A 144,179-nucleotide genomic window follows, 5' to 3' on the forward strand; every position below is an offset into this window, starting at 1 on the left:
TGAAGCTGCCCACCTGATCAATCTTTTGATCGTCTGAACGTCTTATTAAAATTGCCCAACTTTTGAGAAAAGGGGGGACACCCCAAATCACCAAGTGATCCTAATGAAGATCACACCATCAGATTCTGCATTTCAAATAACCCTCTTGTAGATGTTTCACGCTCCTATATAAAAAAAAATGTGGAGTTCTCCGTTTTTTGCCAAAAGAAAGATTAATGATATGTGTTTAATTGCTTTTTTTTGTAATTAAAATTTAAAATTTGCCTAAGTGTTACGTGATGGTTTTTACTAATTTAAGAAGTAGAGTTGCGAGAAAGAGTCAAACCTTAGTACAAAGAGCAAGGCGTTGAAGAGGGAACAGCCCCTTTCATATACGGGGTAATTTCTGTTCGTTTTAAGTTTTGATGTTGCTCCTTACTTTCAGTTAGAAAAAATTGTTTTTTTTTAATTTAATAGCTTATGAGCAGATCAATGAAAATAAAATTCATAACATCTTAATCACTTTTCCAAAGAGTAAAATAATGTCACATGGCCACATCTGTGGATGTCATGAGTATTTTTTGATGAGTTGAATAATGCTAATTATTAAATATATACTGGAATGCTATGACTGACCAATTAGAATATAGAAATATATAGCAAGAGTTTGTAACAAGGCTAACAAGGAACACACCAGAGCTGATATAAGCGTTTCAAACTTAAAGTAATTTCACTTTATTCCTTTAGGACAAGTGAGACACTAAAGCAAGGAAATTACATATCATTCAAATAGCTTGCCTAATTATCGAGAAGTTTGGCGATATCCAGTCGATATTGATCCTCCCAACGGAGCCCCATCCCCTGAGGACAAATCTTTCAGCAGACAAATGCGCCCTAGAAAATAACCCTCGCATAAACTCCGGCTAACAAAGGGAAAGAAAAACAAGTAAAAATAATGAAGGAAAGATACGACTGATGAATACTATGTTCCAAAAAAAAAAAAATGGAATGCACGGTGTAAAACATTCAAAGGTGTTTAATTTAATATTGTTATTTTTTTATAAATTTAATGTTATCTTTTGATTTTTATTTTTGGAGGCATGTTTTGAGTTGCCCAAGAAGGATAAGAAAAAGTTTAAAGAATGTAGTTTGTAAGCTTACTTAAATAAACTTACAACTAGGGTGTAGAGATGGAGGCTCTGAATAGAGTGGGATGGAGGAGAAGCTTGCGTAGCTGTGGTGGTCTCAGGTGGCTTGGTGCTGTTCGGAGTTGTTAGTTGTAGCAGTTATTTGAAATAAGGACTTTGGTTAATTTTAGAGCTGTTTGGTAAAAAAAAAAATCCCAAAAAAGGAACTTCAGATGTGAAAAGCTTCAGATGTACGGCTTGTGGACAGTTCTCAGTCACAAGGAGTGAAACGGCATTATTTAATATAGATGGGGATACCAGACCCAGCACATGGTAAGTATCTACTCTTGAGTTTTAGTCCAAGGCTGTTTCTCCGTGTACATGTATCATATATTACCTTCCATGAGGTATATCACAAACACTCTAAATAAGCCACTAGTTGTACATTACCTAAATATTTCAATTCAACTTTATCTTATCCCGCTATGATAAGTCAATTCCCAAAAAACACGAAGAAAAGTATAAAACAAATAAAAAGAAAAAAATCTTTGCTATAGGACGTCCTATATGATATAGGCCTATCCTATACAATAAGTATGCTAATAAAATATATTTATTTAAGTAGAATATATAAGCAGAATATTTTTGCCTTGGCTACTCAATCTTTAATGTGTAGGGAATTTTCCGGGGGGTAACTATCTAAAGGGAAATTGCTCACCAGGGAATTTTCCCGGAGGAAATTACCACGGGAGAGGGGGATTTTCAGAAAGAGAATTACTTGTTGGGTAAATTTCCCGGTAAACTCCCCCAAACATCCCAACCCCAAAAACTCACATCTCCGGGTGGTTCTTTTTCATATCAAACTTATCCTTTTATAAATAACCATCCTATTTCTTAATTCATCCAACCCTCCCTAAGAAAAATACGGGTCCGCTCCTAGAGCGTGAATGCTCAGAGCTTTAAGACTTTTCAATATTTAGGAGCGACTTTTGGATCAAAATTTTTTGTACATACATCGTGTCTTGTAAGAGCAAGAAGGGTGCAACAAGATCTCGAAAATTGAAACAATTACGTGTAATTTTATTGTAAGTCGCACTAAACGAGAATAATTTTGTCACAGAGGAAGGGGAGTCACACCTACTATAGACTGCCGATGAATTGACTTGGATGCAATAATTCTAAGAATGTTTGGGTCTATTCTGTTGCATAATGAGGGATGTATAGAAAATTTTATGTCAGGATTCAGGAACAGGCAGCAGAGAGGGGAGTATCGGGACAAATCTAACAATTGGACAATTATCCATTATAAATCGTTTCTCTAATCAAGTAGATGATGAACATTCATAGCTTTTATCAAACAGTTCGTGGTGTTGAACTGTAAGTAAGTGGTGATGCAGCTCAATAGTGACCAAAACTCTAAAAAACGGAATGATGCTCCCGTACAATTGAGAACACACTCAAGAAGCTTGCTAAATGTAATATCAAAGAATACCGTTTACAAAGCTACAAAGATAAATGACGCGTCACAGAATGCATTGGAAACTTTCCAGTGGAAACTTCAGGCTGAGGGATTTTGGAAGGATTCCTAAACAAAATATTTTTTATTTGTCTTATTTTATTTTTGCCAATTTTACATGTGGAGATGTTAAGGAGAATTGATCAGAGGGGGGGGGGGGATTTTTACCAGATTGGAATTTTCTAGAGTATATTTCTTTAGGAGTGGGAATTCTCCATGGGAAGTTTTTCACGGGATAAATCCACCAGAGGCAATTTTTAGGCAGACGCAATTTTGTACTAGGTGGGGGAGGGGGTGTTCTGCGGTCAAAGTTTTCCATTGAGGAGGAGATTAACGGCATGATTTAAAAGCAATCAGAAATTAAAGTCTCTTTGAATTGAAAGTGTCTTAAGAGAATATTTCACCCGAAATTAGCAGCAAGAAATTTTCTTGGGGGAATTTTCAGCTACAAGCTTCAGGTAGGGAAAGAGAATTTCGAGTCAGAAGAACTTTCTATGGAGGGATTTTCCGTGGGATAGGAAATTATTTTCAATTGAGGAGGAGCCAGATTCTCTGCACTATTTAAACATGATCGGAAATTAAATATAAAAAAAAACAAGTACTTTCAACCAAAACTAGGGAGCAACATCAACACTTAAAACAAGCAGAAAATATTACCCATGTGAGGGGGAACGCCCTTCCACAATACTTTATTCTTTATTCTAAAGTTTGAATTTTTTGGCCCCATTCTCTAAAAACGACTCCTGAAACACAGGGACCGTTTAATCAGAATAATATACATTTTTTTTATTTCTAAAATCAACTTTAGCATAAAGAGCGAGGTATTGAGGATGGGGAATTCTTACTATTTCATTTTAACTAAAAGGAGTGACTTTCAGAAAAATTTCTCTAAAAACTGAAATCAACTCTATCAAAATGCGCTAATATTTCATACCTCTGTTAACAGATAATTTTTATTTCCTGATACTAAAACACAGAAAGTATCAAACAGTTCGTGGTAACGAACTGTATTAAGGAGTGATCCGGCTCAATAGTAACCAAAACTCTAAAAAATTGAATTTTGATATCAATAGCTACATCAAAAGAATCGCATTTTATGCTGATTTTAAAGGTATAAGTTTCATCAAGTTTAGTCTTACCCATCAAAAGTTACGAGCCTGAGAAAATTTGCCTTATTTAAAAAAATAGGGGGGAAAACCCCCTAAAATTCGTAGGATCTTAACGGAAATGACACCATCAGATTCAGCGTATCAGAGAACCCTACTGTAGAAGTTTCAAGCTCCTATCTACAAAAATGTGGAATTTTGTATTTTTTGCCAGAAGACAAATCACGGGTGCGTGTTTATTTGTTTTTTGTTTCTTTTTCTTTTCCCCAGGGGTCATCGTATCGACCAAGTGGTCCTAGAATGTCGTAAGAGGGCTCATTCTAACGGAAATGAAAAGTTTCAGTGCCCTTTTGAAGTGACCGAAAAAATTGGAGGTCATATAGGCCCTCTCCCACACTCATTTTTTTCCCAAAGTCAACGGATCAAAATTTTGAGATAGCTATTTTGTTCACCATAGTCAAAAACCATAATAATTATGTCTTTGGGGATGACTTACTCCCCCACAGTCCCTGGGGGAGGGGCTGCAAGTTACAAACTTCGACCAGTGTTTACATATAATAATGGTTATTGGGAAGTGTACAGACGTTTTCAGGGGGATTTTTTTGGTTTTGGGGGTAGAAAAAAAAATGTCAAATTCAGAGCTTAATGTACAATGCTGGGTGTTCGGAGCCTCTCTATCATGGAGTATAATTTGAAAATAACACAACTATACGAGCGATAAAACATATATACCACAACCATAACTCAACTAACGAAAGAACTGCTAAGAGATAACACAACTATAAAGCGAAAACAGTTGAAAACTAACGGGAAAATAAACGAACTAAGAGGTGGAAGGGGCCCAGAGAAAAAATATAATCCTTTTCCAATTTTGAGCCTAACTTCCGCAAAGGAGTAATAATGTCAGAAGCCCCGAAATACCGAATTATTTTCTTTTTCCTATAAGACCGGGTTAAATGAAACAGAAACTTACAATATCGGAAATATAATATACACAATTCAGCCAGATCTTGTCTTTTTTTCAGGATAGGTGAAATACCAGATAGGAAAAGTATTGAATGGTCGCAAAAACTAGTGTATAGCAATTCAAGCGCTTTTCGATAATAATGACCACGATTAGCTACTATTTTACCATATCCCGCTTTAAGTTTTCTTTAATAGGCCGTACAATATTGATCCTAAAAGCTAGTAGATTCCAATAAATATGAATGCTTGACCGCCGCAAATCAGAGACACAATGGATGGAGAAGTTAGAACGCGGATTTCAAATGGGCATAGACTTTGCATTAAAGACTAGGTACTCGCACTTATCAATATTCAATGACAGGCCAAAAGTTTTGAAATGTTTTGAAATAAATGATACGGAATTCGAGAGGCTAGATTTAAAAGTATATCATCCGCATATGCAATACAAGAGACATTTACCAAATTACAAAAAAGAAAGGACATAATTGTGTATAACACACTGCGGATACAAATACTGAAAAGATACGGTGAAAGAACACCACCTTGACGCACTTCCAAGCGGGTTGGAATATTCCCATAACAATTAGAGTGAAACTTAACCGAATATGGGAATTACTATACCAAAACTGAAGAACGTGAACGACAAAACGTTGACTCCTGAACTGACAAGGGAAAACATAACTTGAGAATGAGAAATACTGTCAAAAGCTTTAGACAGGTTCAGGGCACAAAAATGGACCCAGCGATTTTACTATGTATTAGCTTTCTACTTTTTTCAAATGTTACCGCTAAATATCTGTAAAATCAGCACGCGCCAATTTCCTTGAATTTTCTTTCGAATCCTATTTGCACTGAATCTCTATTCCACTTCCAGTTGCATGCCGACTCTGTATCAAACAGTTCGTGGTAACGAACTGTAGTAAGAAGCGACCCGGCTCAATAGTAAACAAAACTCTAAAAACGGAATTTTGATGCTAAAAGATACATCAAAAGAATTGGCTTTTAATGCTGATTTTAAATATATAAGTTTCATCAAATTTAGACTTTGTCATCAAAAGTTACGAGCCTGAGAAAATTTGCCTTATTTCGTTTAATAGGGGGAAACGCCCCCTAAAAGTCACATAATCTTAACGAAAATCACACCATCGCATTCAGCGTATCAGAGAACCCTGTAGCGAAAATTTCAAGCTCCTATCTACAAAAATGTGGAATTTCATATTTTTGGCCAGAAGACAGATCACGGGTGCGTGTTTATTTGTTTGTTTGTTTGTTTTTTTTTTTTTTTTTTTTTTCAGGGGTCATCGTATCGACCAAGTGGTCCTAGAATGTCGATAGATGGCTCATTCTAACGGAATTGAAAGTCAACGAATCAAAATTTTGAGATAGCCATTTTGTTCCGCATAGTCGACAACCCTTAGAATTATGTCTTTGGCGATGACTTACTCCCCCACAGTCCCTGGGGGAGGGGCTGCAAGTTACAAACTTTGATCAGTATTTGCATACAGTAATAGTTATTGGGAAGTATATAAACATTTTCAGTTTGTTTTTTTTTTGGCAGGGGGTGAGGGAAGAGGCTTATATGGGAGGATCTTTCCTTGGAGGAATATGTCATGGGGGAAGAGAAATTCAATGAAAAGGGCACAGGATTTTCTAGCATTACTATAAAAAAACAATGAAAAAAAACATGAAATTTTTTTTCATTTGAAAGTACGGAGTAGCATTAAAACTTAAAACGAACAGAGATTATTACGCATATGAGGTGTTTTTCTCCACCTAAATACCTCCCTCTTTATGCTAAAGTATTTTTAGTAATTTCAACTATTTATTCTACGGCCTTTCTGATTGAGGGGTAATTCTTAAAGAATTGGGACAAAAGTTAAGAGTTATGAAACAGTTCCTGGTAACGAACTGTAGTAAGGAGCGACCCAGCTCAATACTAATCAAAACTCTAAAAAATGGAATTTTGATACCAATAGCTACATCAAAAGAATTGCGTTTTAATGCTGATTTTAAATATATAAGTTTCATCAAGTTTAGTCTTAACCATCAAAAGTTACGAGCCTGAGAAAATTTGCGTTATTTTAGAAAATAGGGGGAAACACCCACTAAAAGTCATAGAATCTTAACGAAAATCACACCATCAGATTCAGCGTATCAGAGAACCATTCTGTAGAAGTTTCAAGCTCCTATCTACAAAAGATGTGGAATTTTGTATTTTTTGCCAGAAGGCAGATCACGGATGCGAGTTTTTTTTTTTTTTTCTCTTTCCCAGGGGTGATCGTATCGACCCAGTTGTCCTAGAATGTTGTGAGAGAGCTCATTCTAACGGAAATGAAAAGTTCTAGTGCCCCTTTTAAGTGACCAAAAAAATTGGAGGGCACCTATGCCCCCTCCCAAGCTAATTATTTTCCCAAAGTCAACGGATCAAAATTCTGAAATAGCCATTTTATTCAGCGGAGTCGAAAAACATTATAACTGTGTCTTTGGGGACGACTTACTCCCCTACAGTCCCCGTGGGAGGGGCTACAAGTTACAAACTTTGACCAGTGCTTACATATAGTAATGGTTATTGGGAAGTGTGCAGGCGTTTTCAGTAGGATTTTTTGGTTGGGGGGAGGGGTTGAGAATAGGGGGATAGGCCAGAGGAGCTTTCCGTCGAGGAATTTGTCATGGTGGAAGAAAATTTCCATAAAGGGAGCGCAGGATTTACTAGCATTATTTAAAAAAAAACAATGAAAAAAGAAATATGAAAAAGTTTTTTTCAGCTGGAAGTAAAGAGCAGCATTAAAACTTAAAACGAACAGAAATTATTACCCATATGAGGGGCTCACCTCCTCCTAATACCCCGCTCTTTACGCTAAAATGCTTTTTGTAATTTCAACTATTTATTTTACGGCTTTGGTGATTCAGGGGTCATTCTTAATGGATTGGGACAAAATTTAAGCTTTAGTGTAAAGAGCGAGGTACTGACGAGGAGGCCAACCCCCTCATATATGTAATAAAAACATGAGAATACAAAACTTCTTTACGTAAGCTAAGTTATAAGTTACGTATATCTTTTACTAAAAAAAAGATTCGTAAAAAATTAAAAGTTCTAGTTGCCTTTATCTTAATTAACCAAAAAATCGGATGGTAACTAGGCTTCCTCCCCCGCTCTTTTTCTCTCAAAATCATTCGATCAAAATCATGAGAAATCCATTTAGCAAAAAAAAATAATAAATATGCAAATTTCGTTTTAATTACTCCTCTGCGGAGAGCCAAAATCAAAACATGCATTGATTGAAAAACGTTCAGAAATTAAATTAAAAAAAAAACAAGTTTTTTTAACTAAAAGTAAGGAGCAAAATTAAAACTTAAAACGAACAGAAATTACTTCGTATATGAAAGGGGCTGCTTCCTCACCAACGCCCCGCTCTTTACGCTAAAGTTCTTTACTATTTTAAAAAGAAGAGTTGAGAGAAAGAGTCAAACTTTAGCGTCAAGAGCGGGGCGTTGGTGAGGAAGCAGCCCCTTTCATATACGAAGTAATTTCCGTTCGTTTTAAGTTTTAATTTTGCTCCTCACTTTTAGTTAAAAAAAACTTATTTTTCTTATTTAATGTACTATATAGCCATCTTAGCAGGGATTATTGTCTTTGTGTGTGCGCAGACTAGTGTACACGGTTGTGAACAGTTCAAATAAAATACAGAACGTTCAGGGCATGTTTTTTTTAATAGTTTATGATTTTTTAAATGTTTATTTTAATAAATATTTGCCGGGTATTGTCCAAATTTTTTTAAGTTTTTACTTCTCTGTGTCTTATAATCCCGGCAATAAACATTAACAGGATTTTCCCTTTCCCAGCACTACATACTACTTTTTACAAATGATTTGACAATGTTTTTAGGACAAAGGCGTACTTAGGTGCATTTCCTTTCCAGAGTAAACAACTTTTCAGACTAAAACAGGAAGAAAGTGTTTGAGGGGATAGCTATACGCACATACTCAATACAAAAGCAATTGTTTATGTTTACTACGTTTTGCTAAGCTAAAATGAATGACGAGATACAAACAAAAAAGACACGGAAATGAAACCAAAAGCTTAACATCTCTTGTAAAAAGATTAGATAAAAAAACAAGTTTTTTTAACTGAAAGTAAGGAGCGACATTAAAACTTAAAACGAACAGAAATTACCCCGTATATAAAAGGGGCTGCTCCCTCTTCAACGCCTTGCTCTTTGAACTAAAGTTTGACTCTTTCTCTCAACTCTACTTTTTAAAACAGTAAAAACTTTAGCGTAATATCGTTTGGAATGCGGTATTGAACTTTGTGTCGAGGTCAATGCTCGCTGGCATAAAACACCAGCTGATTGTAAGCCGGGCTGTGGAATTCTTCAGTAGAGATGACATTCTAAGTGCAAAAGAACTGCTGCTGTTAAAATCTGGTCTACCGGACCCCTTTCGCAAGTCTCTGAAAGATGATGAAAATGTTTTGGACATAGCCAAATTCTTTGTCAAGTCAGCAAAGGAAAATCGTGCCTTGCCTTTCCTTCGTTATTTTTGAACCTACAGAAGTCCCGGCTTGTATGGAGGAGATAAATGCATGTATAACTACTAAAGTAAACGACATGTGTCGTCGTTTTGACGGCCTTATGGAACGTATTAACAAAGGTGAGTTCTACGTTTCTACCCATACCAGCCCCTCTAGTGAACTTTACGCTATTAACCTATCCCTTGGCTCGGCATATGGATAGAATGCGGGAGACCCAAGAACGGCATAGTGAACCAAATACGGATTTCCACAAAGCGCCATTTTTCCAAAGAACTGCAAAAACATAGAGCCGCTATTCGTTCTGATTTTTCAGAAAAGATAATGAGTAATCCGACGCTTCTGTGGAAAAGTTTGACCCGCAACCAGAGTGAAAGAAACGCTCCGTCAGCTCATATCTCTGCTGCGGCCTGGTAACAACATTTTTTGAAAGAATTTTCAGAACCTGATTCCAAAGTAGAATATCCTCTTAAATGTGATCTCAATCGGGTACTGTCAAAAAAGACTGTATCCACGTTTATTGTTTCATTGTCTGATATTATGAATTCTGCACTCGTAATACCAGAACTTACAGATAAATGCTACTTGCCGCCATATCAGTTTGGCTTCCAAAAAGGCCTAGGGTGTGCCCACGGGCTTACAGCACTGTCGTCAATACTTATAGATGCGGATAAGTCTGGTGATTCGCTCGTCCAAGGGAGTCATGATGTAAGCCATGCTTTCGACTCTCTGATTCACGCACAAATTCTCCTTGAGCTATATAAACGGGGAGTTGACCCATCTGCCATTCGTGCTTTGTACGATATGTATAACCATCTTGCTGTTGTAATCAAGCTACCTGATGGGACCATAACACTATTCGTTATTCCAGTCTGTCGAGGTGTCAGACAGGGTGCCGTTACCTCTCCAGTTGCCTTTAATAACTGTATCCTGAACGCCCAATCCAGCGCAGTTCCATCGTGTATTTTAAAAGGGATTGATGTGTCACTAATCGCTTATGCAGATGATATTTTTAACCCCAGTCGAACAGTACAGTCGTTCGAAAGAAATTTTGCTATTTTAAGTAAAGAATATGCTAAGATTAACCTTACATTCAATGTGGCTTTACTTGGTAGCAAACAAACTTCGACTCAACCGCAAACTGCTAGCAAAACTCTACAATGCTTCTGCACTCCCAAATTTCCTATACCTTTTGCACCTTTTTGGCGTACGTTTACGATAACCGAGACGAAGGAACTTCGGCGAATCTATTTCCGGTATGCCAAATACCTGCTTGCCCTTCCACCATGGTCAAGCAACTCCTGGGTCATTAAAAGATACGGCATCATAGACCCGAATGCTTCTATCAGAAAAAGCATAGAATCTTATAATAGTAGAATTGGTCGGCACCCATGGAGCGCTATTTTGATTCAATGAATGTTTCGCTTTTGTATGTTTTAATTGTTTTTAAGTAAGGTGAAGTGTTGCAAAGTTTTTTGTGTAGTTTTTCAGGTCATTTCCTTTTTCCTCTTTTCTTTTATTCACATTATACTCCGTTTTTCATGTGTATTATAACGGGTTATAAATAAATTCAATTCAATTCAATAAGCACGCATCCGTGATCTGCCTTCTGGCAAAAATACAAAATTCCACATTTTTGTAGATAGGAGCTTGAAACTTCTACAATAGGGTTCTCGGATACGCTGAATCTGATGGTGTGATTTTCGTTAAGATTCTATGACTTTTAGGGGTTGTTTTTCCCCTATTTTCTAGAATAATGCGAATATTCTCAGGATCGTAACTTTTGACGGGTAAGTTTTGACTTGACTTTTGATGGTTTTGATGTGTTATATATTTAAAATCAGCATTAAAATGTGATTCTTTTGATATAGCTATTGGTATCAAAATTCCATTTTTTAGAGTTTTGGTTACTTTTGAGCCAGGTCGCTTTTTACTACAGTTCGTTACCACGAATTGTTTGATCATGGTTGCTGCAATAGCTGCAATCTAGTAGAGAGCATCAACAAGTAACTAAAATCTTACAAACAAGTATTTCGAAATAAATTTTCTAGTGACTAAAAAAGGTCATTTGTAGCGGATTAAAGTTTGGTAAGTGTTAATTCGCTTAATTATTTTCTTAAAATATTATTCTGAAAATTAATTTACAAACTATAAAAAAGAGCAAGAAACACTTCCAAAATCACATCGGAGCCCTTTATTCAGTGAACTTGGTTAAACCATCTACATTATGCACCACTCAGATCAATCTTAACCTTAAAATACTGAGCATTGAGGCCATCATTCAGGGATAAACTCTCCTCAGACGAGACCATGAACGCATTAGCGGCGCTAAATAAGGTTTAGGAGATGTTGACGTTATCTATAGAACAATATACCATATTCATGCTTAATTATACCAGATATCAGCAGGAGAAAAACTTTATGGGTTAGGGTGACCTTCCCAAATAAGTTTCGTCATTGCACGAGGAAACCTTCTTATTCCGTCTCCAATAAAACATGAACAATCTGGCAATACAATAAAAGTGATTGGAACGGTTTGAGAAACACTCTTCGTTCTCAGCAGTAGAGAACTTCCACCTTCGAAGGTCTAGAGATAGATACAGAGAGGCACCAGTGGGCCATAGTTGACTTTGTAGAAAAAAATACAGATCCCTTCAAAAAAAATACACATGTCCAGTAAGGACAAGCTTTGGTTCAACACCTAGTGAAAAGATGCTAACCGAGTAAAGCAACAGGAACACAAGTGATGTCTAGTTTCAAAGAGCGAAGAGGACAGAATTCAGGACAACGACGGCGGAGAAGTGCCAAATTTTTCCTACTGAACCAATACTGTCCTGGATCGAACAAATTAATATTCAAATGGGGATAAATCCATTTATCTAGACAGTAAATTAAAATCTGAAAAATATCAAATACCTGGACTATTTTCTTTTACTGTCTAAATAAATGGATTTATCTGCACTTGAAAATTTATTTGTTCGTCATAGAACGGCAGTGTATTCTAAGAAAAGAATGCCTAGTTTAAGGTGTTACGTCGTATACATGGCGAAATGAGACCATCCAAGTGAACAAATATAAACTCAACGTTTCGTTTGAATTTAGAAGACAGGGAAGGCATTGCCATCTTCATAGGAAATTTGTATAACTTTTGGGCAAGATTAAAGAAGAGAATTTTACATCAGGACTTTGAATTAACTTTGTCAGTGAACTCTCCCCAAAAATCTAATGAATAATCCGGAAGCTCACTATTTTCTGAATGAGCCGAAAAGTAATTTATTTTTTGTGTATATAAATATTAGTTTCAATTATATCATTTTATTATTATATTATCAAATATATTATTTTAGCTTGCTGTATATTAGATCGAAACATCTAGACTTTTGTATATGTTTTTATCACTGTCTAAGTAAATGGATTTATCCCCATTTGAAAATTAACTTGTTAATCATAGAACGGCATTGTGGTCTAAGACAAGAATACCTATTTTAACGCGTTACATCAAAAATGTGTCCTGGATCGTATGAATTTTCCTGCTCTTAATATCCTTTCATTTTGCAGCTTCCTGATGTGACCGAACCCATTGGTCCCGACAACATACGAAATTCTGTCTTCAAATCCTGCAGTACTGAAATAGCTGGACCTTTGTCATTGGTTTTCTGGATCTAGAATTGGTTTCACTCTGGAAGTTTCCCATAGTCACGGAAGTCCGTCCATGTTAGTCCTACCCTAAGGCCAGACGGTGATTCAACTAGCGTGGGTTCTTATAGGTCTATTAGTCTCCACTCCTGTGTTGAAAAAATATATAAAAGCGTCTCCAATAAAACATTTTATCTATTCCTGCATTAATCTGACCTTCTAGGCAATCGCCGAAATAGATTCCACCAGAAACGCTCAAAATTAGATTACCTAGTGGCCTAGCATAAAAAGTGGATCGAACTTCTAGCAATGGGTACAACGTCAGGCCATTGTCATTCGACGTTACCAAGAATTTTGATAGAGTATGGCACTGTGGTCTGCTAAAAAAAAAACTCCATGTGTACAATGTTTGTGGATTTCTGTTAAAAGTAATCAAGAATTTTCTTTTTGACTGTTCACTGTGGGTCGTCCTCGACGGGTCTATTTCTAACGAATTTTCAGTGAAAGAACAGATTTCCCACGGTAGCATCTTTGTACAAACACTTTTCCTCATCTACATAAAGGAAATGGGAGACAACCCTGCAAGCCCTCTGCTCTGCTGATGATATCACGACACAGTAAGCCGTATCAAAACACGAAGACCCAGTACAAGCCTTCATTTCACTACAGGTGGGTCTCTTAAAATTGTAAATGGTTTGATGCACGGATAATCCACTTCAATGCATTGAAAACAAAGGGGTTTTCTTATTACGCAATCAAACGTGCCACGTCAACATCCTAGCTTCATCTTCAAAAACGAAACTATTAAGAGAGTTGACGAGTTTCTTCCACTGGGGATTTATTCGTCTGCTGATCCCTCTCAGAATAGCCACCTTCATAGGGTGGGAACCTCCTGCACAGTAAAGCTGGGCGTTGCTCAGCGCTTCAAAAACCTTCTTCCATCCAGCTGAATAATCCTATTATAAAAGTCCTGCATTAGACAAACAACTGAATATGGATGCCCTATGCTACCACTCCAAAAAACCTCTTGGTACCTCTCCAGAATAGGTCGGGCTTTACCTCTACACTTGGTTCGCTTCAGTTCCTAAATGAAAGGTTTATCGTTGCGTTGATGACAATTTATATAACTAAAAGAATTCACCTCCCCCAGACATGCTCTCTCGTATTATGCACCTTTCCCCCCCCCCTCCTTCGTCCAGCCATCAAGGCAGACACGAAGGCTAATATCTCGGTCAAAATATCTATAAGACATGCCAATAACCAAGTTGTTGAGGAATAGCTTCATGTGCCGTTGGTAAATTTGTCAAAAGGAGGTAAATTAATAGCGGCATGTCAGAAGCTTTTATGCACCTGGCGTTGTAAATAAAAAAAAAATGTATTCAATATTATCTCAAACACAAGCGGGCTTGTTTTGACCCCAGCACTTCATACTGTTAACAAACGATATCATGATGTTTCTACAATACAGGCTTACTTAAGCATTTTTTTGTTCCACAGTAAACCACTTTTTGGATGAAAGCAGGAAGGGAGGGAGGGGGTGGTATCTAGACGGATGAAACTCAACACAAAAATCCTTTTTTTCTTTTCCCAATGTTTCGCTATGTTAAATTGAATGAAAAGGTACAAATATAAAAGTCATGCATATAAAACCAAAAGCTTATCCTTATTTTGGCAGAAAGATAATATTTTCAGCAACAGTTGTAATATAATTCAATTTGGGCAGCCTCACAAGGAACCAAAACTTACAAATATTTTTTCAAACCAAACTTTCTAATGAGAAGAATGGGCATTTGCAGTTGATTCAGGAATGGCACATATTATTTCAATTAATATTTTCTTAAAGTGTCATTTAGAAAAAGAATTGCAGAAATTTTTATAAAGACCCAGAAACCCCTTTAAAATTATACTGGACCAAAACAAGATGTATCCCATTGGTCTTACAATTTTTGAAAATTCCATGGGAAAATTACTGACCCTTACCTTGAAAAAAGGAAACTATATTCTGTATGAGAAGCACTGATTTATCTTTTTTCTATTTTTTTCTTACTTTTAGTGAGGCATTGGAACAACAAAGAGAGCTGTTTAATGACACCATCAGAAAGTTCGATCTGTCACCCAAAAATTGTGGTTTAGTACCATCCCCCCTCCGATTTTAATTGCCACCAATAGAACTAGGACACAGGAAACAATATATTGTATTAAGATGTTATAAGGCTCAATTCAAAGCTACTTATTTTTCAGTTTACTTATTGTAGAGTTATTGCAGAAGAGGGCATTCAAAGCCAAATCATCAAGTGAGAAAATTTTAAGATCTAGGTCACAAGATTGTTATAAATTTTTACCATACAATAAACTTGTGACTTGAAAAAACAAATAATCAAACTAAATAAAATTTAAAAGACGATTCAGTCTATTTGTTATGCTGTGCCTCTTGGCATTTGCAATAGAGCTTGGGTTCTTTTAACAATTTCATAGAAGAAATTCTCACTTGCTCAGAAATATCAAAGGTAAATGCTCCAAAGTCTCATTTTATGACAAACACTGGATTTTTAAATGCTAATTTAAGGAAAGGTTGGATGAAATTGAAAAGAGAAATTACGAAAAAACTAGTTGTATATTCATCAGTCTCATTGCTTTTGTAAGTTGGAAAAGGTTTTTATAAATATTATTGTCAGTATTTTTACCCAAAAAATAAGCAGAGTTGAAATTTAAAATGAAAAACAACTTTTTTTATTAAAACCTTTTATGGTTTATTCAACATATTTAAAAACTATTAAAAACAAACTCGTTCGTGAAACTATTCTTTTTTAAATTTTTTAGAAAGGTGAAATAGCATTGAAAAATTATTTACTTTCATAACCAGTAAATAACTATTAAGAGGTCTTATATTTTATTTTCCAAACACCCCTTTCAGTTTTCTATTTCTATATTTTGTTGTGCCGGTTTTGGGTTTTCAAAAAATCACTATTTTTCTAAATACTCCTAACACAGGCAAATATCGGGAGCTAGTTTGTCAATAATACGTTGCAAAACCACGAGACAGGTTGTGGGTTGTGAGCTATTTCCCACGAATAAAAAAAAAAGACGAAATGAAAACTGCTTGAAACAAGTCCCTTCGAAGAACTAAACTAACCCACTGACTGCAATAGTGTCTTGTAATCTGGGTTCCTTTTCAAACGAGTCCTTGTTTAGCAAAACCCCATGTATCCGAACCCTTTAACCAGAACCATCTCTTTTAAGTCAATCCCCATTTAACATAACCCCAATTTAGCTAAGCCTTCAAATAAATCAACTTCGATTACAGTCATACCCATTACAATTCACACTTCCTCAACTTAAGTTAGGTTGAGTTACCTAAACTGGGGCTCAGTTAAATGGGGATTAATTTAAGGTAAAGTTAAACAGGATTTAGTTTTAAAATGGGTTGTGTTGCACGGAGATTGTGATACATAGGAGTTGAGTTAAATATATTGGATGGAAAGGGACTTAGTTAAGCACACATCGAATGGAGCTCCTTCGAGTGATGCTTGACTAATAGACCTGAAAATCAAGTGTGAAGTTGGCTCTTAATTTTCTGATTTTTGATGACACCTATATAGAATTAACTTTATAATGTTTTCAGAAAGAAAGGAAGATAATGTATTTGGCTTTTTATCCTAGGCTGATCTGTACTGTTATCGAGTTTCAATATGAAAAGTAGCTTTAAAAGCCCATTTTTCATTTTCTATGGGCAGACTATAATGTTCCTAATAAAATGTATTTCTTGATTAAGTTCTAGGCTAGCATAAATTAATAGATGTTAATTAGTTAATAAAGTAGACTAGGTCTATCTGGTAGAACTCTAGTTTAAAGGTTCCTTGCTGGCTTAGAAATTAGGTGAATGAATTTAAGGCCAAGAATATGCCCGGGAAGGTATTTTTAATCTACAGAATCAAAACTTTTATTATATCCTGCGTTTCAAAGATTAAATAGGCCACATGTCAGAATGATGCCTAGCCTACCTGAATTTTGAAGAAAAAACTTTTGGGTAAAATTCTAGTTAATTGACTTCTTGCTATCTCAGAAAGGGTTTAGGTTAGGAGAATGAAACTTTCAGGGATATATCTTCAGACTAAAGTATGTCCTGGGAAGGTATTATGAAGCAACTACCTCCACTCCTCCCTCTAGAGGGCCCTGACCTTTGATGACCTTTAGAAATATGTATGTTATTAAAGTGAAACCTTGCAAAATAGATCTTCTGCTTAATTGAAATACAACAAAATTGTTTTCAGCTTCATAACTTTGCTCAATTCCATTTTATAAGGTTTTAAAGATATGCAAATACATTTCCTAAATTTTGAAAAAACACATTGATATGGCTCAAAATTCTACTCAAATAACAGGAATTGCATTTTCAGAACTAAAGGCAGAGAAAAAGCAACTAGTAACTGAAAATTAAGGTAAAATGTTGTTGTGTCAAAATTTCAATAAGTATAGACCTGTCATGTAGGCAAATTTCAGGGCCCTCTAGAGGGAGAAGGAGTGGAGGTGGGTACCTTAAAATACCTTCCTTGGACATACTTTTGCCTGTAGACCCATCCCTGAAAGTTTCATTTTCCTAACCTAAACCCTTTCTAAGATAGCAAAAAGTCAATTAACTAGAATTTTACCAACTTTTGTCTTCTTTTTTCTGTTTCAATCTTTGCTAAATTTTTCTGTTTTAGTCATAGCTAGCCTAAATCTATAGCCTACACCTAATTGAAATTTGATCTTAAATTCAAGTTTTACATTCATTGAAATTTCAAATGGAATTCATCCTCCTTCCCTAATGGTTAAATACAGGCTACAGCCCAAATTGTAGCCTAAATATATATGAAAACTTTGGTTCTTTTGGCAGACTATTAACCAATATGATATAAAATGAAAAGTATAAAAAATTTAATGCACCAATAGGCTATTTTTCATCTTGGTAGAATTTTTCTCCATTTAAGGGGTGGTTTTCTAAATAAAAAAGAGATAATTTTCTAGTTTATCTACTTTTGATATCTTTGTAAGATGTTTGATTAGGAAAATGAACCTTTCAATAATGAAACCATGGCCAAAAATAAACACTTGGATGGTATTGTCAAGCCTCCATGTTAACCATCTTCTGATTTCTAAGTCTTAGAAATTTGCTTACTTAACAAGCTACTTAACCTATTAAAATTTTAACTAGCCTACTCAACTAATTGACATTTTGACAACAAAAATTTAACCTTAATTTTCAGTTATAATTTATGTTTAACCCACTAAAATACAAGATGAAAAGAGTAAATAAAAGATAATGAAAGAAAAATAACACATCTATATGAGAGATAAAATATATACAACACAGCCATAACTTATCTAAAAAAGGAATCTCTAAAAAATCAACACAATTACAAAGTGAAAACTAACAAATAAATAAACAAACTAAATAGTGGAATGGGCCAAGAGAATCAACATAATTCACTTTAAATTTTGAGCCTAACTTCTGCAAAGAAGTAATAATGACAAGTCCCAAAATACCAAATAGTTTTCTTGTTCCTACAAGACTGGGGTAAATAAAGCCAAAACTTACAATGACAGAAATATAATATACACAATTTAGCCCAATTCTTTTATTTTCAGTATAGGTGAAATACCAGACAGGAAAAGTATTGAATGATTACAAAAGCTACTATATAGTAATGCAAGCAATTTTTGAGAATAATGACAACAATTAGCCACTATTTTACCATAACCTACTTTAAGTTTTTTTTTTTAACATCCCATACAATATTGGTCCTAAAAGCTAATAGATTCAAAAAAATATGAATGCCTAACCACTGCAATTCAGAGACACAACAGACAGAGAAGTTAGAACATGGAAGACAAATTAGCATAGACCTTGCATTAAAGACTAGGTATTCACGAATATCAATATTCAATGACAGACTTTGGAAATACTGTGAAATAGATGAAACAGAATTCAAGAGCCTAGATCTAGAACAGCTTAAACAAAATATATCATCTGCAAATGCAATATAGGCAAAATTTCCAAAATTAAAAGAAAATAATTCTGGAATAAAAATGTATAATTCTGGGTAGAATAATGTGTATACAAATACTGAAAAGATATGGTGAAAGAACACCATCTTGACACACTCCAGAATGGATTGGAATAGTCCCATAAAAAATAGAGTGAAACTTTAACAATACATGGGAATTCCTATACCAAAACTAAAGTACCCAAAAAGTTGTATGCAATGAGAAGGTTTGATTAATTCAGTTTATTTAGAAGCCAACCAACTTACAGTAAAACATGACACACATAAACAGCGAGTAAAGCTTTACAGGCAGCACAAAAGGCAATAACAAAAAAACAAGCATATAGCATCTTCCTTTGCATAAACAACAAAAATAGCAAAATTCTTCTGAAATATTGTAATAACAAACCATTATTATGTCTCTCACACATCATTTTGTGATTCACAGATCAAAAGTTTGTCTTGGTTTTATGGGCCTTCCATATCTTAACAGGCATGGACCAAGTAGAGCCCTGCTTGTATTGGTATTCTTGTTATTGTTCTTTGGAGCTGGATTCAGAGTTGCAAACAGTGTGGCTGGGACATCACTAGTTTTGTCAACTCTAAACCTTATTGGGGTAGTAATGGGTGGCCTGGTTGCGTATGGCCTTTTAGGGGACTCTGTATCCTCAAGTAATGGATCTGGTGCAATAGGCTGGTTCTCATCTGGGACTACTACCAGTTCGTGTGGAATGTTGATTTGGTTTCTGTTGGAGTACTGAATCTGGGTTTTAAATGCACACAATTTCTTCTTTAAGTACTTTTGTTTTCAGCTTGTACAAAGTAAGATCTAGGCTCAGGCATTGACAGAACTGTCCCCTTCTTCCACTGTTTTTCTTGTATTGACAGTTTCATCCAAACTGTTTGTTTGGGCTTTTCTCAGGTAAGTCTCCTGCATGCTGGTTATAGTGAGTTTTTTTCCTATATGCAGAATATTGACTTGCTGTGCTTGAAGCTCTGCTTATTAACGTGCATGCCCGTGCTTATAATTATTTGCTTGCTTATATTATTGCTTGCTTATATATGTTCTTGTTGTAGGTGCTTGCTTGGGTTTCCATTGAACCATTAAACTAAAACTGAAGATATTGCATGGTGTCAGAAGTAAAACAGTAAACATGGACAGCACACCACATCCGTCCTTGGACTGGTCATCGACGAACCTAAAATCAGCCTGGAAAAGGTTCAGACAACACTGTGAATTAATGTTCTCCGGACCACTGGAAGGCAAATCCCAGGCTGTCCAGTGTTCGTATCTATTGATATGGGTTGGTGATAAAGGAAGAGACATTTTCAGCACATGGACTCTAACAGATGCCGAGACAAACAGGGTTCAAACGTACCTTAATAAATTCGGAGCCCATGTTGAACCCATATCAAACCCCATAGTGACAAGATTTACTTTCCACAAGCGAGACCAAGGTAACGAAAACATTGAACAATATGTGACCGACCTCAAGTTAATTGCTAATGACTGTGACTTTGGTACCAGCAGAGATTACCTGATAAGAGATCGTCTTGTCTTTGGAGTTAAGAGTGACAGGATTAGAGAGAAATTGCTAAGTGAAGGAGGGACATTAACCCTTGCCAGAGCAATAGAGATTTGCCGTGTCATCAAATCAGTACAGGAAACCCAAGCGCAAATGACAGCTGCTAATAAGACTTCAGTGCCCATGATGAAACAAGAGATAGATGCCCTGAAGAAACAGTACAACAACAAGGAATGCTATTTCTGTGGTGCACCTTATACCAAGAATCATAACTGCCCAGCCAGGGGCAAAACATGTTCAAAATGCAACAAACTGAATCACTTTGCCAAAGTATGTAAAAGCAAAGGTGTGAATGAAATAAGCCAACAAGAAGCAGGAACAAGTGCAAGTGAGTTCATGATTGAAACTGTCAACAGCATGCCAGTGAAACATACAGATGGGCCAGATGCTGTAATAAGAATTGTTGACCAGAAACTAGACTTAGTCTTCAAAATAGACACAGGAGCTGAAGCAAATGTTCTTCCGGTCAGCAACTATAATAGCATGGTACCTAAACCTCGTTTGCAACCAACAAAAGACATTCTAACAAGCTACTCCGGAGAAAGATTACAGGTTTTGGGGTTTGTAGAGCTATGCATCTGCTACAAGGAAGGTGAGAAACAGGTTCACCAGTTTCATGTGGTCAACACTGACCGCAAGCCAATCCTTAGCAGAAAGACAAGTCAGAATATGAAATTGATCAAATTCATTCTGAATGTACAGAACGAACCTGCAACCTCAATGAAACCCGAAACGGCCAGAATACTGGAGGAATATGAAGATGTTTTTGAAGGTGTAGGAAAACTCCCAGGGAAGTGTAAAATCCACTTGAAAGAAGGAGCTGTACCAACAGTACAACCACCAAAAAGAGTTCCATTCGCCCTACAAGAAAAACTCAAAGAAGAACTTGATTGCCTTGAAGTCATGGGCATCATTGAGAAGACAACTACACCAACTGAATGGGTAAACTCAATCGTAGTCGTCCAAAAACCAAATGGATCTCTTAGGATTTGTTTAGATCCTGTCGGCCTAAACAAATGGGTGCAGCGTCCTTACCACCCAATACCATCGTTTGATGATATAGCAGCAAAATGTTCAGGATCTAATACATTTTTTAAATTGGACGCAAGACAAGGATACTGGTCCATGGAACTAGATGAGGAGTCATCCCTCCTAACCACCTTTAGCACTACATTTGGTAGATATCGCTGGAAGCGATACCCATTTGGAGTCAAATCAGCACAGGACGAGTTCCAACGGAAGATGGAGGAAGTCTTTGAAGGACTCGACATTGGACTCATAATAGATGACATTGCTGGAACAGCAGCAAATACAGAAGATCATGATGCTAAGTTGAGGCTGGTATTACAGCGAGCCAGAGAAAAGGGAGTAAGGTTCAACCGAGATAAATGTATTTTTGATGCTCTAAGCATTCCATACTTTGGGCACTTGCTGACCACTGAAGGGATCAAAGCAGATCCAGAGAAGACAAAGGCAATTGCGAACATGCCAGCACCAGAATCACACGAACAGCTACAGGTGCTCCTAGGCATGTACAATTATTTAGCAAGATACATCCCAAACCTCTCCACTCTAAACCACCCTCTCCGTGAACTGTCTAAATCCAAAACTTACGACTGGACAACCCAGCATGAGAATGCGAGGAAGCAAATCCAAGCATCAATCTGTAAAAACCTCTCATACTTTGACCATAAGAGCAGAAACGTAGAAGTCATAGTGGACGCCTCTCAACATGGGCTAGGGGCCCAACTAGTCGTCGACAACAAAACAGTTGCCTTTGGATCCCGGTCCCTCAGCGGAGCAGAAAAACGGTATTCGCAAATTGAGAAAGAAATGCTAGCCGTAACATACGCTTGCAAACACTTCCGCCAATACATATACGGTAGAACAACCACTGTAACCACCGACCACAAGCCTCTTGAGTCAATACTTAAGAAGCCCATATCCAAGGCTCCACCACGACTTCAAAGAATGATGATAGCAGTTCAGAACTATGACATACAAGTCATATATCGCCCAGGCTCCGAGATTCCGGTTGCAGATGCCCTTTCTAGATTACACTTGTCCGAAACAGATCCAGACACACAGCATGACTCCGAATTTGCAGTACTCAGCTTTTTCAGATCTGTCCCAATTCGCGACAACAAAATCCAACAAATCATAGAGCAAACAAGGATTGACCAGAACCTACAAGTGCTGGTCAAGACCATCGCTGAGGGATGGCCCGATCATCGCCATGAATGCAACACTGCAATACTCAAGTTTTGGAATCACAGAGATGAACTAACATACATGGATGGCGTGATTCTGAAGGGCGACAGAATCATAATCCCAGAAACACTGCAGAATGACATTTTAAACCAACTACATGCTTCCCATCTAGGAATGGTCAAAACCAAAGAACGAGCCAGGATGGTAATGTTCTGGCCAAACATTACAAAAGATATTGAGAACATGATTGGCAGCTGTAGTACTTGTTGTACTATGGCACAAAACCAAGCCAAAGAGACTATGATGACATCTGAAATCCCCACACATCCATATGAACATGTTGGAACGGATATTTTCGAATTCATGGGAGTTCAGTATTTAGTCACTGCTGACTATTACAGCAGGTTCATAGAAGTCGATAAGCTAACAACAAGCACGTCACAGCAAGTGATCACCAAGCTGAAAGCCCACTTCGCCAGACACGGAATCCCGAAAACACTGACGTCAGACAACGGGACTCAGTTTTCATCGAAGGAATTCAGAGATTTTATTGACAAATGGAGCATTGACCACAAAACGTCAAGCCCAAACTACCCACAGTCAAATGGATTTAGCGAAAAAACGGTACAGACGGCAAAAAGGATCATGTCCAAAGCCGTAGAACACCAGTCCGATCCGTACTTAGCCATGCTGGAGTACCGTAACACACCAGTCGATGGGCTAGCCTCACCAGCACAGTTGCTGATGAGCCGACAACTCAGATCCGTTTTACCCGTTCTTCCCAGACACTTAAATTCCAAGGTCATCCCACCCTCATCTTTCCAACAAGCCAGAGAAAGACAACAGAAATTACAAACGGAGTCGTATAATAGACACTCAAGGGACCTAAAACCACTGCTCAAGGATCAGACTGTGTGGGTGAAGCTCGACCACAATGCTAGGTGGCAGAAAGCACTGATACTGGAAAAATACGAAAATGCGCCACGATCCTACATTCTTCAAACAGAGAATGGAAAGGTCTACAGACGGAACAGGCGACAGATCAGAGAGAGAAACCAAAGTATGTCCACCGAGCCGCAATTTGAAGCAACGTCCCCGGAACCCAGTATACCTGGAGATCAATCCCACGTATCTCCTCGAGCCCAAATAGGAATTGAACATCCACATAGCGTCCCCTCAAGTCCCACAAATTTCCCAACGCCACCTCGTGCTACAACTACACCCGCCGAAAGATTTGCTACACCACTAGCAGATACTGCCACTGCAGAGTCTCCTTCACGATCCCCTTCGCACCTAACCCAACGACCAAGACAGCCGCTAAGTGGCACCACGCGTTCTGGGCGAATTACGAAGCCACCCACCAGGCTCAACCTTTGATGTTATCAACAAAAGAAGGAGGATGCAGAATATTGACTTGCTGTGCTTGAAGCTCTGCTTATTAACGTGCATGCCCGTGCTTATAATTATTTGCTTGCTTATATTATTGCTTGCTTATATATGTTCTTGTTGTAGGTGCTTGCTTGGGTTTCCATTGAACCATTAAACTAAAACTGAAGATATTGCACTATACTGATTTCTTTCATGAACCCTGATGATCTCTTTTCTTGGTATTACCTTGGGATGCAGCTGAATGGTTGGTAGAATTGACCTTGGAGTCCTGCTTATGAGCTGTTGTGCTCGTGATGCAGATCCACTGATAGGAGTACTCATGTACTCTAGGAGACCAAGATATGGATCTGCCTTGGAGTCAACTGTCTTCTGTATGATTCTTTTTGCCATGTCTACTGCGTTTTCTATGTGTCCATTTGACTTTGGGAAATTTGGGCTTGATGTACAGAGCTGTATGTCATACAGTTGCAGAAATGTAATGAACTCACTGGATGAGAACTGTGGTCCATTGTTTGACCAGATCTTCAAAGGTATGCCATATCTGGCAAAATGGGACTTGAGTTTGGTGATGATTACCAATGAGGTTTTGCAGTTCAGCTTGTCAATCTCTTTGAGAAATGGCTATAGTAATTGCTAGTAATAAGGTAATTTCTTCCCTCCAACTGATAGAGGTCAATACCAATGATTTCCCATGAGCCTTGAGATAGTGGGGGGGGGGGATAACATTGTCTCTTTGGTATTGCTTGGTCTGTATTTCCCACAAGATTCACAGCTTTTTAAACCTTTCTATTTTCTGGTTCATTCCAGGCCAGAATTTCAGTTTTATTAGATTTTCAGTTTTATTACATTGTCTGACCGGATTTCATTACAGATTGTGCTTTCCATTTGGTTTTTTCCATTCCCATGTGGGGTACATGCAGGTGCTGTAGAATGTTTGGCTGGATGGTTGAAGCAATGACAATTTGGCCAGCCTTCAATATGATGCCATTGACAACTGCTAGCTCTTCTCTGAAATTCTAGTACAGAATAATGGATCTTGGACAAGACTTCCTGACAGCAGGCCACCCTTCCTGGATAGCCTTGGTGAGGGTTTGCATTACTGAATCTTGCAGATTTTCTTTTCAGATTTGCTCCATTTTTTTATTGCTGACCAGAATATGTTTAACAAATGAGTTCACATGAAATTCTATCTCATTTTGAAATTCGTCATTTTCTTCAGATGGGTGCAGACTTGACAGGGCATCAGCTTCCAGGATGTCTTTGCCTATAATGCTGTGAACCTCCAAATCATAGGCCTGTATCTGATAAATCATCCTTTGCAACCTTGGTGGTGCCTGAGAGTAGCACTGTTTCATCTCATTCAATGCTTTTGTGGCAAATGCTACTATCTTTCCATGAGTTAGGAGTTCTGCCCCAAGGCCGTGCTTTGATGCATCTGTTTTTAGTTCCACTTCTTTGCTTTGAGCATCAAATGCTTCTAGGTTATGACAAATAGAAACCTTGATCTTTTCCATCTCTGATTTGTGAACATCTGTCCACTGGACTGTAGCCTGCTTTCCTAACTCTGAATGAGTAGTTTAAGGCAGAGAGATTTGGAGCATAATAGGATAGAAAATTGACCAATCCTAAGAACATCATGAGCTCTTCCTTGCTTGTTGGATACAGCATGTCCTTTATAGTTTGAAATTTCCTTGGATCAGGTTTTATACATTCAGCTGTGATGATTTGGCAAAAATAAGGGATAGTTGGAGCACTGAATATACATTTTTCAAGGTTGAATTTTATTCCTTCCTTTCTGGCCCTCTCCAGCGCGTATATAAGGTTCCTATCATGCTTGTCATTCCGTTGTGACCATGGAGCTGTGCAGCTACATCTTCAAAAGTTGGCATGGGGTAATAGGGTCGTTATATAGCGTTATTTAGATCCTTGGATCTAAACACAAACACAGAGAACCGTTTTTTTTTTCAACAGTGACAATTGAGTTTACCCACCCCATTGGGGTTGTGACCTTTTGTATAATTCCCTGTTTTTTTCCAGCTGTTCTAACTCACTTTCCAGCTTGTCATGAAGGGCAAATGGTTTGCATCTCACTGGATGTACTGTTGGCACAGCGCCTGGCTTCAGATGTATGGTGCATGCACCTGCAATAAAAAATGACACACATAAACAGCAAGCAAAGCATTACTGGCGATCCAAGGTAAGCACAAAAGCTAATAACAAAAAAACACTGTCAAAAGCTTTAGACAGGTCCAGGGCACAAACATGGACTTCAAAGCCACTGGCTTAAGCCTTTCAAAAGACAGAAGTTAAAACATAGTGGGCTGCTGGCGACCAATATGCCCTCTAAATCCAAACTGATTTTGACTGTTATCCATAATTTCTGTTACAAAAGGTAACAAAACATACTAAAAATATTTGCTAACATTATGGGTCTATAAGAATCACAACTTAAAGGATCCTTTTTGTGATTTATCACTAAGGTTCCTGCACTGCTTAGAAAGGAGCCAGGCACCAGAGAAGATGCCAAGCACATTTGTAAAAGCAGCTGCTGGCGGAACACTAAATCTTGCTACTCTGTTTGGAAGTGGGAGACAGCAATACCATTATGATCATTAGGTTGTGATTTAATTTGTTTAATACTTTTATGCACTTGTTCCCAGGAGACTAGGATTATATGCTTCTGTTTCAGCTTCAAGGGAACTAAATCACTAAGGAGATACAAGAAACAAGAGTGTATAGCATAGTTAATAAATGTGAAAATACTAGAATAGTGCTTAATCCAAGAATCCACAGGAATTGCATCGCCAGAAGCTTAGGGTTCCAGCTTAGAGGAATTGATCACTTGTCTCAGTTGAGAAGCAGTTTTGGGAAATTACCGGCCATTATACCATACACTATGCAGATACTCCTTGAATTCTTCTTTGGTCTTCTTTTTAATATCAAAACCATGGCCAACATTTGAGCAGCCGAAGGCAATCCAGATAGGAAGTCCTAACTTCACTCTATTTTTAATGCCTTTTAATTTGGGGACGTATTTCAAATGGGACTACAAGTTTTTAAATAAACTTGGACACAAGTGATAGCAGTAGCTTCTACTTGTTTTAAACAGGCAACAATTTGAAGGTAATGTGTGCTTTACAGGGAGTGAGCGTTTGGTAAATAAACACTTGTGCACAGCAAGCTGAATGGGATTTAAATATTTTAGAGGAGAGCAGCAAGGGTAGAAATGTATAATGGTAAGTCAATTTTCCTCCATTGACTTCTATAACATCATTTCTTATCAAGCTGGCTGCCAATTATGGGCAACTGTGATATTGAGAAAGAAATGGAGACACTTCAGGATATTGGGAGATCGTTGTAATCATGCTCATCCACATGTACATCCAAGGAAGGCACTGTGAGTTCCACTATTATGATTGTATGTGTGTCTAGCAAGTTTTAGGGCAATGCAAAAACCAACAAGTAAAGACTCTAAAATAAGTTCAGTGTGGCTTGACTTATGACGATGACCAATAACTTATTGAGGAATATCAAAATAAATAATCGCAAAATATATAAAACTAAATTAAAATGAGTGTTGAAATATTGTCAGAATGATTTCCTGCATTGCTGTGTTGCTCCAGGGCTGTATGGCTGTAGCTTGTTGTGGTGCCAGGTGTTGTGCTTGTTTTGTTTGGTGGTAGGATATCGTGATGCTTCTGTGATGAGAGAAAGCCATATCCGAAGCCCATTAGAAGTTCGTGCCTCCTTGTTTCAAGCGTTGTTAGACCTGATAGAACAAGACATTCTTCATAAGGTAGCAGTGTATCCCCCAAAATCACTTGCAATGCACGCTTTTTTATTCCCTCAAGTTTGTTAGGTTGATCTTTTGTGACACCAGCGTGCCAGAATGGGCAGGCATATTCTACAATTGGTCTCATGTGAGTTTTGTAGTAAGTAAGCATTGCGTCTTTGCAAGACCTTAGTAGAGGGATAATTTGGGAAATTAAATGATTTTTATGGTCGTCCCGTGTCAATCTATTCTTAAAAATGACACCCAAAATTCTCGTTTTCTGAACTACTAGTATCAGGTAAATCTGGTATTCTATGCTTTAAAAATGAAATCCTAATTATTTCTGATTTGTTCTATTTATGGTGAGTTTTTTTGCTGAAAAATCTTGCTCCAGTCTTGTTACCATTTCCTGTAGGTCTAGGATTTCGTTCTGCATCTGTAGCGAACTTTGTGCGATCTTTGTGCCATGTAGTCATCATGTTGCAAAGTAACAAGAATAGGGTAGGACCTAGCTTAGTTCCCTGAGGTATACCAAATGTTAGGGTCGTTGTATTTGGCGGATTGTTTTTGTATTTGGTCTTCTGTTTTCGTTCAGATAGGAAACTTTCAACTATCTTGATCAAAAAAGGGTGAAAACCTTCCTTGCATTTTAATATCTCCTCATGACTAGAGGTATCAAAAGCCTTCCTGACATCTGCGTTCACCATTGTTTCAAAAAATTTTACAAGGTAGTGGCTTGTACTACACCCCTGTTGGAAGCCGTATTGTCTGGTGTCTGTTATTTCGCTGAGACCTTGTAGTTGCCATTTGCTAAAAAAAAGTTTCATGAACTTTTGAAAATAATGGAATTAGAGAAATTGGTCGCATATTGCCCAGTTCTTTGGGGTTCATGACTTTTGGGACGTGATTCATTGCATAAATCACAGTTGAAGTTGCCCATTAGAACCCAATTGTATCCTTGACTTTCAATATTTTTCATCAGACTGCTGAGAGAGGAGCACACAGTTGCAAATTTTGTTAGAGAAGAGCCAAAAAATTATCAGCGGCACAAGTGGTACAATACAGGAGAGAGGGGTAAGGATTGTTTAACTAGGCATTCAAGTCCACCCAAGAGTCTTCCTCTAGTTTTAAGAGGTTTTGGCAGGGTGTGTCTTTTGTAGATACATGGGAATCAGCACATCTTGGACATTTTATAGCTTGGTCATATTTTTATTCTTAGTTTCTAATTTAACATCAGCATTTTTGTGTGTTGTGAGGTTTATTGCCAGACATACTAAAGCACAGTAAGGACTTGTATGCATATCAAAACGTCTAGGAACGTCTACAAGTAACATTCGTTTTTGATCGTAGCAATGTCTGTGCATTTACATCAAACAGATTGATTACTCTTATTGCATTTCGCTGCTTTCGCAACCCTGAAACGATATGATTTAAAATGATAACTTTAATGGCATGCAAAATTTGACATAGAATTTTTTCAAATAGAATTTATTCTGCTGTAATTTGGAATATTTCCCTAGAACATTGCAACGATGAGAAATATTTTGTTGTTTACTGTGGAAAACACAACCCAAAGGAAAATTCATTCTCCAATCATTTTAGTATGGAGTAAAATAAATTTAGCTGTACTATCTTAAAGACTAACCATCAAAATTACCTCTTTCATTATTTCAGGACCCAAAGGTAGCGGCAACGGGTAACCTGAAGTATCTGTAGGTTATGGAACGACCAGCGGAAGGTACTCTTGATTTGCCTTTGTTATAAAATCAACAGATACGAACAAGCAAGGTATGTCTTTGTATTTTAAGAGATTCTGCATGGAAAAGTTTGTTTTGGGTCTTGTAGCCTTTCCTGAACGTTTAATTTAGTTGAATTTTTAGGTCATTTTCTCCTTAGTGAATGAGCATTAACCACGTACTTCTATGAAACAAAAATATATTTTTAGGTAATAGAAAATGTTTATATTTCAATAAAACTAGCTTATATAATCTTTACTTTTAATGGAATGGAAAATTGACTGTGTTTTTACTATATTAAATAGAAAAAAAGTTTTTTCAACTTAGTGTTTTCAACTGTGTTAAAGTTAGTGTTAAAGTTTTTCAACTTAAGTTTTTTCAACAACGCTAAATGCTTAAGTTTGGCTCTTTCTCTCAATTCTACTTTTTAAAACAGTAAAAAACTTTAGCGTAAAGAACAGGACGTTGATGAGGAAGCAGCCCCTTTCATATACGAAGTAATTTCTGTTCGTTTTAAGTTTTAATGTCGCTCCTTACTTTCAGTAAAAAAAACCCTATTTTTTTTATTTAATTTCTGAACGTTTTGAATCAATGTATGTTTTGATTTTGGGTCTCCGCAGAGGAATAATTAAAACCAAATTTGCATTTTTTTATATTTTTTTGGCTAAATGGCTTTCTCATAGTTTTGATCGAATGATTTTGAGAAAAAAAGGAGTGGGGGAGGAAGCCTAGTTGCCCTCCGATTTTTTAACTTAAAAAGGAAACTAGAACTTTTAATTTTCTGCGAATGTTTTTATTAGTAAAAGATGTACGTAACTTATAAATTACGTAACGAACTTTTGTATTCCCATGTTTTTTTTTACATTTATGAGGGGGTTCACCCCCTCTCAGTACCTCGCTCTTTACACTAAAGCTTAAATTTTGTCCCAATTCATTAAGAATGACCCCTGAATCACAAAAGCCGTAGAATAAATGGTTAAAATTACTAGAAATACTTTAGCGTAAAGAGCGAAGTATTAGGAGGAGGTGAACCCCTCATATGCATAATAATTTCTGTTCGTTTTAAGCTTTAATGCTGCTCCTTACTTCCAGTTGAAAAAACTTCTTCATATTTATTTTTTCATTGTATTTTTTTTTAAATAATGCTAGAAAGTCCTGCGCTCCCTTCATGGAAATTTTCTTCTCCATGACAAATTCCTCGACGGAAAGTTCTCCAAACATACCCCCAACATATTCCCCTCTTCTCAACCTCTCCCCCCAAACAAAAAATCCCAACAACCATTACTATATGTAACCACTGGTCAAAGTTTGTAACTTGTAGCCCCTCCCATGGGGATTGTGGGGGAGTAAGTGGTCCCCAAAGACATAGTTGTAAGGTTTTTTGACTACTCTGAATAAAATGGCTATCTCAGAATTTTGATCCGTTGACTTTGGGAAAATAATTAGCGTGGGAGGGGGCCTAGGTGCCCTCAAATTTTTTTGGTCACTTATAAAGGGTACCAGAACTTTTCATTTCCGTTAGGATGAGCCCTCTCGCAACATTCTAGGACCAGTGGATCGATACGATCACCCCTGGAAAAAAAAAAAAAAAACAAAACAAAAAAACAAACAACCAAATAAACACGCATCCGTGATCTGCATTCTGGCAAAAAATGCAAAATTCCACATTTTTGTCGATAGGAGCTTGAAACTTTGGGAACCCTACAATTGGGTTCTCTGATACACTGAATCTGATGGTGTGATTTTCGTTAAGATTCTATGACTTTTAGGGGGTGTTTCCCCCTATTTTCTAAAATAAGGCAAATTTTCTCAGGCTCGTGACTTATGATGGGTAAGACTAAACTTGATGAAACTTGTATATTTAAAATCAGCATTAAAATGCGATTCTTTTGATGTAGATATTGGTTCAAAATTCCATTTTTTAGAGTTTTGGTTACTTTTGAGCCAGGTCGCTCCTTACTACAGTTCGTTACCACGAACTGTTTGATTCTGCTTGGAAAAGTTTGTTTTTGGGTCTTGTAGGCTGTTCTGAACGTTTAATTTAGTTGAATTTTTTAGGTCATTTTCTCCTGTTAAACATCTTGGTGAATGAGCATTAACCACTTACTTCTATGAAACAAAAATGTGTTTTTAGGTAATAGAAAACGTTTAAATTTTAATAAAATTAGCTTATATAATCTTAACTTTTAATGGAATGGGAAATTGACTGTGTTTTGATTAAATAAAAAAATAAGTTTTTTCAACTTAAAGTAAGGAGCAATATTAAAAAACGAAACGAACAGAAATTATTCCGTGTATGAAGGGGTCGCCCCCCTTCTCAATATCTTGCTCTTCACGCTAAAGTTCTTAGCACTTTAAAAAAAACTCCTTATTCAAATTCAATAGCCCTCGTGGTTCAGGAGTTGTTCTTGATAAATTAGACAAAACAAAGTTTAGTATAAGGAGTAAGGCATCGAAGAGGGGCAACCCCTTCTTATACAGAATAATATCTGTTTTCTTGAGTCTTAATATTGCTCCTTACTTACATGCTGAAAGTTTCCCCTGAAACATATTCACATATTAAAGTGAGTAGGCAAAGAAAACATAGGACAAATAAAAAGAATTTCGTAAGGGTATTTGGTCAAAGTACCTCAGTGTAAAATTTCCCCTTGAAACGTCACCCCAGGAAATTTACCTCTGAACGGAAAATTTGTCTCATAGAAACCAACACAAAGCACAAATCCCCCCTATCTCCCAAAAAATCCGTATACTTCCTAATAACAAACTATACGTAAAGATAAAGACGAACTTTATAAGTTCAAGAACTCTCTCCTGGGGCTGGGAGGGGGTCATGTTGTCTTCTAGGCATTTTTTGGGCTTTTTTAAGGGTGCTCAAGCAAATGGCTATTTCAAAATTTTTATCAGGAAATTTCGGGGAAAAATGAGCTTGGGAGAGGGTCTAGTTACCCTCCAATCTTTTGGTTTCTTAAAAAGGACGCTAGAACTCTTAATTTCCGTTCAAATGAGCCTTTTCCCATTTTTTGGTCTGATTATCCCCCCAAAAAAAACAAAAAAAAATAAGCACGTATATATAATCTTTCTTCTGATAAAAATATTTAGTTCTACATTTTTGCTGATAGGAGCTTGAGACCTCTATAGTAGGGTTCCTTAATGCGCTTAATCTGATGGCATAATTTTCATTATCATTCTTTGAATTTTAGGGGATTTTTCCCCCCTTTTTTGAAAATCAAGCAAGTTTTCTCTGCCTCATAACTTTTCATGAGTAACACTAAGCTGAATGAATCTTATATATTTGGAATTTGCATAGTTGAAACTTTTGACACTCATATCAAAATTCTGTTTTTTTTAACGTTTCGGTTACTATTGAACCGTATAGGCTCTTACTTACAGTTCGTTACGACGAACTGTTTGAAAAGACTTTCTTTTCAATTTTTTTTGTCAACAGTTTTATTAAATTAGCAACATGTGCTCTTATAAAACATTTAATTTCGAAAATCTAATTTGGTAGAGGGATATAATTTGATTTCAGCTGTGGAGTGTTCCACAGAGAACCACAATCTTAAGAAGGATTTGTGCACTTGTAAACGGATCACCTGAATAATATGCGGAACCTGAGTGTATATTTGAATCTGCTAATAAATAGGATGTCATCTGCGAATGCTAATTGCTAAAATGGACGTATTCTGGGGAGAGGTGGGGACTTCTACCCGGTCAGAACCCTCTCGAAAATTTTGTTAATTCATACAAAAGAGGCAAACATCAACATACGTCTGCTCAGGGCTTCCACTTCTCATTCCCATGAGATCTCATGTTTTCGGAAGATATCTCATGCGAAAAAAATTTGTCTCATGTTCTCAAGTTTTTAGAGGTTTTCTCATGTTTTTAGAGATATTCAGGTTTTTTTTCTCATATTTACCTCCATTCGATATAATCTCCTGATTTCTGTTGATTTGAGCTGTCCAACTTGACTTTTATGATCTTTTGCAATTTTCTGGCAAACTGCAAAATATATCTTCATTGTCCGTAGGGAATTCCATTTCCGCGAACCTTAATTAATGAATTTGTCGGCAGCTTGTCCCGTGACTCACATATGATGTGTTCGAAAAAGGGTTGATTTGATTTGATTCTCAGTTTATAACTTCATCTGATCTGATCAGATCAGGTTCACTGGATAATTTGTGTACAATAAGGACGTTCTTTACCTTACGCGAAAGGATTTTTTAAGGGTAAGTACTAAGTTTACTGGAACTGGACAGTTATACATCCCTGCACTAGTGCAACCCAAGAAGTGGGCCACTGACCTCTCCTAGGGGGTAGGCGGCTTTTACACTTCTATTATCTGTTTCTTTACCAAAATAACATGTTTTAACTTGAAACCAGTTCTTAACCTGTTGCCAGTTCAAGAATTATATAGTACAAATTTGAATACACTATTCTCACGGATCTTATAGATATTCGGTATTTGCCAGACTAATAGCCTAGTCTATATCAAAATAACGATTTCGAGTGCCGGTAAAATTGGCTTCACAATATAGGAGGATGGCTTTTAAGATATGGGTCAAAGCCAGCCATACCAAATTTGTTTTCAAAGTACCGATGTGTTTAAATTTTATGTCACTGTGTTTCAAAGTGTATTAAGAGTGTATTATTTTACTTTTCTAAGTGTGTTATTTTGTTGTGTTTTGGGGAGACCGGAAATCGTGAAAAACAGATAGAATGGAGGGATCGATGCATCAAGAACCCGATTAAACTGACTTGTAAATAAAATTTTACTCGGTCCGATAGTCGTGGGGGAGTGGAGGAAGGGGGAATCTGGAATATTGATGCATTAATAAATTTGGAATGGGTGACCAGGGGGTAGAGCCCCCCCTCATCTTTTTCCAGAATTCCCCAAAATTCTGGAAACCTGAAAGTTCAAAAGCCCCCTTTTCCGGATTATTTTGATATGCTTTCGGACCAGTTCGTATTCCAGATGACAGGAAGAAGACGTCAAAGAATAATCTGGAAGCCCAGACTTCGGAAGTTCCGGGAGGTGAAGACCGGACTTAAGACTCTAAAACATATTTTCGATTCTACTTTGTTCTGTCCCTCTATTACTGACATTTTTACCGCCAATACAAGTTGTATTGGTGGTATTATACAACTGGTATGTAAGACAAAAAAGCTGTTTCTTCCCAGCATATGTTTTTTTTCAATTCGCTGGTGACTTCTTCAACCCATTTTCGGGCTCATTAGTGGCTAGTTTTTCCTCGTCATTGTATACTCCCCAAAACTTGTTCGGGAGTCAGGTTCTAGTAAGAAGTTAGCGGGATGTGTTAAATAGATGAGACCAAGAATCTCCCTTGTAGGTGCAACACCAAACCAGCACCAAACCCCAGTGCAATTAGTGATATAGTGATCTGCTGCCAAATTTGGTTTTCGTTTGAACTCTGAATCCAAAATATAAACAAAAGAAAATTCTCATGCAAAATCTCGCGTTTTTCAAGTTTCAACATTCTCATGTTTTCTCATGTTTTTCGGCTATGATAATATGTTTTTGACAATTTCGAAGTGGAAGCCCTGCGTCTACTATATGTAAAATACGTGCTCAAGTGAAGATGTCTTTTAGCATCTGTGTTAGAGTTTTCATAAACATTTTATTGTAAGAAGGAGTTGAAAAATTTTGGCAAGTAATGAGAGTGCTGTTAAGTTGATAATGGATATTCTGGTGCGCCGGAATATTCATTATTCCGGGTTAATATCCATTAACACGGAGTTGCTGGAATATCCAACAGTTTAATATCCCATTATACCCCCATGGGATATTAAGGCAATACAGGGTTGATTTTGATCCAATTCAGGATTTACTGAGGCTGATGTTAGGCCCTTGAAAAGTGTTGTTATTAAAGATTTTTGGTCCTATAATTTGATGAAACCGTTCTGTTATGTGTCAAGGTTTTTGGAGATGAGTTTGTCATTGACAACAAGTGGGTTCTCCTTGCTTTATCTTCGGCCCCATTATTATAATATAATCTAATTAATAATCCCAATTTGTAATAGTAAGTCATTAGGTTTTGTCATGATTCATGACTTCGTCATGATTATTATTGGTCAGACTGTACAACAACAGATTTTATTTCTTGCAAAACTAAAGTAATCAAATTGATTTCTATTACTATTAAAAACTTAACAGCAGCAAACCGCCTGAGGCTAATACAGCTTCGCATGCTGCTTCGTCCTATTTTATTCAAAACTACCTTCTACACAATCTAAAGAAATGCCCCTTTTCTCTAAATCTTTCTTTACGACATCTTCCAACCCCAACCGTGGAGGTCCTGCTTTCAATTTAGCCTTGCACGGTTGGCGAAAAAGGACAATCTTTGGCAATCTGTCATCCTTCATCTGCAAAAGGTGGCCTAGGAATCTTAACCTTTCTCTTATTATAGCCATAGAAAGCGGGAACGAACTACATTTTTGTGCAATCTTGTGTTTGATATACGGTCAGTTTGTGGGATGTCCAAAACAATTCGCAGGTGATTTCTCTGGGAAACAACTTGCTAATCTTCCTCCGCTTTTCTGAGCGCCCAATGTTCAGAACTACATTTGACCTCTGTCATAGTTTTCCAATATTCTAATCCTTGTTTGCGAACTTATTCCTAATCTTCTATATTTTTTTAACTGTGAAAAAACATACCAGGTAACTCTGTGCAATACTACCAAGGTAAGTGAAGCAATCCACGTGCCCGTTCTTTTTGTTACCCAGCGTCATCTTTTCTTTTTCACTTATTCCTAGCCTTAGCGACTCCATATTCTTAATATTCATTTCAAAACCGACTCTAGCACCCTGAGATCGCAAAACCTCTAGAAGTTCATTCATTTTGCTAACACTTTCATTTAGGATATTCAAATCATCAGCATAATCTAAGTCCAGAAATTTCCAGGAATGTCTCCCATATGGTTCCTTGTTACTGCCATTGTCTTTCTTGTGCTCGTAGAGACAGAGTCCATCACAATGATCCATACAAACGGGAATAGAACAAAACCCTCCGTAACTCCTGATCCAATGAGATACCACCTGCTAACTTCATTTTCTATCTTAATTGCAGCAGTGTTATTCTCATACATGCATTAATTACCGTAATTCATTTGTCTGGTATAACATACAAGATTAATATCTTCGTGTATTCTCTTCATTCAGCTGAATCGAACGCATGCTTGTAATCTATAAGACTGAAGACTAAACGTGTTTCGTGTCTGAGGACTTAAACTTCTCTTAAAACTTTATCAATAGGATCTCTCAAGAGTATCATCATGCTAAATAATTCGCCGACTATAGAAACCAGGCTAGTGCCTCTACAATTACCGCACTTACTCTTATTACCTTTCTTATGCAGGGTTCTGTTTAGGCTTTTCCTAATATCCTGAGGCACTTCCTTTTTTTAATATTCATAATCTTTCTTAGCTTATTTCTGACCTCGTAGCCACCATTCTCCACACCTTTCCCCTATTCAAAACATATTCTCGAAATTTTCTGGCCATCTCTCTTTAACTCTTTTCTTATTACTGATTTTAAGCTCTCCTGTTTAGCATTCAACTCTTCCCGGAAAGCTTCTCTAAAATTTTCATTCTTGAGTTTATCAACCTTATAGCCTCCCGAGGGGTATGTTACCTTTCAAAAATTTAAGCTTTAAATTAGCACTAAAAACTACTTAATGGTCACCTTTACTTTTACCATCAATGCTATGAATACCATGTTAACTTGTGGGCTATTTTATGACCACATTCTATATTTGTTAATACTAGATTGTTGTACCTACAAGTTTTGTGCAGTATGTAGCCATTACTGTTTTATTTTCCTACACCAAGTTTTTCCTTAGCTTAAATACCAACTATCCCTATTCCTACTGACCCAGGCCTTAAAATATCCTAAAAAACATCGTGCTTCTGCCTGGTACCCTGTCTATTTGTTCTTATAATTGTATGTAAGTTCAATCTGATTCAGTACTATATCTATTAGTGGATAATTATAAATTAAATTTACCAATTAATGAATCAAGTCAATTTAATTTCCTTTTATATAGTTAAATTCATTTAAACAAAGGAATCGATTAAAAGTAATGTTACATGAAGGAATTTAAAACAGAAGTTAATATTTTGAAAAGTATTCTGACTTTTGGGTCTAAAGATTTGTTCTTTGAACTCTTCTTTATCGTTTGGCGTAGCTAACTAGTTCGTTCCCCTTTGTTACGGTTAGACTTTTAAACACTTCGGGGCTAAGAGAACTTATTTTTAAGGTTTATTCAAGAGATTAGATGACATGTAGGAGTGAAAATTGGCTCTAATCTTGACACAGAAATTGTGTCAAGATTACCTTGTGTCAACACTAACGATTTTTTTGCAAATTCGAAAAACTGTCAAAAAACGCCAAAGGCTAGATGGTGGTAGTTGTTTTTTCGTTCGACCGAATAAACTAACCGAATAGGCTAATTGTCCGGGGTAAATTTTCACCAGGATTGAATTGTCTAGAGAATAAATCCATGAAAAAGAGGGATTTATCTGTGGTGTTGCCAGATTTCGGGGGATTACTTAAAAAACGATCAGAAATAAAAAATTAAGTTATTTCAACTGAAAGTATGAGCCACATTAAAACTTGAAACGAATAGAAATTATTACGTATATGAGGGGTTGCTCCTCCTCAACATCTCGCTCTTTACGCTGATGTTTGAATTCTTTCCCAATTCCTTAGGAACGATTCCTGACACAGTGTTCATTTAATTAGAAAATAATTTTTTTACTACTAAAAACTTTAGCGTAAAGAGCGGGGGGTTGAGGAGGACCAATCACATCATATATGTAATAATATCTGTTCATTTAATGTTGCTCTTTAATTTCTGATGATTTTTTTTATTCAATTGAATTTTGGACCTGCGAGCCAACTGTCGACAGGAAGGCGACCAAAAAAAAAGAAGCAAACCTTCGAAATCAGCTAAAAATTGTGCATACCCTGCAACACATCCGGTTGGAATCAGCGTTAACATACGCATCTACTCTCACTTTTTTTCTGTGACTTACCTAACGAATTTATTGTTAAAATTATAATTTTATCGAATATATAAATTTTTTAACCTTCAATATATTGCATTATTTGATTTTTATTTATCTGCTGAAAACGGTCCTTGGGAAGTGGCCCGTGAGTTGATGGTAAAGACATTTCAAGATTACTAACACAATATGGCCTATGCTGTTAGTTTCGTGAAAATGGCACATCAAAAGTGGGAGCGCTACATGTTTAATTTGACCTGTGCTTTCTATTGGTTGCTTTATTGTGTTGCGAGAGCAACACTTTGGTTTTGTTCTGTTTTTGTTTTGTTTTTTGTTTTCCTATGCCGCCGATGTCGTCTTATTCCTGGAAACTGGTAAGGGTCTAACCTATGCGGTTTTTATGGAAAGTGTGGACCTCGGGCCGGATTGATGAATATGGCACTACATTTTGGAAAGCTCCGCAGAACTCTTGCCTGGGGCCAAAAAGCTATCCGTTACAGATAGCTCCCTTCTTTCGATATTCTTTTGTTATTGTTGTTTTTTCAACGCTGAAGAATAGCCTTTGATCATGTGATTACTGATCGCGTTCTTCTTTGAACATAACGTTTTAAAAGCTTCGATAGGCTTTTGCAACACATATGTTGCTTTCGCAACACTTTATTCGGCGAAGCCGGACAAAGGTTGCCGCAACACTTCACGTTGCTCAGGCAACGTAGGTCTAATTTAATTTTAGTTTTGTATTTCATAGTGCTGTTAGTGCTTTTAAGGCCACTTTATTCTCGGTGATTTTTTGTAGGGAAAATGCTCGAGTTACGGTGGAGATAATTTAAAGACCATGAAAACCAGAATAACCAAGTATTGACTGCTATAAAAAAACAAAAAAACAAAAACAAAACAAAACTTCAAAATTCAAAATTTTCTTACTATTTAAAAGAGGGAAGTGATTACTGTCATTGTATTTATTAAAATAAGAATTTGGTTTAGGTAAAAAGACGTTAACTTATAACTTATAAAACAAGCGGTTCTTTTGTATCAGCCAGTACACACTCGAGAGGTGAAGTTAGGTTAATCGCAATGAAATATAGCCTTGATGTAACCTTTGGCTTATATCACAACATCTGCTACATAGTTGCATATTTAAGGGGGGGGGGTAAAATGTTTGAGCAGCGCCCTCAACTTAGATTCTCTCCCCTCTCATAAGCATATATATAGCCGGAAAAAACGATTAGAAATTAAAGTTTTTCAAATGAAAACGAGCCAAGGAAAAATTTGTAGGCTGAGTCGTCTGAAAGAAATCTTACTGGGGGGGGATTACAGCAAGGAGGGGTTTGCTGTTAGAAGGGGGATATTTTTCTTGGAGAGTGAGCCAGATATAACGGTATTATTTGAAAACCGATCAGAAATTAATTGAAAAATACATGTTTTTCAACTGAAAGTAAGGAGCAACATAAAAATTAAAACGAACGAAATTATGCCGTCTATAAAAGAGAAATTATGCCGTCCTCAATACCTTACTCTTTAAGTTAAAGTTTGACTGATCGTCTGAATTTTATAAGAACAGTTACTCAAACACAGGGGCCGTTTATTTAGAATACGAAGTTTTTTTTAAAGGGTGTAAAGTTTTTAGGGTAAAGAGCAAAGTGCTGAGGAGGAGGTAACCCCTTCATATACAAAAGAATTTCTGTTCATTTTGAGTTTTAATGTTGTTCCTTACTTTCAGTTAAAAAACGCTTGTTTATTTATTAATTATCTAATTAAATCACCATTGTGTTTCAGGAGTCATTCTTAAATAATTGTAACTCAAAGTCAAACTTTAGCATTAAAAACTTAGCATTGAGAAGGGGGAAATTCATTTCGTGTAAGGAATAGTCTCTGTTCGTCTTATGTGGTTATGCTACTCCTTATTTTCATTTGCGGTTGGTTTGTAGCCTATCCAGTCACTTTTGATTTATTTGAACGGACGAGAGATCTCAATTACTGGTAAAATGAGCATCCTCCAAAGTTTCTAAAACCATGAGGCAGAAGTGGGGATGACTAAGGGGTAGTCCCCCTCCTATACGGAATGAGTTTTGCTCATTTTGGAGTGTAATGTCTCTCTTTACTCTCATAATAACAGCGTAAACCAGAAATATTCCCAGAAATCAAGAGAGATTAAATATCAGTTTCACTGACCCCCTCCCCAACAAAACCCTCCACCCCCACCAAAACTACCCCCCCACCAAAACTACCCTCCCCCCGCCCAAGAAAAGTATTGGATACAGCCCTGTGGATTTTATATCAATATATACCTTCACTCTCGCACCGCCTCTCCCTTAGAGCTAATTATGTGTTTATCCGAAGGTTCATTAAGAGTTTGGATGTTTGATATTAAAATACACCCTTTGAGGCATCTCCCTTTCTACCTAGCTACAAAACAATCATAGAACCTTATTGGAGAGTCTTAAAGCCCTCATACACAAATGTTTGGAATTGTAAAACAACAGGAGACCTACCTTACACAGTGAAATTTGTGTAAACTAAAAAATATTTTGACTTGTTTGGAAGGGATGGAAATGCCTCAAAGGGCGCATTTTAATACCAACACATCAAAACTCTCATGGACCCTTCAAATAATACAGAATTAGTTCTAAGAAAGAAACAAGAGGAGGGTGGAGGTAGAAACTGATGTGTAATTCCCAGGACCATATTCAGGACTTTTGTTCGGGGGGCTGTTTTCTTCGGGGGAGGGGAACAAAACTTAAAAACACATCAAAAACGTGAAATTTATATTTAATCCCTCTTAGTTTCTGGGAATATTTCTTGTCTACCCTGTTACTATGAAAGTAAACAGCTCCATTATCAATATGAACGAAACTTATTCTGTATAAGAGGGAAACTGCTCATCCCCACCTCTGCCTTATGGTCATGGAAACTTCGGAGGATGCTCGTTTGATCAGAAATTGAGAGGTCAGAGAACCCTTTTGTAGAAGTTTCAATATACTAAATATCGTTTCAAATATACTCAAAATTTGAATTTTACATTTTTTGGCAAATAAAAGATCCCAGATGCGTGTTGTTTGTTTCTTCTTTTTGTTTGTTTTCCCCAGGGATGATCATATCAAACCAGTTATTCAAGAAGATCGGAAGAGGGCTCATTTGATCGAAAATAAAAAGTCCTATTGTTCTTTTTAAGTGACTGAAAATATTGGTTGGCAGCTAACCCCCGCTCATGCACTCTTTTTCTCTAAGGTCGTCCGATCAAAATTTTGAGACAAACCGTTCGTTCAGCATAGTCAAAATATCTAATAAATATGTCTGAGCATGACTTAACCCCCAATTCCCCTTGGGAGGGTGAAAGCTATGAATTTTGCCCTGTGTATACACTTAGTGTTGGTGATTGGGAAGTGTACATATATTTTTCGGGCAGGGGGGGGGGGGTGGAGGCATCGTGGGAGGACTTTTTTATCGAGGAATTTTCGTGGGTAAAAGGAATTTTCCATGGAGAGGGAGATGGATTTTTTGGCATTACTAAAAAAAACGATCAGAAATTCAAAAAAAATAGCAAGTCTTCAACTGAAATCAAGGAGCAACATTAAAACTTAAACAGAAATTATCATGTATATGAGGAGGGCTGCCCCTTTCTCAAAGCGGTCTTTACCCTTAATTCTTTTTTAGAACTTAGAAAAGTTCATTATTCTAATAAAACAAGAGTCTCTCTTAAATAATGGAGCCAAAAATTGAATTTTTTTACAATGAGCATGGTATTGAGGATGCGGCAATCCTATTCATATACAGAATAGCTTCTGTTCGTTTTATTGTTTTATGCTACTCCGTACTTTCAGTTTTAATATTCACGTACGTGTACGTATCTTGTTCTTGAATTTTAATATGGATGGCACAGTCTATCCCATGTAGAATTATGCACATATTAAGGGATGGATGATGTCGGGGGTGTTGGAGGTGGAATTCCTGGTGCTTGACCCCCATAGGATCCCAGTATGATGGTTTACTATCATTCTATAATATTTGAATTCTCTTCATAGCTTCAAAAGTTTGTCATCCTACCATTTAAACATCTATCCAAAGACTATGCTTTCATTCCATCCATCCAAAGGACCAAAGGAAGAGCAGGTTCTTCCCAAGTTGCCTAGGAAGGGGTCCTGCGAGGGATTGACAGGTAGTTGGAACTCCTTTTTTATTGTTACTTTTCTTCTTGTTTTTTTGATATATTGAAAATCCGGAAAAGGACTGCAATGATTAGAAAAAGCTATTCTACTAGTAAAATCGACAGACTAGGGTCAGCACCTTTATGCCTGATTTATTTTTTCGTATTTATTTTGGATGGCCAAGGTCCGAGAAGGAGGGAAACTAGAAATCCCTAAAAGCCGAAGAACCTTATTTCTCATTTTCATACTTTAATAATTGTTCAGAGTTATTAGAGAAGGGGGGGGGGGAGTTGCATCCCCGGCCTCAACCGGTGGAGTTCATTTAAAGATAAATACCTCCTTAAGTGAGTGAAATACCTCTAAAACAGATCTAAGCAAAAAAAGGATGATTTTACGTACCCTTCATAATTTTTTGTATTAAAAGAATTGTAGCCCATCATGATGGGCTAGCCCATCAGACTAACTGTGTTTCAAACAATAAGCTATAGGAAAAATCGGTATTAACAAATTTTCCTTTTCAGCCAATCATCCGGGGCCAAACGGGAAGCAAATTGTCCTCAGAGTAGGCAGGGGAGTTAAGGAAGGATTTAAGGAAAATTAGAAATTGTTGGGTGTGTGTAAAGAGGGAGGCTTTAGATATGTTGGAACGGAAGAGGAGCATGCTTAGCTGTGTTGGTGTTAGGCATCTTGGTGCTGCAGCCAGTTTTAGTATATGTAAAGAATCCATAAAAAGTAGTGATTCAAAAAGGATTCACACCTAACACTCCTTATTTTGTCTGTAAAGAAGCACTCGAACTTCGATCTTCCTTTTCAAGAAGAGAGGATAGTCACTGTAGGATAGTTGTGACTGTGAATGTCCAAAATCTGATTAATGTTGACATTCACAGGTGTATGTCTGAAATTCCCTTTTCTCTCCTTGGATTCAATTAGAGTGGCGAATCAGCTTTTTCAGTCTTATGCATGCTTTGATGGTAAAAAAGCTATATCAGTTCGCGTTAGGTTAAATTAAGTTAATAAATCTCAGAAATGGGTGAAAATCTAATCTGACCTGTCACCATGAGACCTTGCATAAAACTGAAAAAGTTGACTGTAACTCGGACTAAATCCAAAGAGAAAAAAAGTTATGTCAGACATTCACTGCTGAATGTCGAAATTGGCCAGATTTTGGACATTCACGGTAATGCAGTAACTAAATGTTTTCTTTATTTCATCAGTTTTTGCATCCTTTACCTCTTAAGAAATTTGTTACCCCTAGCAGGAACAACGCGTTCCTCATAATGTAACAAGATGTCTCTTTGTTAGTTGGATTTTTGGTTAAAAATGGACGAATTGGCAGAGAGCCTATCTGATTCTTTTTGTAAAAATATCGTTTCAGTTCTGTTACACGCCTTTGGAAAACTACACGGTTTATATTATAGACGCGTTAATAATTACTTTGCTATGTTGGGTTTGTTTGAAAAGGAATTCACTAGAGATAAATGTGAGGCAACTTGTATATATTGTATTTCTTCCTCTAGCAGTTAATCATTGATGTGAGCTATGTATCATATATGTATGTAACAATAATATATATTTATGCAAAATTTACTCAAGCGTTAATTTGATATGAGGCAGGGGGGGGGGGAAGAACTGCTCATCCCGTTCCCCAGTTTGTCCCTCAGCTGAAATTTAGTGGGTACTTTTCTGTTATAGTGACTGTGTATATAGAAGGTGAGTAGAACCGGTTTCTTCGTTAGTTTTTTCTTCTTAGCATTAGACAAACTAAGACAGGTGACAGAATAGATGGGAAATATATAATTTGGGCTATATATTTGCACATTAGGGGGGTGGGGTAGAATTGTTTCACAGTGTCAAGTTATAAAAATAATTCTCACTGCGTAATATGCAGGATAATTGTACCTAACATATTTTAGATGTACACCCGCTATACTTTACCCCTATCCCCCGAATGTGCAAATATATACCTTAGATTTGTTTCTAAAGTATTATAGTTTCATCATATTTTGTGATATTTTATTAGGATTAGTCAGAGAAACGGGCTCTACTTAGCTTCTATATAGGAAGGCGATATAGCAGGAATGTACCATTTAGTTACTTTAAAAATCATGTCAAAATTAAGATAAGCCGGCATAATTCAAGCATCTAGAGAAACATGGCATAGCTTTCATTAGTATATTTTTTCCGTTATGGCACTCTATGTCTAATTTTTCACTGTCATTTTCACTTGAATGGGGAAAATTAGCTACACATTCACACCCCCCCTCCCCTATCCCTGGATTTTGACGAAAATATGCCTCTGAATTTTGGTTTCAGATTGGCTACTTATGAACAAAAGACTATATAATAGACATTATAAAATTTCGACACAAGAAACTTGTCAAGTAACTTCTTTATACTGTCGATCATTTGGATTGAAAAGATAAAATGGGATAATAACCGGTTAGGCGGCAGCAAAGGCAGAAGGAAGACCTCCTTTTAACGCGATTCTTAACGACATTTCGGCGTTCTGGGTACATAATTCTAGGTCGTAATTTTATAATTTTCCTAATAAAGTATTATATTTACATCATATTTTTTATTTTATTTCATTTTTTTTATCAAAAGTTTGGGCCATACATTTGCGCATTATGGGCTGGGGTTCGTGTAAACATAGCATATATTAAATACAACAATGGTCAGTTTTCACATTTAATAAATAATTTCTTGGACCACACTGGTTTTCCATTTACGAAAAATTGAGTAAAAAAACAACAAAAAAACAACGGATTTAATTTTTATAAAGCAGTGAACAAAAATAAAATATATAAACTATACCTTAACTAAAAAAAATAAAAAATATTTTTTTTATTAAAAAAGTAATAACCTTGCGAACGAAAGTCAAAGCAAGGTCAATGCTGTAAGATGTCAACAGACTTCAGCTAAAATAGGAAATGAAAAAATCCATTCAGTTTGTAATTCATTACTTTGTTTCATTAACCTGTAAGATTTTGATTGAATTTGGGGTTGGGTGACCTGCTTTTGTTTTGTTGCAAGTATTTATAATTTTCATTTTTAATAGATTCCTATTTATACACCGAATGTGGCAGAGGAAAGTTTCATTATATACAGTTGCTATAGTTTTGTTCTAAAGTTATTATCGTCAGTGCAGGAGTTTTGTTTTATAATGTGAGTTGTTCTTATTTGTTTTATTGTTTATATATTTTTTTGTGTGGTGTTTTATTTGTCGTGGTATTTTTTATGATTTCTTAAAAAAGTCTTAAATTGTCGGTTTGTAATCTTTTTAATTTTTTTCCCCGTTGAGAAAGGCTCCCGGACATGGGGCCGAAATATTCGGAGTATTTTTATTTTTTTAGTTAAAGTGTAGTTTATATATTTTATTTTTGTTCACTGCTTTATAGAAATTAAACCGTTTTTTTCTTTGCTCAATTTTTCATTTATACATTTAAAATATGCTTTACTTTACCCCCCCCCTTCGAAGGTGCAAATATATAGCCCAAATTTTTTTCTAAACTATTATATATTCATCAAGTTTTGTTTCATTAGCATTAATCGAACTTCACTTCCCGAGTGTCTATTATATAACTGATAAGTACCGTATTTATTTATATATGTGTTGGTATGAGTAATCAAAACCGAGATTTGAACACTGGAAAAGACGGCGGAAAATTTATTGGGTAATTTTCCTTGGAATTGAAAGATGACAGAGTTACCAAAGATCATCCTTTTGGGCCTACCATCCAGGGCCGACCAAGTAGATAGTCGTCATTAAATTGGTCGGGAGGCTATAAAGAAAATATTGTGAAAATTATAAGTCTTATGGCTACGACACCCAAGAAGTGAAATTAGGTCAAAACCAATTGAAACAATATTTTCTTCATAATATGTAGAATAATTGCTGCTAAAACAATTTTGTATGCAGGCCGCAATGCTTTATCCTCAACCCCCTCCACTACTGTGCGATATTTTCCAGGTATTCTTGCAATGCGTCTCTTGTTTGAACCTGTTTACCTGTAAATTGAATCAACTGACGATAAAGCTATTAACCTAAGTTGGAAAAAATCCCATATAACAAAAACTGTAAAAAATAAATTAAAAAAAAAAAAATTCCCGCAGTTTTAGGATTACAACTTGGTTATAAAAAAATCGTTGCTTCAATTATGAGTGAGACAAAAGAGACCAACCCTGAAAAATACAATTTTTCGAAAAGCAGTTTCTCCAGGATAACAAGAGCCAAGAGGTATTTTCCCCTCCAACTCCCCCACTGTCACTAGATACGATCGGGATTTAAAGTAAGAGTTCTTAGACACAAGATCCTTCTAAATATGAAATTTCATTAAGATCCGATAACCCGTTCATAAGTTAAAAATGTCTCATTTTTTCTAATTTTTCCAAATTAATCGTCCTTCCACTACCCCCCCTCCGAGATGGTCAAATCGGGGAAGTATCAATTTCTAATAGTGATAGGGACACAAATTTTTTTCAGGAGCTTAAGCAAAAAGATAGGTGCTTTAGGATACTACTGTTTATATGGATATCCCATTTTAAATTAGAAGAAACCGTGACAACGTGTAATCTCATTGAAGACTCAGAAATTTTAGGAGGTATATGATTAAGGAAAGAGAGGGAATTAAAGGAAATATATTGGCATTATCGTGGATTTTGAAGGGTTTACTATCGTGTCTTATTCCAAGGCATCATAAAATTTCTTTAGAAGGTTTTATCTGCCGTGAAATCATCAAACAATTTCTATACATCGGGAAATTCCTTATCGATACTGTTGATTATAACTGGAAAAGGAAGAAGACCTCGGAGAGTACCCTGGGATGCTCCAGTGGAGACAGGCAGGGAAATAGAATGATGAATCTTGTGCTAAATAACTTGTGATCCATTTGATTTGAAAGATAAAGCCCAACTCCCCCAGGGGGAGGCCACCATCGAGAGATCTTTAAAAGGGGATCCTTTTGAGGAATATTTAAAGGAGATTTTCATGTTTGGACCCCTTCAAATCTACTGCGATTCTAATTTGCCCTTTTTCATTCTTTTTTTTAATAGCTATGATTTTAGAAAATTCTGATTCTAATTAATTTTAAGAAGTTATTAATACCTATTTACCTATTTTTGGGGTTATTAATATTCGAAGTTTTTTTTTGCCATAAATAACCTCCTATTTGAGATTTATTTGGTCCTTTTTGAATTTGCCAGCCTAATCTGTTTTAATTTTCATGACATGCTATGTCCCGTACATGTGTATATATGTTTTTTATTTTTTTTATTTAACTGTTACTTTTTTTTGCTAAAATAAAAAAAATGTATGTTTAAACCATTATTATGGTTTTAACCTTTTTAAACTTTACTATTTTCTGTTTTGACCCCAAAATACGAGTTAGGCTCAGCTAGGCTTTTGATAGTTATTAAAAAAATGATAGACCTAATCTAGATGATATTTCCATTTATTAAAAAGTTTCTGTTTAAAAAAAAACAATAAAAAACTTAAAAAATATTAAATATTTTTTAAATAAAAATATTTTTTTTAATAAAAAAAACAAGTTTTTTTAAATGAAAGTAAGGAGCGACATTAAAACTTAAAACGAACAGAAATTACTCCGTGTATGAAAATATGAAAGAGCGGGGCGTTGAGAAGGAAAAGCCCCTTTCATACACGGAGTAATTTCTGTTCGTTTTAAGTTTTAATGTCGCTCCTTACTTTCATTTGAAAAACTTGTTTTTTTTTAATTTAATTTTTGAACGTTTTTGAATCAATGCATGTTTTGATTTTGGTTTTCCGCAGAGGAATAATTAAAACGAAATTTGTATATTTTTTTTTTTTTGCTAAATGGCTTTCTTTTAATTTTGATCGAATGATTTTGAGAAAAAAAGAGCGGGGGAGGAAGCCTAGTTGCCCTCCGATTTACGGTTAATTAAAAAGGCAACTAGAACTTTTAATCTTTTGCGAATCTTCTTATAAGTAAAAGATATAGGTAACATAAATTAGCTTGCGTAAAGAACTTTTGTATTCCCATGTTTTTATTACATATACAAGGGGGTCCGCCCCCTCGTCAGTACCTCGCTCTTTACACTAAAGCTTAAATTTTGTCCCAATTCATTAAGAATGACCCCTGAATCACAAAAGCCGCAGAATAAATAGTTGAAATTACTAAAAATACTTTAGCGTAAAGAGCGAGGTATTAGGAGGAGGTGAGCCCATCATATGGGTAATAATTTCTGTTCGTTTTTAAGTTTTAATACTGCTGCTTACTTCCAGCTAAAAAAAAAACTTTTCATATTTAATTTTTTATTTTTTTTTTAAGTAATGCTAGTAAATCCTGCGTTCCCTTCATGGAAATTTTCTTCCCCCATGACAAATTCGTCGATGGAAAGTTCTACCACCATATCCCCCTCTTCTCAACCCCTGCCTCCAACCAAAAAATCCTCCTGAAAACATCTGTAGACTTCCCAATAACCATTACTATATGCAAACACTGGTCAAAGTTTTGAGCTTGTAACCCCTCCCACGGGGACTGTGGGGGATTAAGTCGTCCCCAAAGACATAGTTATAAGGTTTTTCGACTACGCTGAATAAAATGGCTATCTCAGAATTTTGATCCGTTGACTTTGGGAAAATAATTAGCGTGGGAGGGGGCCTAGGTGCCCTCCAATTTTTTTGGTCACTTAAAAAGGGCACTAGAACTTTTCATTTCTGTTAGAATGAGCCCTCTCGTCTCGATCCCCTCAACATTCTAGGACAACTGGGTGAATAAAATCACCCCTGGGGAAAAAAACAACAAATAAACAAACAAATAAACACGCATCCGTGATCTGCCTTCTGGCAAAAAATATAAAATTCCACATTTTTGTAGATAGGAGCTTGAAACTTCTACAGTAGGGTTCTCTGATACGCTGAATCTGATGGTGTGATTTTCGTTAAGATTCTATGACTTTTAGGGGGTGGTTCCCCCTATTTTCTAAAATAACGCAAATTTTCTCAGGCTCGTAACTTTTGATGGGTAAGACTAAACTTGATGACACTTATATATTTAAATCAGTATTAAAATGCGATTCATTAGATGTAGCTATTGGTACCAAAATTTCATTTTTTAGAGTTTTGGTTACTATTGAGCTGGGTCGCTCCTTACTACAGTTCGTTACCACGAACTGTTTGATAACTATTAAGTACCGTATTTATTTATATATGTGTTGGTATGAGTAATCAAAACCGAGCTTTGAACACTGGAAAATTTATTAAGTAATTTTCCTAGGAATTGAGATGACAGAGTTACCAAAGATCATCCTTTGGGGCCTACCATCCAGGGCCGACCAAGCTGCTAGTCTTCCTTAAATTGGCCGGGAGGCTATAAAGAAAATATTGTGAAAATTATAAGTCTTATGGCTACGACACCCAAGAAGTGAAATTAGGTCAAAACCAATTGAAACAATATTTTCTTCATAATATGCAGAATAATTGTTGCTGAAACAATTTTGTATGCAGGCCGCCATGCTTTATCCCCAACCCCCTCCACTAATGTGCGATATTTTCCAGGTATTCTTGCAATGCGTCTCTTGTTTGAACCTGTTTACCTGTAAATTGAATCAACTGACGATAAAGCTATTAACCTAAGTTGGAAAAAATCCCATATAACAAAAACTGTAAAAAACAAATTCAAAACAAAAATTCTCGCAGTTTTAGGATTACAACTGGGTTATAAAAAAATTGTTACTTCAATTATGAGTGAGCCAAAAGAGACCAACCCTGAAAAATACAATTTTTCGAAAAGCAGTTTCTCCAGGATAACAAGAGCCAAGAGGCGTTTTCCTCTCCAACTCCCCCCACTGTCACTAGATCCGATCAGGATTTAAAGTAAGAGTTCCTAGACACAAGATCCTTCTAAATATCAAATTCCATTAAGATCCAATTGCCTGTTCATAAGTTAGAAATACCTTATTTTTTCTAATTTTTCCAGATTAACCGCCCTTCCACTCCCCCTCGTCCCAGATGGTCAAGTCGGGGAAGTATCTATTTCTAATAGTAATAGGGACACAAATTTTTTTCAGGAGCTTAAGCAAAGGGATAGGTGCTTTAGGATACTATTGTTTATATGGATATCCCATTTTAAATAGAGAAACCGTGACAACGAGTAACCTCATTGAGGACCCAGAAATTTCAGGAGGTATATGATAAAGGAAAAGAGAGGGAATTAAAGGAAATATATAAATACCATCGAAATATCTTTAAAGGGGGATCCTTTTGTGGAATATTTAAAGGAAATTTTCAGGTTTGTACCCCTTCAAATCTACTGTGACTCTAATTTGCCATTTTTCACTCTTTTTTATAATAGCTATGATTTTAGAAAATTCTGATTCTAATTAATTTTAAGAAGTTATTAATACCTATTTTTGGGGGTTATTAATATTCGAAGTTTTTTTTTGCCATGAATAACCTCCTATTTGAGCTTTATTTGGCCCTTTTTGAATTTGCCAGTCTAATCTGTTTTAATTTTCATGACATGCTATGTCCCGAACATGTGTATTCATGTTTTTTAATTTTTTATTTAACTGTTACTTTTTTTTGCTAAAATAAAAAAAAGTGAATATTTAAACCATTATTATGGTTTTAACCTTTTTAAACTTTTCTATTTTCTGTTTTGACCCCAAAATACGAGTTAGGCTCAGCCAGGCTTTTGATAGTTATTTAAAAAATGATAGACCTTATCTGGATGATATTTGCATTTATTAAAAAGTTTCTGTTTTGCAATGAAAAATTTTGAATGTTTAAAAACAAGACCTATAAGTTACAGTACTATGCCTCAACTAATCGATTACCTATGACTGCGCTGACACATCCTGTGAACGCAAAAAGTTAGTCCTAGTTTTCTCCTTTAAATTTCTTTCAATAAAACAAAATTCTTTTAACATGTGCATTATTTTTCTGACTGAAAACAAAGGGCAAATTCGCACCAACTATTTCACTGGCAATTTTATATTTTATTCTAATGGATATTTTGGGCTTTCCTCCATTAGGCATAAAAATGAAAAAAATTTAGTTTAATTCAACGATAAAAGGTTAAAGATCATTCCTGATTCTATCGGTATTCCCCCCTCGTCTACAATCTGTCTGTGTAAGCCCTTAAACGCTTTTACTTTCAATTCAAGCTATAATTACATGTAATATCTATTTTTACAGATAATCCACCCTCTGCTAACGTTTCTCTTAAATAAGAAAACTTCTAAATTGTGATTGATTCTCTGAGTTGCAAGTGCGTGTACCTGTTACACCAAAACTAATAGCCTCCCCCTATTGCCTAGTTCAAATGGAAATAGTGGAACTTCTTTTGAGAGAAAATATGGGAAGGGGCGGGGGGTTAAACTGTAGTGGATCTGCATGCAAAATGTATTTCCTACAATTGTTTTGCGCATTATAAAGTAAGAATTCTCGAAATCGCCAGATTTTCGAAAAAAGGGAATAAAATATCATTAAAAATCACATGATAAGATTCAGCGTATCAAAGAACCGTATTATTCAGGTTTCAAGCTCATATCTGCAAAAATGCGGAATTTTGTATTTTTTTTTTGCCAGAAGAAAGGTCATGGATGCGTGTTTATTTGTTTCCTTTTGTTCTTATTTTATTTTGTTTTTCCCACGAGTAATCGTATCGACCAATTGGTCTTGGAAAATCATGAGATGGCTTATTTGAACGGAAATTAAAATTTCAAGTTTCGTTTTTAAGTGACCAAAAGAATTGCAGGGCAAGTAGGCCCCCTGCCCCGCACCCATTTTCCCAAATATCCCGATTAAAATTTTTAGATAGTCGTTTTGTTCATTATAGTCGAAAAGCTCAATAGCTATGACTTTGGATACAAAAATATGCCTTTTAGTCTAATGATGTGTTTGAAATCAGTATAGCCTCCTTTCTTTTTATTTGTTTTTTTTTTTGTCGAAAAACTAGGTAGATCTCAGCAACCTTATAACTTTTGATGTACAACCTTGAATTATTTGGCTTTACATAATTTGAATGAATATAGAAAGCCAGTTCTTTGATGAAACGTTGTTATTGTTTTTATACATTTAGATTTCGGCTACGATTAGTGTACTAGTTACTAGTTTACCAGATATTAGTGTACTTATTTTTTTTTATATAACAAACTATTCGAGTAACTTCTATTTTTGGATTTTCTAAAGGGCTGAATATTTCTATTTGAAACTGTATCTTCAAGGATACCACTGCATTAATTCTAAGTAACTAAAAAATTGAGCACAGTCAACCACGGCTTTTCGAATTATTTGTTTGTATGGATTTAATACTTTGATCATTGGTTTACATGGATTTAATTACAAATTTTACAAAATTATTTTATGTTTTCAGGGGGGTCAAAACCAGACCCCCCCCCCTGGACGCAGCTAAGATTTGATTATATCATAGATACACATTCCTATCTTTAATTGCAACAAGTCTGAAGTCATTTGTATTTAAGTAATTCATTTTTCTTAAAAAGCTAAAATATTAAACAGACTGTAAAGGAGAGAAATACATGAATATTCCCTTCCATCTTTCTTAGCTAGTTAGATTCCATTACCTCAAGGGGAAATGATGTGGAAGGGAATTGAGTGATGTAAAAAGTAGTTTGTTTTATTTATATTTAGAATAAAGCTTTGAGTACACCCTATGGCGGTACACTGTTTTATAGAAGGGTAAACACGAGTGTGAATTTTGAAAACTGATTCTGCCGAAATATTATCTTGCCTACTACATAATATTGATGTAATATTATACGCTGATCTAATTTACTTTTGAATTACTTGCGTGAAAAATTAAGGGAAAAATAAGAAAATAATTAGAGTGTAACCTCCATATAACTGAGCCACCTTATCCTCCGTGGAACTCAACTCACTTTGAATTCAACCCCTAAAAAGAACTCTCATTTTACCCAACTTCTGTGCAATTCAGCCCTCATTTAAATCTGTCTTTTTGATGAACATATTTTGACTCAACCCCCATGCAACTTAATTCCTGGTAACACTGCCTTTTTTAACTCAACCACTGTTTTACCTACCCATATTTGGATGAGCTTCTGTTCCTTCCAATGAGAATAGGGACCTGGTGTATTTGGGACCTGGGCATTAAAATTTCCATAATTTCAAATGAATGAGACAGAAAGATAGTTATAAAGAATCAAAAGAATTTGAGAATGATTAAAAATCATTTCTTTTGAGTCAACTTTTATCGCTTTAGATAAAACGGTTGAATTACATTTTCTAAGCTATGTTGTTGGTTTAAGGAGGGCTAAGTTGGAAAAAAAAGTTTCTTTCTGTAATTTTGGCAAACATCAAATGCACCCTAAGGATGTTGTCATTTCGAAAAAAAAAACGTAGAAAAATATACCATCCAGGACCAAACAAAAGCAAACTTTATATTTTTTTTCCCGTGGAGTTTTAAGCCAGATTTACCGGCATTATTTTAAAAACAATGAGAAATTAATTTAAATAATTTTTTCAACTGAAAGTAAAGCAACATTAAAATTCTAGATGAACGTATATAATTCCGTTTAGAAGGGGTTCCTTCCTCCTCAATGCCTTTATCTTTATGCTAAAATTTGAACGTTTGTCCGAATTTTTATGGCATTTGGTATTAACCAAGTGACATATAGCAATCGCAAATTCTGTCTGTCGGTCTGTCCCGGTTTTGCTACTTAGGCACTTCCAGGTTAGCTAGGACGGTGAAATTTGGCAGGCCTATCAGGGACGGGACCAGCTTAAATTAGAAATAGTAGTTAGTTATCCGGTGGATAACAAATTATCCATCGGGATGAAACTTGGTGGGAAAAATAAGCACAAGTCCTAGATTCGGGATTGACATAATCGGAACGGATCTGCTCTGTTCGGGGGAGTTGGGGGGGGGGGAAGGAGGGTTAATTATAGAAAATTAGAAAAAATTAGGTGTTTTTAACTTACGAAAGAGTGAATGTATCTTAATGAAATTTAATTTTTAGAAGTACCTCGAAACATGGATCTCTTATTTTAAATCCCGACCGAATCCAGTGTCATTAAGGGGGGGGGATATTCGAAAACGCTTAAAGCGGAGAGATCAGGATGAAATTTGGCGGAAAGAATAAGCACAAGTCCAAGATAGGTGACTGACATAACCGGATCGGATCCGCTCTCTTTGGTGGAGTTGGGGGTGGGAGTAAATTGGAAGAATTAGAAGAAATGAGGTATTTGTATCTTACGAACGGTTGACCAGAGCTTAATGAAATTTGATATCTAGAAGGATCTTGTGCTTTAAAACTCTCATTTTAAATCCCGACCAAATCCAGCACCATTGAAGGGAGTCGGAAGGGGAAGCTGGAATTCTTGGAAAACGTGAAAATTGAGGTATGGTACGAATGGGTGATCGGATCTTAATGGAACTTGATATACAGAAGAATATTATGTCTCAGATGCTCCATGTTCAATTAGAATCAGATCTGAGGACATAGAGGGTTGGAGGGGGGAAACAGAAATCTTGGAAACAGGAAATCTCAGAAAACGCTTAGAGTGGGGTGATCGGAATAAAGCTTAATGGGAAGAATAAGCAAAAGTTGTAGATACGATATTGACATAATTGGTACGGATCCATTTTCTTTGGGAGAGCTGGGGGTTGTTAATTTGGAAAAATTAGAAAAATTGAGGTATTTTTAACTTGGGAACGGATGACCGGATTTTAATGAATTTTGATATTTAGAAGGAATTTATGTCTCAGAGCTCTTATTTCAAATCCCGACCAGACTTAATGACATTGGGGGGAGTTGGAGAGGGAAACTGTAAATCTTGGAAAACGCTTATAAATGTCGTAGATACGTGACCGAACTGGACTGGATCCGTTCTCTTTGGGAAAGTTAGGTGGTGGGGTTCAGTGCTTTGGCGAGTTTGGTGCTTCTGGACGTGCTAGGACGATGAAAATTGGTAGGTGTGTCAGGGAGCTGTATAGATTGACTTCATAATCGTTATTCTAGATTCGACCCTCTGAGGACTGAAGGAAGTGGAAAAATTAGAAAAAAATAAGGTATATTTAGCTTACGAGAGGGTGATCCAATCTTAATGAATTTTGATATTTTGAAGGACCTCGTGATTCAGAGCTCTTATTTTAAATCACGATCGGCATTAAGCTTCTGATTTTCCTTTTAAAGCAAACAGGAAGGGTGTGCGAAAGCACAGGATGGCTGGCCCCCAACCCCCCATTGCACTTCCTGGCTGAAGGGCCAAGAAACGGAGATCAGCACCGCCGGTAGGGACTGTAAAGTCTAATGCCGTATCCTTTACATTTTATCGCCGTCCTAGCCGAGTCGGTTGGTGCGCTGGATTTGGGATCCTTTGTCTGAAAGGACGCGGGTTCGAATCCCAGTGTATCCAATTGTTCAGTTTGGGACGGGAGTCAGTGGCGTGACTCCGTAAGCTTAGCCAGAGTCGACCCAGCTTTAAATGGGTACCTGGAGAAATCTGGAGAAGGTAAACAGGAAGGGTGTGCGAAAGCACAGGATGGTTGGCCCCCCCCATTGCACTTCATGGCTGAAGGGCCAAGAAACGGAGATCAGCACCAGCGGTAGGGACTATAAAGTCTAATGCCGTATCCTTTTTTTTATTCTTAGAATTTTGCTAGAGCTCATACCATATGAGCTCTTGGCTCTTCTGACCTCGTGACAAGTGCCATATGAGTTCTTAGCTCGTGTTTCAAGATTGATTCTTGAAAGACAGGGGCAGTTTTATTAGAATATTCAGCTTTTCTAAAAGAGATAAAATTTTAACGTGAAAAGAAATGGTACTGAGCAGGGGGGGGGGGGTAACTCCCTCATATGTGGAATAATTTCGGTTCGTTTTGAGTTTTAACGCTGCTCCTTACTTTCAGTTGAAAAACACCTGTTTTTTCATTAAACTAGATATTGAATCCTATTTTGATGAAATATAAAATATGTAGAGCAATGCCGGGGGAAGGGGGAGGAGCTAATTCATTGAGTACACTTTACTATGACTGTACTTTAGGTGAGCCCCCTCTAAGCTGTAAATGTCCATGGATATATATTTTGTGAACCAGTAAGACAGGACTGTTTACAACATTTTTCTGTTTTTCCAGTCATGGAGAAGGGTCGCACCGTACATTGAAAAGAATTTAAATTTCAAAGAAGAAGAACAGCGTCTTTTGAAAAAGTCGGAAATGGATAACAGTGATGATAGCAGCATCTTATAGGAGAGAAGAAGAGACTCACCAAAACCCGCTGTAATGACATTGCCGATGTAGAATATGAGGTAGCTGACACAAGTCGGGTAGATAATTTTTTTTTTTTTGATAACTTAGGATTATTAGGCGTCTTCGACATAAACGGGGTATGATCTTTTTTGGTAACTTGATTAAAAGCCGAAAGTTAGATGTTCTCGGCTGGTGATTTCTCTTGTTTTTAATTTACCATATTATTTTGCGTACCATCTGGTATCGCTTTAGTGACTCCTTATGCATAAGGGAGTGAAAATCAAACAGTTCGTGGTAACGAACTGTAGTAAGGAGCGACCCGGCTCAATAGTAACCAAAACTCTGAAGTATGGAATTTTGATACCAATAGCTACATCAAAAGAATCGCATTTTAATGCTGGTTTCAAATATATAAGTTTCATCAAGTTTAGTCTTACCCATCAAAAGTTACGAGCCTGAGAAAATTTGCGCTATTTTAGAAAATAGGGGGAAACACCCCCTAAAAGTCATAGAATCGTAACTAAAATCACACCATCAGATTCAGCGTATCAGAGAACCCTATTGTAGAAGTTTTGAGCTCCTATCTACAAAAATGTGGAATTTTGCATTTTTTGCCAGAAGGCAGATCACGGATGCGTGTTTATTTATTTTTTTTTTTCCAGGGGTGATCGTATCGACCCAGTTGTCCTAGAATGTTGCAAGAGGGCTCATTCTAACGGAAATGAAAAGTTCTAGTGCCCTTTTTAAGTGACCAAAAAAATTGGAGGGCACCTAGGCCCCCTCCCACGCTAATTATTTTCCCAAAGTCAACGGATCAAAATTCTGAGATAGCCATTTTATTCAGCGTAGTCGAAAAACCTTATAAGTATGTCTTTGGGGACGACTTACTCCCCCACAGTCCCCGTGGGAGGGGCAACAAGTTACAAACTTTGACCTGTGCTTACATATAGTATTGGTTATTGGGAAGTATACAGGCGTTTTCAGGAGGATTTTTTTGGTTGGGGGGAGGGGTTGAGAAGAGGGGGATATGCTGGGGGAAGTTTTCCATCGAGAATTTGTCATGGGAGAAGAAAACTTCCATGAAGGGAGATCAGGATTTACTAGCATTATTTAAAAAAAAAATTAAAAAATAAATGTGAAAAAGCTTTTTCAGCTGGAAGTAAGGAACAGCAATAAAACTTAAATCAAACAGAAATTATTACCCATATAAGGGGCTCACCTCCTTATGATACCTAGCTCTTTACACTAAAGTATTTTTAGTAATTTCAACTATTTATTCTACGGCTTTTGTGATTCAGGGGTCATTCTTAATGAATTGGGATAAAATTTAAGCTTTAGTGTAAAGAGCGAGGTGCTGACGATGGGGCGAATCCCCTCATATATGTAATAAAAACATGAGAATACAAAAGTTCTTTACGTAAGCTAATTTATAAGTTACGTAAATCTTTTACCAATAAAAAGATTCGTAAAAAATTAAAAGTTCTAGTTGCCTTTTTAATTAACCAAAAAATCGGAGGGCAACTAGGCTTCGCCCCCGCTCTTTTTTTCTCAAAATCATTCGATCAAAATTATGAGAAAGCCATTTAGCCCCCCCCCAAAAAAATATGCAAATTTTGTTTTGATTATTCCTCTGCGGAGAGCCAAAATCAAAACATGCATTGATTCAAAAACGTTCAGAAATTAAATAAAAAAAACGAGTTTTTTTTAACTGAAAGTAAGGAGCGACATTAAAACTTAAAACGCACAGAAATTACTTCGTATATGAAAGAGGCTGCTTCCTCATCAACGCCCCGCTCTTTACGGTAAAGTTTTTTACTGTTTTAAAAAGAAGAATTGAGAGAAAAACTTTAGCGTAAAGAGCGGGGCGTTGATGAGGAAGCAGCCTCTTTCATATACGAAGTAATTTCTGTGCGTTTTAAGTTTTAATGTCGCTCCTTACTTTCAGTTAAAAAAACTCGTTTTTTTTATTTAATTGACTGCAGAGACTAGTATCTGAACTAATGCATTCCAATTCACAGTGCAACACACTTTTGAGAGATGGAGATTTGAGGTGAATGGAAATTAAATTCAGCCAGATATAAATTTCTTTTTATTAATTTTCTAGTAGAGCTCATTAAAGTGATAAACTAGCTCATTAAAGTGGATTTGAGGTTCCCGAATCTCCTCAGGCGTGTAAGAAGAAGGATTATTTCCTTCAGCTTATCAGCAGTGAATCCTTCCCATAGTTTTTAGGAGTGAGGGAGACGGGACGAAGCTTCGCTTTTTTTCTTAGCTTCCCGATTCTTCTTCAAATCTTTAATGGAGAAATAATGGGAACGAAAACGGAAATTGTATTAGCTGGTGTTTAATTGGATAAATCTAACAAGTCGTCCAGTAGGCCTATCAACTCCCATAGACAGGTCTCAAGTCACCTTTTGCAAAGAAGTTTTCTAATTGTGTTAGTGAGATTTATAGTCCTGAAGACTGCATAATCCTTTCAGCGTCTTCGTCTAATTAATAATAATGGACGAAAAGATTTGACTCTCTTTGCCCCTGGAGTCGCTTAAGCTCCAAGTCTTTTGGTTTTCGTTGCTTGAGATTTGTATTGCTGGGGATTTGGCGTTGAATCTCAGCTTCATCTTAGTAGACTAATAAGTTTACTAAAGTAGCCATTGATGTGAATGCTCTTCGGCCCGTAGTAACTTAAAAAAAGATTTAAAAGTAATAGTGCTAAATAAATACTCATTTTAACAAAATCTAGTAGGAGTAATTGTTTACCACAACAGTCTCAAATTTTATCTTGCAGAACAAATTATTTGGGAGTTGTAGATACCCTCGTATATACTGGTTAGTGACCAGAAAATGGTCAGTAACTGAATTGGTAACCCTTGATTTTGTCCTATTTTGGTAACTTGATAGATGAACATCAAGAAAAAAAGAAAGATCAGAAGATCCACATGGAAAGCTAACTAGTCAGATTTTCTTGATATTACCCATGTGCTTCTAGAAGATGATGACACTACAGGCGCTTGTTGACATCTGTCCTCGCTTTACATTTTTGTGAAATTGGTGTGAATATCGAGTATGGCGTTGATTTTGTCATTTATATAAAAAACAATAACTGGATCATGTCTCCATTGACCTTTTCTTTGTGTCAGGAAGGTTCTGAAAGATCCTTTTTTTACACAAAAAAGTCCCTAAACTTCCTATTATTGACTCCTTTAACCTTTGGAAGCCCTGTAATATAGTTGGGGGCTTTCTACAATAGGAGCGGGGAACCTGTTATGGTTATTGACAGTAATTTCGGGTAGTTCAAGGTAGATTGAAATGAAGATGGTCCTGTTTCTTGCCTCACAAGCTCTTATCCTCAGAAAATCCATATTCTGATCTTCTATTAAAAAAACTCAGGACATTAATTTTATAATAAAATTGGTTTAAAATTTAAGAATTTTTCTTTGCATACCGTATTCCGTTAGTTTCATCAATATCTAATTCCTAAAAAAACTTGAATTTCTTCCTAGGTAGTATTTTAGCGGATTGATTGATTTCTTTATCACTAGAGGAGTTATTGATGTTTTTCTTTTCCTGGAAAATAATAATTTTTTTAATATTTAACTTTTTGTAGATAACAGTATTTTTGAATCACGATTTTGTAAATGAAATTATCGGACTTTAAACTACGTAACAAAAAGCTGAGGGGAGATAATACTTAAAAAAGTGTAAATAAACTTGAATAAGGTGTACCCCCTAGTTTTTGGTATTTGAAATATTTACAAATAAAATTCTCCAATAGAAAGAGAAATTAATTTTATATGGCAAGTGAAACAAAACTCAACAAAATTCTAAATGGCAAAGATTTCTGGAAAGGGTACCAATCCATTTAATCTATTATATATTTAATTAGTATGCATTATTATGTGTTTATCATTCATTTTGTCCAAAAACTAGAGTAAAAGAAAATCAAACCTAAACCGAATATACGGAAAGATTTATGCAATATCTTAAGCCTGTGATCAAGCTACAGAAGAAGTGGAGATAGGAACATAGATATGCTTCAAAATGGATAGTTTAGTCTCTGATCTTTTTCCAGTAGGCTTCATTTAAGAGCCTAAGATTAACAGTCCTGAACCAGACTTTACAACCGGGGTGGTTTTGTAAATATCATATGTTTTGACATAATGACTGAGTGGAAAAAAATTATCCAGAGCATTTGAACTTGGTCAGTGACTGACTGAAGACTGAAAAAGGACGAACTATTTTCCCTAACCTGGTCTCTTATTCATTCTAAAAATAACCTAGATAATTTCTTAAATTTCACAAAAAAAAGATATTTCAGCCACACATGCAGTAAACGTCATCAGTAGTATTATTACTGCTATTACTTACTACTTCAATCAGTATTACTATTAACGGCGGTCACTCCGTATGTTCCCGGAATATTTTTTGAATAATTACTTATTTTTTACTCGTTTTAAAATCTATTTATTCTTTTATATTCAATTTTTATCAATTTACTAATACTAACAAAAAACTATTTCAAACGTCAAGTGGTTACTAAGTCTAAGAAGCTTTGCTTGTAGATTAGTACCTATATCTCTCTGTTTGCTGTTATTGTTTACTTAATTTTGGTTCGTTTTGGTTTTAATTTGTTCTTTAATAATAGTTTCCGGTTGTTCTGAGTTTGAATTGTCATAAAAAGTTTTCTCTAATGGGTTTCTCTAATGGTAAGTTTTAGTTTAATAGGGCTTTTTTCTTTTCTTTGAAAAAATAATTTTCGGAAAGTGGTTTTCTCAATTAATAGGAAAAATAATAGGTGATTATAGAGGCATTAATAGTTGATTATTGAGGCATTAACTTAGTTATTCTAGGAAATAACCTGCTTAGTATGATGATACTTTTTTTTTAATTTGAGATGCTGGAGATCATGTTTTAAGAGAAGAACAGTTTGGTTTTAGGTTTGGGAAACCTACTCGGCTGTTAATTTTGTCTTTTTTTTCATTTTACCATATCATTATGAGCTGCAGCTTGTGGCTCCTTAGGAATTTGAGTGTCAATATTGAATTCAGCGTCAAGTTTCTGAACAATGGCCTTGGAATTCACAGGGTAAAATACCTTTGGGAGATCCTAAATGGAAATTAAATTGAGCCAGGTATCAGTTTTTCCAAGACATTTTCTAGTGGCTTTGATTAATAAGGCAATAGGAGTTAGAAGTGGATTTGTGGCTCCAAAATCGCCTCATGCTTATTTGAAGAAGGATTATTTCCTTCAGCATATCGGCAGTGATTCCTTTATTTTGTTTTAGGAATAGATTTTAGGAGTCAGGAAAACGGGACGAAGGTTCCCATTTTTCTTAGCTTCCTGATTTTTCTTTCAAACTCTAATGGGTAAATATTGGGAACAAAATACAAATTGCATTAGATGGTATTTGATTAGATATCTGAAGTCCCCTTTTGCAAGATTAAGCCTTGTCATCACTTCAACAAAAAAATATGCTTAGTTTGTCAGTGAAATATACAGTCCTGAAGACTGCATAATACTTTTAGTGTCTTAGTCTAATTAATATTAATGGACGAAAAGGTTTGATGCTCTTTGCCTTTGTAGCAATTTAAACTGTCTGACATTTTTATTTTCGTTGGTTTAGATATGCATTGCTTGGGTTGGCATTAAATCTTAGCTTGATCTTAGTAGACTAATAAATTCGCCCAAGTAGCTATTGACATCGAATCCTTACGTACCTAGACCTTCTATCATTGTTGCAGTGGTATTTGTAATTCAGGTTGTTTTGTACTAGACGATCTTCAGTCCATAGCGCATTGAGAAAGATTTGAAAAAATAATGCTAAAAAAGCTCAGTTTAAAAAAATATGTCCAGGAGTAGTAACTGTTCTTCAGAGCAGTAACTTTGGGTGGTTCCGGAAGATTGAAATTAAGCTGGTCTGGTTTCCTACCAAACAACTTCTTATTCTCAGAATATAATTTCTTTGGTGCGCTATTGGCTAATTTATGATATTTTCATAATAAAATCGGCTTGTTGTACGAATTTCTTTCTTAATTTTCATATTCTGTTAGCTTCAGCAATTTATATTTCCTAAAAACTTGAATTTTTATCTAAGCAGTGCTTAGGTGGATGGATTCATGTTATATGATGTAAAAAGGTTATATGAATAACAGAATTTAATAAACTGTGAATAACTTTTCAAAGGTAGGGATCCCTGGTCTGGGGACTGTTCTTCTGTAACAGCTATAACTTCTATTTGGTTTAATTCTGATAATGCCTCAAGTTCCTGTTGGCTATGAAAATACAGACTTCAGCTTTGGTATTGAGGATTTTAGGGAATTTGAAACGAATTGAGAAACTTGACCCTAAATGGGTCTGGGGCACTGAGAAAAAAAGGGCCACAGAGGAATCAACCCTAGTTAAAGCATACTTATTACCACGATAACTAGCACAAGGGAAGTTTGGAGAAACTGATATAGGAGTAACACAATAAGGTATGACCAAGTTGAAAGAAACGAAACAAAATACGGACCAGCGCCATCTGTTTAGTATATGAATTAAGAGGGGAGGGAGAGTTGATATATGTTAAATTTTGATTATCCAATTTGTCTTTCAGATGCTTTCTTTATTTTTTTTTATTGAATTTATGAATCAAAGGTATGTGTCAACCTTAAATAAATGTTGATGGCTGATTTGAAAACCTTTGAGTAAATTTTGATCACGTTAGAGCGAATTTAAGAGTGTCGTGGCCTTGATCGTTAAAAGTCAAATTCCCATAAATTATTTAGTATTTTATAATTTCAAGGTAAACTGGGCTCCTCATTCTTGCACTCCTTTTCATGGTCAGCCCTAATGCAGTGAGTCTTAGTACACTCATTTTGACCAATGTGATGCTAGAACTTCCAATCTTTTTCAATTTTCAATGTAAAAAAGTTTCTAATAGAAGATTACAAGGCTGACAAAAGTCTTGTACGGTTTCCAAAACAATTCGAGTAGATTTTCTGAAATCTTGTAATATGGCTGAAAATTAACTCGGGACAGCGTCTGCATCCTGGCTCGGTTCCAAGAACAGACTCACTTTAAAATAAAGCAAAGCTCAAGCTGCCGCTAATCCCTATCCAGTTTAAAATTCATAGGAGATTGAAGATGCTGGATAAATTTCCAAGACGTCTGCTAACATTAATTAAAACATGCAGAATAATTTTAATTGAAACTGACATCGCAATGGGAAGTGGGCCGATTGAAACTCGAATTCTCGAAAGTTTCATCGTTTCTGGCAGAAGCTTTCCTTCTGTTCAAAATGGATTTAGTAAAGAACAAATCTGGCCCATAATGGCCCGGATTCTGAAAATTAGTATTTTTTGAAAAAAATTACAAATTTTGCTGATTTAGAAATGGTAACTGTGTTTTGGCTAGTTGTAGTAGTAAAATATTATTTTGAGGAGTAAATTAATATAAAGTTCATAAAAAGTTAGCTGTCGTCCGAATTAAATCTAAAAATAAACTTATGTGTTATGTTATAATAATGAAAATTTTGTATTTAGTAGGTAAAAGAAAGACAATGGAGAAAATTTTAAAGACAGTCAAATTTCGAGTCGCCTTTGCAATTTCATCTTTAGAAATGTTGATGCCAATTTTAGAAATTTCATAGAGAAGGTTCAGGTAATAAGTGTAGAGTATCTTCACTTTGGTGTCGATAACATCGCATTACAGAACTGACTCAAACGGTTTTGAGTGTTAAGCCCTTGCACGCAGGTTATTATAATGTCAGAATTACAGTAGGTTTCTATTTTTATAGTTTATTTATTGTGATGATTGCAAAACTGGACTGTATCAAAGGTGATCACTCAAAAATATTTAAGATTAACCAAAGCTTATCTATTGTGCTGGAAGTGGACTGGAGGAGGGAAGGGGGGTTGAAATAATTTCAAATACGTTTGTCTCTGTTATAAGGGTGTGCTTAACAGGGGCTTATTCGATTTAAAGTAGAAAGTTATAATGTCTTTTTAAAAACTGAATGGGATTGGAGGTTAACCAGCCAACTCTGATATATATACACTTTTTTTTTGCAATTGTGCGTGGAAACTAAACTTATATAAGTTCTGTTATGTATGAATTTCTTCAGTAGAAAACTTCTTTCCTTACAAAGTTTAAGCGGTTGGTAGCCCAACCCTTGTTTATGATAATATCTTCTCATATAAAGATATAATTGACTGTTTTCTTCATTTCTGTTCGTTACAAATTTCATTGTTTCTCTCATAGTAACCTTTGCTATTCTTAATTTGACTTATTTTTAATTTTTTTTTATATATTTAACCATAATGGGCTAGTTAATCTACGTCTGAAGGTTGATTCGCTATACGTCTAAATTTCTGTATGTTTTAAGTTTTGTATTACTCCTTACCTTTTTTTGAACTCTATTTTATTAATTATATAATAAATATATAATAGAACTCTTTATTAATACTCTCGAAGAAAGTTGATAGTTTCATAAGCTTAAATTCTTTTTTCAATCGTCTTTACTCGCCTTAAAAATCAAGACAAATGAGACAAATCAGAATATACAAAATGTATGGTAATCAAAATAGTTATATGCGTTATTTGGGCTGCCTCTATCAACATTAGGGTAATATTTGTAGGCATGAGTATATAATCAATCAGAGGTAATATACTCCGAGTTTGCTTGTGGACGATTTTGTTTTTAATTCTGCGGAAGGCGCAGAAAGCCTTCATTCAACTGGAGGTCCCAGGGACTTCTTTATTTCGGGTACCAAGCCGGCTTAATTGATTTGTGTCTACTTGAGAAGAAGGCTTAATCACTGATTTCTATTGGTTAGTCCCAATTACTTTTCCTGATGCCATTAAAATTCTACTGATTTAAATTATACGAAACTTGCAGCTTGGAATTTTACAATGCTAATAAACTTCTATAATTTCAAGTTTTTGGTTAACAAATTCACACGTTTTCAGCCTGACTTTATAAACGTCTTAGAAACTCATATTCCTGGGGTAGACGGATGAAATTAAGGTTTTTATTTTTATTTTGGCTTTGATGATAAATGCATAGGCAGGGAATAGGACTCGATGACGAAAATCAAACTGCCAAGTCTTGCTCAAGTCGGAAAGGGGTTAATAAAAGAATTCTAGTATTATATGTTTCTGTAGAAATGACTTATGGAGATAGTAGTGACTCAAATGAAGTTTACTTACTGCTGCTTGGATAAATAAACAGAATTCAGGGTAGAAATATTCTGTTTTTATTAGGAGATTTTCGAAATGGGAATATATTATAGCTTTGGTAAATTTGGCTTCGGAAAGGTAATTAGAAACGATATAAGACCGCTGGAGTTTTGCGGTTATAACGGTCTTCTCAAAAGTAGTACAGTGTTTGTTCGTAAAATGACACTAAAAGTAACATGGTAATCCCATTATAGTAAGGCAGCCGACCTTTTTAATTTTCTTTCTGTCATCTATAGATTGGGAGAATCAGTACAAGAAAGAATGTATAGGGGTGCTGTTTTTATATGAAAAGTAAAAATCATCTTGCAATAGTGTCTGGGGTTAAACTAAAGCTAAAATATGGAAAGGGTGATCACCTTCGAGGAAGTTATGACATTGATAAACTCCAGAATTAGAATTTAAGAGAAACACTTTAGGGAGAGTCAAATATCAAACTGGAGGGTTTGAAATTCTAGAGTGTACAAGATAAGTGGAATAATTCGGGGAAAAATGTTGGCGAAGCTGCTGATTGTTTCTTAGCAAGGATGGTTGGAAATGCAGCTAGGATTAATAGTGTAGTCGCCTGTGTTTAGTAGGAAAGAAGAAGGTTTTACAAAAATTATTTGAGTGATAGATTATATGAAAATAAAAGAGAATGTAAGGAAAGTGAAGAGAGCTTGAAAATATAAACTAAGGAGGAATGGAGGCCTTTGATAAAATTACGGAAGTTGGGAAGATTCAGCCTGAATTGATAACACTGCACATTATTATACTGACCCATAAATATGTAATTAGCCGCAATAAGTATAATTTTACAGTATGTAATAAAATTGACAGGGAACCGTCCGTCTGGACATGTCCCAATTAGAGATTGAAACGGGGATTCATTTAGTGACAAAGAAAGAGTTAAAGAAAAATATTCAGTACAGTATCAGAATGCTAAACCTGATAAATTACTGTACATTAAAGTGATTAGTGCTATGTACGAGAATAACATTTCTGCGGTTCAGGCAGTAAATGAGGTCAACACCTGCTTTCGTACTTCGTATTTCGTATATAACTTGACCCTAAATGGGTCTGGGGCACTGAAAAAAAAGGCCACAGAGGAATCAACCCTAGTTAAAGCATACTTATTACCACGATAACTAGCACAAGGGAAGTTTGGAGAAACTGATATAGGAGTAACACAATAAGGCATGACCAAGTTGAAATGAACGAAACTAAATACGGACCAGCGCCATCTGTTTATATATGAATTAAGAGGGGAGGGAGAGTTGATATATGTTGAATTTTGATTATCCAATTTGTCTTTCAGATGCATCCTTTATTTTTTTTTTGAATTTATGAATCAAAGGTATGAGTCAACCTTAAATAAATGTTGATGGCTGATTTGAAAACCTTTGAGTAAATCTTGATCACGTTTTAGCGGATCGTTAAAAGTCAAAATCCCATAAATAATTTGGTATTTTATAATTTCAAGGTAAACTGGGCCCCTCATTCTTGCACTTCTCTTCATGGTCAGCCCTAATGCATTGAGTCTTAGTACACTCATTTTGACCAATGTGATGCTAGAATTTCCAGTCTTTTTCAATTTTCAATGTAAAAACAAGTTTCTAATAGAAGTTTACAAGGCAGACAAAATACTTGTACGGTTTCCAATACAATTCGAGTCGATTTTCTGAAATTTTGTAATATGGCTGAGAATTTAACTCGGGACATCGCCTACATCCTGGCTCGGTTCCAGGAACAGACTCACTTTAAAATAAAGCAAAGCTCAAGCTGCCGCTAATCCCTTTCCACTTTAAAATTCATAGGAGATTGAAGATGCTGGATAAATTTTCAAGACGTCTGCTAACATTAATTAAAACATGCAGAGTAATTTTAATTGAAACTGACATTGCAATGGGAAATGGGTCAATTTAAACTCGAATTCTGGAAAGTTTCATCGTTTCTGGCTGAAACTTTCCTTCTGTTCAAAATGGATTTTATGGTAGAAACAACAGGTGTTAGTTAATAAAGAACAAATCTGGCCCATAATGGCCCGGATTCTGAAAATTAGTATTTTTTGAAAAAAATTATAATTTTTGCTGATTTAGAAATGGTAACTGTGTTTTGGCTAGTTGTAGTAGAAAAATATTATTTTGAGGAGTAAATTAATATAAAGTTTATAAAATAGTTAGCTGTCATCTGAATCAAATCTAAAAATAAGCTTATGTGTTATATTATAGTAATAAAAATTTAGTATTTTGTAGGCATGAGAAAGACAATGGAGAAAAGTTTAAAGACAGTCAAATTTCGAGTCGCCTTTGGAATTTCATCTCGAGAAATGATGCCAATTTTGAAAATTTCATAGAGAAGATTCAGGTAATAAGTTTAGAGAATCTTCACTTTGGTTTCGATAACATCGCATTACAGAACTGACTTAAACGGTTTTGAGTGTTAAGCCCTTGCACGCAGGTTATTATGATGTCAGAATGACAGTTTGTTTTTATTTTTATAGTTTATTTATTGTGATGATTGCAAAACTGGACTATATAAAAGGTGATGAGTCAAAATTATTTAAGACTAACAGAAGCTTATCTATTGCGCTGGAAGTGGCCTGGAGGAGGGAAGGGGGGGGGGGTCAAAATAATTTAGATTTGTTTGTTTTTGTTATAAGGGTGTGCTTAACAGGGGCTTATTCGATTTAAAGTAGAAAGTTATAATGTCTTTTTAAAAACTGAATGGGATTGGAGGTTAACGAGCCAACTCTGATATATGTATATATATATATATACTTTTTTTTTTTGCAATTGTGCGTGGAAACTAAACTTTATAAGTTCTGTTATGTATGAATTTCTTCAGTAGAAAACTCCGTTCCTTACGAAGTTTAAGCGGTTGGTAGCCCAACCCTTGCTTATGATAATTTCTTCTCATATAAAGATATAATTGACTGTTTTCTTCATTTCTGTTCGTTACAAATTTCATTGTTTCTCTCATAGTAACCTTTGCTATTCTTAATTTGACTTACTTTTAATTTTTTTTATTTATTTAACCATAATGGGCTAGTTAATCTACGTCTGAAGGTTGATTCGCTACACGTCTAAATTTCTGTATGTTTTAAGTTTTGTATTACTCCTTACCTTTTTTTGAACTCTATTTTATTAATTATATAATAAATATATAATAGAACTCTTAATTAATACTCTCGAAGAAAGTTGATAGTTTCATAAGCTTAAATTCTTTATTCGATCGTCTTTACTCGCCTTAAAAAACAAGACAAATGAGACAAATCAGAATATACAAAATGTATGGTAATCAAAATAGTTATATATGTTATTTGGGCTGCCTCTATCAACATTAGGGTAATATTTGTAGGCATGAGTATATAATCAATCAGAGGTAATATAAGGTGCAGAAAGCCTTCATTCAACTGGAGGTCCCAGGGACTTCTTTATTTCCGGTACCAAGCCGGCTTAAGTGATTTGTGTCTACTTGAGAAGAAGGCTTAGTCACTGATTTCTATTGGTTAGTCCCAATTACTTTTCCTGATGCCATTAAAATGCTACTGATTTAAATTATATGAAACTTGCAGTCTTAGAAACTCATATTTCTGGGGTAGACGGATGAAATTAAGTTTTTTTTTTTTATTTTGGAATGGATGATAAATGCATAGGCAGGGAGTAGGACTCGATGATGAAAGTCAAGCTGCCAAGTGTTGCTCAAGTCGGAAAGGGGTTAATAAAAAAAATTCTAGTACTATATGTTCCTTTAGAAATGACTTATGGAGATAGTAGTGATTCAAATGAAGTTTACTTACAGTTGCTTGGATAAATAAACAGAATCCAGGGTAGAAATATTCTGTTTTTATTAGGAGATTTTCGAAATGGGAATATATTATAGCTTTGGTAAATTTGGCGTCGGAAAGGAAATCAGAAACGATATAAGACCGCTGCAGTTTTGCGGTTATAACGGTCTTCTTAAAAGTAGTACAGTGTTCGTTCGTAAAATGACACTAAAAGTATCATGATAATCCCAATATAGTAAGGCAGCCAACCTTTTTAATTTTCTTACTGTTATCTGTAGATTGGGAGAATCAGTACAAGAAAGAATGTATAGGGGTGCTGTTTTTATATGAAAAGTAAAAATCATCTTGGAATAATGTCTGGGGTAAATCTAAAGCTGAAATATGGAAAGGGTGATCACCTTCGAGGAAGTTATGACATTGATAGACTCCAGGATGAGAATTTAAGAGAAACTCTTTAGGGAAAATCAAATATCAAACTGGAGGGTTTGAAATTCTAGAGTGTACAAGATAAGTTGAATAATTTGAGAAAAAATATTGGTGAAGCTGCTGATTGTTTCTTAACAAGGATGGTTTGAAATACAGCTAGGATTAATGGTATAGTCGCCTGTGTTTAGTAGGAAAGTAGGAAAATTAGTATCAAAGAGGCCTTTGATAAAATTATTGAAGTTGTGGAAGATTCAGCCTGAATTGATAACTGCATATTATTATACTGAGCCATACATATGCAATTAGCCGCAATAGGTATAATTTTACAGTATGTAATAAAACTGACCAGGAACCGTCAGTCTGGACATGTCCCATTTAAATATTGAATCGGGTCTTCATTTAGTGACAAAGAAAGAGTTAAAGAGAAATATTCAGTACAGTATCAGAATGCTAAACCTGATAAATTACTGTACATTAAAGTGATTAGTGCTATATACGAGAATAACATTTCTGCTATATGCGAGAATAATATATATATATATATATATATATATATATATATATATATATATATATATATATATATATATATATATATATATATATATATATATATATATATATAAATGTTTCTTTGTTAGCCAATCATTAAAGAGCATCGCGACAGTCGACCTCTAGTGGACAAACTGGTGGAAGCTGGCAATGCTTGTGATGACATGGTCCGGGCTGAAAGAAGTGATGCCCTTCGCCGTCGGTCAAATGTCACTCCGCTTAAGAGATCGACCTGAAATGGAAACTGTAAGTAAATTGATTGCTTACTAATTATTAGGTATTCATGCGTCAAATTTTAAAATGTCTTAAGGTTGTATCTGACAATTTTAACTAATAAAGTAAAAGTCAAAAACTGGTTTTTCAAAAACTGGGCTAATTCTAACGAAAATTAAAAGTTCTAGTGACCTTTTTAGGTGACCCGTAAAATTAGAGGGTAACCAGGACCCCTCCCACGCCAATTGTTTTCCCAAAGTCAGCAGATCAAAATTTTGAGATTGTTATTTTGTTGAAAACTGAAAACTGAATGAAAAGTTGAAAACTGAATAAATACGTATTTTAGGACGACTTAATCCCCCTCAGTCTCCGGGGGAAGAGCTGCAAGTTTGAACTTTGCCCATTGTTTGCACATAGTTTTGCTTATAGACGAAGTATACTGACTTTTTCAGGGGTTATTTTTTCTGGTTGTGGGGGGGGGGGGGGTGGAGGTAACATAAGAAGATCTTTCCATTGATGAAATTTTCATTGGAGAAGAAAATTTTCATGAAGTGGGGGGGGGGGGGCGCTTGATTTTCCAGCATTATTTAAAAATCAATGAGAAATTAAATAAAAAAAGCTTTTTCAACTGAAAGTAAGGATTACATTAAAACTAGGCCCCCTCCTAAGCTCATTTTTTTCCCAAAGTCACAGAATAAAATTTTATAACAGCCGTTTTGTTCAGCATAGTCGAAAAATCTAGTAAATATGTATTAACCGTAAATATCTATATGTAAATACGTATTAACCCCCACAATTCCTGGCGGAAGGGCTGTAAAAAAACTTTGTCCATTGGTTACGTATAGTATTGGTTATTTTGAAGTATACTAAAGTTTTCAGGGGGATAAACAACAAAGAGAGATTAAATTCAAAAAAAAAAAAACCTCAAATGAGACTGCGGCCAGTAGAGAGAAAAGAGATGAACGACTAAAATAACGCGGATATTTCGGTTGTATCTAAACTAGGCGTCCTCAGCACAAGATAAAAAGAATTAAAACTGAACAAAAACAAATAAAACCACCACCAATAATAAAAAATTCAATTGTCGCTACAATAGACCTCATCAGACATCATAGTCGATGGCTTGGACCATTTTGTTTTGACAGCCGAATTCAGAGTCAACCTGATATCTCAATGTATCATTTCTATAGACAACATTTCAGAATCCTGTTGAAAAGATTGATTACAATGATGAAAGATAATCTCAGAGCTCACCTTATCAACTTTCAGTCATATTGCTGCTTACTTCGGCTTTCTTAAAAAAAGGGTTTTGGTTGCAGATATCTAATTAGCAACAATATTGTTTCCAAAACCAAGGATGAACTTCGGACTGCACTGCTCTTAAGTAGAGTTTGAAGTTCTGTTCCAATATTGCCACAGCACAATTTGCTTCCGAGACTTTGTAGGTGAAGGAAATCACCAGTAAATGTCAACTTAAGCAATCCAATCGTTTTTACAAATTGGCCGTGACAACACATGTTCTAGCTGCTACTGCCAAAAGAACATGTAGCAAGCTAAGGTTTGTTAATAATTTGCTAAGAACTGTCTTGGTTCATTCTTGACTAGGTTCATTCGAGTTTTTGGCGAATGAGAAAGACACCACCGATGCCTCTGACTTGCCTCTGACTCTGATTGACTGAAAAAACATGATTGTTCAGCACTACTCCACTTTGAACAAGAGGCGAATACAATTTTTGCTGTTTTTTATTACACATTTACGCATGAGGTATTCCGGTTTAGTTTCTGTTTTGTCTCCATAGATAAGTATAAATGATAAAGGATTAATGTATAATAAATTTTCATGAGTCGTATAATATGATGTTAGAGTCTTTTAAATGAGGGGATCTCATACCCCGGACCCTGGATGCTTCGAGTCACCCTTGCGTGCAGGAATGCTCTTAGGTCCAAAGCATATTGCATTTTATATTATCTTGCCTATAGAAAAAGGGCATAAAAGTTTGAGAAACTTATCAGACTAGAATTTTGCACTAGTGCTGAAAATAAATCACTGAAGTCATCTTGCGTTAGGTGTTTTTATCTTCTAATAAACTGCTGCAAAATACCATATTAGACACTTAACAGTGTTGGGAAGCATAAAAAAAGTAGTACTAGGTCATCAGTAGGCATAGCAGCTCAAAGTTAACCCACCTAAGTTATTCAGATAGCCCTTGCTTTGACATCCTTTTTATAGTTTACATATTCTTTACTGTTTTAAGTCATTAAAAAAAAAAAAAAATAGTAATAATTGCCCTGTTTTGGGATAGAACAAATTTCGTTCTTCATACCCAGTAGGCAGGCCCTACTCCAAAATAAAGTTGACCACCAACAGCACTTGAAACCAAGAGGTGCCTGGTTGACAGACTTAGGGTTGCCAACTGGAAACTTTTTAAGTTAAAACGAGACATTTCCTCGTGCCCAGACACAATGGAATTACCTGTTGCAAGGTAAATGAAAACTAGATAAATAGAGCAAAAACTTATCTTTAAGTAAGGGCTGGCTCAGTATTACACAGTTCTTACAATATATTTTAAGCAGATCCAGTTAATCCTTAAAATATGGCTAGAGAAAAATTGGTTCACAGAAACTTATAGAAGAAGTTTAGGGGTGACAGCTACGTCTAAAAAATTTGCCCATTAGCCAGTTTTTGACAACTTGATTCTACCAAATTAGTGAAAATAGATAATCAACGATTGTTTTTTTAGTGCTCCCTGAAAGACCATATTTTTTTTTTCTTAACCAAAAACATGACTAAAGCAAAATATATCTAGAAATTCTGGTTACGTTTTAGCTATATTTCTGTTCAATGGAATTAAACGAATCTCAATGAAAAAGGCAAAATTTCGTCCTTTAAACAAGACAATTCATGCTAATGAAGTTTAAGTAAGTAAGGAGTGATGTGGCTCAATAGTAACCGAGCCTCTAAGAAACAGAGGCTTGATAACAATAGATACATCAGTGCTAGGCTCCCAAATGAGTGCTAGGCTCCTAAATGATCCCCATAATATTCCGATGAGGCTAGTTAGTGATGCCAGTGATAGTGATACTGAGACATTGGTACCATCGACCAGCACTCCTCAGGCAGTATCGACAGCTAAAAGACCTGCTAGTGCTATTGTCAGCCCAAATGACCTGTATCGACAAGGTTTTCGTAATGTAGCACCCAAAGGAAGCCATTCGCCAAGAAAGAAGTTTAATGAAAGACATCTTGGTGGTTTTTCACGTGATTTTTATGACAATAAACACCGAAGTGTGTTAGCGGACATAAATAACCGCAGTCGTGAGTATTATCATGTTGCCTTTTCCCCGACTAGGAGTAGTAACGAGCAATCTCAACCAAAGGCTAGTGATGTTAACGTGCTAACAGAAGGCGTAGAAACATAGGATATAGAGGGCCATATACTGAGTCTAGTGTCATGGAACATACAAGGATTACGTGATAAGTTGACTTATTTATATGACGATTTATTTTCGTTTGATGTTATTTCGCGTATTGAAACATGGGACGGTTGTTCTCCTATATCACCTCTCCCCGGTTATTTCGTTGAACACACCGTGCGTAATGTAGCAAGAAATAATAGACATTATGGTGGCATTTTGGTTTTGGTTAAAGCATCTGCTATTGAAGGTTACGAGAGAATTAGTAGTAGACCTGAAAACTTGCTTTGGCTGTATATTTATTTGAAATGTGGGAAGCAACTAATTTTGGGTGTAGTGTATATACCTCCACTGAATAGTTCGTATAATCGAGAAAATACTTGGGAAATTTTAGGAGAAGAATTTTCGTTAATACAAGAAAGTTATAGAGATCTGGAGTATGTGTTAATGGGGGATTTCAATGCTTATACCGGCCTGGAGGCTGAGATCCCAGATGTGTTGATCCCAGATTTAGGTGATTTTGTCCCAATTTGTTGTAGAATACCACGAAGCAACAAGGATGAAAAAAGAAAAATAAATGTATGGGGAAGAAAGCTCCTGGCGTTTTGTGGGGAAAATGGTCTGATGATTGTGAATGGTAGGTTTGGGAATGATAAGGGTAGGGGCGAGTTCACTTGCCTTTCGGGCCCAACTCCAAGTATTGTAGATTATGTGCTAATTAATACGCAATTTGTACCTGAATCAATAAATATGGGAGTATTAGATTTAGTTGGATCTGATCATAGAGCTATTATGCTTGAGGTGAAGATTGGGCAGTTTTTGGACCACGGTTCACGAGTAAGAAATTTCAACAATGCGGATTATAGAAAAATAGGTATAGAAAAACAAATTAGAAATGATTTAACAGATAAAGATATTGAGGCATTTAAAAGGGAGCTCTTGGAGTCGCATGTAAAAAATAAGTTGAAAGCGTTAGAAGACAATGAAAAAGATGCACATAGTGTAATTATGCTGTTAAATGAAATAATGGGCAGTTGTGCAGAATAATGTGGCCTGACTAAAAAATAAAAAAGAATGAGGGATATTTTGATTTGGATTGCAAGTTAATGGAAGAAGAAGTAAAATATTTATTAAATCGTTTGAATGAATTTGATAGCGCGGAAGATCAAAGTCTGAGATTGGCTAAATATAAAGATTAAAGAAGAGAATATAAAAGTTTAATAAAAAGAAAAAAAGACTACGAGAATAAGAAGAAACTGGACATTGCTAATGATTTTAGAAATAAAGATTTTAAAAAGTTTGGGGGCTATATAAAGAATGATAGTGGAAAGGGAAATGTTAATACCCAGGTTGTTCCGGAAGCTAATTATGGCCTGATTACCTAAATAATTTGGAAGGTGATTGTGTAGATCTTCAGGAGGTATCGCATACCCCAGAGATGGTTATTTATCCTACGATAGAACATGATTTCGATTTAGTGGGTGATGTGAATGGCCAAGAGATTAAGTCGATATTTAAGAATTTAAAAGGTGGTACTGCTACGGGTGTTGATGGTATACCAATATTGTTATTTAAGAATTTTCTTTGTATTTTGATGCCGATAATTGTTCTTCTTTGTAATAAGGTGTTACCGTCAGGGCAATGACCAAGTGCTTGGAAGACATCATTGTTTATACCACTTTTTAAGAGAGGAAACCCAAAGGCTCACGAAAATTATCGTTTAATAGCGCTTGCCCCTTTTTTAAGCAAGGTTTTGGAGAAAATATTAGATACCAGGCTTTCCAATTAGTTAAATGAAAATAATTTAATACATGAGGAACAAGGAGGTTTCAGGACAGGGTATGGGACAACAGATAGTGTGTTTATTTTAGAGGCATTAATAGATAAATATGGAAAGGGTAAAACTTTTCTTTATGTGGAATTTCTGGATCTCCATAAGGCTTTTGATAGTGTCGACACAGAGTTATTGAATGATGCCATGCTAAATATTAGCCTTTCCCATTCATTTGTTAGATTGATAGTGAGCATTTATACTTGTGTGAGGGGAATCATACAAGTTGGGAATAGGTTTTCGAAGCTTGTTGATATTAAGCGGGGAGTAAAACAGGGCAGCACCCTTTCACCTAAGTTGTTTAATATTTTTATTAATGATGTTGTTAACTTTCTAGAGAATAGATAGGCTCTAAAAGTTAGCCTAGGGACTCAAAACTATCTCTCTTATTATTTGCAGATGATATTGATTTGGTGGCTAATAAACCGCAAGATCTACAAAGAACACAATGAAAAGAAACGAAGTGTAAAACATAAGAGAAAAGATCCACCTTTAAACAATAGAAAACATGCAAAGTAAATTCGTAAATAATGGAAAATGGCAGAAAAAGAAACAAGTGAGTTGTATTTGTATTAAACACATTGCCATTAAAATACCTAACGACATTTTAAGTGCTGGGAACAGACGAGAAACGCGACCAAAACTTAAAGTACCTTTAAAATCCCCAAAGAAGCTTTAAATTGTTCGTGGTAACGCACCGTAAGTAAGGAGTGGTACCGCTCAATAGAAACTAAAATTGAAAAAAAAAAACTTTTGGTTTGACTTATAAATACTTATTCGAAAGAAATAAGATTCATTTAGCTTAGTGTCACCATAAAAGGTTAAGCCCCTCGAAAAATTTGCCTGATTTTGAAAAGTGGCGGGAGGAACACCCACTAAGAGTTAAAGAATGCTAGTGAAAATCACACCATCAGATTCAGAGTATCAGAAAACAGTACTTCAACAGTCCTTTGAAGGTCCTATCTTTAAAAATGTGGAATTTTATATTTTTTGCCGGAGGAAAAACCATAAAAGCGTGTTAGTTTGATTTTGTTTGTTTTTGTTTTTCTAAGGGGTATTTGTATCAAACCAATGTTCCTAGAACATCGACAGAGGGCTCATTTTAACAGAAATTAGAAATTCTAGGGCCATTTTTAAGTAACTTGAAAGATTAGAGGGCAACTAGCCCCCTTCCCGTGCTCATTTTCCCTCAAAATCACCCGATCGATATTTTGAGACAGTCTGAGTTCGACGAAGTTGAAAAAAAAAATATGCCCTAAGCCATAACATGACCCACCCGGCCCCAGGGGATTGGTTTTTAAGCAATAAACTGACCCTATTGCTTAGGTATAGGTTTTGATATAGGAAAGTCTACTAGCATTTTTCCGGGGGTAGGGGGGGGGGGTTAACTTAGGGTGGGTTTTCATGGGTATAATTTTTGTGTGTAGGGAAATTTATGGGGTAAAATATACAGGAAAAATTTCATACTGGGGTTATTTGACAGAATTATGCTACGAAATTCCTTCTATTTGTCGTACTTTCTCTTTGCCTGCTCAATTTTATAGGTGGAGATGTTCCAGGGGAATCTGCCAGGAAAAATTTTCAGCATGTTTGATTACCGGGAAATAATGTTCCCTGGAAGGGAGGATTTTTGAGTGATTAGTACAATTATTAGAGCTCAGTCTTTCAGCTGAAAGTATGCTAAAGACAGCTGAATCTTCTCCAAAAAAATTTACTGATGGTTTTTCAATGAGGGTGAGCCAGATTTACCGGCATTATTTTATAGATAATCAGAAATTAAATTCAGAAAATAATTTTTTCAACTGAAACTAGAGTAACATTAAAGTTCAAATCTAACATGAATTATTTTTTGAAGGGATTACCTCCCTCCTTAATGCCTGGCCCTTTATGCTAAAGTTTAAATGCCGTCCCAATTTTTTCAGAATGATTCATGAAACACAAAGATGGTTTATTAGAATATTCAGCTTTATAAAAAATGATCGAAATTTTAGTATGAAGAGAAATGGTACTGTTCAGGGGGGGGGGGGGCTTTATATATTGAATAATTGATGTTCGTTTTGAGTTTTAGTGTTGCTCCTCACTTTCAGTTGAAAAAAAAACCTGTTTTTTCCTTTATTTAGACGTTGAATCCAAGTGTGAAATTTTTTTAAATGTTTGGAGGAATCCTTTGTAGAGGAGGCGATGATTTAATTTGTAAGTGCACTTTTGTAATAACTGCACTTTATTGGAGCCCCCATTGAGCTGTCGACGTCTATTCATGTATATTTTGTGAACCAGTTAAAGGGGACTGTTAAATTGAAAACAATTTTATAACCTTTCAGTCGAGGAAAAGTCTCACCTCACATTAAAAAGAGTCCAAAAGTGACAAAGAAATCGAGCCGAACCGAACTGATGAATATACAAACTAGAATAAACTCGACTTTGAAACTAAACTAACATCACTTACAGCATCTATCAATGGAAGGCAATGAAGCTCTGCAACCTATATAAGACGGTTGCAATCCTTTTACTCTACTGAAAAGATTCTTTTAATGACATATTTTGTCTCTCTTTCAGGAATATAAATAAACCAGCCAGTTTAAGCTCAGAAAGACTATCTGAGCAGCTTTGGGAACAACGTCTCCTATCAGCTGACATATCCTCTCACCTTCCTTCTTTTGAAAGCGTGAATTTATCTCCAGTCCAGAAAACGCCCGAATAACCAGAAAAACTGATACACGAATGGAAGACTAAATTCAAGATTTGAGAAGCTACAAGATAAAGCAGGGAAGATGTTCTTGGTCGGTGTTCTTGGAAGAGGTTTCTGTTTCCCTTGAAGTTTATGCAAAGGCTCAAACCATATATGAGGAGTGGTCAGGAAAGGTAAGTCCTTTTGCAGAGGTATCGCATGCTAACACAATACTTTAGTAACTGCAAACCTGATGGTGCTGGACTAGAATAAGGTCAATACAAAAGTACGATTATCAGAAATTTATGAACTGCAGGTACAGAATGGCTGGCTCCTGTCAAAATTAGAAGATAACAAAATTGATCACTCAACATGGGATCTGATTCATATATGTCTGAAATCCAGCTTATATGAAATTCTAAATGTCATAGCACCTTCCTTTTGACAGACAATTTTTTTTTATTTTTTTTTTATTTATTTATTTATTTTTATTATTATTATTATAAGTACATACAACTGAAAAAAGGATCATTTTAATAAACAGTAATAAAAGATTATACAAATATGAAGAGTTTAATCACGACGGTCTAGAATCTACTAATACAGTGCCTTAGAATATAATAATTTTTTTTTGCTAATATTTTTTTTTGTGAATTTTTCGAAAGTGAAAAAAAGCTTAGTCACAAAAAGGCTTTTTTTTAAATTTTGATAACATCTTTTAATTTTGTTTAAGTTGTAAAAATAAACTAATGGATTATATAAAGACATAAATTGGCGTTGTTTTTGTTTGGTTCGGTGAGTTAATTGTTGGTTTGCTAAAACAGACATTTGGGAGAATTGAGGGGGGGGGGCGAACCTAAAATCTTGGAACACGCTTAGAGTCGAGGGATCGCGATGAAACTTGTTGGGAAAAGTAAGTACAATTCCTAGATGCCTGATTGACATAAATGGGACGGATCCGATCTCTTAGGGGGAGTAGCGGGGGGGGGGGGGGTTAGTTCTGAAAAATTAGAAAAATGAGGTATTTTCAATTTACGAAGGAGTGATCGGATCTTAATGAAATTTGAAGTTTGGAAAAATATGGTGTCTCAGAGCTCTTTTCGATTGGATCGGGTGACATTGGGGGGAATTGAGGGGGGAGGGGAACCTAAAATCTTGGACAACGCTTATAGTGGAGGGATCGGTATGAAACTTGGTGGGAAAAATAAGCACAAGTCCTAAATACGTGATTGACTTAACCGGGAAGTATCTGCTCTCTTTGGGGGAGTGGGGAGGGGGGGGGGGTCCATTCAGAAAATTTAGAAAAGGAGGTTTTTTTAACTTACAAAGGAGTGATCGGACCTTAATGAAATTTGATGTTTGGAAGGATATCATCTCTCAAAGCTCTTTTATTAAATTTCAACTTTATTCGGCGAAGGGGAGGTTAGGGGGGTGGGGGTGGAACCTATACTCTTGGAAAATGCTTAGAGTGAAGGGATTGGGATGAAACCTGGTGACAGAAATAAGCACAAGTTCTAAATACGGGATTGACATAACCGGAACGGATCTGCTATCTTTGGGGGAGTTGGGGGGGGGAATTAATTCTAAAAATTAGAAAAATTAGGTATTTTTAACTTGTAAAAGAGTGATCATATCTTAATGAAATTTCATATTTAGAAGGACCTTGAAACTCTTATTTTCTTATTTTAAGTAAGAGAATCTTATTTAAAAATAAGAGAAGATCTCTTATTTTTACCCCTACCGGGTCCAGTGTCATTAGGGGGGGGGGGGACCGAAAATTTTGGAAAACGCTTCAAGTGGAGGGTTCAGGATGAAACTTGGTGGAAAGAATAAGCACAAGTCTAATAGAGGTGACTGAAATAACCGGACCGGATCCGCTGTCTTTGGTGGAGTTGGGGGGGGGGGAGTAATTCGGAAAAATTAGAAAAAATGTGGTATTTTTAACTTACGAACGGGTGATCAGATATTAATGAAGTTTGTTATCTCGAACGATCTTGTGCTTTATAACTCTCATTTTAACTCCCGACCATATCCGGTGACATTGAAGGGAGTTGGATTGGAAGCCGGAATTCTTGGGAAACGTGAAATCGAGGTATCTTACGAATGGGTGATCGGATCTCAATGAAACTTGATATATAGAAGAATCTTATGTCTCAGATGCTCCATTTTCAATTTGAATGGGATGCCGGGATATAGAGGGTTGGAGGGGGGAAACAGAAATCTTGGAAACCAGAAATTTTGGAAAATGCTTAGGGTGGAGATATCAGGATGAAACTTGATGGGAAGAATAAGTACAAGCTATAGATGCGAGATTGACATAATCGGTATGGATCCGTTCTCTTTGGAGGAGCTAGGGGCTATTAATTTGGAAAAGTTAGAAAAAACGGGGTATTTTTATTAAGAAGGGTGACCGGATCTTAATGAAATTTGATATTTAGAAGGAACTCATGTCTCAAAGCTCTTATTTCAAATCCCGACCAGATCTGTTGACATAGGGGGGGGGGGAGCTGGAGGTGGAAACCAGAAATCTTGGAAAATGCTTATAAATGTTGTAGATACACGACTGACGTAACCGGACTGGATCTGCTCTCTTTGGCGGAGTTAGATGGTGGGGTTCAGTGCTTGGGCGAGTTTGGTGCTTCTGAACGTGCTAGGACGATGAAAATGGGTAGGGGTGTCAGGGAGCTGTACAAATTGACTCGATAAAGTTGTTTTTCCCGATTCGAGCGTCTGGGGGGCTGAAGGGAGAGGAAAAATTAGAAAAATTGAGGTATATTTAACTTGCGAGTGGGTGATCGTCTATGAATGAATTTTGATATTTAGAAGGACCTCGTGACTCAGAGCTCTTGTTTTAAATCCTGACCGGCATTAAGCCTCTGATTTTCCTTTTAAAGCAATCTATTGATTGTTAGAATTTTACTAGAGCTCATACCATATGAACTCTTGGCTCTTCCTACCTCGTCACACGTGCCATATGAGCTTTTAGCACCTGCTATTTATGTAAGTTTGGTAATTTTTTAAGGATGAGTACGACACTGGTGGAGTATGGTATATATAGTTTTCTGTTTGTTTGCATCCTCAATTTCTATTCTCTCATTTTTGATCATTAGATTCACCAGAAAACCTTTCATCATTAGCAAGTTTTTCACACTAGGCTAGTGTGAAAATCCACCATCAAAATTATCGTCAAAAGTCATCACAACCATCATAAGCGAATTAAGCAAAAAACAAAAAAACTAAAGCGAAGATGGGGATTCAAGTTCTGATAGAGCGTGAACGCCTTTCCAAAAGAGATTAGTAATTTATTTTCAATATTTATTAGCTGGCCATCCCGATATTTTGTTGCTGTTTTAATAAATTGTTCCTTGATATAACTAAAGAGTATGCAACGTAAAATTGTTGAGTTCAAGTAAAGCCTTAAGGTTATGCTTCTACGAAAGGTCCTACTTTGTAGTGTGAAGGGACCATATGAAGTTTGTCTTCTTGCGCCACTGTTCGTCACGATAGTGAAACAGACGCATAGACACAGATTTCGCTCTCAGTACTCGAAGGAGGAAACGGCTTCGGAAACTTATGTGAAGTATCATCAGTTTCAAGGTGCAATAAACATTGCACCTTGGGACGATTATGTGAAGTAGCATCAGCTTGAAGATGCACTGACTACGTACCTTGCGAAGATTACGTGAAGTAGAATTAGTAATGATACACTGAAACAACCTTCTGGAAATTAAGGTAAATTTACTATTTTCTGCCGTAGTATGCTTCACACAGCTTGAGGTCCTGGTAAAAAAAAAGAAAAGAAAAAAAAGAAAGGATAGCCAAACGGATAAAACTTACAATTCGTACCAGACGTTTCTGCAAGATTAATTAGATAAAAGAGAGGCCCCACCTGATGCTGGGCATAAAAAGGGCGTAAAAGAATTGTTAAGTTGTCCCAACATTATGGAACTACTTCGTCTTTCTTAAGTCCCTCTTTCCTTGAAGATCGACTCAAGAACAGTCACTGGGAATATCTTCAATTTATTTTTGAAGTTAGTTTATTATCTGATGCCCTATTTCGAACTGTGTAACTGATTCGACCCTTTTTTTACTTTTCACTTAAACGTTTAAATTTTTTTCTTTTTTTTACTTTGCTGTTTTTCGGCTTTCTGTTTTCTAACTTTACAAACACGATTCTTACTGTTTTCCGACTGACTTGACAATGGGCAATTGTGATAACTTCTACTTAATTTGTTTTATATTATTTCCTTTAGTGTGTCGTCAGTCACAAGTCTTGAGGAGTCCTAAACTAGGTCAGTAGTTTTTTAATGGTGGATCTAACGCTTGGCGAATATCAGATTTTTCCAATACGACTACTATGCAGGAAGGTAGGATGTATATTCAGGGTGGGGGGAAGTCTCAATTTTTTCTACTAATCCAATCGCTAACATATTTGAAGTACCATGGACAGTGAAAATCAACTGAATGTTTGAATTGGTCCAGTTGAAATTTAATTATATAGGTATATATGAAACATGCATATTTAAAAAAAAAAATAAAAAAAATCGGTAATTGGATTTTGTTAAAAAAAAACCCTTCATATTCAGTTTTTCTAGTAGCGGTTGCCAGATTAAAATAATCATTTGTGAAAAATGAGCTAAAAACACAGAGCAACTAATAGATTAAAATAATGTAGCTTTCCTTTGAAGGAAGGCTGAAGAGCGTTTTCATACTTAATGTTTATCATCCCTGTTTCGATTTCCCGTGTAAAATTTCTGGAAGCTTGTATTTCTTTGTACTTCACCGTTAGATTAAGATAGAGATGCCATTCGATAGCGAAGACTGTGTTCTTGAAAATGTCTATTTGATTTTTTTTTTTCATCATTTCTTATAATCTTGCAAAAACTCTGTAAGTACTTTGAAAAATTAGGGTCTCATTAAAAATCTTGCATTTCTTTATTTTCGATCAAAATAAAAATATATACACCGTTGCTTTCAGCGCTTTCTGATCTATTTACTTACGAGGTTAAAATTACAATATTGCTTGAATTTGTCTTTAAAAAAGCAGTCTCAGGTTCTATAAAAAACAGAAAATCAAGAATATTCAAATTATCTCAGAGGGCAGACAGGTGGTGAATTTTGGTTTATCGTCAGGAGATTCAATACAGTGGGTGGTTTTGGGGAGAGAACAAATATGATTGGGTGCATAAAAATTACATTTTTTGAGTTTTGGCTAGCATTAAGCTGGGTCGCTCCTTACTACAGTTCGTTGCCACAAACTGTTTGATTATTATATTTTTTTTTTTTACATAATTTAAAAATTTCATTAAATTTTTTTTTCAATGTGTTAATATTTGTGATTTGTGGTAAATTTTATCATATTTAGTTTACCTATTGTTTCTAAAAAGAGGGATATATTAACAGGATAAGCTTGTTTTGGTGTTACTTGGTTGTTTTACATTTGCTGTTTTTTTTCATAGGCATGTATTTTGGGGGTGATACCTGACACGGGGATGCCATGGATATTCTGTGGTAGCCACAATACTTGGCTGGGTAGAGAATTTAAAGTGGCAAAACCCTATAGGCCAGTGTATTCTCCTGATGAGCCCTTGTGTTGCGTTGTTGCCTCTGAATTATTTGTCTTTATTATTTTTTCTATTGTTTGGTAAATGACGACTTATACTTATTGACGACATGACTGCCTGTCCATGGATTATTCTTTATGGTTAATTGTGTTTGGCTATGCTGTTTGACCTATGTGATTGTATGGATGAGTAGGGTTAAGGCCTCATTCAAGTGCTTGTCTATATTAATCACTAATTTAGGAAAACAGTCTTCCTTTTCTCCTTCTTTTTTTTATGTGTTTGTGCTGTTGCATCGGTGATTTCTCTTTTCATGATAATACTTATTAATGTTCTACTTGTATTCGTATTCTTTCTCCTTTTCAGGACGTAAAGTCTTTATGGATTCGTGAATTATGTCGTGTTGATGATATTTGTAGTTTTTTACTTGAAAATATATTTAATATTATTCTAAAATTTGAGAAACAGAAGTAGAATCTGTTTTTGTTACTTTCCATTGGCCATTTAGTAGGCAAGAAAAATCTCCCTATGAGTATTAGAAGTGGGGGAGTATTGGAACATATGTAATTTTCCGAGAAGAAATTATAAGTTTCAGAGAAAAAAATTCTCTTGCCGTTATCTGTCTTAAGACCACTGACAACAATGAAAAAAAACTAACCTAAGTTTTTGTACAGATTCTTTTTATCAAAAATTCTGATCAGATTAACCCATCGGGTTGTTTTCCCGTCGGTAAAAATATAAAATTCTCTTGTTATGTCTTTAGCTAAGAATGAATTTCATTGGTTGATTTAGGCCCGCCTTACATTTTAATCTTGACCAATAAGAAAAATGGGGTGAAATTAAAAAAAAATTGGATCAGCACTTCGTAGCGGAATTCATTAGGATGGCACTTGGTATCTACCAAGTGACATAGCGGTCACTATTTCTGTCGGTCTATCTGCTGGTTTTTCGGTCCCGGTTTTGCCACCTTAGGCACTTCAAGGTAAGCTAGGACGATAAAATTGGGCAGGCGTATCCGGAATCAGAACAGATAAAATTAGAAACTGTTGTTTTCCAATTTTGACCATTTGGGGGGAGCGGGAGGACGGTTAAATTGCAAAAATTAGAAAAAATGAGGTATTTTTAACTTTCAAACAGGTGATCAGATCTTAATGAAATTTGATATTTGGAAGGATATCGTCCCTCAGAGCTCTTATTCTAAATCTCGACCAGATCTGGTGACTGAGGGGTTTGGGGGTTGGGGAGGGAAACCTAAAATCTTGGAAAACGCTTAGATTGGAGGGATCGGGATGAAACTTGGTGGGAAAAATAAGCAGGAGTCCTAGATATGTGATTGACATAATCTCCATGGATCTGCTCTATTTGGGGGAGTTGGGGGGGGGGAGGATAATTCTGAAAAATTAGAAAAATTACGCATTTTTAACTTACGAAGGATTGATCGTATCTTCATGAAACTTCATATTTAGAAGAACCTCGTTAGATTTGTTATGTAAATCTCGAACGGATCCAGTGTCATTGGGGGGGAGGGGCACTTGCGGGGGGGGATTCTTATAAAATACTTAAAGCAGAGAAATCAAGATGGAACTGGGTGGGAAGAATAAAAACAAGTCCAAGATACGTGACTGACATTACTGGACCAGATCTGCTCTCTTTGGTGTTTGGTGTTTTGGAGTTGGGGGGGGGGTTAATAATTCGAAAAAATTATAAAAAAATGAGGCATTTGTAACTTACGAACGGGTTATCTGAACTTAATGAAATTTGATATTTAGAAAGGTCTTGTGCTTTAGAGCTCTTATTTTAAATTCAGACCAGATCCTCTGACCCTTTGGGGAGCTGGAGGTGAAAACCAGAATTCTTGGAAAACTTGAAAATTGGGTTGGAGGAGCGGGGGGGGGGATGTTAATTTGGAAAAATTAGAAAAATTGAGGTATTTTTAACTTAAGAAAATGGGTGACCGGATCTTAGTGAAATTTGATATTTAAAAGGAGCTCATGTCTCAGAGCTTTCATTTCATATCCCGACCAGATCTCTTGACTTTGGGGGGAGTTCGAGGGGGAAATAGGAAATCTTGGAAAACGCTTAGAGTGGAGGAATCAGGATGAAGGTTGGTGGGTAGAATAAGTGAATGTCGTAAACTCGTGACTGACATACCCGTACTGGATTCACTTTCTTTGGGAGATTTAGGGGGGTGGGGCTCAGTGCTTTGTTGAGTGTGGTTCTTCTGGACGTGCTAGGACGATGAAAACTGGTAGGCGTTTCAGGGAGCTGCACAAATTGACTTGATAAAGTCGTTTTCCCTGATTTAACCATCTGGGGGGCTGAAGGGAGAAAAAGAATTTGAAAAAATGTGGTATTTATAACTTACGAGTGGGTGATCAGATCTTAATGAATTTTGATATTTAGAAGGACAAAGTGAGCTCTTATTCTAAATCCCGACCGGCATTAAGCCTCTGATTTTCCTTTTAAATCAATCTATTGATTCTTAGAATATTGTTAGAGCTCATACCATATGAGCTCCATAATAATGATTTTATATAAAAAAGAGCGTGTCAGACTAACCGTATTTCAATCACTGTACGAAAAATTGAAATACAAAAATTTTTGAAATGGAGCAGTAGGCTGAGTGTTCAAAACAGCTGTAAAATTTTCTTCAATTTTTATAAAAACCTCTAGAATATCTTTAGTTGAACAGGAATAAATACTACTTCTACTACTACTACTACTACTACTACTAATAACTCACTGCAACACCAAGCCGCCTGAGGCCAACATAGCTATGCATGCTCCTCCTCTACCCTAATCTATTTAAAGCCTCCCTCTTTACACCCTCCCAGGAAGTTCCCATTTCCTTTAAATCTTTATTTATGACATCCTCCCAACCCAGACAAGGACGACCTGCTTTCCGTGTAGCCCCAGGTGGTTGGCCAAAAAGGACAATCTTCAGTAATCTGTCATCCTTCATCCGTAGAACTTGGCCTAGCCATCTCAACCTTTCTTTTATTATAGCCCTAGAAAGCGGGATTGAACCATATTTTTCGTACAGCCTACTGTTTGAAATACGGTCAGTCAGCCGGATACCCAGAACAATCCGTAGGCAGTTTCTTCGGAAAACATCTAGTAAATTTTCATCTGCTTTTTGGACCGCCCATGCTTCAGAACCATATTTGACCACTGTCATCACTTCCAATATTCTAATCTTGGTTTTCAGACTTATCTTTCTATTCTTCCAAACTTTTTTTAACTTTGAAAAAACACCCTGAGCCTTAGCTATTCTACTTTTAGCATCTTCACTGCTCCCACCATCTTTACGAATAATACTACCAAGGTAACTGAAGCTGCCAACCTGATCAATCTTTTCGTTACCTAATGTCACCTGTTCATCTTCACTTATTCCTAGCCTTAGTGACTTAGTCTTCTTAACACTAATTTTCAAACCTATTTTAGTGCCGTGAACTCGCAAAGCATCTAAAACTTCATTCATTTTGCTAACACTTTCATCTAATATGCTTAAATCATCAGCATAATCTTAGTCCAGGAGCGTTTTTCCTCCCCATTTGATTCTGTGGTCTCCAATTGCCTTTCCTGTGCTCCTTGAGACGGAGTCCGTCAAAATGATCCATATAAAAGGGGATAGAAAACAACCCTGCTTAACTCCTGATTTAATACAAAACCAGTTGCTAACCTTATTTCCTACCTTAACCGCAGCAGTATTATTCTCGTACATAGCACAATTCACTTTAATGTATTTTTCTGGTATGCCATATTACGATAAGACCTTTGTTAACGCTCTTCTATGAACAGAATCAAAAGCTTGCTCATAATCGATAAAATTGAGGACCAAAGGTGTTTGACAACGAAGGGACTTCTCAATTATTAACCTAAGAGTGAAAACTTGGTCGACACATCCTCTACCTTTTCTTAAACCGCTTTGTTCTTCCCTTGTATACAGCATCTTTCAGTCTAAAAAGTATTATATTACTCAGTAATTTTCTACCTACAGAGACAGACTAATGCCTCGATAATTACGACACTCACTCTTGTCACCTTTCTTATACAGTGGTTTAATTAAGGTTTTCCTAAAATCATTGGGTTCTTCCCCTTTTTCAAAAATCATGTTCATAATCTTCAGTAGCTTAGTCCTAACCTTAGAGCATATATATATATATATATATATATATATATATATATATATATATATATATATATATATATATATATATATATATATATATATATATATTTATATATATATATATATATATATATATATATATATATATATATATATATATATATATATATATATATATATATATATATATATATATATATATATATATATTTGTATATATATATATATATTTATATATATATATATATATATATATATATATATATATATATATATATATATATATATATATATATATATATATATATATATATATATATATATATATATATATATATATATATATATATATATATAAATTTTTTTCTTTAAAACTGCTTAATATTTAAAAAAGGTTCCACGAATATTCTGGTCTAAAAAAAAACTATCTAGATAGGCCAGAAGTTTGAGAAAAATCGTTAAGAGTCTTAATTTTAGAGAGCGAAAAATTATATGTGATTATGTGAGTGATTATATTTTGGTAAGGGATCAAATCAATTCAAAACTTTAAAAAAGAAAATATAATGTTTTAATCTTAGTAAAAATCGTTGTTAGACATCAGACCTGCGGTGATAATCAAGTATCTTTGAGTAGGCCCAGTATAACATTAAAATACGTAAAAATGAAAACAACTGATATTTGAAAAAATATTTGTATATGTTTTGACAAGGGATACAACAATTAAAAAACTAAAAAAGGAAACCAAAGTTTGAAGCTTGGTTGAAGTCGTTAGTAAAATATCACTACCGAATTTCTTTTCTTATAAGTTATAAGCAATGTCTTTTAGACATGAAAAAAAAGTTGAAATTTTTTTAATTTCAAATCAGAATCGCTAAAGTTCATACGTAAACTGCAAGAATATTTACGGTGCCTTAGTAATAATTTGAATGTTTTAGTTAAAACTACAAAAATGCCTGACTATTTAAAAATTACTTTGTTTTTTTATTAGATAAAATCGATTCGCTTCGTGATTGAGCTTACAGGTTGGAATGCAACCATTTATATAATGGCAGTAAGAAGGCCCAAAAAACGAAAATTTGCAATTATTACAATTGATGATTCGATATTTTGACGATGGTTTACAACAATTCAAAAACCTTAAAAAAGAAAACCAATAGTTTGTAGTTTATTGGAAATCATTGGTAGAATTGGACTTGCCTTAATAATTAAAAATCTTTGAACAGACTTGTCTGCGGTTAGAAGACAAGCGACAATGAAAATCTATATTATGCTCTATTTGAAATGAAACAGTATGAAAAGACATAAAATTGTGTAAAAAGCTAAAAAATGGTAATTGCAGCACTATTGTTGACTCAAATATAAAATTGTTAACAGGAATGTTACCTCCCCAAGGATTTCTTATTTTTACATAACAAATTACATACCTTAAGCAATAATACAGAACTCACGCAAAGTATTCATATTTGTTCAGTTGAAAATGGGACACCATGTATCGAGGACAGATTTTGAGTGGACAGAAAATCAAGAGCCTCATGCACCCAGAAGAAACAAATCCTTGCAATGTATCTTCAAATCAAACGGATGTTTGGGTATGACCCCAAATTCAAATGAATAGTTACGGCCATGGTACTGACACAGTTGCTTCTACTATATCTTGTCAAAAATTGGAGCTGGCACACTGTGTCGGGTCTGGCATATTGTTTTGGCGGTGTGATCAACCACTTCCTGATGTTAGTAATTCATGAGATTTCTCACAATTTGGCGTTTGGCCATGCGAGACCAATGGCTTACAAAATTCTTGGAATTTTTTACCAATTTGCCAATTGGCTTGCCTTTTGCCTGCGCCAGTTTTAGTATCACAGAACCAGAGTGACGACGAACTCGATAGTGACATACCAACATCACTTGAAGCCAAACTATTTTGTACCAGTGGTGGTAAACTACTCTGGCTAAACCTCCAGCCCCTTTTCTATGCCCTACGACCCATATTCACCCGACCTCGCTCTCCTACCAAGCTAGAACTTTTCAACACAGTCTTGCAACTGTCATTCAATTTTGCAATATTCTATTTCCTTGGTGCAAAGAGCTTGGTGTACATGCTTGGTGGTTCTCTGCTTGCTATGGGAGTTCACCCAGTCGCTGGGCACTTTATTAGTGACCATTACATGTTTAAGAAGGGCTTCAAAACGTATTCCTACTATGGTCCGTTAAATTGGATTACGTTCAACGTTGGCTATCATAATGAGCATTATGCTTTTCCTGCAGTTCCAGACTCAAGGCTTCCTCAGGTACGAGCAATAGTACCAGTATACTATGATGCACTACCGCATCACGATTCCTGGGTAATGTTTCTATTTGATTTTTTCATGGATCCCGATGTTGGCCCCTACGCTCGTGTCAAGAGATATTAGGTGGTAGATATTAGAAGATATAAGATAAGAGATAATTAGATGTGGATAACTCTAAAAAGAGTTTGTGATTTAGATAAAAACTAGTCTAGTGATACCAAATGGACCACTTTCATCATTTATTTTCTTTTATTTATTTTTATTTTCCACTGCCATAATTTCCTATATATTAGAACAAAACTGTGAAGTTCGTTGCAATTGTTATGCCCAAACCATACAATAGTCACGTTTCTCGATCAAATAAAAATTGCGCTTGATTACAGCGCCAACTATGTATCCTGTTACTAATATCTCTCCTTAAATTCGAGTCTACTCTCGAGCATAAAATTTGTGATTGACCAATTAGATTTAAGAGTTAAGGCATAACTTGTTGAAATTAGAAAAAAGCAAGTTTGGAACAGCAGTTTCTGTGTCTGTATCAGGAGTTAATCAGAAGTTAAAAAGACATAGTTTTGGTTGAGAATAATTGTAGAAAGATTTGTTTTGATTATTAATAATTAGTTAATATTAATTATTAATTCTATCAAAACTTTTCAGATCAATTTTTTGGTCGTTTGAGCTTGCGCTTCTTAAACTCATCTATAATGTTAAAATCAAGAGAAAGTCCATGTCATTCAGAAAACTTGGCGTTCTATTCGAAAGTTTGAACTATGATATAGCTCTTTACTTCATCAATATCATCCATGAAATTTTGGTTTGGATTTTTAAATTAGAAATAAGGAATCTAAATGGGATATCTGAAAGGATGAAATAAAGATTTTTTTTTAGTGAGGATAAAACTACCTCCTCTTAAAAAAATAAATTTATTTCTTATTTTTCCTACCAAGTTTCATCCCGATCCCTCCACTCTAATTGTTTTCCAAGATTTTAGGTTTTCCCCTCCAATCCCCCCAAATGTCACCGGATATGATCGGGATCTAAAACAAGAGCTCTGAGACACACTATTCTTCCAAACATCAAATTTCCTTAAGATCCCATCACCCGTTCGTAAGTTAAGGATACTTCATTTTTTCTATTTTTTTCCGAATTAACAGGCCCCCCACTCACCCCCCAAGATGGTCAAATCGAGAAAACGACTATTTTTAATTTAATCTGGTTTGGTCCCTATTACACCTGCCAATTTTCATCGCCCATCTTGCCTGGAAGTGCCTGAAGTAGCAAAACCGGGACAGACAGACAAACCGACCGAATTTGCGATCGCTATATGTCACTTGGTTAATACCAAGTGCCATAAAAAAAAACTAAAAAAGAAAAAACTAAAAAAGAAAAAACAAAAATATGACAGTAAAAAAAATTTAAAAAATAAATAAAAAAAAAACTAAAAAAAGGAAAAGATCTATAATAAAAGATAAAATCTATAAATGACGTCATGTTCGCAACGTGAAACCAGGCTTGCGGCTAATAGAGATATTAAGAAAAGAAGGTGTGTCGCTGTATTACCAAAGCAATGCGTGTATAACTATCCTACAATTTCACCAAAAAGGGAACACCAGAGCAGCGTAAAACCAGGCTTGCGGCTCAAAGAGAAAGGGCAAAATTAGGAATGTCCAATTTACGTCATCAATTCGATCCAAAAATGACATAGCGTTGCCGGGACCCTGAACACAAGGGACAATGAGAATCTATATATAACAGCCTGCCGCTTGCCATGCTGGGGCCCACGGGGCCCGGTGGCAAAGCCGCCGGGACCCACCACTGTTTGCGGTTAGAACACAAGGGACAATGAGAATCCTTATATAGAAACCTTCCGCGTGCCATGCTTGGGCCTGGCGGAGAAGCCGTCCCAGTTGACTCAATTTCAGGACGTATACAACTACCTCCTGAATTCTGTAATTTAATGACGTCAAAAAATGATTTGATTGAAAAAGTATTTCCGAATAACCAATTATAAAATCATAAATGGCTAAGTGAACAAGCGATTCTGGTAGCCAGGAACAAAGACGTCTACAAAATCAACAATATTATTCTGACCAAGATTCTAGACCAGGCAGTCATTTACAAGTCAGTCGACACAGTTCTGGAATCCAATGAAGCCGTTAACTATCCATCAGATTTTTTAAATTCGCTGGGTCTCCCAGGGTTCTCACCACACGTGCTACAACTAAAAATGGGCGTTCCAATAATAATTACTGGAACGCCAATAAGTATTAATCAAAATATTAATCTAATATCTTTAACCGCGAAATATTAATCCGCCAAAGCTTTGCAATGGCACGGGACTTGCCATAAAAAAATTGAATACATAATAGAGGCAACAATCGTGACAGGTCCTTCCGAGGGTCAGGCTGTTCTTATTTGAGGAATCCCATGATTCCAAAGGATCTGCCTTTTAAATTAAAAAAATTGCAGTTCCCAATTCGTTTAGTATTTGCAATCACCATCAACAAAACTCAATGGCAATCAGTAGAAAAATGTATAGATCTTAATGCGGATTGTTTTTCGCATGAACAATTATATTTTGTATGCTCAAGAATCGGTAAACCGGACAATCTATTTATATGCGCAGACAATGGAACAGCGGACAATGTTGTATATCCAAAAGTTTTACGCAGTTGAAAATTAGCCCATATCCATTGTATATACATATGAGAATTCATATATAGAAGCCTACCGCGTTCCACTAGATACGGTCAGGCACGGAAACGTCGAAAACGGGGTGAGTCAGTCGACGGCCAATCTAGGATCTTAAAGGAAACCAGGATAAGAAGAGTACACCATTCACCCCAATCAAGATGAATGCCTCTGTCTTTGCCTGATTTTGGCTAATGTACCTGGCCCGATGTCCTTTGAGCATTTGAGAACTGTAAAAGGGACCATACATGACACTTCTCAGTGCATGCCAAGCTCTGAATTTATGGGAGAAAGACCAACACTGGGATAATTGCATCAAATACGCATGCGTATTCGTGGATTGTTTGGAATCATATTGACAATTTGCTCTCCTTCGTCTCCTGCAGAGCTATCGGGAAAATACAAATCGTAAATGGCTGAAGATATACTCCACCGAATACGGCTAGAGAGGTCAGATATGACCTTTGACTTTACAACAGAAATTTATAACTGCACTTTAGTCATGATTGAAGATTTGTGCTTATGTATTGCAAACAAACTTCTCAAGCACTTGGAAATGCCTTCACCTAATTGTACTGCTGCTATACGTTCCGAAAAAAAAACAACTAAAAAATAAAGAAGAAAAATTAAAGACAAAAAGACAAAACTAAAAAAAAAGCTAAAAAAGGTAAACAATTAAAAAAAAAACTAAAAAAAGAAGAAAAAACTAAAAAGAAGAAGAAAAAAACATTAATTACAAAAGAGGGATTACAAGAATTCAAAAACCTTAAAAAAGAAAACCAAAACTCTGAAGCTTAGTAGATGTCATTGTTAGAAATTGTACTTGTTTTAATAATCAGATATCTTTGAAAAAACTGCAATAGAACACAAGGCACAATGGGAATTGTCCCATTGATCGTGTAGCAAAATATGGAGACATGTCTCATGTTGTTGCTAAATGTATTGATGGTTTTATGGACCATCCTTCTTTTGCTTGTCCTACTAAACGTAAAAAAACAATCCAGAGGACATAGGAAAAATAATAGACAAAATGAATTAGATTTACATATGTTTTCTACGGATCTATGCCAGCTACTTGAATCTAAGGCTACTACTTCTGTAAAAAAATGTCTAAATAAATTATCCAAGAGGAATTTAATCAAATTTTTCTGGATTGTTAAGAATAATACAACTCTTGAATATAATTTTAAAGTAATATGCGATATAATTTGCATTCTAACTAAAACGAAATTTATTTAAAAAAAGAGTAGGTCTTATAAGATTGGTAATAAAGAAAACAGATTATATTTACCTATTAATTTTACTTGTAAGCAGATTAAAGATATTAATTTACCAGAAATTTTAAATCAGCGGGATGTGAAACAGACAACTTCTAGTAATTTGAATTATAATGAACCTCCAGTTTTAACTTATAAATTTTCAAAAACTATTGGGCAAATGATTTTCTAATTATAATTTAATACTTAAAAGATTGGACAGTGATATAAATTGGAAACCTGTTTGTAATTGTAACCATCTAGGTTCATTTGTAAATGCCACTTACCAACTTGTTATAACAGGGGACTTGTCAATAATAAAACAAGATGATCTTCAAATTATAATAGGCTAATTTCCGTCTTTCCAATCATTTGAAACCATCGATCATTCTTGATAGCTTGGAAAATGATTTTGATTTATTTTTTGATAAGTGGTGTAAGAAAGAGGATAAAAATAAAGAGAGGTTTCAAAGTTGGAAGAATTTAATTTTTAATACAATACGAAATAAAGTATATGCTAATTAAAAAAATAGTAACACTAAACCATTATTTTATAATGCTAGGATAAAACAAGCAATTGCTAATCTACAGAATGAATTTGTAATTGTGCCGGTGGATAAAGCTAATAATAATTTTGCCGTAATTTGTCAGAAGCTGTATTGGGATGTCTTAACAATTAAGTTATGCACGACTGATGTTTACGAAAAGGTGAATTTAGAGGATGAAAATTTAATTGAAAAAACTGAAGAAATACTTTAATTTAGAATTAAAATTAATGACAATGATGAACAGTTCCTTTTCCTATATTGGACTGTAAAATTTCATATGAATCCCTCTAAACCACGGTTTATTGCCGGAGCAGCTAAATGTCCAACCCGCATTGCTGCTACTGACCTCTCTTTAATTTTAAAGGAAATTTTAAATAAACTTAAAACCTATTGTTCTGGTATTAAAATTTTTTCGACTTTTAATCCATACTGGAGTGTTAATAATTCACTGCAGGTGATAGACTCTTTAACAATGATTTCAGCTAAAAGAATTGTCTTTCGATTTTGTGACAATGTATACTAATTTATCACTTAATGTAGTATTAGAAAATTTAAAAAGGGTTATCAAGAAATCTTTCTTCTTATCTAGTAAGAGGTTCTTAAAAATATACACTTATAATAAATAAGCTATATGGATCAACTTTAAGACTACAGTTAGCTCGAGTTGCTACAGTTTAGATATGATTTTTGATTTATTAGAATTTGTTTTATATAATTCTTATTTAAGATTTAATGGTAATCTGTACAGGCAAATCGTGGGAATTCCCATGGGGGGGATGTCAGTCCATTTGTGACTGACTTGTTTTTAAGTCAACTCGAATGTAAATATGTGATAGATAAGAATAATCCAAGTAATTTAAAACAAGTTTCGTCAAATAATAAAAGATATTTAGATGATATTTTGGTTTTAAATTGTAAAGAATTTTTTGATATTTCAAAAAAATATATATCTATCAGAGCTACTCTTGAATCTAGTCATGGCACTGGTCTAGAAGATCATTTCTTAGATTTGAATATTAATATTTTGATAACAATAGATTAGGTTTTAAAATATATAATAAAACGGATGATTTCGATTTTGATGTGATTAATTTCCCGTTCCCTGAAAGTAATGTACACTCAAATATGACCTATTCAGCATTTTACTCGCAGTTACTTATACAAGGATTTGTAGTAATTATGTTGATTTTAAAAATAGATGTAAAATTTTAAGCCAAAAATTGATTTTAAGAGGATTTCTGCAATAAATTAACTTGGCAATTTTCAAAATTTAGTTTTCGTTATAACGAACTTTTAAATAAATACCGAAAGAATTATCTTGAATTACTTAGCGAAATCTTTGGTTGATTTTGATTTTCTTTGTTACTGAGTTTGGCGTGTCCCTAATATTTGACAGTGGATTTTTGGAGGATTTTGCATATATCTTGTTTTCGAATGATCTTATTTTGCATTCATTTCCTTGATTTTTATCTAGGTCACATTTTCATCAATAGAGAAAATTTGATATAGTGAATTTTTTTTTTAAATAATTGTTTAGTATTGATATAGATATGAATTCGTAATATAAATATTTGAGGGCCAGAACCAAGGTATGATAACGTTGTTTTGGTGTTACTTTGTTGTGTTACATTTGTTTTTTTATAGGCACCTACTAAACGTAAAAAACGATCGAGAGGACATAGGAAAAATAATAGCAAAATGAATTAGATTTACATATGCTTTCTATGGATCTATGCCAGCTACTTGAATCTAAGGGCTCAAGGCTTCAACAGGTTATATTTAAAACTGTAAAGGGGACTATACATGACACTTGTCGTAGTGCATGCAAAGCTCTGAATTTATTGGGGAACGACCAACACTGGGATAATTGCATCAAATACGCATGCGAAACGTCATCTCCAAGTCAAATTCGTGGATTCTTTGGAATCATATTGACAACTTGCTCTCCTTCATCTCCTGCAGAGCTATGGGAAAAATACAAATTGCAAATGGCCGATGATATACTCCATCGAATACGGCTAGAGAGGTCAGATATGACCTTTGACTTTACAACATAAATTTATAACTGCACTTTAGTCATGATTGAAGATTGGTGCTTATATATGGCAAACAAACTTCTCAAGCATCCGGGAACGCCTTCACCTAATTGTACTGCTGCTTTACGTTTCAGAAAAAAAAGTAAAGAAAAAAATATATGTATAATATATATATATATGTATATATATATATATATATATATATATATATATATATATATATATATATATATATATATATATATACATAAATTATATATTAATGACGGGGGTATTATCATTTATTTAACTCAAAATTGTATAAACTAATTGTTGTTTATTATTTCTTTATTTCATAAGAACGATCGACAATTAAACCCAGACTTCTTCTTTTCCTCATTTATTAAAACTAAAAGTGGTTCTTTTTCAGCCAACCATTAAAGAGCATCGTGACAGTTGACCTCTAGTGGGCAAACTGGTGGAAGCAGGCAATGCTTATGATGCCATGGTCCGGGCTGAAAGAAGTGATGCCCTTCGCCGTCGGTCATACGTCGTTATAAGGTATTCATACGTCAAATTTTTAAATGTCTAAAAGTTGCATCTGACAATTTTAACTTATAAGGTGAAAGTCAAAAATTGGTTTTTAGCCTGCTTTAAAAAGCTGCTTCCATACTTATGCAATTTATTAACTGTTGTGATCAAGAAGATACCAGGTTTTTTTTTTCAATGAGAGTTAAAGTTTCGATAGTTGACCAGAATAAGTTATTCCAAAATAACGAGTATTTGAGTGTATTTGTTGGTGAGGTCATGTCAAGTTTAAACATAACATCGAATTCTTTGTTCCATTGACCGCAATTCTTTAGTGAAGTAAAGTATTAGCAAAACTAAAATTTTGGTTCAGCTTAATGTATTTTAATTTAAGACTTAAGAGTTTCAGTTCTTAATGCATTGTTGTTAACAAATTTTAAACACTTATTATGTTTTTGCCTGTTAATTTATGTGTTGTCTGTCATTGTATGGGTTGTTGTAAATGTTTGTCAATACTGGTGGTATGTTAACAAAAAAGTCCTTACAAATTCAAGATCTGATTGAAGTGGTTTAAGAATGAGTATGGCTCTGACGCAGTGTCTTAACTGTGTTAAAGGATTAAACATAGTTACAACAGTAATGTGTTGAAAAATTTGGTCGTTGCAAGTTTGAAATTTTAGATTTATTCAAATTTTTCTATTGTACTTTTGTAATTTTTTATGTAAGTTTAGTAATTTTTAAGGATAAGTACGGCACTGGCGGAGTATGCTATAAATAGTTTTCTTTTTGTTTGCATCCTCAATTTTTATTGAGTTATTTTTGATCATTAGAATTAAGGTCTAGTTTTACTCGACAGTTCAGGTTGTAGATTTGTTAATTGTTCAGATGGTGAGACAATTTTTTTTCCCCAATGATTATAAGCAATACTTGTAAATGTTCGTTGTCTGGATCTTGTCTCATTTGATAGTCCAGGTTGTTGATTTTCACCCGTTGTATCCTATTTGATAGTTCAGGTGAATCCAAAGAATTATCATTTTAGTTCTCATCGCTATCATTTTCATTACGCCTTTTGGTTTTCACTGTCACTTACCTTCTAACCCCATTGTTGGTTCTACTTCATCTTGGATTTTTACTACTTCAGACATTTTGCAAATGCATTTGGCATTTGCAAAAGTAAAAAAGTGAATATATAAATATAAAAAGTAGGAAAATAGAAACGTACGAATTGAAGAACAAGTAAATCATAAGTAAAAAATTTTCAAAAGCTTTAATAACTTGAATTTTTAAATACATCAGTTTAAAAAAAGTAAAATGTGCAGATATCAGCTCTTCATTGAGCTGAGTCGTTTTCTGCCGTCCTCTTGTTTTCTGCTGTCCTCTTGTTTTTTTTTATGTTTGGGCTTCATTGGAGGGAACAACAACACTTCCTGAAAATAAAAGGAAAAATTATATTCCAAATAAACATCCAATGTATACCAGAGAATTCAATGAGCATATCTGTATCTTGAAAACAAATAGTATTAACAACGTTGTTACTAATTTTGAAACTAATTCAGCCATTCGAGCATATCTCAGCATATTCTTTAAGTAAGTTTAGTAATTTTTAAGGATAAGTACGGGACTGGCGGAGTATGCTATAAATAGTTTTCTTTTTGTTTGCATCCTCAATTTTTATTGAGTTATTTTTGATAATTAGAATTAAGGTCTAGTTTTACTCGACGGTTCAGGTTGTAGATTTGTTAATTGTTCAGATGGTAAGACAATTTTTTTCCCCAATGATTATAAGTAATACTTGTAAATGTTCGTTGTCTGGATCTTGTCTCATTTGATAGTCCAGGTTGTTGATTTTCACCCGTTGTATCCTATTTGATAGTTCAGGTGAATCCAAAGAATCATCATTTTAGTTCTCATCGCTATCATTTTCATTACGCCTTTTGGTTTTCACTGTCACTTACCTTCTAACCCCATTTTTGGTTCTACTTAATCTTGGATTTTTACTACTTCAGACATTTTGCAAATGTATTTGGCATTTGCAAAAGTATAAAAGTGAATATATAAATATAAAAAGTAGGAAAATAGAAACGTACGAATTGAAGAACAAGTAAATCATAAGTAAAAAATTTTCAAAAGCTTTAATAACTTGAATTTTTAAATACATCAGTTTAAAAAAAGTAAAATATGCAGATATCAGCTCTTCATTGAGTTGAGTCGTTTTCTGCCGTCCTCTTGTTTTCTGCTGTTCTCTTGTTTTCTGCTGTCCTCTTGTTTTTTTTTATGTTTGGGCTTCATTGGAGGGAACAACAACACTTCTTGAAAATAAAAGGAAAAATATATTCCAAATAAACATCCAATGTATACTAGAGAATTCAATGAGCATATCTGTATTTTGAAAACAAATAGTATTAACAACGTTGTTACTAGTTTTGAAGCTAATTCAGCCATTCGAGCATATCTCACCATATTCTTTTCAGCTCTGTCGAATGATCAATTAGAAATGGCAAGATAACAATTGCATATTTTGTTTTTCAGCATTTGATATTGAGATAATGAAAAATTCATATTTATATAAAGCTCCAAAGCTAACATTAAATCTGTTTTGAGGAGAGGGGACTTCGAAATTTGCATTGCTGTACATGTTAAACAACATTACATATACCTTAAAATACATATAGTTGTTTGACGTCATTAAGTCACTTACTCTGACCTACTATACCAAATGATTACATTGTTGTTTTTGGGTCTTTGATAGAATATAACAATTGAAAAAAAAGACATCTCTTATTGAATCGCTATATAATCCATAGAAAAATTCGTGAATCTAAAAGAAAGACGTTTTTCCTTAGATACTTTTGTCAACACCCTAGATACTTTTGTCAACACTCATTATATCTACTCGAATCGGGTTCATTTTCTTGTTTTATTTACTGTGTTTTATGGCACAGATATTGGAATAGTATTACAAATACCTCTTGATGTCATAATTCCTTCATTTTTAAAGAAATTAGAGCTTTTCAACGGCCCCTTTCATAAAAGTAATATTATAAAGTTGGTATACATTTCTTAAAGTCAAATTTTATTGAACATAACATATACACGTTTTTTTAACATTAGTAAATAACTCTTAACATGGTAATATTAATTAAATCCTATTTGAAATACTCATTAAGCTAACACACGCTTTTGAAAAACATCATGGGATCTTTTGTTTCGTTGTTTTAGTTAATTATCAAGAAAAAGCTGGATAGATAATGCTTAAAATAAGCTCCTTAAAATAAAAAAGCCCTTAAAATAAAATTCTGACACTTAAAAAAAAGACTATATTAAGCCTGAAAACAAACAAATATAAGCTGTGCATGGTTATTTCCCTTAGAATTGCTCGTAGATAGATAACAAGACATGAACTAATTAATCTGGGAATCTGAAGGAATTTTATAGTTAGGACTTAGGTGAAAAGTTGTCCCCTGGTTTCTCTGACATCTCTTGTCTTCTAATTTTTAGCTAAAGCACCGTTTTTGGAGTGGTACCATACAGTAGACTTATACATATACTATCAATGGTACAAAAAGAGGACGTAGCCTATCTGATAGCAACGTTCACCTCTAACTTCTCAGCAAAAAGCTAGGCAGTTATTTTCATTTATTGGTTTAAAAGTTAGAACATTCTAACGATCAGATTTTGATGTGAAGGAAAAAAACTCCTTGACTTTGTCTCTTTGTGCGTTCAACCGAATTCTTCTAGTATTTTTTTTTTTGTTTTTTGTTAACAGCTTTTGTAGACTCGGGTTTCAAGTGTTTTATCAATTTATATTTTTTGTTTCGGAACGTGTCTGTTTTTCATGATAATAAATACTGTCGGTACATACCCGTGAAAATTTCATGTCGCAAAGATAAAACGAAAATTCATTTATTAAGGCAAATTGTAATTTTTAATCTGAAGCAAAACTACACATGATGACCATTTAACAGAGAGTTAGGTATAATGTCAATCAAAATTGAATGGTCATAGCATACGAATCAATAAGTGTCATATGATTCGAAACACTAGAACAGTATTAGTATTAAACACAAACTAATCATTTTTTAGTCTTAAAAATAAAAATAAAAATGTGAATAATATTAAAAAATACTAGCAGTCTCCATTGCATCAAATAGTTCGTGGCAATAAGCTGTAAGTACCAGGTGACCCGGCTCAAGAGTAATCGAAACTCTAAAACACAAAGATTTAATAATAGTATATACTACAAAAGAATCGAACAATCAAGTTAATTTTGAAAAACATAAAGCTCATTAAGCTTAATGGTACCCATTAAAAGTTACGAGCCAGTGAAAATATGACCTATGTCTGAAAGAGGTAAAGCAACCAAAACAGGTGATGTAAATCGAAACTACACCGTCATATTTAGCATATCAAATAACCCTATTTTCAAGTTACAAACATAGTCACGTATTTTTTTCATGTGTGACTAAATCGGACACGGTGATCCTATAAGATTGGTAGACGGATTACATACCTTCGATGCAAAAAGAAATAACTAAATTATTTTTTTGCACTATATACCCAACTTCTCCACAAAGCGGTTTTAAATTATAAATAAACATATACTTACCCTTGTACAAAGTAGAGTACTTTTGAAACTCGATTTGAAAGGCCATTTTTTGAGCACATCTCAACATTTTGACTCTTGACAAGCTAAATTTTGCTTCAAATTTGACATCTCACAATCCAAAACAGATTCTTTTTCTCAAACATCCACATTTTCATGAAAAATGAAAAAGATGAGTTTCCTTATAATTTTTTGATACGATAAAATAATATTATTGAGTATAAAGCCTGTGATTTCATAGTTCTCTCCTATAGAAATTATAAATTTTACTTTTGAAATATTCTATAATGATTGAAACATGCAAGCATGGCAACATTAAACATGGCACTGAGATTAGTGTAAGAAGGTATTTGCTACATTAATCGAGTTCTGGTAATGGTCTGTCTTTCTCGTTCAAACAGTAAATTTGGAATAAATCAATGTATTATGCTCTTGTGTCAGTTGCGGTTTTGGCCTAGCAGTCCCTTGAACCCTTCTTGAAATAATATTATTGAATTATAATCGAGTTGGTGTGGGCATCTAGCCATGGCTAATTGTAGAAAAAACTAAGACAAATAGTCCGATAGAGTGAGGGGCAAATCTTACATGAGCCCTTACTAGGATTGTTTAAAAATGATGTCAGTTCATTTGTTTTAGTTAGAAACGGGCTAAAATTTACCGACAACTGCATATTCATAAATTTCATTTGTGGGTTTGGTCAATATGTCAGATGAACCTACGGCCTAAAGAATATTTATGGCGCAGGGGTCGGTTGCAGCTCGACCAAGGGGTTATCTGACTGCTCTGAGTGTGGTATTTTTATTGTGTTTGAGTAAGTATATCATGTGTGCAAACATTTTTTGCTCATAGCAGAAAAGACCCTTCCTTGGCCCATTATCGCTCCCTGGGTTTTATTCGGGTGATATGAAGAAATGGGTTAAAATTTACCCGCAACTACATATCCATAAATTTCATTTGTGGATTTGTTCAATATGTCAGATGAACCTGCGGCCTAACGAATATTTATGGTGCTTGGGTCGGTTGCAGCTCGACCAAGGGGTCATCCGACTGCTCCGAGTGTGGTAATTATATTGTGTTTGAGTAAATCGGTCATGGGTGCAAACATTTTTTGCTCTGAGCAGAAAAGACCCTTCCTTGGCCCATTAGCGCTCCCTGTGTTTTATTGGGGTGATATGAAGAAATGTGCTAAAATTTACCGACATTTCATTTGTGAATTTGGTGAATCTGTCAGATGAACCTGTGGCCTAGAGAATATTTATGGCGCTTGGGTCGGTTGCAGCTCGACCAAGGGGTTATCCGACTGCTCCGAGTGTGGTACTTTATTGTGTTTGAGAAAGTCTGTCATGGGTGCAAACATTTTTTGCTCAGAGCAGAAAAGACCCTTCCTTGACCCATTAGCGCTCTCTGGATTTTACTGAGGTGATCTGAAGAAATGTGCAAAAATTTACTGAAACTACAAATTCGTAAATTTCATTTGTGGGTTTGATCAATCTGTCAGATGAACCTGTGGCCTAGAGAATATTTATGGCGCTTTGGTCGGTTGCAGCCCGACCAAGGGGTTATCCGACTGCTCCGAGTGTGGTATTTTTATTGTGTTTGAGAAAGTCTTGTGGGTGCAAACATTTTTTGCTCAGAGCAGAAAAGACCCTTCCTTGGCCCATTAGCGCTCCCTGGGTTTTATTGAGTTGATATGAAGAAATGTGCTAAAATTTACCGAAACTACAAATTCATAAGTTTCATTTGTGGGTTTGGTCAATCTGTCAGATGTACCTGTGGCCTAGAGCATATTTATGGCGCTTGGGTCGGTTGCAGCTCGACCAAGGGGTTATTCGACTGCTCCGAGTGTGGTTGTTAATAGTTTAAAATGAAAATTGAACCACTAATTCATCCTTAGCAGTTCAGCAGTATGTCATAGGGATCTAAAACACCCTATTTGATTTGTATGCATGTTCTTATCCTCGAACATGTGGATCACAGTATAGGTAAAATACAGTTGCAAAATGTTTCTCTGAACATGACACACATTTCACAGGACGAAATTTGGGAAGTTTTCCAACACGTCAGAGCCATGCTGTAATTTCCTACTTGGTTTTCTATCAGAAACCTATGTCGTTGCACATGCACAAATTCAGGTTTATGAAGTTTGTGTGGTTTTCGATGTGTGTCAAAAATCTTTGATGGAGAATAGAACTTTTTGCTACTATATATTACGTCTGCTGTGCTATGAAAAAACGAGGTATATTATTCAATATAACAGATTCAGCGTGCTTAGCCAGAGTGGAGTTAGATATCAATAAAAGTACAAAATTTTTAACTAGTGAAACCCATTTGCAATTAGTATAGAAAAAAAGAGCTTTGGTCGATAATAATTATATACGAAATTAATCCTTACTTTGATTATTATTTTCTTATCTAACATCACCCTGTTATCACTTCCCCGCCACGTCGAGGCGACGCTGAAAGTAATTCTACTTTCATTTGTTTTGCTAAGTATATACGTGTTCATAACAAAATACACATTACATAGCAAAACATCCAAATCAAAAGCACAAGGGAAGCCCCACCACCACAGCTAGCAAGAAAACTAAGCAATAAAATTTAAGCAATAAAACTGTAATCAAACTGTAAGCAATAAAAATAAGAATAATTGCCCTTTGAAATTCAGCCTAGGCATTCATTTTGAATTATATGTAAAAGAAATAAGTTTCGTCAACTTTTTTGGGTCGTTTCTGTGGTAAATTTTCAGTCCATCACTGCTTTGGAAAAAAATGGAAGACAAATGAAGAATTAAAAATTCACAGTGCTTGAAAAAATTGAGTCAACAGTGCTAAACTAGTTGAAAAAAAATGAAAGACAGCAATTTTTGACAATATTTTAAAACTAATCTTGAAAGCTCTACTAAAATCAAATCTTCTATTTCTTGGATTCCTTAGTAATGCATCATTATTGCAACTTAACATAATTTCTACTCTTTGATTCTGTCTAATAATTTTTACTTCTTATTTCAGTACCCTTCCGTTTGGAAAAAATATATGATAATATTTGTAAAAATATCTTAATTACTGGAATAAAAATACTATATGTGCGAATATAATGTATTACTTGTGCCAAAAATTTATTCTTTGCCTGATTTAGTTTGTATTTTCCCTGCATGTTTTACAATACTCATCTCACCTCGTTCACCTCCCAGAATATGTGAGTGAATTTATAATGCAGCGAATACTGTCATAAAAACGGTAAAACCTACAACGAATAATGACAAACTGAAAAATGTAAAGACAAAAAAATAAACTTTTCTATTAAAAAGAATCCGGAAACTACAAATTAAAAAAGTTCTTAAGTACCATGCAAAGAAGAAAAATTGGGAGGTGGTGAGAAAAAAGAGATATTATTTCAACTCATGGCAAAGTTGAAATTGTTTATACAATAATGAGTAGCTTTAGCAGTTGATTTCAATCTTTTATTATAACCCAATCACCTATGATATAAAACACACAATAAGCAAAGCAAAGGACGTGGGGTATTATTAACACTTGCATGGGGAAAGCACATGCGGACGAGGCGCGTTGTACTACATCTTCTCGACAAAGCTGTCTATAGGGGGATGGACAAAATCTGGTCTAAATCACTCATAAATTTATCTTTCTGACGGGTTTCTCAGTTCTGACGTAGCATGTTTCATGACCTCTAGCGGTAGGACTTTCAGTCACAGCGTTATAACATGGGCATGTTTTTTTTGGAGTGCAAGGTTCAGAAGTATATGAGGAGTGACGTGTTGGTGTTATGGTAGGAGTCAAAGCACTTGGTTTGGAGGCAGAGCTGGCCCCATCCTGGGCAATTTGTTCCCCCTTTCCACAGTTCTTTTTCCCAATGATTCGTTGGGATCCAGATTACTACTCCTTGAGCACAGCACTTTTGATCTTACTTCAGGTAGTTAGAGATAGGGTGGGGATTTTAACTTATTAATTCACTATTTGGCACTTTTAATTGTTCATCACTTATTATTTTATAATATTAATTGTACACCAATCACAATTTTCGTGTCCTTGTCCTATTTACTGATTGAACAAATATAATGTCATTTTCTAATTTATCACCTTTAAGTGTTTTGTTGCCTAAACATTTAGCAAATGTAAAGACTGTCTTGTTTTTACGCTTTTACAAAATGGGAAGCACGGAACACAGAATCACCTATCCCCAGCAGTTTAAGTTATCTTTATTGTCTTTAATTCAATAGACTGAGGTAGTATCTAAGACCTTACTTTGTAGTTGATTCCTAAGTTAAAAAAACTAGGATTTAGGATGTTCTGTTCTAAATCTTCATCTAGGTCTGTGACTTTGCTGACATTAGGTTTCCATATTGAATTAGGTTATCATCTATGGTGTCTTCTTGGTTATGTTGTGATTGTACTTGCTGGCTGGATGTTACGTCTTCTCTAGTCTACGGTGTTCAGTCAGAAAGATGAATATGATTGTAGTAAATAGTTGGTGCTATTTGGGATGTCACTTGGGTGATAGCTGTTTGGTTGAATCAGATGTGTTTTTTGGGCATTCTTCGGCGGTTGATAAGTCATGATAGGTGCTTTCCAGGCTTTGACCATCACGTTCGTCGACCAATGTCAAGAGTATGCCAAATTCTGTAATAAAAAATTTCCAAGCAGAATCATGTTGTTAACATATAAAATTATACTAGTGATACGATAACATGAAGCATTATTGTAATGTGAAATTGCATAATAATAGCATATAATTGCATAACAGTAATATTATTTTTTTTAAATTCAAAGGGAAATTGAATGTACAATTTCTTAATAGAAGTTTTAAATTCTAATAATTTTTCAGGTACATTCGAAGTAACATGAGGTATATGTGGTTATATAGTAATTAAGAATATTTTTATTGTTATTACACTATTACTATATTATTATGATTACATGTAAATATAAAAACACTGAACTAAAGAGAGTACTTAAATATAAGATTCCATAGAGGTCTTAATATGTTCTGGATCATACTTTAATCCAAAAAAAAATTTTGAACTTCCAATGCGTGATTAGTCGAAAAGTAATACATTTTGCATCATAGCCTTTCAATCATCACGCCTTGGAATATTTTTAGTTTGGAAATAGAGCAGCAAAATTACAAGAGATGATTTCTTAAATCTCTTGCACATAAGAAAATAGGAACGAATTTTTCGTGCTTGTTCGAGGTCTATATTTACATAAGATTTTCTGCCAAGAGTATTTTTGATGTATACGCCAAAATGTAATACAGTATGTTGTATTACAGTATGTTGTAGCCTTTTAGCTGTTATACACCAACAATATTTCCTACAGTAGGGAAAGGATTTTAACGTACGGGGAAAGACCTCTCAATTTTCTCAGATTATTACATCCTCCCTGTTAAAATGGCTTAAATATTATCAGGAGCAGTAGGGTTCAATTGATGCATCTCTTGTGCTTCAATTGCATCATTATTTATCCTTTTTTGCTTCAGTAGTTTCCCATAGTTAATTGTTAGTAGCGCTCTTATTGTTAGTGAAATAAGAAATACTATGAATATAGTGATTATAATATTATACCATGACTTTGGTGAGAACAAACCGTATTGGCTCTCCACCTATTTCAACCTTTGGTCTTCGTCAGTGAATAAGGGTATTTGCATATCTAACGCTTCCTTTATTTTTGTTAATTGCATTGTACCTTTAATCTTTTCTATTTTCGGCCATATGGATGTTTTAGATTCCTCATCATTTATATTCAGAATCGTGAAGGACAAGTTTATTCCTTGAAAGTTTATTATTTTTGGGGTCATGACGTTAGTGCTGGTTATGATTAGAGGGGTTTGGACAGTTGTTTCTTTAGTTACAAGTCTGCAATTTTGTTTGATTGTAGTAGTTCCAACGTCCTGTAACAATATTTTGGTTCAATAGCTGGGGTCAATTTTTTCTGTATTTTTATAGCAGGATAGGGTTCCTACCGTCTTTTTAGGTACTGTAAATAACCATAAGTCGTTCCGCAAATTAATGAAAGTTTCTCTTTTGGTATTTCCTATTAAGGCTTCACAAGAATCAGGAATATTTTGTTGCTGTGATTCCTTTAGGAATAGATCTAGCATGCATGATCCTATCTTTACGTTATATATAGGTAATTATAGTTGGCAGACCAAATTTTTAAATAACACACATTCTTTTAATTCTTCGGCATTTGCCAGTGCGTATTTTCTTCTGTCTTGATCTATTAACATATATTCCGCTTCTGGGACGATACTCATGAAGGAGTTTGTCTCTTTAATGTTGATAGGGAAGGTAGATATTTTGTATAGGTCATATATGGATTGTTGATTAATTAAAGGAATTGTGACTACAGCAAATAGTTGCTCATTGATGTCGGTGATATGGACCTTTATTTTGGTATAATATAAAAACAAGTTAGCTACTTCTGGTTCTACTGGTAATTGGAGACCAAATGTTAAGTGAGTTTTTATTTTGTTTAGGATGTTCTTAAGATCCGAGGGATCCACTAAGTCTTAAGATCAGATAAGATAATATTTATTTCAACAAAGCGACTATCACAAGCCCAAAAGGGCCGAATTCGCACTTCAGCGTCAGTACAACATCATAAATTGCAATCAATAAAAAGTCAAACGATAAAAACTCGTAAAGTTGAAACAGGGAAAACAAATTTAAACAAAAATGTAGCAAGCAAGAATTACAAAGTTTGCAATTGCAAAATAAACACTCAAACTATAAGATAAGAGTGGAGTGAGAAAAAAAAGAAAAAAAAAGAAAAAAAAGGGGGGGGGGTATTAATTTAAAATTTCAACTATGTGAGGGATTAATGTTCTTAGATAAGATAAGATATTTACTTTCAAAAAATAACTATCACAAGCCCCGAGGGACGCATTCCGGAATTCGCAACAACTAAAAAACTGGTTAAACAATGTCAAAAACAACTAAATCAGAAAGGCAAAGCCATTCATTGGTCAAAAAAAAGAAAAAATTAAACGGCAATATGTCAGAAAGTTGAAAAGGTAAGTCGTAAAACAAAACTAAAAGAGTGAGATAAAATTAGCGTTGAAAAGGTTTAAAAGAGAACATATAAACAATCGGTGGGAACAAACGAACAACGACCTAAAGCACCTCACAGGAAAGAGAAAAAATACGGGGGGAGGCGAAACTAGTTGGCTATTTTATTTATTTTTTCTGTGATGAAGGGGACAAAGGTTTTTTTATATCTGGAGGTAACGCAACGAATGGGGGACAAAACTGGGATGGGCTCAGAAACAGCTCGAGGCTGTCGTAATCTGGATGGTGAGTGACGTTTGGGGAAAATACTTGCCGTCCGAGGGTTCGTTATTGCATTTTTTGAAAAACGGAGGCACAACGACGACCTCCTTCGCTCAAGGGTTTCCCAACTAATTTTTTTTAGGAGCAGAGAGTAAGGCACCTTGCCTTCTTTGAAAATTATTCGCAATGCTCTTTTTTTTATTGACTCAATTTTGTCTGATTCTTCACGGTAGATGCCAGGGTGCCAAACTGGACAAGCATATTCAAGATGCGGACGGACAAACGACGTGTACAACCTTAAGGAGTGAGAAGGGGGGAAGCTATATTTATTTAGGAGCTTAAGGAGGGCGATAGACGCATTAGCTTTATGGATGATATCTTTAACGTGGATATCCCACTTTAAATTTGACGAAATTGTGACTCCAAGTAATTTAACCGAGGATGCATAAATTTCAGGAGGGATAGGATTAAGAAAACAGGGCGAGGATTTGAGGAAACAAATCGGCATTATCATGGACTTAGAGGGGTTTACGGTCATATCTAGGTCCAAAGCCTCACTTCCAATTTCATTGAGAATACTCATAGGGTCGCTTATTAAATTTCTGAAGCAACTTTCAACAATCGTTTGGTCATCAACAAATTTCCAACGGCCAGGAACTTCCTTCGCAAGGCTGTTAACCATGACTGAAAAAAGGAGGGGGCCTAGGAGAGTTCCTTGGGGTATGCCATTGTAGATAGGGAGAGGATTTGAGTAATGGTTCTGGTATTTAACCACCTGTGATCTATTTGTTAAAAATGAGGCAACCAATTTTACCAGTAAGGGATCGATATTGAACTCGCTTTCTAGTTTCTCAATTAAAATATTGTGGTTAACAAGGTCAAAGGGGTTTCTGAAGGTCAATAGAAATTAAGTTTAGCCAGGAATTAGGTTTTTCGAGGATTTTCCTGATGTGGTTAATAAGAGAAACGAGGTAGTGGGAAGTAGAAGTTGATTTTAGGTTTCCAAATTGTTTCAGGCCAGTAAGAGGTAGGATTTTTTCCTTTAGCAAATCTGCAAGGAATCCTTCATACTATTTTGAAAAAATAGGAGTAAGCGTAATAGGCCGAACACCATCAAAGCCAGGCTTTCCATTTTTCTTTATCAAAGGGGTAATAAAACCCTGTTTCCAAATTGTTGGAATTTGCCCAGACTTAGTAATTTCGTTAAACAGGACAGACAAGGGCTTAGACAGGAAGTCACCGAAGGCTCTAATAAGGGGAAACGGGATATCCAAAGGACAAACACTTGTCTTTCTTAGTTTATCAATTCTTCTTTCAATCTCAGACGGGGAAACAGTCGGGAAAAAGGGGGATGGGGCTCCTGTTGATAATTGGATTGGCAATGCTGGAAGGCTCTGCACAATGGAAGCGAAAAATTTATTTAGATTATTTGCAGTAACATCAGGGGGCTCTGGTAAGTTGAAATTAAGCTGGTCAAGACTCCTGCCACATAGCTTTTTAACTCGGAATACCAGTTTTTTGGCTTATTAGTGAACAATTCTTCGATCTTATTTTTGTAGTATGATCGTGCCAATTTACGAATTTCTCTTTTAATTGATTTACTTAATATATTGGCTTGATCGAGTTTACCATTCTTAAACAGCTTCAATTTGGTTCTAATTAGTGTTTTTACCGTTTGATTAATAAAGGGTTTGTCACTTGAGCACCTTTTAAATCTTTTTTCTGGGAAACAAATTTGATATTTATCAATTAGCTTTTTATGAAACGTGGCTGTTTTCTCATCAAGGTTTCGTAAACTATAAATGTCGGACCAATCTTCAGTACTCAGCCACGTACCAAAAGAAAGAAGACCAGAATTTTGAAGGGGGCGGTAAGTGCTATAAGTCTTTGAGAAAGTATGCTTAAAAGTTGAGGAGGGGGACAAAAGAATGGAAAAATGATAACTCCCTCCTAATGGGGGCAAAGTTGAGGGAGGGCTTTAAAAATTATACATATTAGTTAAAATAACATCAAGAGAGGTATTTCCCCGAGTCGTCGGTGTTTTAACAATTTGCTTTACTTTAAGTGAAGCACAAAAGGAATCCATTTTAAAATCGTTGGCATCGCCAACTAAAAAAAGGCCAGCATTGGGGTACTTAGAAATAACAAAATCAGCACTTGCCTGTAATTGCAGGACAAAATTACGTTTTGACTCGATATTTTGATTTAGGGAATAATAGAAAACAGCTATTGCAATAATACTAAATGGACGAGGGAGTACTTTTGGTCTAACACTTAGCCAGAGGATTTCATCATACTCGGATAAATTAGGGACTTGAATAACCTTTGGGTAAAGGTGACTCTTAGTAAAAAACAGAACTCCGCCACCTTTTTTCCCGAGTGGTTTGTCTGAAGGACGGAGTTTAATAAACTCTGAATAATTTGACAGGTGTAGGGACCCTGGGTCATGGGATTGAACTTCAGTAACAGCTATAATATCTATCAAATGTGATTCTGAAACCACCTCGAGTTCAGTAAGCTTTTCAAAATTAAGACTTTCAGCATTAGTAACTAAAAGTTTAGGAAAAACAAACCGATTGGGGAATCGCGACAGGGAAACTTGATGGGTTTAAGAATTTCCTGGGGGGTATGGTTTTAATTTTATTATGCTTTGGAGAAGAGGGGTAAGAGAAGGATTTGCTTTGGGGATTTGGATGTGGGGGACGGGCAAGGATGTGGACGAAGCACGAGGACTTATTATATGACAATTATTGGACGCAAAAAATCTCAGACCTGAGTCACGTTTACAGGGTAGGCACGAGGGATAAAACGAATGGGCTGGGGTTTCGTAAGGTGCTGGGAAAGGGGGGCTGGGTGGGAATAGTGATTCATGTCCCTCAAGAAATTGCTGGTTTGCGGCGGAGTAGGGAGGGTATGAGGCAGCATACTGTAAGGGGGAAGGAAATAGGACTTCTGTATACGGAGAGGAGGAGGAGATAACAAGGGGTAAGGCGGGGGAGTGTGTAATCGGGAAGGGTTTATTAATTGTTGGGCTGAAAATGCAGGGGGATAAGAATGGGTGTCGACAGGAACCTGACCAAGGGGAGGATGGGGTCGTGAGTGCTTTCGATGCTGGCCTAAAAAGGGCGGGGCCTCCTTCCGAAATCCATCTCCGTTTTTCGTCAGATTCTTAGAACTAACATCGTGCACATGCGAAGGTATAGCTTGTGACTTAGAGAATAACCTATTAAACGACTTTGGCATAAAAACATGATACTTGTCACAACCGAAACAACGACCCGACCTAAAAACAGAACATATTGAAACATGGGCAAACAAGCACGAACTTCTATTGCAAGAACCCGTCAGAAAATGTTTGCAAATATGGAGCCGATTACATCTTTTTCCGTGGTTACATTTTGCACGTAAAAAATCCTTGCAAACTGATTTCGTTTTTTCTTTATTTTCAATTACACACTGATCACCATTTTTTTTCCAGCTAATTTTTCCGTTTCCTTCACTTTCATATGCCACAAGTTTCTCATAAACAATTTCAATATCTGCATCGGATTTCGTAGTAACCTTATTAGTCTTTAAAACAAAGGTGTCATTATCCTCTTTCAAATTCAGCATACAACCGGAAGCCGTTAAGTTATTCCTGTATTCGGATACAGTGGGATTACGTTCATGAATAATTGATTTCATTTCAACATTATTAACTTGACCGTTCCGGTCAATGTCATTGCTAATCACCTGGTTTGTCACTGGTTCAAACGCCTTTGGCGTCTCAAAAAGGGATCCTCCTGTTAATTCAAATAACACAAATTCAAATTTACTGACATCAGTGGCTAAGTTCAACAAAGACATAATAACAATGTCGAGTGACACCATTGTTAGGCTGGAGTCGGAGATTACTCTGTCTACTTCATTTTTTAAATAGTTCATTGTGTTGACTGTTCTTGAGATTTTTTTTTGGATATGGCCTCAATTTTGTCTTTTTGTTAATTGGCGATACTTGCTTGTATTTTTTGCACATGGAGTGTTGTATTCATGGCTGTGTTCAGCCTTTTAACATTATCTCTTAATATATTTAAAGCTTCTTCGGTTGACGAACCGAATAGTCGAGAAGCAAGCTCCCAATCTATTGGGATTAAACTTGTCTATCTTTTGTATTTACTCCTCCGGAAAAATACTTCAAATATACGTGTTGTGCTCTGTTTGAGTTTTTGTATTTCTTTCATCTTGACATATTTTGTCTCCATCCATACATTGTGTTCTACCATAGTCTGTCTATGGTCTGTCTTTAAATTTCAAAAGCAATTTTAGTGCAAACCCAGGACTAGAATACATTTTTATGTAAAATTATAGGGATGCTTCTAATACTACAAGCATGTCTTTTAACAACTGAATCAAAGCAAGCTGTTTGGCCATAAGATTGTCGAAATTCTTAAAACATTTTTTTTTCCTAGCTCCTTAAGCTGATGTGATAGCTAATTTTTACAAATGAATACAAAAACATAACCAAAAAGTATGCAAAGATGTTCCCGCCCCTCACACTTCCCCCTCCCTAATATAGCTAAAATACTGCAAATTTTATAACTGGACTAACTCTTTAATTTCATTTTGTTTAATTACAAATGTCAGCTTTGTTGTCTTTTTGCAAACCATTCCCATTACCCAGTAGATATTGTATTACTTCCCTCACCACCCCTGCTCCCCATACTCTCCTCCCACCTTGTTTTTTTTAAGATGTACAAACTTAAATAAGCAAAAATTAAAGGAAAAGGTTAACAACCACTGTAACAATACAAAAAACTAAAATACACTTAAATTCACTGAAAAAGGAATACACTTGTCAACACTTTTTGTCAAGAATTTTTTAAAAAATTCTCCGATTTTATACGTTTTGCTGTAACCATCTTCGGGCAAAATTTGTGGAGTATGTTCTTTGAATTGCTGTTCTATTCCACTAAGCAACTGATGCCCATTAGCATAAACAATAGTGGCTCTCGTTGTTGCTCTACTAATTGCTTCTCTAAGGTGATGGATCTTCAGATTATCTCGTAATTCCTTGTCATTGAAATGTTTCATAATAGTTTTAAAGATAAATTATGTCCTCTTGAAACCTTTGCAACTCATTTCTTGAATAATTGTTTCTAGCTTGTTTTTATCCATATATGATTCTAAGTTTTTGTTAACACAAATGACACTAATTTTGTATTCCTTTCCTCGAAGTGGAAAATTTCTTTCATTAAAAAAAAAAATTACTGAATGCGCATCTTTAGTTTCTTCATCAGAAATTGCTAGAGAACTCATAAGGCTCTTTGCCTCTGAAAACGCACCTTCTCCATCCCTTTCAAATAATAAAACATTTCCTTAAATCTAATCAAGTCTATCGCCGTTTCAATCAGGAGGGATTGAATCATGTAGTTGACATAAAATGCGTTGTTCTCGGGTAAGAAAATACAATGCCATCTGGTTGGTATTTCATGTTCGGAAAACAGCCATATAAGAATCCCAGCGAACATGCCATCCATACTTAGGAGACCTAACGAGGGAAGCAACAGGACCCCAAACAACAGGGAAAAGAATTTCGTCATTATATCGTGGAAGTTGACTTTGGACCGGGTGTAATGATACGACAACAGCAAGCTCAAGAATATTGGAATCCATAAAAGTTTTTTTGATATAAATGAAAGAATGGTTGACAGACATTGCGCAGAGATGCGGTTCATCTTTTCTGACGGAGCAAGGTTCAAAATGTTGATGATGATATTTGGTGTTGAAAACACAAAAACGAAACACACCAGACCACGTAAATTTTTACCCGACATAAATTTTTTGCATCTTCTTCAGTTCTCATTTTGTAGAGCTTGCTCCAGAGAATGCCTTCAGGAGGAGGTGCAATTTCAGCTTTCCATGTCTTTGTTCTCAGATTCTCGGATAAATTTGATGTCCCTGGTACTCTGATTGGTTCTGATGTTCCAGGTCTTCTACTGAACGAAGTCAATGGGTCTTCATAGTCATTTCTTTTCAAATTAATGTCTTTCAGAACCTCTTGAGCATCCTCGCATCCCACAATGCAAATCCCTCCTACCGCTTCATTTTTTCTACCTTTTCTGAGCAGTAGGCGTGAGCATCGACCCTTGACCTAGATTTGTAAGGGTTGTTACTGCAAACAGATTGTTCTTCAACATTGAACCACACCAAATGTTTAAAGGCAGAACAATCACCATGGACGACAATGCAACAATGGACAGAACTTTTTATCAGGGCCGTTTGAAAATTTAAATAGCTGAGAGCATCACTCCCACAGAGCTATCTTTTCTTCCGATTTTATACATTTTATCCTGCCGACCGCGCCATATGTTACGGAATGGTTTTAGTGAAATAGAGGAGTTTGATGGGAACTTTACTTATGGTTTTTTTTTACCTTGAGGTGCTTGGGACTTTTCTAAGTCTTAATGGCTTAATGCGGATACGAGATATGGGAGTTAAATTACTAACAGAATAAAAAGACCTTGTATATAATCCCCAGTAACCTGGGAGACAGAACCATCTCAGTGATGTTCGAGGTCTCCTGAGACAATATAGATTCCCTCGGGACCGTACCTGAAGACTAGAGGAACTGTACCTGATGCCCTAGTACATAGACAGAAGATGATTAAATACAATAAGGTTTATTTACTTACAACATACAACTTTCGACAAAATAGCTCCAATAACTTATATCATGAAAAGGTGCACATGAACAGTCGAACTTGACTATATCAAAACTCTCATGAAACTGACTACTCGCTCCTTGCGTTGAGCTGATATATCCAACGCGATTTCTAGACCAGAACTCCGCAGACAGGCTTGGTGACCTGTGCAGTTGACCTCCGCTAAAAATGTCGCAATACTTCTGGTATTCCCAATCATGTAACTAGTCCCCGCTCCCAGAAGTTATTTTCGTAACAAGGATTTCCCTTCTGGTTTTGAATCCAAAAAAACCTAGAGTTCAAATAAACCAGTTGGTTGGTTCCATAACATTTTAACTTGTGTCTAAAGTCACGTAGTCCACCAAATATTGAAACTGCTAAATCTTATAAGATTTTATTTTAAATCTTTTTCTAATTTGAAATTTACTAAAGGGGTATGACTGAGAAATTTAGTCCTGAACTTCAGAGTTTCTAGAAGAGTATGGATGAGATATTTGGTCCTGCATTTGAAAATTTCAAAGGGAGTGTGAATGAGAGATTTAGTCCTGGATTTTATAGAGGGGTGGGGCTGGTCTAAATGTTACAATGTCTCCTTGTCAATAGCCCCTAATCTAGGCTTATATCAAATGGGATGTCCAGCAATGAAAAACAACCAAAGAATATGTGATTAAGGGCTAGTCTAGGTATGGCACTATTGGGGAGAGGGTTATTGTCAGAGTGGCAAATACCATGTCTGGTAAGTGTCAATTGGGGAACTGAATGGTAAGCTGCTACCCTTTTTTATTACAGTGTTTCTTTCAGAAAAGCTGCACTCCTAGACAGTTTTCAGACTGCCAGCTGGTGAATGAAATGTTACTAGGCTAGCTTTTTTTTATTATGGGGTTCCTTCAGACATGTTACCAAAAGACATTAGTCTAGGCATTAAATAATCATAGAGCTCTTGTAGTCATTAATTAAGCACAATGTGAAAGAGTGCAGTCAAAATGCATTAATGAAAGAAAATCTGGGGCACAAGCAACCATTTCCTAGGAAATAGGATAATTCATGATTGCAGACAGATGCTCCTTTTCTTGGAAACCTAAAATGACTTAAAACTGATTCACAGTTCTTCTTGGCCAGGAAAGAAATACTATGATTTAATCCCTAATTAAAGAATAGATTTATTAAAAAGCTTAAATCTATGCCTGAACAAACATTTGGCTAATCAACAAACAGAGACTATCATCAAAGTCCTTTAAAAGAGCTTAGAAATTTCTTACCTTTTTCATAATACATCTACCTTGTAAAAGTTGTATATTTCATACTCATTGATTTGTCAAGATTATGTAAAATTATTAAAATAAAAAAAAATCTCCCTTGTTTTCTACTTGTTCTTTTAGATGGCTTAAAAACTCACCTATAGGTAAAAAAATATCAAAGCTGACAGAGGAAACAAAATAGAGAAATTGTTTTCAATATTTTATCCAAGCTTATTGTGATAAAACAATGCTTGTGGATTATATAACTCTAAAAAATGGACTTGTAATCAAACAGTATGTTTAAAATCCATGGTTTAAGCCTTTTTTATATCCAAAACTAGAATTTTTTTGGTCATTTTCAAGGGTTAAAAAAGGGCTTAAATTTGAGTTTGCAAGAGAAGTAATTATTATGTTTGAAAAGAGCATAAAAAAAGAACTAAGTGGTATATTTGCTTTATTTGTAAGTCAATAGTATGAACAGTAAAATATTTACTTAAAACATAGGCCTACTATGGGAAGGTATTGCCAAACTTCTATTTTCACTAATTTCGAAGTCCCAGAAAATAGTCTACTTGGTAGGTCCATTGAAATTTGGACTAAAAACATTTTATGTTAATTTTCAGTTTTTTTTCTCTGGCTTAGTTATGAAAATTCAATTCCTGTTATTTGAGAAAAATTTTCAGCAATATCAATGGTTTTATTCAAATTTTAGGAAATGTGTTTGTAGAGGCTGTCTTTAAAACCTTATAAAAGTAGGATTGAGTTTTGAAGCTGAAAAAAGCAGAATATCTATTTTGCAAGGTTTGACTTTTATAATACAAAGGTTTTTACAGGGTCATCAAAGGTAAGAGCCCTCTAGAGGGAGAAGAGTGAAGGTAGGTATTTCAAAATAGCCTACCTTCACGGGACATAGGCAACTTTAGTCTGTAAACCCATCCCTGATATTTTCATTTTCTAACAATAAGTAGCTCATCTAGAATTTTACTCTATTCTCTTATTTTTTAAATCATTCCTACTCCTACTGGAAACACAAATGATAGCCAACACACATATGTCAAACCCTGTTAATACAAAGACACTAAAATTGAATACTGTCTCTGATGATTCTGATAATTCGATACTCTTTGACATTGACATTGTTGTTGGTTGTTGGTTGATTGACATTTTATTAGACTCAAGTTAGATTTCCGAAATATACGTTATTTCTTCAATGAATATTGCTATGGGATAGGGCAGAGTTGCCACTTCTGCGAGGAAACAATCTATGGAAGGGTAGGTGTTTAGGAGGACCATAAAATTTCCGCTTGAGACTCTTCTTGTCGCCAACGGGAGACTTTGGTTGAAGCGACACTTCACCTTCCAGATTATCACAATCCAGCCTTTCAGTCGAATGTTCAATGTAGTTCTAAGTCATTGTAATACCTGCCGGGGTGGAGATTCTCATAACCTAGAAGTCAAGATTCTGAAACATTCGGGAGGTTAAGATTTACTAATGCCCCGTTATGATTCCCAATGTATCCAAACTTGGATATAGCTGAATCTTTCCATAGTGAAAGGAGAGGTTTCCGGATAAACCATTTGTTTGTGGTTCCACCACTGCTAGATGCCCCGCTAAACCTTTAAAATGCCCCGGTAAACCTTTAAGACACAATTGGGATTGCTGCTACTAAGCTTCTACAATCAAGATTAAAATAAGTTTGTATACATAACGGAGTTGATCACTGGACTATAAACACAGCAATATCTTTTTATCAGTAATATCATAGTGACATTTTTATCTATTTTTGCGTTGCATATAAAAATTTGTGCATTGCATATTAATAACTGTCACTAATAATAACAAAGCCAATTAAATCCAGTATTAGACTCTAATCGTTTCAGAGTATGAATCAAAGTAATTAAGGTATTAATTATAATTACAGGAGCAATTTAGTAAAGTTATTGAAAACGGTCGAGTTAATGAGGTTCTTTTGACGGTCAAATCTATTTTAAACAAATAATTCAAAATTGAAGAATTTGAACCTGAAAACTAATTTACAACTAAATTATTTATGTGTCTAAGGACTAATTGGATTATGTTTAGTTAATACCACAATAAGGTTGAAAGCCAGGTAAGTAGTTTGCAACACGAACATTCAAAAACATCGCTTTTTGAAGATATTCTGAGACACCGTTCAAATAGTAAAATAATTGAAATAGAAAAATAGGAATTACAGTTAATATCATGACAATAAGAACAATTCTTACTCTCGTATTCAATCACGTTGGCATATCATAAGACTACGTTACGTATTAATGGCTTGATGGCAGTGTATAAGAAAATAAGTATTTTTCTGCCAGTAGTGTGTTTGTTTCCTAGAAGAAACCATTGTGGCTAACTTGTCCAAAATTAGACCATGCTGATATCCTCTCATCAGGATCAAAACAGTTTCTTAATCTTGTCTACATAAACTAATGTAAATATTTAGGCATATGATGGTTTCTGGTATCCATCAAATTCTAAGCTCGTCTAAAAACCTTCCCAGCTCATTTTTACCCCCCCCCCCTCCCCAAACAGCTCCTGGGTAAGTCCTGTAAGTTACACCAGTTGTCTGTTGTATACACCTAAGGTGTATTATTGGGAAAAGGGAGCTTTAGTCAAGATCCCCTTCGACATGCCCTTGGAGTTTTAATTTAAAATCGGCATTAAAATGCGATTCTTTTGATGTAAATATTGGTATCAAAACTCCATTTTTTAGAGTTTCAGGTACTATTGAGCCGGGTCGCTCCTTACTACAGTTCATTACCACAAACTGTTTGAAAATCATCTCTCTCCAGAAGCAATGCTTACAGGAATTGTTAAGAATATTCCACAATTTCGAAAAAATATTGTTCATTTTAATTTAGCACGGAGACCCTTCAAACACGTGGCCCGGATTTCCCAATCGTTCCTGAGCGGGATAAACTGTTTTGGGGTTTATATTTTAATTAAATATCGATTGATAGATGTGGTTAGGTTAGGTATTTAATATGGTGCGGTCATGGCGGCCTACTCTCCATAATTCTCTCTCAGAGTCTCCATAATTTTATTTCTAAAGTATTATACTTTCATCATATTTTGGTGCATTTTATTAGGAATAACCTAATTTCGCTTCTTTGGTCTGGTTACTATAACGCGTAAGTACCAATAATATTGGTATACGACTGAAATTATATGGACAATAAGTTACCTTCGATTCCCAATACTTGTAGTTGCGCTCTATTTCTGCTTGTCAGGCCCTATGAAAGCTTGATGACGTTTTTTAGTGCATATTTACTTAGTTGTCCATATAAAACTCGAAATAACTATCAAATATAGAATTATAATCAATAACTGTTTTGATCTACTATAGAGTCTTAGAAACATCACTGAAAGATTTGTTTCTGGAGGAAAGCAAAGAACGATGTTAAAACCACAGAAACTATTCCGTTTTCACTGGGCTGTCTCCTTACAACCCCCCCCCCCCCCTCCCCCTTAAAACTCTTTATGCTAACATTTTGTAGTGCTTTTTTAAAAGTGTTTATTAGATAGAGGTTAATTGTTAGCGCGTCTAAATTATTGTCTTTCTAATTGGATAAAGAAAAATTATTGTTGAAAATAAATGTAAACAACAAATTTGTCAAAACTACATAGTCAAATGTTAAATCCTCTAGTTTAGAATTATGCAAATTTGTGATTTGATTATAAAACTTGATTGAAAAGACAATGGAACAACGAAAAATTTTAAGATAATTATATTTAAAAAACCAATAAAAACTTTCTTAGTTCGTTCAAACCATCTCTGATCCAACCATCTCCAAACCATCTTCGTTCAAACCATGTGGGCATTTACGATAAACTATCGTAGTATCACCTCTAATAACTCTTTGCCTGGTGAGGCATATCCCGAACGCCTGGATAATTGCGGCACAACACTCTGCCCAACATACTCCGCACTGCAAAGAAAAGAAATATTTCAACGGAAAATATTTCCGTTGATGAACCTTGTTGCTTGTCGAATTTATTCTTTGTGAAACTGTGCATTGATTTTCTTACGAAACTGATTTTTTTCATTGAACTCCTCCTATTTTGATTTTATTTGGAAACTTATTGCTTGCTGATATTTCTCGAAGGAACGTGTTGCATATTGTTTTTTCAGTATCACCTCTAATAACTCTTTGCCTGGCGAGGCATCTCCCGAACGCCTGGATAATTGCGGCACAACACTCTGCCTAACATACTCCGCACTGTAAAGAAACGAAATATTTAACGTTGAAAATATTTCAACGGAAAATATTTTTCGTTGAAATATTTCAACGGAAAATACATGGACTCCTTAAATGGATGAGAGGGGACTGGGATGAGGGGAACCTCCTCTCGGGAAGTGAACTTGATCTGCCTTTCAGAACTTTCCTCGAGATTTTTTCAAAACGTTTGCTGATGAGAAGAGTCTCCATTTTTCCCAGAGTGGATAGTGTTCCGTTATTTTTTAATTTAAGACTAGTGGCTGAAAATTGCAGAAAAATAATGGATATTATTCCCTCTGTCTCTTTTTTCTGAAAGTTAGCGCATAGTTGTCAGCTATAGGTCTATTTTGTCAGTCAAGTACGTGTGCTTAGAGGCTCAAACTCCCCTGCCTGCCAAAATTTCATTATTAAGACTATTTTCATAATCTACAGTAGTTTTTGCACTTTTTGCTTGCTAAAATGATTCAACTAATAAGCACCCTCTCCCTCGCACAGAAATGGATTCTTGTGTGCAGTCATATTTTCAACAAATTATTTTTTTCTAAGGTGAAGGAGTAAAACTTCATTATCCCGCAACCCATTGTCTGCAAATTTCTAAAACTCCACTTTTACTATCCGTTCATAAAACCTCTGGTCATAAAACCGCTATTATTATATATTAGCCCTCTGTCACTAGCAGCAAAGCCCTCTCGATATGGTTTTTTATTCTTTACTCACCATCTGTTTAAATTTAGAATTTTTGGCGATAAACAAGAGGTTCATCAGCAAAATTTATTTAGAAGAGGTTCAAATAGTTTTTGTCTAAATGTTTCGACCATTTTGATCTAGTTAAATTGGCTGAGTGAATATGGCTGAGTTAAATTGGCTGAGTGATGAGTGAATATATATAGAAAATGCTATCCTTACTAAAGAAATAGGCTATAGACAAAATTAAGTTTTCAAGCGAAAGAGATGAAACTACTCCCCAAATTTTCGATTGCTATTATCAGAGATTGGGGCATATCTTAAGGGGCAATTCGCAAAAATCAACGTCTTAGCCACGAAAATGTCCCAGTCGCGAAGAAAAACGATGGAAAGTAAGACTGGCTAGTGAAATTTGCAAAGACTTGTCGTGGACAATGGCAGTTAAAGGACGATATTTAAAATATTGACAAGGCTTCCATTATCATAATAAGTTTCTATCTATAATTCAGCGTCATTAATCGAAATCAGTATTGATTTTGTAAGAATTAATGATAACAAAGAAAATGTCAAAACTCCCAACTTTTGTTGTTTTGTCAAAGTTTTGTCAAAACTCCAAAGAATTAATGATAACAAAGAAAATGTCAAAACTCCCAACTTTTTTAGTTTTGTCAAAGTTTTGTCAAAACTAAGTATTGTTAGAGTCGTCAGTGTCATAATTTGAATGTGTTTTGTCAAAAAGTTTTTTCAAAACGTTTCTTAGCTGTTCTTGTCATTATTATTTTCCTGTCTAGATTAAGTTAAAACTATGGTTGGAATTTCTTCCAAATAAAAAAAAAAAATACCTTTGATTTCGAAGGTCAGTCTGGACCAAAAGATAAAAGGAAAGTCCGATGTGTATGAATTTTCTAGCCCCTTCATGCATAAAAAGATGCGTGATTTCGTAAGGAATACAAGAGCTTCTATCACGAAAGCAGAAAATACAGCCTAAGACTTAGTCAAGGCTCTGAACGTAATTGTGGTGCTTACAAGTACCCCTTACTATCACAATCTACAAGCCATTTCTTAATCGATCGAGGGTAGAGGTGTAATTTACTATATGAAGGGGGGGGGGGTTGGCAGCTGCCCCCTCCAGTTATAATTACTATGATTATTATTATTATATAGAACGGTAGTTGTGTATTATATGGGAAACAATCAAGTAGTGACGGGGTTCCAGTTTAGAATCCAGTTATTTTCAACCCCCTTTTAGGGTGTTGAAAATGGACCTTCTAATCCCTAAAGACATTATTGCGTGCAGTTCGAGTACAAATCCGTCGTAGGGAATATTTTCTAAGCGATTCAGCTGTTAATTGCTTAAAAATCTAAGTATTACCTACGAGAGTGTCTAAAAACCCGCTAATAGTGCGATAATAGGGTTGGGTTGTTACATAGTGGGGTATTTTTTACTTTTGGGGGTAATGTAATCTTACGAGACTTAGTAGATTAATTGGGAATGATGTAATCACGCGTAACAGGCTACACTTCAGAGGTCCGTGGATAAATCCCTGCTTGTCACTGTGGGGGGCACACACGTGGTTGTGCACCCAGGTTTTTTGATGCAAATACTCGTTTACACTTGAATCGATCATTAAACTTAATGAAAGAATCTCCATTAGCGTTTCTCGTGATGAAACCTAACAATTTAGACCAGCGTGGCACAATGTGCCGACCCCTTCTAAATGACAACCTTCTTGGGCACATTTTCACGCCTAGGGGGTATAAGCATTTCTCTCAAAATACATTCATAAACTAAAAATTGAGCATTGTTTTTAATTTTTTAACAGTAACTTGCCAATTCATTACTAGATTGTGATGTTCCATGGCTGTTCCAGGCCCTTGACACTCAACGGCATGGGCATTTTCCTTCAAAAATATTTGACTACACTAGAATTCGTCGTTTAAACCCTATGAATAAATCCCCATTAACGTTCTTTCTGATGTCTCCTAGTAATTTAGGTCACAATTTACCGGCCCTCGATGACACCCTTCTGGTACACATTATCCTACCTGAGGGTTTTTTAACCTGTTTTCCTAAAAAACAATCTATAAGCTAAAAAATGACCATTGTTTTGTTTGAGCAGCGGAAACATACCATCTCATAGCTAGACTGCAATGTTTCATGACCATTCCAGGCCTTTGACACTCAATGGCTGACAAACGACACTCTAGTAATTATTATCACAGCTATGTCTTTTTTCGCGCATTTCCATGCAAAATATTTGTTCAAACAAGAATCGATCGTTCAAACTTAATGAAAAAAATCCCCATTAGCGTTTTTCGGACGACTTAGCGATTGAGAACAGCGTGACACAATGTACGACCCCTGATGATACCCTTCTCGCACACATTATCACATTTCGGATTTTTTCAAGCTTTTACCCTCAAAATAAACTTACAAACTAAAAAGTGACCATTGTTTTTTTAGGAACAGCGGAAACTTGCCATTTCATTGCTATATTACGATGTTCTATGGCAATTCCAAGACCTTGACAGTCAACAGCTGACAAATGACATCCTTTAACAAGCTGTATCACACATATGACATTTTCTTGGGCATTTTCCTGAAAAAAATATTCTTTTAAATTGGAATCAATCGTTTAAACTTGATGAAGAAGATACCCATTAGAGTTTCTTCTGATGACTTCTAGAAAATGAACTTAGGGTGGCACAATGTACCAGCCCTCAATGATACCTTTCCGGTGCATATTATCATACCCAAGAGTTTTTAATATTTGTCAAAAAAAAAATACATTGATAAACTAAAAATAGCTATTGTTTTTATTTGAACAGCGGAAACTTTGCATTTCAGTGATACACTGCGATATTCCATGGTAATTCAAAGCCTGTGAAACTCAATGGCTGACAAACAACACCCTCTTATAAGTTTTATTACACATAGGACATTTTTAACGATTTCTTATGGCGAAATATTTGTCTACCCAAAAATCGTTTAACCTCAATGAAACCGTTTAAATCGTTTAAACTTAATGAAAATCTCCAATAGCCTTTCTCCTGATAACTCTTAACAATTGAGGCCAGCATGGCACAGTGTAACACCCCTGATGACACTCTTCTGGCGCATGTGATTACGGCTAAGGGTTTTTGAAGTTTTCATCCTCAAAATAAATTTATAAACTAAAATATGAGTGGAAACTTAACATTTCATTGCGATATTGCGATATTCCATGGCAATCCCAATTCCAAAAAATTCAATAGCTGACAACCAACACTCTCTAGCAAACTATCCCTCACATATGAAATTTTTTTGGGCATTTTCCAAAAATATTCGTGTACGCTAAAATCGTTTTTTTAAACCTAATGAAAAATCCCCCTTTGCGTTTCTTCTGATGAATTTAAGCAATTGAGGTTAGAGAGGTACACTCTCAAAATAAATATAAAAACTAAAATAGACCATTATGTTCAATGGCAATTTGAAGGCTGTGACACATGGCTGACTCAAGGTACTCTCTAGCAAGCATTATGACACATGACAGTTTTTCCTGCATTTTCTTACGAAAATATTCGCTTACGCTAGAATAGTTTACGCTAAATTTACGCTAGAATTTTATTCTGAAATTAATTGCACGCGGATTTCCTTCATGTAACTTATTTAGTAATGTTTTTTGAAAAGCATTTGAAGCGGATTTTGTTTATAAAACTTGATATACGTTGATTTTTGTCTGTGAAACTTGTTGCTTGTAGATTTTCCTCTTACTAAAGCTTCCACATTCATTTGTCTCCTCGTGAAACTGATGTTGCTTATAAAACTTGTTGCGTGCTGATTTTTTCCGTGGAACTTATTCCGTTGATGAACCTTGTTGCTTGTCGAATTTACTCTTCGTGAAACTGTGCATTGATTTTCTTACGAAACTGATTTTTTTCATGGAACTCCTCCTATTTTAATTTTATTTGGAAACTTATTGCATGCTGATATTTCTTCAAGGAACTTGTTGCATATTGTTTTTTCTCTCCGTGAAACTTGCATATTGATTTTTGTCCTCGTGAATATTTTTAGTTTATGGAACTTGCTGAGTGTTGATCTTTGTTCGTGGAACCTGTTGCATGCTGATTTTTTTTTGGCGAACAAAATCACATGTTGCATGTTGTTTTCTCTTCGTGAAACTTGTACAATGATTTTTCTCCTCGTAAAACAAATTTTTTTCAAGGAACTTATGGCGTGTTTATTATTTCTCATGGAACTTGTTGTGTGCTGATTTTTTGTGTGAAACTTCTTGCATGTTAATATTTCTCTTCGTGAAATCTGCATGTTGTTTTTTTTTTCGCCTTGTGAAACTAAGTTTATTTATGGAACCTTTCGCTGGGTGATTTATGGTTTTGGAACTTTTTGCGTGCTGATTTTGTTCTCGAAACTTATTGCTTATTGATTTTTCTCTTCGTGAAACTTGTAAATAGATTTTTCTACTCATGAAACTATTTTTGTGTATTGAACTTGTTGCGTGTTGATTTTGTTCATGGAACTTGGTCCAGGTCAATCGGAATTACCTCAAATGATGTCCTTGACCGCAAGGTAAGCTTTAGTTGCTTTTTTTCTTGATTGTCAGCAGGAAGAAAAACATGAGCTTACTGAATTCCAGTCTTAAATAACCTCTCAGAGACTAAAAACGAGCTCGAAATAACTATCAAATATAGAACTATAATCAATAACTGTTTTGATCTACTATAGAGTCTTAGAAACATCACTGAAAGATTTGTTTCTGGAGGAAAGCAAAGAACGATGTTAAAACTTAAAACCACAGAAACTATTCCGTTTTCACAGGGCTGTCTCCTTACCCCCCCCCCCTTACAACTCTTTATGCTAACATTTTGCAGTGCTTTTTGAAAAGCGTTTATTAGATAGAGGTTAATTTTAGCGCGCCTAAATTATTGTCTTTCTAATTGGATAAAGTAAAATTATTCTTGAAAATAAATGTAAAATCAACAAATTTGTCAAAACTACATAGTCAAATGTTAAATCCTCTAGTTTAGAATTATGCAAATTTGTGATTTGATTATAAAACTTGATTGAAAAGACAATGGAACCACGAAAAATTTTAAGATATTTATATTTAAAATACCAACAAAAACTTTCTTAGTTTGTTCAAACCATCTCTGATCCAACCATCTCCAAACCATATTCGTTCAAACCATGTGGGCATTTACGATAAACTATCGTAGTATCACATCTAATAACTCTTTGCCTGGCGAGGCATCTCCCGAACGCCTGGATAATTGCGGCACAACACTCTGCCCAAAATACTCCGCACTGCAAAGAAAAGAAATATTTAACGTTGAAAATATTTCAACGGAAAATATTTCCGTTGATGAACCTTGTTGCTTGTCGAATTTATTCTTCGTGAAACTGTGCATTGATTTTCTTACGAAACTGATTTTTTTTTCATGGAACTCCTCCTATTTTGATTTTATTTGGAAACTAATTGCTTGCTGATATTTCTCGAAAGAACTTGCTGCATATTGTTTTTTCTCTCCGTGAAACTTGCATATTGATTTTTGTCCTCGTGAATTTTTCTAGTTTATGGAACTTGCTGAGTGTTGATCTTTGTTCGTGGAACCTGTTGCATGCTGATTTTTTTGGCGAACAAAATCACATGTTGCATGTTGTTTTCTCTTTGTGAAATTTGTACAATGATTTTTCTCCTCGTAAAACAAATTTTGTTCAAGGAACTTGTGGCGTGTTTATTATTTCTTATGGAACTTGTTGTGTGCTGATTTTGTGTGTGAAAATTCTTGCATGTTGATATTTCTCTTCGTGAAACCTGCATGTTGTTCTTTTTTCGCCTTGTGAAACTAAGTTTATTTATGGAACCTTTCGCATGGTGATTTTTGGTTTTGGAACTTGTTGCGTGTTGATTTTGTTCTTGAAACTTATTGCTTATTGATTTTTCTCTTCGTGAAACTTTTAAATTGATTTTTCTACTCATGAAACTATTTTTGTGTATGGAACTTGTTGTGTGTTGATTTTGTTCATGGAACTTGGTGTGTGCCAATTTCTCTTCGTGAAACTTTTTAAATATTGATGTTTCTGTTCATGAAACTTGTACATGAAATTTTCTCCTCGTGAAACTGAATTTGTTTATGCAGCTTGTTGTTTTCTGATTTTTGTTCTCGCAATTCGTCTTTTGGCGATTTTTGTTCGTGATATTTCTTGCATGTTTACTTTTCTCCTTGTGAAGCTTATACAATATTTTTCTCTCATTGTGAAAAAGATTTTGTTTATAGGACTTGTTGAATGTTGATGTTCTTTTTTCGTGGAACCTGTTGCGCGCTGATTTTTGCTGGTGAAACATGTTTCATGTTCGTTTTTCTCTTCGTGAAACTTGTACCGTAATTTAATTCCCTGTGAAATATTTTGTTCATGGAACTTGTTGCATGCTGATTTTTTGTTCGTGAAACTTGTCAAATGTTGATTCTTTTTGGTAGATTCTGTCTCGTGCTGATTTTTTTCGTGAAACCTGTTGCCAGCTGATTTTTCTCTGTAAAAATTGTACATTGATTTTCTTTAATTCTGAAGCTGATTTTTTTCATGGAACTTGCTGCGAATTGATTTTGTTCGTGGATTCTGTTTCGTGCTGATTTTTGTTCGTGAAACATGTCACATTCTGATTTTTGTTCGTGAAACTTGTAGACTGTTGATATTTTGCTTCTCGAAACTTGTATATTGATTTTTTCGTCTTGAAACTGATTTTATTCATGGAACGCGCTCTGTGTTGAATTTTGTTCATGGAACTTGTTGCTCTCTAATTTTTTTCTTGAAACTTGTAGTATGTTGATGTTTCTCTTCGTCAAAGTTGAACATTGATTTTTCTTCGTGAAACTGATTTTGTTCGTGGTATATATTGCGTTCTGATTGTTTGTTCGTGGAACTTGTTGCGTGCTGATTTTGGCTCGTGAAAATTGTAGTATGGTGATCATTCTCATCCTGGAACGTTTACATTGATTTTCCTGATTGGAAATTGTTGTTTACCGATTTTTGCTCTTGGAACTTGTTGCGTGTTGATCTTTGTTCGTTAAATTTGTTGCCTATTGATTTTTCTCTTCGTGAAACTTGTACATTGGGTTTTTCTAATCGTGAAATTGAGCTAGTTCATGAACCTTGTTGCGTGCTGCTCCTTGAAATGGTTGCTTGCTATTCCTGGAACTTGTTTCATGCTGATTTCTGTTCGTGAAACATGTCGCATGTTTATTTATCTTCATGAGACTTTCACATTGATTTTCTCTCTTGGTGAAGCTAATTTTGTTCATGGAACTTGTTGCGTGTAACTTTTTTGGTCATGGCACTTGCTGCGTGCTGATTTTAGTTCGTCAAACTTCTTGTACGTTGATTTTCTCTTCTTAATACTTGTACATTTATTTTCTCCTCGTGGAACTGTTTATGTTCATAGAACTTGTTGCGTGCTTTTTTCGTTCATGGAACTTGCTGCGTGCTTTTTTTGTTCGTGAAACTTGTACATTGAATTTTCTCGTCGTGAAACCGTTTTCGTTCACAGAACTTGTCTCTTACTGATTTTTGTTCGCGTAACTTGTCTCATGTTACTTTTGTTCGTGCAACTGGTTGCATGTTGATTTTCCTCTTTGTGAATCTTTTACATTGATTTTATTTCATCGTGAAACTGACTTTATTCATGGAACTTCTTGTGTGTTGGTTTTTGTTTTTGGAACTTGCCGTGTGCTGATTTTCCTTCTTGAAACTTGGAACATGTTGATCTTTCTCTCATGAAACTTGTACCTTGATTTTTTTCCTGTCTGAACTGATTTTACTCATAAAAATTGTTGCGTGCTAATTTTTCGTTCCTGAGAGATGTTGCGTGCTTATTTTTGTTCGTGAAATTTGTATTATGTATATTTTTCTCTTCGTGAAACTTGTACTTTGATTTTTTCCTCACAAATCTTATTTTTGTTTATGGAACTTGTTGCGTGATGATTTTTGTTCATGAAACTTATTTCATATTGATTTTTCTCTTCCTGAAACTATTACTTTTTTTTCTCCTCATTAAACTGAATTTATTCATGTAGCTTTTTGCTTACTGTTTGTGGAACTTGTTTCGGGCTGATTTTTGTTCGTGAAACTTTTTGTGTTCTGATTTTTGTTCGTGAAATTTCTTGCATGTTGATTTTTCTTTTCATGAATCATGTTGCTGGGTTTTTTCTCCTCGTGAAACTGTGTTAAATCATGGAACTTGTTTCCATGCTGTTCCTGGTAATGATTGCGTGTTGTTTCTTGAGCTTTTTGTGCGCTGGTTTTTGCTCGTGAAACTTGTCGCATGTTGATTTTTCTATTCGTGAAACTTGCACATTGGTTTTGTTCAAGCTTATTTTGTTCAAGTACTTATTGCATGTTACTTTTTGATCAAGGGACTTGGTGCAAATTCATCTTAGTTTGTAAAACTTATTGGGCGTTGATTTTTCTCTTCTTAAAACCTGTACATTTATTTTTCTCCCCGTGAAACTGTTTTTGTTCATGGAACTTGACTATGGGACTTGAAGATCTTTGTTCAAGTGCAACTTTAAATTTTTGGCACAGTGCAATGCAATTGCATGCTTACAAGCAATTTCATATACTCACCCAAGTTCCCCGAAAGAAAATTTGCTGCTCTTGCTCCTTCGCGACGTTTTTTTTTAACAAACTTTAAGGGGCTTGTTGAAACAATTGGACGCCTTGATACTTTATTGGACGGATTTAGCAGTTGAGGACCTGTCGCATGGTAACAGCCAGGTTTCATTGACGCTACAGAATTCCTATAAGAGGTCTCTGATTGAGTTTGTAGAATATGTTCTTGCTATATTCAACGATTCCATACGCTTTTTCAAGCTGGAAAAAAAGTAAATCTGTAGTGGAGACATTTCGCATGAATGTCCTTGCTTCTTCCTACCTTCGGCACCAAAAAAAATATCAAGGATGTTGGCGAGGTAAATGAAGACAATTACTTTAAGCTTGACCAAGTGTATCTTGGTTTTAACGCCGAACGCCACCTTTTGGATTGGATGTCTGATACCCAATTCGCCGAAAACGACGCAAAAGTCAAGAGTGACCAAAGAATTCTAAAGAGAATCAGTAACTGGAATTCAAAGAGATTCCCGTTTGAAGTGAAATGTACAAGTTTGAGGAGCTTGTGAATCCGTCTTTTACTCTTTCAGGAGTAGCTAAAACCTGAAATCTTTTTTTACATCCTTAGGACTTCTTGTGTGGAACAACGTAACCATTGAAAGGGAGTCCCGACAATTGGTTTTAGTTTGCCACCAGATGACTTAGACTGTGAAAGGGTTGACCCAGTTTTGTTCTGGATATCTGTCGCAAGTGTAAAAACCTCTACTGGACGTAAGATGGTCGAAAATGTTTTGCAAGTACCGTAATAAAATTTTCTTCTGTTTGTAATTTTCAAATGTCAGAGTAGAAAGGCTCTTAAAATCAATCAATACTGAAGAGCGTAGCCACCTACCCATTCTAACTCTTTGCAACACTCTTCAGACGATGTGCGGAATAAATCGAAATAGGCTGCCACAGCCACATGGTTTTCGACGATTCGCTTAAAAAGCGTTTGAAGCGGGTTCAATTTAACGTGACAGCCTTAGAATGCTAAAGCAGTTATTTCATCTTTATGTTTGAAATGTGAAGCAGTGTTTTGATCTAAATTCTACCTTTATAGCCGGACATATTTGAAATATTTTTGGTCCTATCACATTTGGGTTAGCTAGCCAGTGTTGTGTTGCGAGAGCAACACTTCGGTTTTGCCGTGTTTTTTTCCTAGTACCCCGATTTCAGCTTGTTCCTAAAATGTGGTAAAGGTTTAACCTCTATGGTTTTATGCCACTTGGTATCTAACAAGTGACATATAGCAATCGCAAATTCTGTCGGTCTATCTCTCCTGGCTTTGCTAGTTTAGGCACTTCCAGGTAAGCTAGGACGATGAAATTTGGCAGGCGTATGAGGAACCAAAACAAATTAAGTTGGAAATTGTCGTTTCCCCGATTCGACAATCTGGGGGCGGGGGAATAGGGGACGGTTAAATCGGAAAAATTAGAAAAAATGAGGTATTTTTAACTTACGAATGGGTGAATGGATCTTAGTGAAATTTGATGTTTGGAAGGGTATCGCATCTCAGAGCTCTTATTTTCTATCTCAACCGGATCTGTTGACATTGGGAGGAGTTAGAGGGGAACCTCAAATCTTGGAAAACACTTAGAGTGGAGGGATTGGGATGAAACTTGGTGAAAAAATAAGCACAAGTCCTAGACACGTGATTGACATAATCGGAACAGATCCGTTCTCTTTGGGGGAGCTGGGGTGGTGTTAATTTGGAAAAATTAGAAAAATTGAGATATTTTGAACTTAAAAACAAGTGACTGGGTCTTAATGAAATTTAATATTTAGAAGGATCTCATGTATCAGGGCTCTTATTTCAAATCCCAAGCAGATTTGTTGACATTGGATGATTCGGGGGAGATGGAGGGGAAAACCGGAAATATTGGAAAACGCTTGGAGTGGAGAGATCGGGAGTAAACTTAGTAGATAGAATAAGCGAATGTCGTTGATATGTGGTTGACGTAACTGGACTGGATCTGCTCGCTTTGGGGGAGTTAGGGGGTGGGGTTCAGTGCGTTGGCGAGTTTGGTGCTTCTGGACGTGCTAGGACGATGAAAATTGGTAGGCGTATCAAGGAGCTGCAAAAATTGACTTTTTAAGTCGTATTCCCCGATTTGACCATCTGGGGGGCTGAAGAGAGAGGAAAATTAGAAAAAATTAGGTATTTTTAACTTATGATTGGGTGATCGGATCTTAATTAATTTTGATATTTAGAAGGATCTCGTGACCCAGAGCTCTTATTTTAAATCCCGACCGGTATTAAACCTCCGATTTTCCTATATTATAAATATAATAATATAATATATATTAAATATATGCGGCAGTTACCCACAGGGTGTCACTAGCCTTTCACCCTTGGGGGAGGGGAGGGGGAGCCTGAGATATGCCGACGAATCTTAGGCAAGTGTCGACGAAAAGAAATACTCCAGATGTCGTTATTAGTTTAAAATTAATTAAAAAAGATAAGACACATGATCAAACCTGTACAAACCGGCTGATGTTACCGGAATTGTTTTTTGCAAATATGAATGCTCTGTACACTAAGGGCAATCCTCTTCTATTCTTTTTCGCTAGAGAGAAAAGCTGGGCAAACTCAACTACGCTTCCAGAAACTGTCGTCTTCACGCTTGCAAACTTCTGCGAAAATTTCCATTTCAGACTGGAGCGCTTGGATAGGCATATCTACTATCGGGAACGCTGCACTGAAAACTTGACACTGCGAAGGTCCAAGGCTCGGGGGGCAATCCAAGCCTCATGGGGCAATCACAGACAGGAAGTACCAGATCCTTTGTTTCTTCGAATGCTAGGGACAACTTTTTCCCTATGACTGTTAAAATTTTCTTAAACTCGGTAGCATAAAATGTGGCAAGCGACATCCGCAACACTTCACTCGTTCTGTCTCCATCGGTATATCTTCTAGAAAGCCGCCACTGACGATGGTATCGTCAATGTTCCCCCTTCAAGCAAGAGTAGAATTATTCGTAAGTCATGGGACAATCATCGTCCGCTTCTCTGCAAATTAATTGCTTGGCCATACTGACGGATGCCGTTACTTGACATGCGAGTTTGCTCTCGTTGCTCATGGATTGTATGATGACAGTCACTGTGGCTTTCATCAAGTTGCATGCACTGACGATATCCAGCTCTAGTGATTGAAGTTCACGATTCAGGACTTTTTTTCGAGAAAGTAATGCCCTCATGAATATCAGCTGTTCTATGAATTCGAATCTAGTAATGGCACTAAGAATCCCGTTGGACTTCGACTTGGTGTCTGTATCAAGGGTGTCCGAATTTGCCATTTCTCTCAGCAGTTCAACAACTTATGCCAGAACACTCCAAGGCGTTTCAAGCGACTCCTATCTCGCAGACCACCTTTTTCTGACATTCCCTTTAGATGAAGATTGCCTTCAACTTCTTCTACAGGCTTGTGGTACAGATTGAAGCGCTTGGATCCCCCAGTGGAAAAATTATAGGTTTGCTGTAAGACACCAAACATGTTGCGGGTCAAGGAGCTTTATTCACAGTAATGCTCCACTATAATATTCCCTCCGTGGGCGAGACACCTAGGGCACGGAACATTTCTCCCGAGTTTCTTGGAAATGTGAGCCTTTGCTCCCTCCAAACGGCCACTTGTTTCAGAAAGATCGACTCCTTTCTTCGACTTAGAATCAACGACGATGAGTAAGCGCTCTTTAGCGGCTCCATCACCATCAACATATCGGACTCCTACAGCTAAACGTTCTTCGTGGCTGACAGCCGGTGTTCCATCTGCAAACACTCCAAAGAAGTGAGCTCCATTAACTTCCACTACGATTCTCTGAACCCGCTCTTGTCCAACAATGGCAATCAATTCATTTTGACTACATCCCGACAGATAGTTGGTGACATATGGCTTCTTCTGAATACTCAGTCATTGATTAATTTCGGTGTTATGTCTCGAAAGCCTAGCTCAACGTAGTTGCCCCCTTCACGATCTTTGCCGCAAAATGCAAGACCTTGTTTACCTAGAGTGGTGGTGATGTCGAGCAACATGCGCATGACATGATGACCTCTCTCCTTTTCTTTTTCTGACTATATCTTTTCTGTGTTTCGCCTTGTCAACTAAGTAGGGCAAAGAGATGTCTCTTGTTATAAAAGAAAGGAGATCAGCACCAGAAGCTTAATGGCCATTTCATTGGAAATTAGTGACGAGCATTCCAGGGTTGACACCATTGCTGCGCACTTTATGCCAGTTTCTAGTTCCGGGAACAAAAGCCGCATCTTTGTTCCTGTATTTGCGTCCAGGTCCAGTTGGGACCAAGGAACACGCGAAACAGTAGTTTAAACCGAATCAGTTTTAATCCGGTCACAAAGGGTATGACTGTATAGGGATAAATATTGGCAGCTGCTTATTGTCCAAAATAAGTATTGCCTAAAATCTGTCTTTTCCTTATACATCTGAAAATCGCGCTAAAGAACCACTTGAAAAGCACCAGACCGTAATCCGTCTATGCATCTTATTTGAGATGCTTCATCCGTGTTAAGCAGAAGCTGTCACGTGAAAATAGGCTAAGAAGTCTACTACACGATGTAAAATAAATGTCCGTGAGCTTTTGTGTGGGCGAGTCTCGAGCATCGCCTGTTTCTGCAATAAATTCCTATTCCAGCTTCCCGAGTTAATTCTAAAAAAGGGCTTAAAGAAATATCAGTATAGCTTCAACATATTCCATATCCAGTTTCTTGTACCAAACAATGATTCAATATAAGGAAGCTCAATATTTGGAACAGAACAATCGCTGCCTAATACACAGGACTATCTTTTGTAAACGAACAACCTGCAACTGCTCAGCTAAAAGAATTGCTAATTATTTCCTATTTGTAAGTTCAAAGTAAATGTCTACTAATTAAATTATTGTTCTTTCTCCCTACCTGAAAGTCTTAATACTCCTTCATTTTAGTATTTAATTCACCTTAATTACGTTCAACTGTAATTGTCTCAGAAGGTGATAACTACATCTTTAGGGAAAAATTTATTTTTCAGCTCTGTTTGACGATAAAATTTGCCCACAATTAGTTAATCAGATAAGTTTGTGATAGCTAGTTTATGCGTTTAGTGTCGAAATTTCGGGAGGTTTACCTCACTAACTATTACGTGTATAATTACACTGACAACGAGGATACAAGGAGGCCGTGACTCTGAAGCACCGAAACAAGAGGCACCTCTAAAGACTGATTCAATGCTTTTTGCTGAGCTAAATTGACTCAAGCTTGCATCTTGTTGTTCAAGATCACTTTCACCAACCACGGATTCTTCGGGAGTTTTCTGGGAGCCACCTAACCGAAGCCATTTCGGAATATCAAACAGGGTGGTCTTTTGTACTTTCTTTGGCTTTATCTTCACCTCAGCTCTGTTTTCCAGTTCTTCGGAATAATGCTTTTGCAAATGGGTAGCTCGATAATATGAGTTGAATTCAAAATATCTCTCATCTTTCTTTATTTCCTTACACACTTCACAAACAAGCTTCGTCCTAGTTCTGGTTCTTTTTTCTTGTCCTCCAAACATATTCCCTTATCGAAGCACGACACAATACAATACACCGAACTTTCGTATCTTATGGTTCTAGATCCAATGTTGCACTAATTCAAAATCACACTTACCTTGACGTTTTGGAACTTGATACAACTGGCGGCCTAATTTGAGCTTCCGTCGTTCACAATGAACCAGTTTGGTTTCCTAGCGAAATAGCATTTTCTGTATTTCAAATCAACATCGAGAATTTAGAATAAGAACGAATATACTTAATGTATTATTTACCGCGAGATCTTCGGCTCCATCGGTTTCATCCCCGATGCTGTATTTCTGACATTCCGAATGGCTGCGATTTCTGGTCAGCTGCTTTTTTACGTTTAAAACGGAGATGGCTATCGTGATTTGCTCGACTAATTATGTGTTTGTTGGCGCTTATAGTGTGGCGCTATGTATGTTTTATTATATTCTTCCAAAATGAAAGTTGATAGAATTAGCTTCATTATGAGTTTGCTAGTGGTGGTCTGTGCCGACAGACTCGTATACTTTCAAGGGTTATCCGACAAAAACTGACAAACTTTAGTTTCTTATATGCTTTAAAGGATTTGCTTTAATCTATGTTTGTTGGCGCTCTGTGCCGACATACAAGTAAACTTTCGAGCACTGCTCGATGAAAGCTTACAGAATTAGCTTTTTTTATGTCTTTGTTGGTGCTCTGTTCCGACAAACTAGTAAGCTTTTGAGCATTGTCCACCGAAAGTTGACAAACTTTTGTTTCTTATATGCTGTAAAGAATTTGCTTTAATCTGTGTTTGTTGGCGCTCTGTCCCGACAGACAAGTAAACTTTCGAGCACTGCCCGACGAAAGCCTATAGAATTGGCTTTTTTATGTTGGTGCTCTCTGCCGATGGACTAGTAAACTTTCGAGCGTTGCCCGACGAAAGCTTACAGAATTAGCTTTTTGTGTGTTTGCTGGCACTCTGTACCGGCGAACTAGTAAACTTTCGAGCGTTACCCAACTAACGCTTACAGAATTGGCTTCTTTACGTGTTTGTTGGTGCTCTGTAACGACGGACGAGAAAAATTTCGAACATTGCCCGACGAATGTCTGGCAATGCCGGCCCCACAGCCAATGGCCTATATCTTAAGTGATAATCGAAGAATTCTATTAGAACTTAAGTGATAATACATAATACAGTGATATACAGAACAATTTACAGAAACATCGGCTGAGTTTATTCGTTCTTTTTTTTGCACTTGGGATTGCTATAAAGAAATGGTACCAGATGTAGCTATTAAACTTTAAAAGTTCTCTCAGTGCTACATAAATTGGAGTTTATCCTTTGCTCCTTGCTAAGTAATGACGTTAGAAACTTGGCTTACGGCAAAAAAGTCAACTTTCGAACTAACAGATCTTTTTTTTGACGGCAGTCAATAGCTCTTGATGAGCTGATCATAGTATATGTCATCCATTTTTTCGTAGACAAATTATTTCATGAAATTTACCAGTTTGAATGTTTAAAAGGGGTGGCAACTTCAGCATTAAGGTGCACACTGAAACCAAAAATAGGCCGATACCAATTGAGAGACCTATAGGGAAGTTTTAAGCACCAGTATGCTGTTAGTTCCTAATCATCTTGGCAATGAGAGGTTTGCAACTTTTTCTAGTTGGTGTACCTATTATTTGTTTCCGCTGTATTTGATGGTAAGACTAATTTGCTTCCAGTGGCAAGACATGTAGGGGACTTGTTTATTTTAAGATCCTTACAGATTAACAACTTCAATGTTTAATCGAAACAAGGAAACAAAACCCAAAGTGTTGTTCTCGCGAAACTTCGCTCGTTGAAGCGGAACAAACGTTGCCGTAGCACCTCACGTTGCCCATACAACGTAGATCTAATTTTATCCCTTTCAATTTGTGTGCTGGTTTTCCGATTAAAGTCATTTATCCGAGCCTTGGAAAGTCTAATTTCTTATTCAAAATATTCAAACAATTTATACGTAAAGTAATTATCTTCTACTTATATTTGAATTTCCTTTTACTTCCAATTTACTTGTTTTTGGGGGTCGCCTACTTCTTTCTCTACAATTCCAAGTGAAACCACTGGCTTCTAACGGAAGGGTTGGGAAGTAAAATTTTTGTCAGTAGAACTACACCAAAAAGAAACTGCAACTGGTGGATAGGATTAGGGATCCAGGATTAATAGTAAACTTCCTAATGGTATCAGCAGTAGCATGGATGTATAGCCCTTCGTTCCATTCAGTTTCCCGTTTAAGCATTCTCAGAAACTTCCAACTTCAAGCCCAAATCTATTTTTGAGATACACCTTTCTGACCATCGGCAGGATAAACATCATTATTCTGCAGGAGAATTTCTTCATGAGCAGATTATCACCAGAAGAAATTTTCCACGGGGAAATTTTTCGTAGGAAAGACTTTCCGTTGAGGGAGAGGGGAGGACCTGTGAAAAATTTCTATAAGGGCGTGGGGTTTTCGGCATAGCTTGAAAGACCGATCAGAAATAAAATATATAACTTGTTTTTTCAACTGAAAGTGTGCTAAGGATATTTCTTCAAAGCGAATCGTCCGCAAGAAAGGGGGAATTGGCAGGGAGGATAGAGCTGTCCAGGGTTAATCTCCCTAGAATGGTAAAGATTTTACTCCGGAGGGACTTTCTATGGAGGAATTTTATGCGGGGGAGGGGAAAATTCTTCCATGTAGAGTCTAATATTTCCCGGGACAATAGCCCACTCTACGTCAATCCGATTTTAGTCTTTAAGGTTTAGTTCGTTAAAAAGCAATATTTACACTTAATAAGATTCAGCTTTTTTTTAAACCAATGTTTCCACTTAATATATTTTACTAGAAAATAAGAAGATATCCGCTTTTGACTCAAATCCAATTGTGTGTTATCTTTATTCTTTTATTTGAGTGATAGATAAACAGCATTCAAAAGCGCAAGTTTACAAGCAGACATTATAATATTTATTATGTCTAAATTATAGACGTATTGGAAACGAATCTTGGCAAGCAAATATTTTCGATTTAATCACTAGAAACACCGCGCATGCTCTAATTTCCAAGAAAACTTTATCTGAGGACTGAAAAGAAAAGTCAGTTTACTGCGAGAGGATTATTATTTTATTTTTGATTTCAGATGTATTTACAGCATTGAGCCATGAATGCAAAGTGACCAGAAGAATCAGTTTGAGGTGTCTTAATAGGATGAAATAAATTTAGCGTCTTTCAGTGATGTCTGTAGTTGTTTCAAGCAAGTAAAAATGTGTTTGTGTGGCCTTATAATCGAAAGGTGATTATTCCAATTATCCTGCTATCCAAGGTATAAGTAGCCATCTTTACAAACAAATATACTGAGACAAAACATTTAGCAACAGTGCTGATCGCTAGTTTTAAAAATGTCAAGTTGTGCTCTCAGTTTAACTGACAACGCACTGGGAATCGTCAAATAATCACCTTCTTCTGTGCAGCAATATCACCAAACAGAAAAATGCATACTGTCTCAAAATTATGATCTGTAATCAGTAAATTGCGAGTGATCCGTTGCTATCTAAAATTCTTCAAAGTGCTTATCCTTAACAACTTTAGGTAAAAATGGTGCACAATTGTCATCAATGCCACTGATTGCTTCTAAGCAACAGCGCTAATTGCTAGTTTTAAGGAATCTCAATTTATGCTCTAAGTGTGACTCAGACAGAGCATCGATAATCACCAAATAGTCACCTTCTTCAGTGCAAGAGCTAAGAAATGTACCATCAGAAAATTCTAATTTGTAATCAGTAGAATATGAGTTGTCTTTTTCTATCTAAAATTCTCCAAAGTGCTTACCCTCAACCAGTTTGAGCTGAAAATGATGCTCAAAATGTCATCAATGCTGGCCAGCATATAGTAACAGCCTGACAAACCCAATGGATACCTAACCATGGCATTCCACCCCACTCGCTACTAATACTAGCAAATAAAGCCCAGACTCAATTAATTACATAGTAATATCCAACGGCGAGTTCTTGCTATTGGCATCCATATGTCGTACCCAACCCAGGACAAGAGCAGCTTATACAAGTCAGGAATGCCAACCCTAGGATTTAGTACAAGTTCAAACACAGAGGACAGTGCTATTTCTAATGGATTTGCCAGGTCAATCGGAATTACCTCAAATGATGTCCTTGACCGCAAGGTAAGCTTTAGTTACTTTTTTTCTTGATTGTTAGCAGGAAGAAAAAACATGAGCTTACTGAATTCCAGTCTTAAATTACCTCTCAGACTAAAAACGAGCTCGAAATAACTATCCAATATAGAATTATAATCATTAACTGTTTTGATCTACTATAGAGTCTTAGAAACATCACTGAAAGATTTGTTTCTGGAGGAAAGCAAAGAACGATGTTAAAACTTAAAACCACAGAAACTATTCCGTTTTCACAGGGCTGTCTCCTTACCCCCCCTTCTCCCCTTACAACTCTTTATGCTAAAATTTTGTAGTGCTTTTTTAAAAGCCCAATGTCAAAAGATCTGGTCGGGATTTGAAATAAGAGCTCTGAGACATGAATTCCTTCGAAATATCAAAGTTCATTACGATCCGATCACCTGTTCGTAAAATAAAAATACCCCAATTTTCACGTTTTCCAAGAATTCCGGTTTCTCCCTCCAACTCCCCCGAATGTCACAGGATCTGATCGGTATTTAAAATAAGAGCTTTAAAGCGCAAGATCCTTCTAAATATCAAATTTGATTAAGATCTGGTCACCCTTTCGTAAGTTACAAATGCCTCAATTTTAAAAATTACCCCCCCCCCCACTCCACCAAAGAGAGCAGATCCGGTCCAGTTATGTCAGTCACGTATCTTAGACAGGTTTTGATTCTTCCTATCCAGTTTCATCCTGATCTCACCTCTTAAGTATTTTCTAAGATTTCTGGTTCCCCTCAACTGCCCCCCCTCCAATTACGCTAGATCCGGGTGAGATTTAAAATAAGAGATCTGAGTTATGAGATCCTTCTAAATATGAAGTTTCATGAAGATCCGATCACTCCTTCGTAAGTTAAAAATACGTCATTTTTTCTTATTTTTCAGAATTACCCCCCCCCCCCCCCCGCAATTGAGCGGATCCGTTCCAATTATGTAAATCACGTATGCAAGACTTCTGCTTATTTTTCCAACCAAGTTCCATCCCAATCCCTCCAATCTAAGCGTTTTCTTCATTTTAGGTTTCCCCACCCCAAACTTCCCCCAATGTCACCTGATCCGGTCAAGATTTAAAATAAGAGCTTCGAGACACGATATCCTTCTAATATCAAATTTCATGGAGATCCAATCACCCGTTCGTAAGTTAAAAATACCTCCTTTTTTCTAATTTTTCAGAAGTAACCCCCCCCCCCCCCAACTACCCCAAAGAGAGCGGATCCGTTCTGGTTATGTCAATCAAGTATCTAGGACTCGTGTTTTTTTCCCCACCAAGTTTCATCCCGATCCCTCCACTCTAAGTGTTTTCCAAGTTTTAGGTTTCCCCCTCCCAACTCCCCCCCCCCAATGTCACCAGATCCGGTCGGGTTTAAAATAAGAGCTCTGAGCCACGATATCCTTCTAAATATCAAATTTCATTGAGATCTGATTTCCCGTTTGTTAGTTAAAAATACCTCATTTTTTTAATTTTTCAGAAATACCCCCCCCCCCCAACTACCCCAAAGAGAGCGGATCCGTTCCGTTTATGTCAATCATCTATCTAGGACTTGTGTTTATTTTTCCCACTATGTTTCATCCCGATCCCTCCACTCTAAGTGTTTTCCAAGTTTTAGGTTTCCCCCTCCCAACTCCCCGCCCCCATCACCAGATCCGGTCGGGATTTAAAATAAGTGCTCTAAGACACGATATCCTTCTAAACATCAAATTTCATTGAGATCCGATCACCCGTTCGTAACTTGGCAATACCTCATTTTTATAATTTTTAAGAATTACTCCCCCCCCCCAACTACCCCAAAGAGAACGAATCAGTTCCGATTATGTCAATCATGTATCTGGGACTTGCGCTCATTTTTCTCATCAAGTTTCATCCCGATCCCTCCACTCTAAGTGTTTTCCAAGATTTTAGGTTTCCCCCCTCCAACTCCCCCCAATGTCATCAGACCCGGTCGGGAATTAAAATAAGAGCTCTGAGACAATATCATTCCAAACTTCAATTTTAATTAGATCCAATCATAAAAACTTCAAACACTCTCTGATCCTGTGAAACCTTGACCTTCTTCGTTCTCTTCGTTCTTTGCGCAATTCATATGAAAGATCATAACTCTCAAAAGTCGCTGGTTGGCGAGGCAGTTGCCGAAAGCATTTATAATAGCGCCGCAACATTGTGCGAAACAAACTGCAAAGAAAAGAAATATTTAACAATAATTTCTAAATAATAATCCCGTCCTAGATTTGAAACTGCCGTTTTTGAAAAAAGAAAAAAATTCGGTACTTGTATCATTTAGCCCCGACCTAACATTTACATTTAGCAGTTTACAGGCAATATATTTATGGGGGATACAATATAAGCAACAACTAGAAGGAAAAAAAAGAGAAAACATACCTGAGGCCTGGGAGCCAAGTGCAGAGAGGAAAACCATACACCATTAACAAAACACAGAGGCCATCAACTCCACAGAGAAAAAAAAATAAATCTATTTGATTCTTTATTAAATGATCCTTAAGAATCCTTTTAAAAGTCCCAAACGAGTGACATTTCTGCACTGAAGAAGGTAGTAAATTCCAGACCTGTTGACAAGCAATGTGGGGATTGGAATCTGACCGAATAGTAGGGGTAGGCCGAATATGGATATTATTTGAAGAACGAAGACTATATGGAGCTGAATCAAAAATAAACATAGGAGTTTTCCGAAGAGATTTTGGAAGATTGCCGTGAAGTTGATCAAAGACAAAATTAGCAAAAGAAATAATGTAAATAGACCGTAGACTTAAGAGCTGTGTTGGTGAAGAACGGTTGGTGTCCATAACCAAACGCCGTGCTTTTGTATACATGACGGAAAGTGACCACAGCGTAGACGGAAAAGTAGACATCCATACAATGGGGCAATAAGAAACATATGACTGGACAAGGCAGAAAAAAAAGAAGTTTTAGAATAGATCCAGTAAATGTGTATCTAAGTGTTCGAATGATACCCAAACTCCGTAAGACCTAAACCCTAATCATGGCTACATGGTTTCTCAATGAAAGGTTTTCATC

The 144,179-nt window shown here is 35.7% G+C and overlaps 2 long non-coding RNA genes and 1 pseudogene across 5 annotated transcripts in view; 2 read left to right on the forward strand and 1 right to left on the reverse strand.

The window, feature by feature from the left end:
• The first annotated feature begins 16,485 nt into the window (after nt 1–16,485).
• On the forward strand, nt 16,486–102,489 carry LOC136042950 (uncharacterized). 4 transcript variants are annotated; one of them, XR_010621508.1, is made up of 9 exons: nt 16,514–16,554; nt 26,108–26,267; nt 29,517–29,630; nt 42,622–42,755; nt 56,844–57,034; nt 68,405–68,516; nt 71,007–71,163; nt 78,932–79,237; nt 97,965–102,489. It is a non-coding gene; the product is annotated as an uncharacterized LOC136042950 (long non-coding RNA). The 4 variants fall into 4 exon arrangements; XR_010621507.1 differs by lacking the exon at nt 42,622–42,755 and adding an exon at nt 76,775–76,931; XR_010621506.1 differs by lacking the exon at nt 42,622–42,755 and having other exon boundaries at nt 16,486–16,554.
• On the forward strand, nt 89,141–94,261 carry LOC136042930 (sphingolipid delta(4)-desaturase DES1-like; annotated as a pseudogene).
• A 40,692-nt stretch (nt 102,490–143,181) lies between the features above and the next one.
• The window catches only part of LOC136042953 (uncharacterized), an 8,149-nt gene continuing 7,151 nt past the window's right edge, over nt 143,182–144,179 (reverse strand). The window contains exon 3 of the long non-coding RNA XR_010621511.1: nt 143,182–143,318. This is a non-coding gene — a long non-coding RNA (uncharacterized LOC136042953). The remainder of the gene's footprint in view (nt 143,319–144,179) is intronic.

The sequence above is a fragment of the Artemia franciscana genome, unplaced genomic scaffold (assembly GCF_032884065.1).
Source record: "Artemia franciscana unplaced genomic scaffold, ASM3288406v1 Scaffold_253, whole genome shotgun sequence".
NCBI classification, from domain to species: domain Eukaryota; kingdom Metazoa; phylum Arthropoda; class Branchiopoda; order Anostraca; family Artemiidae; genus Artemia; species Artemia franciscana.